The sequence below is a fragment of the Sphaeramia orbicularis genome, chromosome 12, assembly GCF_902148855.1.
Source record: "Sphaeramia orbicularis chromosome 12, fSphaOr1.1, whole genome shotgun sequence".
In the NCBI taxonomy this organism is placed as follows: domain Eukaryota; kingdom Metazoa; phylum Chordata; class Actinopteri; order Kurtiformes; family Apogonidae; genus Sphaeramia; species Sphaeramia orbicularis.
The window spans coordinates 1,461,076-1,605,254 of NC_043968.1; the positions used below are offsets into that span (position 1 = coordinate 1,461,076).

General features: G+C 38.6%; 7 protein-coding genes, 1 long non-coding RNA gene and 1 pseudogene across 13 annotated transcripts in view; 6 read left to right on the top strand and 3 right to left on the bottom strand.

Annotated features, from left to right (window-relative positions):
• Positions 1-6,532, top strand: part of LOC115430006 (inverted formin-2-like) — a 7,480-nt gene extending 948 nt beyond the window's left edge. The window contains exons 2-3 of the mRNA XM_030149863.1: positions 1,120-1,391; positions 5,648-6,532. Of these exons, the coding sequence (XP_030005723.1) occupies positions 1,120-1,391; positions 5,648-6,119 (744 nt within the window). The 3' untranslated portion in view covers positions 6,120-6,532. The remainder of the gene's footprint in view (positions 1-1,119; positions 1,392-5,647) is intronic.
• A 21,599-nt stretch (positions 6,533-28,131) lies between these two features.
• On the bottom strand, positions 28,132-30,046 carry LOC115429317 (5-hydroxytryptamine receptor 1A-beta-like). Its single transcript, XM_030148650.1, has 2 exons — positions 28,379-30,046; positions 28,132-28,332 (listed from the first exon to the last, which is right to left on the bottom strand). Exons 1-2 carry the CDS (start codon positions 29,641-29,643, stop codon positions 28,167-28,169), a joined length of 1,431 nt encoding a protein of 476 aa, XP_030004510.1. The 5' UTR covers positions 29,644-30,046; the 3' UTR covers positions 28,132-28,166.
• Positions 30,047-33,136: 3,090 nt separating this feature from the next.
• Positions 33,137-40,460, top strand: LOC115429316 (E3 ubiquitin-protein ligase RNF180-like). Its single transcript, XM_030148649.1, has 8 exons — positions 33,137-33,238; positions 34,562-34,736; positions 35,628-35,726; positions 35,947-36,645; positions 37,674-37,793; positions 37,872-38,091; positions 39,099-39,224; positions 40,141-40,460. Exons 2-8 carry the CDS (start codon positions 34,680-34,682, stop codon positions 40,338-40,340), a joined length of 1,521 nt encoding a protein of 506 aa, XP_030004509.1. The 5' UTR covers positions 33,137-33,238; positions 34,562-34,679; the 3' UTR covers positions 40,341-40,460.
• Positions 40,461-44,174: 3,714 nt separating this feature from the next.
• Positions 44,175-67,094, bottom strand: LOC115429305 (NACHT, LRR and PYD domains-containing protein 12-like). Its single transcript, XM_030148632.1, has 14 exons — positions 67,065-67,094; positions 66,730-66,798; positions 66,374-66,493; positions 65,493-65,597; positions 62,662-62,781; positions 61,782-61,886; positions 59,547-59,770; positions 57,672-59,430; positions 55,164-55,340; positions 53,043-53,216; positions 50,320-50,493; positions 48,138-48,311; positions 44,632-44,805; positions 44,175-44,496 (listed from the first exon to the last, which is right to left on the bottom strand). Exons 2-14 carry the CDS (start codon positions 66,777-66,779, stop codon positions 44,481-44,483), a joined length of 3,372 nt encoding a protein of 1,123 aa, XP_030004492.1. The 5' UTR covers positions 66,780-66,798; positions 67,065-67,094; the 3' UTR covers positions 44,175-44,480.
• Positions 67,095-71,405: 4,311 nt separating this feature from the next.
• Positions 71,406-77,678, top strand: LOC115429322 (regulator of G-protein signaling 7-binding protein B-like). The gene is made up of 6 exons (XM_030148655.1): positions 71,406-71,750; positions 71,945-72,117; positions 73,504-73,634; positions 74,971-75,109; positions 75,197-75,267; positions 76,650-77,678. The coding sequence occupies exons 1-6, from the start codon at positions 71,619-71,621 to the stop codon at positions 76,739-76,741; spliced, it is 738 nt and encodes a 245-aa protein (XP_030004515.1). The 5' UTR covers positions 71,406-71,618; the 3' UTR covers positions 76,742-77,678.
• A 1,817-nt stretch (positions 77,679-79,495) lies between these two features.
• Positions 79,496-80,291, top strand: LOC115429332 (uncharacterized). Its single transcript, XR_003936771.1, has 3 exons — positions 79,496-79,507; positions 79,828-79,841; positions 80,102-80,291. It is a non-coding gene; the product is annotated as an uncharacterized LOC115429332 (long non-coding RNA).
• A 1,713-nt stretch (positions 80,292-82,004) lies between these two features.
• Positions 82,005-98,084, bottom strand: LOC115429309 (oocyte zinc finger protein XlCOF6-like). Of its 5 annotated transcripts, XM_030148636.1 has the most exons (9): positions 97,617-98,084; positions 95,678-95,828; positions 95,503-95,586; positions 94,507-94,554; positions 94,332-94,415; positions 88,197-88,244; positions 88,025-88,108; positions 86,575-86,643; positions 82,005-83,567 (listed from the first exon to the last, which is right to left on the bottom strand). In XM_030148636.1, the coding sequence occupies exons 1-9, from the start codon at positions 97,812-97,814 to the stop codon at positions 82,387-82,389; spliced, it is 1,947 nt and encodes a 648-aa protein (XP_030004496.1). In that variant the 5' UTR covers positions 97,815-98,084; the 3' UTR covers positions 82,005-82,386. The 5 variants fall into 5 exon arrangements, with proteins under 5 accessions (XP_030004496.1, XP_030004498.1, XP_030004500.1 ...); XM_030148638.1 differs by lacking the exons at positions 94,332-94,415; positions 94,507-94,554 and having other exon boundaries at positions 97,617-98,083; XM_030148637.1 differs by lacking the exons at positions 82,005-83,567; positions 86,575-86,643; positions 88,025-88,108; positions 88,197-88,244 and adding an exon at positions 91,219-93,663 and having other exon boundaries at positions 97,617-98,079.
• Positions 97,712-114,886, top strand: LOC115429324 (uncharacterized). Of its 2 annotated transcripts, XM_030148658.1 has the most exons (6): positions 97,787-97,844; positions 102,109-102,226; positions 108,735-109,196; positions 111,113-111,307; positions 113,028-113,138; positions 114,745-114,886. In XM_030148658.1, exons 3-6 carry the CDS (start codon positions 108,933-108,935, stop codon positions 114,790-114,792), a joined length of 618 nt encoding a protein of 205 aa, XP_030004518.1. In that variant the 5' UTR covers positions 97,787-97,844; positions 102,109-102,226; positions 108,735-108,932; the 3' UTR covers positions 114,793-114,886. The 2 variants fall into 2 exon arrangements, with proteins under 2 accessions (XP_030004517.1, XP_030004518.1); XM_030148657.1 differs by lacking the exon at positions 102,109-102,226 and having other exon boundaries at positions 97,712-97,844.
• A 24,440-nt stretch (positions 114,887-139,326) lies between these two features.
• Positions 139,327-144,179, top strand: part of LOC115429327 (phosphatidylinositol 4-phosphate 5-kinase type-1 beta-like) — a 31,531-nt pseudogene continuing 26,678 nt past the window's right edge.

Here is a 144,179-nt window from a genome sequence, read left to right on the forward strand (position 1 = left end):
AAGGTTCCAATCTGGCCTGTGGGATGAATTTGCAAAGTGCAAGTTTGGGCATCAAACTCAAAAATAATATCATAATAACCTATAAATAATGACAACATTTTTTTCTCTTTGATTTAGTGCAAAAAACATTAAATTCTGAAAATGTTTACATTAACAAACTATCCTTTAACAATAACATGTGAATAACTTGAGCAAAATGAAGAAATGAAGAAAATTAAGTTCAATTTTAACCATTTTTTGCCCGTTCCTAAATGTTTTTGCATATGTATAAATGATAAGTCGAGGCCTAATATTGATGTAATTGTACTTATATTTCTTAACAAATTTAGTTTTTTTCAAGTTATTCACATCCTTTTTGTTTGGATAGTTTGTAAATATAAATATTGGCATAATTGAACATTATTTTTTGCACTAAAATAATTTGGAGTTGTCATTATTTATCGGTTATCATGCTATTATTTTTCTGGTCCGGCCCACTTCAGATTAAATTGGGCTGAATGTGGCCCCCGGAAGAAAATGAGTTTGACACCCCTGGGTTAGAAGGACCTCTATGCAGTGCATTATGGGATACTGCCAGAAAGTAGGGCTGAAAGGATGAAAAAGAAAGGCATAGTTGAAATAAATATAAGTGAAAATAAGAATGTGATACTAGTCCTAGACAGTAAACTCTGATATGAACAGAACTGAATAAATCTTTTTTTTTCACTGTTTTTGGAACATTTTAAATCAGTTAATCAGCTCTGTTTCTGTTCTTAAAGTGCAGATGAAAGACTGTATAAAACTATCACAAAATGATACTGAAAAATACTGACAGTGTAGAAAACTACAAAGAAATACTGAAATATACAAAACACCAAATCTGTCAGAAAGAGGAAATATAAACAACATATAAGGATGTAAACAAAGTCAAATAGAAACAAACAAAAACAAATGTGTTGATGTTGTAATATTTTGTCGTTGCAGATCATCAGGGATTTGAGGCCGTCCGAAAGCGGCTCCTTGTCAACATGTGGGACTAGTTTACATCAGACCACGCCCACAAGACTCCTCAGACCACGCCCCCAGACTCCTCAGACCACACCTGGACGTGATGCCGGCCCCTCATCAGGTCACCAGTAGCTCCGCCCTTCAGATTCCGCCCCAGCCAGCTGGCTCCGCCCTGCTGGACACCATCAGGCCCGTCCGGGTCCACGCCATCATCAACCCGAAGAGAGGGACAGAGGGTTCGTACCACCCGCAGACGCCGCCCCCGCCCCCCAGGCCCTGCGGCTCCACTGGGGCTGCTGGGAAAGCGTGCTGGGCCTGGATGGGAGGGTGGTGGTGGTGCTGGTGACGGTGGCCGGAGCCGTGATCCTCCTGCTGCTCTACAGACTGTTACAGCTGAGACACAGGTGAGGACGCAAGGCAAAGGTTCCACTGGAATGGACAAGGGACACACTACCCCTGGGGGGTCAAACATACGGCCCACGGGCCAAAACCGGCCACAGGGTCCGATCCACCTAGAGCAGGGGGGTCAAACTCATTTTAGTTCAGTTCCACATACAGCCTGTTATGATCTAAAGTGGGCCGGACCAGTAAAATAATATAAACTAGAAGCACTCGGAGAGCGCAGACCTCCGCCAAGGCTGATCAGTGCCCCCCCCCCGTGGGCCCCCCCACCCCCAATCACCACCAAAATTTAATCATTTCTTCCTTATCCCATTTCCAACAAACCCTGAAAATGTCATCCAAATCTGTCCATAACTTTTGAGTTACGTTGCACACTAACGGACAGACAAACAAACAAACAAACAGACAAACAAACAAACAAACCCTGGCAAAAACATAACCTCCTTGGCGGAGGTAACAAGAAAAGCACCCGGAGAGCGCAGACCTCCGCCAAGACAGATCTGCCCCCCCCCCATCACCACCAAAATTTTATCATTTTTTCCTTGTGCCAGTATCAACATTTCCTGAAAATTTCATGAAAATCCGTCCATAACTTTTTAAGTTATCTTGCTAACAAACAAACACACAAACACACACAGCAAAGTGATCACAATACCTCCTGGCGGAGGTAATAATAGGATAATAATAAATTTTGAGTGAAAAAATTTAAATTCCGTAAGGAGAATGTTTACATCTACAAATTGTACTTGAACATAACATGAACAAATATGAACAACCTGAAAATTCTTTAGTAAAATAAGTGTAATGTTAACAATATTACGCCTTAGTTTATCATTTATACATGTGCATCACAACTTAGAGACACACACAGTGGATCTATAAATACACCAAACATTAAATAACAGGGAGAATATTATTAAAATTCACATACTTCTCTAAAGACATTTTAGATATTCACATTTTTTGTGAAAGGCTAGTCTGTAAATGTAAATATTCTTATGTTATGTAAGTTTTTTACACAAACAAAGAGAAAAATTTACAGTTTTCATTATTCATAGGTTATAATGATAGTATTTACTGGTCTGATCATTTTTAGATTGAATTGACCTAAAATGATTTGAACATCCTTGATTGTTGATATCTTCAGTGTAATTTTTGCATCTCTCAAATTCATCCCAAGGGTCGGACTGGACCATTTGGTGGACCAGATTTGGTCCCAGGGCCACATGTTGGACACCTGTGACCTAGAGGGATGAATTTATGAAATGCAATTATTAGGGTTTCAAAATCATTTTATTTTCACTGCAGTTAAACTCCAAATTTTCACTTTGTTTTAGTTTAACAAAACTAAAATTACATGAAAATATTCACATTCATAAACTACCAGTTCACAAAAAAAAGGGAATAACATGAACAACCGTGTACAACCTGAAAGAAGTTGAAGAAGTTCAGTTGCAAAATCAGTGTAATTTAACCAATATTCTGCCTCATTTCCACATGTTCATTATAACGTATGGAACACAGTGGATCTACAAACACACAAAACATTTAATAACAGGCAGAATATTGGAACAATTCCACTGATTTTTCTTCAGACATTTCAGGTTGTTGTGAAAAAGTTTGTAAATGTAAACATTTTCAAGTACTTTTACTTTATTACACTAAAAGAGAAAATTTGTAGTTGTTGTTATTTACTGGTTATTTGATTAGTATTTTAATGTTTAATTTTCTGATCCACTTGATCAAAATGTGGAGCCTGAACTAAAATGACTTTTACATCATTGATTATAACATCTTCAGTGGGATTTTTGCATGTCATAAATTCATCCCTCAGACCGGATTGGACCCTTTGGTGGGGGGGGCCCATATGATTTACACCCCAGGCATAAACATTATCGTTGGGTTTTTTTTAATCCAGTGGTGGAAAAAGGTTTGGTTCCCCCATGCCCCTGTGCGTTCTTATTCAGAATCAGTCTTCAGTCGTTGAACTGTGCCCAGTATTGGTCCGTTCTCCAAACCCACAGGCTCCTTCTGCACATGCTCAGTTCCATCAAGGGCAAAACTGGATGTTTCAGCAGTAATGAAACACATCCAGGACCAGACATGTGGAAACTGTCAACAGTTTAGCTGTTTTAGAAACACTTTGTATTTATATTCAGAGGAACATTTAGTGTCGTTTTTAGTCCGAGTGTCTGAAGGGTCCGATGGGTCTGAAGGGTCTGAAGGGTCCGATGGGTCTGAAGGGTCTGAAGGGTCCGATGAGTCTGAAGGGTCCGATGGGTCTGAAGGGTCCGATGGGTCCGATGGGTCTGAAGGGTCTGAAGGGTCCGATGAGTCTGAAGGGTCCGATGGGTCTGAAGGGTCCGATGGGTCCGATGGGTCTGAAGGGTCCGATGAGTCTGAAGGGTCCGATGGGTCTGAAGGGTCTGAAGGGTCCGATGGGTCTGAAGGGTCTGAAGGGTCCGATGGGTCTGAAGGGTCTGAAGGGTCCGATGAGTCTGAAGGGTCCGATGGGTCTGAAGGGTCCGATGGGTCTGATGGGTCTGAAGGGTCCGATGGGTCTGATGGGTCTGATGGGTCCGATGGGTCTGAAGGGTCTGAAGGGTCCGATGGGTCTGAAGGGTCCGATGGGTCTGATGGGTCCGATGGGTCTGAAGGGTCTGAAGGGTCCGATGAGTCTGAAGGGTCCGATGGGTCCGATGAGTCTGAAGGGTCCGATGGGTCTGATGGGTCCGATGGGTCTGAAGGGTCCGATGGGTCCGATGGGTCTGATGGGTCTGAAGGGTCCGATGGGTCTGATGGGCCTGATGGGTCTGATGGGCCTGATGGGTCTGATGGGTCTGATGGGTCTGATGGGTCTGATGGGTCTGATGGGTCTGATGGGCCTGATGGGTCTGATGGGCCTGATGGGTCTGATGGGTCTGATGGGTCTGATGGGTCTGATGGGTCTGATGGGTCTGATGGGCCTGATGGGTCTGAAGGGTCCGATGGGTCTGAAGGGTCTGAAGGGTCCGATGGGTCCGATGGGTCTGATGGGTCTGAAGGGTCCGATGAGTCTGAAGGGTCTGATGGGTCTGAAGGGTCCGATGGGTCTGAAGGGTCCGATGGGTCTGATGGGTCTGATGGGTCCGATGGGTCTGAAGGGTCTGAAGGGTCCGATGAGTCTGAAGGGTCCGATGGGTCTGATGGGTCCGATGGGTCTGAAGGGTCTGAAGGGTCCGATGAGTCTGAAGGGTCCGATGGGTCCGATGAGTCTGAAGGGTCCGATGGGTCTGATGGGTCCGATGGGTCTGAAGGGTCCGATGGGTCCGATGGGTCTGATGGGTCTGAAGGGTCCGATGAGTCTGAAGGGTCCGATGGGTCTGAAGGGTCTGAAGGGTCCGATGGGTCTGAAGGGTCCGATGGGTCTGATGGGTCTGAAGGGTCCGATGAGTCTGAAGGGTCCGATGGGTCTGATGGGTCTGATGGGTCTGATGGGTCTGAAGGGTCCGATGGATCTGATGGGCCTGATGGGCCTGATGGGTCTGATGGGTCTGATGGGTTTGATGGATGACTGGGATCAGCTGTTGTCTGTCTGCAATTTTTCAAGAATGTTCTTCTCTGAAACGGTCAGTCAGAATGACTTAATATTTGTTGTGGAACCTCTTTGGGGTAAGGTCTGCCAAGTTTGTTCAAAGAATTGAGAAATATTCATTTTGGAATATTTTATGATTTTTATATTTTTTTTAAATGCCCATTGGTTTATAATGGGACACATTTCAAAGTGCTATAACTTCTAAACAGTTGAAGATATTAATATAATTACTATTTGCAATAGATAGGAAGTCACATATGGGCTTTCATTTGGTGCCATGACCTTTGACCTTGAGTGACCTTGTAAAGTCAAACCCAGACCATAGATTTTGGTTATCCAGCTAAAGTTTTTCTAAATTCCAAAGTCTGACTTCAACATTAACAGCATGAGCAACATGATGGAATATACTAGTGTCACCACCTGACTGATGACACGACCTTTGACCTCAGATGATCTTCAAAGGTCAAACTAATGTCAGTTAATGTCCTTAAATATGTGTTGGACAACAGGAGCCTTGGTTTTATTTTTGGCTGAAACAGTATTAAAAGCATAATTCTATGATTAAAATGCAGAAGGATCCTGAAGCGTGTCAGTTTTCACTTCAGCTGAATATGCTCATTTCTGACACAGCGTTGGAATCGGACTGAACTGCTGTTGACCTTTGACCTCTGCTCTGTGTTCGAGGCTTCGGTTGGCGAGGGCGAGACACGCTCTGGAGTACTACGGCTTCTACCACAGCGCCACCTACAGGCTCCGACACCCCACCCTATCTGACGACCTGCCCACCAAGAACGGGGCCATCCCTGACATGGCCCCCCCGCTCCAAACTGTAACCTCTGTAACACCTGTGGTGGTCACCCCCCTGCCCCTGCCCCTGCCCCTGCCCCTGCCCCCGCCACCCCCATCCCCAGTCCTCCCTCCTCCACCGCTGCCTCCGCCTCCATCTCACCCCCCCACCCCGCCCATCCTGCCCGTCACCCTGTCCCTCCCCCTCCCTCTGCCGATGATCCACACCACCCCGCCCAGCCCCCACCTGTCGTGGGGCGCCTGCTCCGATGCCGACGTCTACTCCCGGATCGGAGCCTTCAGACCCTCCAGACTCTCCAGCCTGTCCGGCCAATCAAAGGTCATCCTGTTTGAACACTCATCCCTCTGACCTCTGACCTCTGACCTGGGCACAGACTAACACCTGCCCTGCTGGGAATGTAGCAGAACTGCGCAAAAGCTGCTACAAAGAGGGCGGAGTCACCAGAGTTTTTGGCAGGTTGTCGAGGCTTTCACATCGTTTTGGGGTCAGGATACGAACTTGGCATTTGTCAATGTCAAGTTTCCAGAGTTTGGACTTGTGAACTGGTCTTGGTAAGATAAGGTAAGATAAAGTAAGGTAAGGTAAGATAAAATAAGGTAAGATAAAATAAGGTAAGGTAAGATATTTGGGTGCACCTCCACCTCTATAACCTTTCATTCAGACATATATCAGGGTTCCCGCGGGGTCTTAAAAAGTCTTAAAAGTCTTGAATTTACAAATCTGCATTTAGTACCTTAACCTCCTAGGACCCAGCTATGGATTTTCTGTCCACATTTGTAGACAAGAGTTTCACAACTTTATACAAAAAAAGAAAAGAAGAGAAAACTGTCCACTACAAAGGACATTCCATAAAAATTTTAAAAACTCTCTGAAAAAACTGTTGCATCATGATGTTTCCAGTGTAGGCACTTATTTAATAAAAAACAAAAAAAGCTTGTACTTTACTGACATTTCCTGGGTCTTAGGAGGTTAAAAAAGTCTTTAAAGTTATTATATTTGCTATGGTAGGTCTTAAGTTATGTCCATTATCCATAAACTTGCTGGCTGTGTTGTGTTTAAATGTGTCCAAGCTGCAAAGAAAGTAACATTAGTGGACTCAGTTCCACCTGTTCCAACTGACTTTGAGAACTTTAAGGGATGACTCATGCAAAAAGTCAACATGAGGAAGTGTAAATGTAATAATGTTTGGTTGGAGAAAAGATCATTGTGGACCTGGCTGACCTGAGTGGAGGGGAACGTGTTTGAAGTTCACTGCAGATTATGCAAGTAATCAATTCAACTCTGAATGATGGGAGTGACGACGTTGGAGTAAATGAATACGCTTTCCTAAAAAGTCTCAAATTTTGGCCAGAATGGTTGTTAAATGGACATTAAATTCTGTTCCAAGTGTCTTAAAAAGTCTTAAATTTAACTTGTAGAAACTTGATATAACATCCAACATGTGGCACACAACATTTAACACTAGGCACAATCAGTTTTTACAGCCGCTCAGTTAAAAAGTTCCATATTTCAGTTCATAAATTCAAAGTAAATAAATATTCTTGCACATCATAATGTCACTGTCTGGACTGTGAGTGCAGAGTTCATTGTGTTTAAACCGTTCAGTCGTTTTGTGGTTTGGATCTGATCTTCTGAGGGGAGGAGTCAGTCCAGATGAGTCCTTATGATGCTGGATGTTTTCCTCTGACAGTCACTGGGATGCTTTCACTGGTTAAAGGACCTGTGGGCGGGATGACGAAGGGTTAACAGGACTGGAACTATTGTCTGATGCAGTCGTCTGTATCTTCTTCAGCTGCATCTGTGCCATTCCGTTCCGTTCTCAAACTCCTTAAATCTGTTAAAAACTGTAGTTTGTTCGTGTTCAGGATGATTCAGCTGGTCTTTGACCTGTACATGGCTGTGATTGGTCACCTGGCGTAAACTCCGCCTTTTTATGTTTGATTGACGTGGTTGGGTTGAATGTGTGGAAACAGAAATGATGGGTTTGCTGAACCTGTATTGTGATCCAAATAAATGTTGTCCTTTATTTGTAAAAAAAACTATGTTAAAAGACGATGATGCCTTCAGGTACATCAGGTTGATTTGACTTCTGTACTTGTCTGTCCCTGTGTCTCTGCAGTGTCTCATCTGTGTGGGCTTTAGTCCTTAGTTTTTCCACAGAACATCAGTGGTGTGTTTTCAGCCTGGTTTACAGCGGCTCACTTCATTGTTTCTCCCAGTTGGAGGCATTTCCTGACTCACTTTTCCATTGTCGGTTCCTCCCTGCTTCACAGCTCCCACTGTTTCCTTCAGCTCTGCTCTTAAGCCTAATTTCTTTACATATTAGTTATTCAGAATTTGAAAATGACGCCTTTTATTTAAGAAAATGTCCAAACCAAGGGAGTAGGTTTGATTTTTGACATTGGCGTGGACACAAAAGTGCTCCAAGGCAGCACTCCTGAAAATTGAGGTTTTTTTGCATTTGCAATCATAATTTCACATCATGTCGAGCTGATCAAACAAGTAAACAATCATAGTCAGAAAAAAAAATCAGTAATTAACATGTTTATAATGTATATGTGAATATCTAAAGACAAGTATAAGAATTTAATGCATTCTGCAAAGTTATTCTCATGATGAACATATGCAGCATTATTGAACCTCAGCTGGGAATTTACAGCCTCTACTCCTCTACCTCCTCTTCCTCCTCCTTCTTTTCCTCCTCTACCTCCTCTTCCTCCTCCTTCTCTTCCTCCTCCTTCTTCTCCTCCTCTACCTCCTTCTCCTCCTCTTCCTCCTCCTGTACCTCCTCCTTCTCTTCCTCCTTCTCCTCCTCTACCTCATCCTTCTCCTCCTCCTCCTCTTCCTCCTCCTCCTCCTCCTCTCTACTCTCTGTCTCCTGACATAAATATGTTAATTCATGTCATATGAACAGATTCTGGACACTCTGTTCATTCAGTTTGATGGTACAGTTACTGTCTGAGCAAAAAAGACTTTTACTTTCAATTATTACAGGTAATTTATTCCCAAAAAATATGGATAAAATCACATCTACAATCACATTTACAATCTGAGGTTTTATTTTGTTTTCCCCACAAATTTTCTTTATGTGTGTTTTTTTAACAGTTGCTTCCATAGAAATGCATTAAAATAATATGTAAAAAGTGTTTCTGCTTGGCATTAAATATTGTCTTTTATTTAATATTTGTGTTGTTGAGCCTCTGCAGTTCTAGACCCTTGAACTAACTGACACTGTGACTCCTACAGAAGTGTCTTCTGTCCAGTTTTCTTTGACATCATTTACATCCTAATTACCGAGCACACACACACAGGCGCGAATGCACGCAAACACACACATGTGCAAATGTTCATGTGAATGACTCCACTGATATTCAAATCTGTCTAACTGATGTGACTCAGAACAAATACAAACATACTGAAAACTTACGTTAGCGCTCCAACTAGCAGGTTCCTTTTACAAGTAGATGGAGTGACAGCGGGGACGACCAATCACATGTACGTTAGCAAAACCAAAGAACCAATCGGAGAGCGATATTTACGTTAGAGATGGGACTTCTAGCAGAGACCGACTGTTAACCCTTTGTGTGCCAGAATCATTGACTGAACACAACAGACAGCGGTTGGACTGATAGTGAGTACACAGCAGTGGCTGGATATTGGTAGGACGGGTCCATACGCAATTCTACGCCCCTGATCCAAACTGGCCAAGTTGTAGGAACAACAAATGATAACTCGACTTGTAGTTGATCAATTGGAATCAGAAATGGCTGATATCAGAATCCGAATACTTCATTAATCCCACAGGGAAATTATTGGGTATATGCTGTATCCATCCATCCATCCATCCATTCTCTTCCGCTTATCCGGGGCCGGGTCGCGGGGGTAACAGTCTAAGCAGGGATGCCCAGACTTCCCTCTCCCCAGACTCCTCCTCCAGCTCTTCCGGGGGGATCCCGAGGCGTTCCCAGGCCAGCCGAGAGACATAGTCTCTCCAGCGTGTCCTGGGTCTTCCCCGAGGTCTCCTCCCGGTGGGACATGCCCGGAACACCTCCCCAGGGAGGCGTCCAGGAGGCATCCGAAACAGATGCCCGAGCCACCTCAGCTGGCCCCTCTCGACGCGGAGGAGCAGCGGCTCTACTCCGAGCTCCTCCCTGGTGACTGAGCTCCTCACCCTATCCCTAAGGGTGCGCCCAGCCACCCGACGGAGGAAACTCATTTTAACCGCTTGTATCCGGGATCTTGTCCTTTCGGTCATGACCCAAAGCTCATGACCATAGGTGAGGGTGGGAACGTAGATTGACCGGTAAATCGAGAGCTTCGCCTCTCGGCTCAGCTCCTTCTTTACCACAACCGACCGGTACAGCGACTGCATCACTGCAGACGCTGCACCGATCCGTCTGTCAATCTCACGCTCCATCCTTCCCTCACTCGTGAACAAGACCCCGAGGTACTTAAACTCCTCCACTTGGGGCAAAGACTCCCCACCGACCCGGAGAGGGCAAACCACCTTTTTCCGGTCGAGAACCATGGCCTCGGATTTGGAGGTGCTGATCCTTATCCCGCTCGCTTCACACTCGGCTGCAAACCGCCCCAGTGCACGCTGAAGGTCCAGGTTCGATGAGGCCAACAGGACAATGTCATCTGCAAAAAGCAGAGATGAAATCCTGTGGTCCCCAAACCGGACCCCCTCCGGCCCTTGGCTGCGCCTAGAAATTCTGTCCATAAAAATTATGAACAGAACCGGTGACAAAGGGCAGCCCTGCCGGAGTCCAACATGCACCTGGAACAGGTCTGACTTACTGCCGGCAATGCGAACCAGGCTCCTGCTTCGGTCATACAAGGACCGGACTGCCCTTAGCAAAGGGCCCCGGTCCCCATACTCCCGAAGCACCCCCCACAAGATACCACGAGGGACACGGTCGAACGCCTTCTCCAGATCCACAAAACACATGTGGACTGGTTGGGCGAACTCCCATGAACCCTCGAGCACCCGATGGAGAGTATAGAGCTGGTCCAGCGTTCCACGACCAGGACAAAAACCGCATTGTTCCTCCTGGATTCGAGGTTCGACTATCGGTCGGATCCTCCTCTCCAGTACCCTGGAATAGACTTTCCCCGGGAGGCTGAGGAGTGTGATCCCCCTATAGTTGGAGCACATCCTCCGGTCCCCTTTCTTAAAAAGGGGAACCACCACCCCGGTCTGCCAATCCAGAGGTACTGTCCCCGACCGCCACGGGATGTTACAGAGACGTGTCAACCAAGACAGTCCCTGCACATCCAGAGACTTAAGGTACTCAGGGCGAATCTCATCCACCCCCGGTGCCCTGCCACCGAGGAGCTTGCCAACCACCTCGGTGACTTCAGCTTGGGTGATGAACGAGTCCACCTCTGAGACCTCAGCCTCTGCTTCTTCTATGGAAGACGTGGCAGTGGGATTGAGGAGATCCTCAAAGTATTCCTTCCACCGCCCGACAACATCCCCAGTTGAGGTCAGCAGCTCCCCACTTCCACTGTAAACAGTGTTGGTGGCGCACTGCTTTCCCCTCCTGAGGCGCCAGATGGTTTGCCAGAATTTCCTCGAGGCCGACCGATAGTCCTCCTCCATGGCCTCCCCAAACTCCACCCAGACCTGAGTTTTTGCCTCCACAACCGCCTGGGCTGCAGCACGCTTGGCCTTCCGGTACCCATCAGCTGCCTCGGGAGTCCCACGGGCCAACAAGGCCCAATAAGACTCCTTCTTCAGCTTGACGGCATCCCTTACTTCCGGGGTCCACCACCGGGTTCGGGGATTGCCGCCACAACAGGCACCGGAGACCTTGCAACCACAGCTCCGAGCAGCCGCTTCGACAATGGAGGTGGAGAACATGGTCCACTCGGACTCAATGTCCCCAGCCTTCCCCGGGATCTGGGAGAAGCTCTCCCGGAGGTGGGAGTTGAAGACCACACTGACATCGGGTTCTGCCAGACGTCCCAACAGACCCTCACAACACGTTTGGGCCTGCTGAGTCGGTCCGGTTTCCTCCTTTGCCAGCGGATCCAACTCACCACCAGGTGGTGATCGGTTGACAGCTCTGCCCCTCTCTTCACCCGAGTGTCCAAAACACGCGGCCGGAGGTCTGATGATACGACAATGAAGTCGATCATCGACCTCCGGCCTAGGGTGTCCTGGTGCCAAGTGCACTTATGGACATCCCTGTGTTCGAACATGGTGTTTGTTATGGACAAACTGTGACTAGCACAGAAGTCCAGTAACAGAACACCACTCGGGTTCAGATCAGGGAGGCCGTTCCTCCCCATCACTCCCCTCCAGGTCTCACTGTCGTTGCCCACGTGGGCATTGAAGTCGCCCAGGAGAACAATGGAGTCCCCGTCGGAGCACCATCCAGCACCCCCTCCAGAGACTCCAAGAAGGCCGGGTACTCTGCACTGCCGTTCGGGCCCGTAGGCCGAAACAACAGTGAGGCACCTGTCCCCGACCCGAAGGCGTAGGGACGCGACCCTCTCGTTCACCGGGGTGAACTCCAACACATGGCGGCTGAGCTGAGGGGCTATGAGCAAGCCCACACCAGCCCGCCGCCTCTCACCGCGGGCAACACCAGAGAAGTGGAGAGTCCAGCCCCTTTCGAGGGGTTGGGTTCCAGAGCCCAAGCTATGTGTGGAGGTGAGCCCGACTATATCTAGACGGTATCTCTCAACCTCCCTCACAAGCTCTGGCTCCTTCCCCCCCAGCGAAGTGACATTCCATGTCCCAAGAGCTAGACTCCGTGTCCGGGGATCGGGTTGTCGGGCTCCCTGCCTTCGACTGTCACCCAATCCACACTGCACCCGGCCCCTATGATTCCCTCGATGGGTGGTGAGTCCATCGGAGGGTGGGCCCACGTCGCTCTTTCGGGCTGGGCCCGGCCGGACCCCGTGGGCATAGGCCCGACCACCAGGCGCTCGCATACGAGCCCCAACCCCAGGCCTGGCTCCAGGGTGGGGCCCCGGCTGCGCCGTACCGGGCGACGTCACGTTCTTTAGGTGGTTCTTATTCATATGGGCTTCTGAACTGCTCTTAGTCTGGCCCGTCACCCAGGACCTGTTTGCCTTGGGAGACCCTACCAGGGGCATGAAGCCCCCGACAACATAGCTCCTGGGATCATTCGGGCACACAAACTCCCCCACCACGATAAGGTGGCAGTTCAAGGGGGAGTAGCTATATATATATATATATATATATATATATATATATATATATATATATATATATATATATATATATATATATATACACACACACACATATATAATATTGTAAAATCATATTCACCAAGACAAAAACAGTGAAATATTTAGTGTTTCACCAGTGATATGAAGAAAATAAACCCAGAAGACAAAGATTCAACCAAACTCTTAACCTGATTTATGTTATTTATATAAATGTTCTGAAACTAGAGGTTATGACCTTCATATGAGGTGTCATTGATTCATCTTGTCCTTGTGGTTCTGCAGTTCTAACCTTTGGAACTTGGTACATAGAAGAAAATCAACACTAATTATATGGAAGGAACAGGTTAAAGTTACAGAAACCAGATGACTGGCTTTAAATAACCTGTAAATAATGCAACAACATGAAAACAAAATGAGACATAAGGTGACGGAAACAAAAATGTAGAAAAAAACATCTTCATAATGACCAGTTAGTTTTTTTTTTTTTTTTTTTTTTTATTCCATTCATTCATTCAAAATAACCGAGTGAAGTCATATTCACCCAGATGAAAACAGTGAAATATTTAGTGTTTAATCACAAGCGGCAAAGAATGAAATTCTGAGTTTTATATTGAAATGTTCTGACACTAGAGGTTATTACCTTTAAATGAGGTGTCATTGATTCCTTTAGTCCTTGTGGTTCTGCAGTTCTAAGCTTTGGAACGTGTTAAATAGGAGAAAATGAACACTAATTATGTGGAAGGAAGTGGAAAAGAGTTAATATGGTTTTATTTAGTATCAGACCTGCTGTACTCGTGTGTTATTTTACAGGTGGATTCATGTTTCTGTCTGTAATCAGCTGTAATGAGCTTTACTATATGTTTTTCTTTCAGTCTGTTCTCATTCTTCATATTTCCTTTAATTACTTCTGTAAAAGTGTCACAAACATCAGTGACACACACTGATACATCCATGGGATGGCTGTTCTCAGTTCAACAGCACATTGAAATGAACTCTAAATAAATAAAAGCCTCAGTAGGAGGTGGATGAAGTCTGGTTTCATGCTGTGTATTTGTTAATCAAACTGTGTGTATGTGTTCAGGACTACAACACCTACTGTAAAAGACGCCCAAACCACCAACTGTTCATTCAAATGAACCTCTGGATCTGGAATGAGGATCAGGAGGATAAACATGTACGTAGATTTTGTTCAAATCTGTGATTCGTTTGGATGAAAACACACGGTTCTGTTCACATTTCAGTTTCACCCACATATTAGTAAAGAATGAGAGGGAAATCCTTTAAATGTTCGTTAGTTTTTTAGATTTTGAGTCTTTTCACTGGCAGTTTAAAAAATTATTACACTATTTTTAACAACTAAAAACACACGTAATGAAATATTTTGTATTTTATACATAATACATGGATTTTTTTCCCCTTTAAATGTGACTGAAAACCCCACTGTTCCGGTCACTTTTCTATTTCACCTGTATATTATTATGAACCCCCCAGTGTGCAGGTGAGCATATTGTACACACACTGCACATCCTGTTATTAAAGGTCAGATTATTTTTCACAATTTCTTTTAGGTCAGAATTCAAAAAGTTCATTTTTGCATGATTTTTTAAAATTCTGACCCATCCACTAAAATCATCCCATAATAAACAGTGTTAAATTCCTACACTAACACTCTTCTTCTACATTTGACCTAGAACCAAAATAATAAGGTCCTGTCTACTGTCACAGTACCAAATATGGGCGTGTCCATTTCCACAGAGCCAATCAGATGTCCTCATTTGACCAGTTCCAATCAGCAGTAAGGACACGCTGTCCCAGATCCAATCATGGACACTGTTCCATGAACTCATTGTCCTCTTGTGTCCACAGTACTGTGCTCATATATGGAGTAACCCCCCACCCCGTACACACCACAGTCACATTATGTCAGTCCACCACAGTTTACTATGGTTTGGTCCTTTGGTCACATGACACCGGTGTTGTCTGTGCCTGAAAATGGTATTTTTTCCCAGAGCATAAACATGTCCCACCTCCACCCCCCTGGTGTTGGCTCCGCCCTCCTGGAGTTGGCGTATGAATCGGACCAACACCACTGTATGGAAACCATGACGACCATAGTGCCATGTGACCAGAAGAAGAAAACCCTGGGCTGAACCTCCTGCACATGCTCAGTGCGTTCTTCTGTGGTTTTCATGTCTCCTGCCATCGGCTCTGTCTGTGTTTGTGGACAGCGCCACATACAGGCGTGGACTACATATGACAGTGTTGAACCCAGTTGGACCAGTTCCACCTGGACGCACAGATTTATGGAAACCATACGAGTCTGGACCACAAACTGTTAGAATCATTCATTCATTTTCTGAACCTGCTTCATCCTCACTGGGGTCACAGGGGTCGCTTGGACCCTATCCCAGCTGCTTAAGGGCGAAGGCGGGGTACACCCTGGACATGTGACCAGTTCATCGCAGGGCTGACAGGCTTTAGAATCAGCAAAAGAGAAATTCCAGGAGCGTAGTGGTGTGGACGCAGCCTGGGTACCTGGTCCCCTGTCCTGGTCCTGGACCCGGACAGACCCATGGCATATGTTTACGTCCACAGTCCTGTGTCAGCAGGGGGACAGGGTACCAGTCTACAGAGGACAGAACCAGGACACTGACTGGACCTGAGGGACAGAGACACAGGACAAAGGTAGTCCAACAGGACTGAGGACAGACACACTTCAAACTCATAATGTATATTCACCAGTGTTAGTGTTAATCATATGCCAGGATGAAAAAATAAAACTCATAACTAATCTAATTTATACTGAAATCAAAAAATATGGTTTGTTTACATTACAAACATGGCATTTAAAGGGTTAAAAATATGACATTTATTGAGTATTTGGTATTTTTCAAGTAGTTAAAATATATACATAAAAAATAATCTAGAAAAGTTCAAACCAAACTGAATGAAAACCCTTGGACCTGACTGATGCTGTGCACATGATGGGCTGTTGGTGTTTATGTCAGACCTGTGGGCAGATACTGAAGGGTTAACCACTGACAGATCATGTTCAGTAGTTTTTTTAGAATGTAAGTCCTTTCACTGGCAGTTTAAAACATAAATACCAGTGGTTCCCAACCTTTTTTGGCTTGTGACTCCATTTTAACATCAAACATTTCTGGCAACCCCAGAACAAAGCCATTTTTTTGGCTAAAATTAATTTGTTTTTCAAGGATCATGTAATAGTTTGCTATACTATGTTACAAATAAACTTTCATTTTAGAGGACATTTAGACTATATAATGTACATTATTGTGGACAGAGGCAGTAAATCCAGGTGTAGATTACTGCACAAAGGGAGAATTGGATTTTCCTCGGTCAGGATCTGTCCAGTCAGTCCAGCTGTGATTTACAAGGAGGACAATTAATACTGAACAAACAAGAACTGAAACTATGAATTATGAAAGAGCTGCAGCATCTGAAACTGACCACAATGAACATGTGACAGATAAACAGAACCACAGAGCTGCAGTTCCACACCCACAGTTTGTCTTTTATGGATTGGGATTGTCTTTGTCAACACACCATATACTTTTTTACAGTAAGTTTTTCTCAATTTTCATAAATTACTAGAAATTTCAGGCGACCTCATGTGGGGTCCTGACCCCAAGGTTGAAAAACACTGATTTGTACCGTTTGTAACAACTAAAAACACAAATAATGAAATATTTTGCTTTCTCCACATAATAAACCGATTATTTTTCTTTAAATGTGGATGAAAGCTTCACTGTTTCACCCACTTTTCCATTTCTTCTGTCTTTGAATCTGAACTTGCCTGCAAAGCCTCATCTGAGCAGAATAACGGGCTGAACCCTGGACGTGTCCAGGTAGGTCCCCGCCCTCACACCTGTCTGATGTTGTCATGGTAACCGCAGCATCCACCTCGGTTCGGATGGATTCTCTTCAATATTTAACCATGTGGCTTTTCCTTTTTCCCACCAGGTCTCGTCTATTATTCATCCGTTCAACTTCAGGAGGCAGTTTGTTGTTTTCTCGGCTGAAAACCCAGACGTTGACGAGCCTCTTTAGTCTTCTCTCCTCCTTCATCCTCTTCCTCTTCTTCTTCGTCTGCTCGTTGTCTCCACGCTAAAAGCCCGTTAATCCAATCTGTGCGTGCGCTGCAGCATCGTCTGTTAATTGGCCTAAGCTGAGCAGGAAACACATTTGTAATAATTTACCGCTGCAGCAATTAAATCAGCCCAGGGTTGGTCTGGACGGATGAATATGAATGTGTTTGTGTTCTGCAGATCATTAATATTAATTGAAGGTTTTGATCTGAAAATGCTATTCATCTGTTTTGAGAATCCACATTGAAATTCCTTGCACAACGGTGAAACATTTCGCAGAAGAGCCTCCGTTTGGCGTCGGTTCTTAACCCTTTCACGCATGAATTATGAAAAAAAGGATCTAGACTTTTATTAGATTGATTTTGTTTCTCAAAATTAGGCAAAAGTTGAAATGCATTTTGATTTTTTTTTTTTTTTAATATGGTTTTATTAAGAAGGTATTTAACCTCCTGAGACCCAGGAAAGTACAAGTCTGGGCTTTTTTTAATTCAGTCATTTCCTATATTTGAAACATCATGATGCAACAATTTTTTCAGATGCTTTAAAAAAAAAATATATATATATATAATGTCCTTTGCCGTGGACAGATTTCAGTTTGTTTGTTTTTGGGGGGGTTTTTTGTATAAAGCTGTGAAACTCTTGTCAACAAACACGGACAGCAAAGTTATTATCATTAATGAAAACTAACGAAATGGCAAAAACTAGAACTGAAAAAACATTTTCGTTAACTGAAATAAATAAAAGCTATAATTAAAAGAAAAAAACATAACTAACTGAAACTGTATTGTGTGTTTACAAAACTAACTAAAATGTATAAAAATTATGGATAAAATTCCCTTCATTTTCGTCAGTGTCGGATTGATATGAAATTGATTTATTTCACTCGAGCAATTTTAGCTAGCGGCAACATATGATATTTAACGGTCCGTCACTTGTGTTCACTTGTGGTTTCCAGTCGTCTTCTGGTCCCCACTCTACCTGGAAACATGGAGACTAAAGTTAGGAGAAAGCAGCAGAGTCCTGTCTGGGATTTATTTGAATATGACGGAGAAGAAGATAAAAGAGATGACAAAACTAAAATTAATACTAAAACTAAACTAAAACTAAGCATTTAGAAAATAATAAAAACTATTAAAAACCAGCAAACCTGCTCTAAAAACTAATTAAAACGAACTGAATTAGAGGGAAAAAAATGGTCAAAACTAAAGAAAACTAAACTATGATGAAAAATCCAAAACTTTTCGAACCTTGATGGACAGTTGTCCTTTCACGTCTGTCACCATCGTCTCCTCATTGGACGTTTGTGTCCAACATGTCAGATGTCGGTCCAGTCACTCAGACGTCCAACATCTACCAAAACATCAGAGTGAGTCAGATGGGTCCAAAGCAGACCTGGACCTGGACCTGAACCTGGACCCAGGCTTGGACCTGAACCTGGGCCTGGGCCTGGACCTGGACCCAGACCTGGACCTGGACCTGGACCTGCAGCTCAGTGAGTGGTGTTTTGAACGTCACATCCAACATCAAACAGAGTCTTTGTGTTTGTTGTTGGTGCTTTTCTGCAGCTGTTTCTGCTCGTTTCTCTGTGAGTCACAGATGAAACGCACAAGTTCCTCATGTGACGACTGAATGGATGACAACAGGTGGAAAACAGAGGAGGTTCATTCAATGAAAACGTCAACTGTTTTTAACATTCACTGTGTTTTATTCACACATATTTTAACTATTTTAGTATCAACATGTTACAGAATCTGTCATCCTGACCAACTCCTCTATGAGTTACAGACATTATTTATGTCTCACATACGATCGTTAATGATTTATGACATTTGACAAAGTAAAAACATCCTGTATTTAGTCTGAAATAGAATGAGTTTTAATAAAGTGACCAAAAGATGCCAAAAGGAAAATATGTTTCAAACAGTATATAGTTTTGCAGATGGATGGATGGATGGATGGATGGATGGACAGATTTAGTGTGTTTCCTGTCCATCCTTCAGAATCCAAAGCAGTCGTTCAGAGGCTGAATGAAGGCAGGACAGTCGGATGGATGTCTTCTTGTCGGGTGAATGTCTTCGTGTGTGTAATTGCTGCTGAGGACATTTGAGACAGATTAAACTCTGATTACTCACTCCCATCTTCACAAACACTGGACGTGTTTTTGGTTCCGATGCTGAGGGCGACGTTAACGATGTTTCCTGTCACCGTCACCACACAGATTAGAAAAGGAGATGAAGATGACACAGTTCACACCAACAGCGCTTGGACTGAAGGAGTTCTGGGACAAACGGTCCTGTGGGTTTAGTCAGACCGGTCTGGAGGGCCATTCAGAACTCACTATATATATATATATATATATATATATATATATATATATATATATATATATATATATATATATATATATATATATATATATATATATATATATATATATATATATATATATATGAACAGTCTGACCTCTATTACCAGTAGCAGTTCAGGGACCTCCATAAACCAGAGAATCCCAGTGCTTGTACAGACCCACTACAGGTTCTGAACACTTTCATTCTGTTTTTTTTTTTTTTTGCCTCTGTTCATCATATCATCTCCACTTTTTATCTTCCTCCGCCCACACACCTCTCCACCATCCAAACCATCTCACCACCAGACTTGAACGCCTCTTCATTCACTGCGTGTGCTTGGAAACACCGTCCTGTGTTTCCCACAGGGTGACTGCTTTAGCGGTGGAGGGGTCGCAGGTGAACCCCCAGCACGGCCTCGGCGGAGCAGCAGCTAATTTAATAAAGATGTCGACACAGAGAGTCGTGACTGGAGTCAGTGAAGCGTCACGACCTCATGCTCCGATGGTTGGTTGGTTCAGATCTCCAGAGAAACCCTGGAACAGCAGCAGAATCCAACAGTAACACCTGAATGTGAAGGTCTGACACCTGAGTCTGCTGCTGCTGCGTTTACTGTCAGTACGAAAACACAAACTGGACTGTTTGGATCCAAGGAAGCCACCATCAGATCCAGTATTCAGCTGCACCTGTTCAACCACCACAGCGTTGGAGAGCACAGGGGGAACTGGAAGAAGACAGGAGATAAATCATCTTAAACTGAATACAAAATAAAAGAATGAGTGTTAATACTGGAATATAAAACACAATAAATATATTCATATAACAGTTTTATTGTTAACCATCTTGTTCAAGCTTTGGTGACATTTTAAGAACATTTATATTTTATATTATTCAAAATGAGTTGAAATAATTTGGCGATAATTTTTTTTTTGTTAATGGAAGGTTCATTTATTCATTAATGACCAATTGAATTTTTTTCTTATTAATAAAAGATGGCACTTTTCATTTTGCACACAACATTTACTTATAAAGATTTGTTATTTTTGATACATTACAGTTAAATATATGTTTGTTTGCAAAGTTTTGTAAATATCAACAGACACCTTTGACACAGGAACAAATTTTTCCTAATGTTTTCAATTAAAAATGCTGAGGTGAGAGTTGAGGGTTATTGTGATTTTTATTTATTGGAAATAAAATGTTCATTCATTTGCAGAGGATAGATTTGAACTGTTACATAATGAAGTGAAAACAGTATAATTTGAACAGAACACTTTTATAAATTCCTGCTTCTTAGAATGTCGTTCCCAGTCTTAAAATAAAGCTGTTTTTTTTCCTCTTTCACTGAGTCAGTAATTATTTTTGGTTCATTTTTGTCCCATTCTGCTGTTTTTAAGCTCTGAGACAGAATCCAAAACCAGGAGGAGGGGGTTTATTCTGGGCTGTCAATGTGTGTGATGTAATCCCTCTGACAGCAGAACGCTGACGCCCCCCCCCCCCCCCCCCCCCCCCCCCCCCCCCACCCCCAGGGGAAACGCCACTGAGTGTCTGAAGAACGAAGGGATGAAATTTAATCCACACTCAAATCTCAGCCAAGTGTTGTGGTGGACGGCCTCTGAGGAAACAGCACAAACATCTGCAGTGAACACACGCTTGCTTCAGTCTGTTTTGGTTTTTTGTCACAGGTTCAATGAGACGTCGGTGGTGTCCTGGTGTTCGGACCGTGGTTCCACTCACTGGGAGGGGGGGGGTTCCCAGCACATCCTGGACCATGGAACCCACTGTTTCTGAAGGTTTTTACATGTTTACACGTCACCGGTAACTGGAAAAAGGGAAGTTTACTCATGTGCAAAATGTTTCAATCTTAAAATAAGTTAAATAATGCTGAACACACACACACGCACACACACACACACTTGCACACACACACGTAGAACACATCTAATATCTGCAGCTTTCTCCTCTCAGTCTAAACCATGAGACTAAATAAATACAGCTGTCAATCACATCCAGATTAAAATAAACTGAATGAACCTTTACATTTTAACCCTTAATGCTAATAATGCTAATGCTAATGCCAGGTACTGTGTGTACTATGATGGGTAAAATATAGATGATAAACTTAATCAATCTTTACATTTTAACCCTTAATGCTAATACTGCTAATGCTAACTGCTAATGCTAATGCCAGGTACTGTGTGTACTTTGATGGATAAAATGTAAATATTAATAAACTGAATGAACCTTTACGTTTTAACCCTTAACATCAGAATAGAGCAATAACCACTGACAATACAACAACAAATACACAAAAACAGAACAGTTGTTTTCAGGCTAATGTTTGGTTATGAACCAAAAAAGATGGTGGAGCGAAAATAATATGGATTGAATTAATAACAAAGAGTTTCATCACAGACCGGTTTCATCATAGAAAATGAATGTGATGAATAAAATAAACCAATGAACGAACTCCTCAGGTCTCCTTTAACTGCAGCCACAGCTGAAGCACAAACACAAACATGTGCTGAAAACAACAACAATAAAAACATACAAAAGTTCATCAAACACATTAGATGCAACAAAACTACTGCTGAGAATACTTCTCTGCTCCTCTGTTGATCATCATGGGGTTAAAACAGATTTTAAATATAAACCAATAGATTTTATCTTATGTAAGTAGATAAGAAATAAACAAACAAACATAGAAAAATGAACAAACAGACAAAGCAAATAAGCAGAGACAGACAGAGAGAAAAATAAGCACACAAACAGAAAAACAAACAACAAAATTAACACAGAGATAAATAAACAGACAAAACAAATAAACAAGCATGTAAACAGAACAATGAACAGACAAAAATAAATAAACAAACACATAGACAGATAACCAAACAGACAGCTGTGTTGTGTTGATGTTGTTGTTGTTGTTGTTGATGTTGTGTTGTTGTTGTTTTGTTTTGTGTTGTTGTTGTTGTCTTATTGTTGTCGTTGTTGTTGTAGTTGTGTGAGGCTCTTCCAGCTGTTGCAGTCCGCCCCTCTCTGTGGTCATCCCTCCGTCCGGGGCCTTTCATCAGGTAATTGCCCCTCGGCCCCTGGAGTTCACATCCTCCATCTGTTGCCATGGCGACCACCTCTCCAGCATTCATCTGTGTGGCCCCTCCACGTCCCTTTTCTGTTCTGTTTTTTTTTTTTTTTTACTTCACCCGGAGTGAAGTGACGGAGGAAGAGCCACTGTTGTGCAATGACGTTTGTGTGACATTGTTTGTTTGTTTGTTTGTTTGTTTGTTTGTGACTCAGTCCGTCGACTTCCAGTAAAACAGTGATCCTGTTATTACCTCCGCCAGGAGGTGCTGTGATCACTTTGCTTTGTGTGTTTGCATGTTTGTTTGTTTGTTTGTTTGTTTGTTTGTTAGCAAGATAACTCAAAAAGTTATGGACAGATTTTCGGGGGGGGCGGGCAGATCTGTCTTGGCGGAGGTCTGCGCTCTCCGAGTGCTTTTCTAGTTTCATTTTGTTGTTTCATTTTGTTTCATCAGCTCTGAGGTGAAGGAAACACACGTTAAAACCCACTCAGATTAGACCAGAATCGAATGGAGCCCTTCAGTAAAAACGAACCAGTACACCAACAAACAGCATCAAAGCCATGAATTAGATTCACTTTCACCTGTTTATTCTGTTTATTCTGTTTATTCTGTTCATTCAGTTTATTCTGTTCATTCTGTTTATTCTGTTCATTCTGTTTATTCAGTTTATTCTGTTTATTCTGTTCATTCAGTTTATTCAGTTTATTCTGTTTATTCTGTTTATTCTGTTCATTCAGTTTATTCAGTTTATTCTGTTCATTCAGTTTATTCTGTTTATTCTGTTCATTCAGTTTATTCAGTTTATTCTGTTCATTCAGTTTATTCTGTTTATTCAGTTTATTCAGTTTATTCTGTTTATTCAGTTTATTCTGTTCATTCTGTTTATTCTGTTTATTCTGTTTATTCTGTTCATTCTGTTTATTCTGTTTATTCTGTTCATTCAGTTTATTCTGTTCATTCAGTTTATTCTGTTTATTCAGTTTATTCAGTTTATTCTGTTTATTCAGTTTATTCAGTTTATTCTGTTTATTCTGTTCATTCTGTTTATTCAGTTTATTCAGTTTATTCTGTTCATTCTGTTTATTCAGTTTATTCTGTTTATTCTGTTTATTCTGTTCATTCAGTTTATTCTGTTCATTCTGTTTATTCAGTTTATTGTTTATTCTGTTTATTCTGTTCATTCTGTTTATTCAGTTTATTCAGTTTATTCTGTTTATTCTGTTCATTCTGTTCATTCAGTTTATTCAGTTTATTCAGTTTATTCTGTTCATTCTGTTTATTCTGTTCATTCAGTTTATTCTGTTCATTCTGTTTATTCTGTTCATTCTGTTTATTCAGTTTATTCTGTTCATTCTGTTTATTCAGTTTATTCAGTTTATTCTGTTTATTCAGTTTATTCTGTTTATTCTGTTCATTCAGTTTATTCTGTTCATTCTGTTTATTCAGTTTATTCTGTTCATTCTGTTTATTCTGTTCATTCTGTTTATTCTGTTTATTCTGTTCATTCTGTTTATTCTGTTCATTCTGTTTATTCAGTTTATTCTGTTTATTCAGTTTATTCTGTTCATTCAGTTTATTCTGTTTATTCTGTTCATTCTGTTTATTCAGTTTATTCTGTTTATTCTGTTTATTCTGTTCATTCTGTTCATTCAGTTTAGTCAAACTGACAGAACGTTCGTCCTTAAATCTGCTTCACTTTCACATTTGGACAAACTCTGATTTAAAACCACTTAGACTTCTACTGCTGCTGCTTTTCTTCTTTTCCTTCTTATTCTTTCGCTTCCTGTCTTCTTTCTTCTTTTTCCCCTTCTTTTTCTTCTTTCTTCTTCTTTTTCTTCTTCTTCTTCTTTTTCTTCCCCTTCTTTTTCTTCTTTTTCGTCTTCTTTTTTTTCTTTCTTCTTCTTCTCTCATCTGTTTAACTCCATCCTTTCTTTTCACATCCGTACATTTTTTGCAGTTGCTTTGACATTTAATTTGCTGTGAAACAGAATCAGTGACACTTTCATTCACATTAAATAACGGATATTTTCTGGATCCGTTCTTGTCATTTGTGCGTTTTTTTTTTCCAATTACTGTTTTTACTGGAGCTTTAAAGTACAAAAATAACTGAATTTATGCTTCGTTATCATCAGAATCTGTTTCAACGTTAAATAAATTTATAAATGTGGTCATTTTTAATCGATTCTATAAAACATCTAATACTTGGTTGTAAAAAATTGAGAGACATTTTAATAATGTGACTTTTTTCCAGTTAAATTGTAAAAAATAAAGAGAATTTTTCCTTTTTTCTCATAGATGATGATTAATTTCTGATTTTTATAATCAATCAGCTGGAGACCATGATAGAAAACAGAACATAAGAGGTTTTATTCTGTCAAACTAACATCAGCTCATGTATTCTGTCTTATTATTATATTTTAATGCATTAAATAACTTACAGAACCTGTTGTAATGCTTTAGGCTTGATTTACTCCTGTTTTTTTTTTTTTTGTTTTTTTTTTTTATGTTTTTTTGGCAAAAGTATCAGTTATAAATGACAAAATTCATTAAATCTCCATAATAACATTTAATATATTAGTTATAAATGACAAAATTCATCAAAACTTTAAAATAATTATCTAATATTTGGTTGCAAAAAGCTGATTTTCGTCCAAAGATTTTTTGTGAACGTTAGTTTAGTGTGAATTTACTCCTGATAGATGATCAATAAAGATGTTTAAGCCTCCAGTTGGTTTTTAATTGTATCATTGATTAGATTCTGGATTATTTTTTATAATAAATGGATCTGGGATACACTGTAAAAATAAATAAATAAATAAATAAAAATAAAAAATAAAAATAAAAACAAAAAACATTTGGTTCATTTTGTTCTGTTTCAACTGTTTTCTGATTCATTTAATACGTATTAAATTAACAAATGTGATTTTAATTTATATTAAACTTTACCAGTGCTTAGAAGCTGCAACAAACTGTATTAACACTTCATATTTACTTTATTTCATACAGTTCAAAGGGGTTTTTAAGCCTCTTATTCGACAGAATATCATTTTTAAATGATGTAATTTATTCAAGCTTCATAATATGGGACTGAAGTGTTTAAAACTGGTTTTTAATCCAATTATTTTGTAAAAATCCAAGTAAATTTTATCATAATGATGTAGCTCAGTGTTTGTTTGTTTTCCTGCTGGGATGGATGGTGTGTATTTTACTGTGTTTGTATCATTGATCAGTTTATAAATTATGGATGAGTAATTATTTAATCATATTCTGTTAGAGAAAAAAAAAGGAATTTTTTTTCAATGTTGTCAAAGCTGCTCATTTAGGTCATTATTTTTCTCATATATTGAAGTTTTAACACAATAAATAAAAGTATTATTGTTGTATTGACCTGAAGTGTAATTAAATGTGTTTAGACTTAATGAATGATTAAAATGTTGGTGTCGTCAGGTTGTAAAATAACCTTTATCAGCTCTGAAAACACTTTATTTGCTGTGGTTATTGATCAATACTTTCAATAAGCTTCTATCATGTGACTGAAATGTTAAATAATTCATAGTGTTTTTTTTTTTTTTTTTAACCAATTCAGTTTTTTTAACCAATTCAGTCTACAAAATCCACAGAATGTTTCATAGTGGATTTAAGATGTGCATTTGAACATAAATAAGTGTTTATCATCCTTATTTTCTTCTTCTTCTTCTTCTTATTATTATTATTATTATTATTATTATTATTATTATTATTATTATTATTATTATTATTATTATTATTATTTATCACAGTCTTATAAATGCTGTTTGTCTAGTGAAATATTTTCTCATTACGTGTTAACACTTAAACAGGACAAATTAAAACTATTTTACTTCACTACAGTTGTGTTGAAATTATCATTTTGTAGATGTTTACTTCATCAGTTATTAATGAGATAATTAAACTATACTTTATAGTAAGCATCAAATATGTGGATGAAACACGTTAAAGTGGTTGAATTTCAGAGGAAACTGCAGTTGTTGATTCTTTTTAATTATTATTTTACAGAATAAGAATTAATAAGTGGATAGAATATAAAATATTTAAATGTTTGAAACTGAAGCAGAACATGTTTCATGTTTTTTTTAATTATTAAATATTTCTAGTCTTTAATCGAAAAACGTTGGTTTATTAATTTATTCCAGTTGGTTTCTGTTAAATGTTTCGTGCAGTTTTTTTTTAGTAATTAACAGCTTCTGTTGTTATTTATATTTATTTATTCATTACAACTTCTGCAATAATAATTATAAATATAAAATTCACAGTAATACAAAACTTATTCACTTTATCCATTTATTCACATATTTATTCGCTCTATGGACAGTTGAATTTATTTATTTTTTAAAAAATATATATATTTATGGCACAGCTTTGTTAGTTATTATATAGACTTGTTCTTATTATATATGATATTATTTTTTATTTTATTTTCTTCCATTTATTTGGTTGGATAAAAGTGTTATGATCATGCCGTTCATATGAGCCTTTAAATTAGCTATTTTTATATAACAACATTCGTTAAAACTGTATAATAAACATCTAATATATTGGTTATAAATAACAAAAGTCATTAAAACTGTATAATGATCATCTAATATATTGGTTGTAAATGGCAAGTATTAATTAAACTATATAATAATCATCTAATATATTGGTCATAAGTAACAAAATTCATTAAAACTGTAAAATACGCATCTAATATATTGGTTATAAATTATAAAATTCATGAAAACTGTATATAATCTTTTAATATATTGGTCATAAATGACAAATATTAACTAAAATTATATAATGATCATCAAATAAATTGTTTATAAATGGCAAATATTAATTAAACTATATAGTAATCATCCAATATATTGATTATAAATGACAAAATTCATTAAAACTGTATAATAAACATCTAATATATTGGTTATAAATGGCAAAATTCATTAAAACTGTATAATAAACATCTAATATATTGGTTATAAATGACAAATATTAATTAAACTGTATCATAATCACCTAATATATTGGTTATAAATGATAAAATTCATTAAAACTGTATAATAATTTATTTTTATTTAACCTTTATTTACCCAGGCAAGCAATTAAGAACAGATTCTAATTTACAAATGCAGCCTGATAATAATTTAATATACTGGTTATAAATGACAAAATTCATTAAAACTATAATAATCATCTAATATATTGGTTGAAATGTTGCACAAAACTGTTTTTCGTCCAAATAATTTTTATTCATTTGTAAACTCAAAGTGGATTTACTGTCCATAGATGATCAATAAAAGTGTTTATTTATGATTATGTCTAATAATAATAATTTAAAAATATATTTAAACTGTTCTTTAAACACACCTCTGTGGACAGTTCAACGTCATTTATTTATTATTTACGGCACAGCCTCCTCTGTTATTACTCCTTTTCTTTTCTTTTCTTTTCTTTTCTTTTCTTTTCTTTTCTTTTCTTTTCTTTTCTTTTCTTTTCTTCCTTTAAATTTCCTGGATCCGTTCATTCTCATCCGTAAAACCTGACACCACCACTGCAGAAAAGTATGAAAGGCTCGTGTTTATTGTTTGTTTGTTTGTTTGTTTGTTTTTTACAGGATGAACAAACGGAGCTTCAGTCAAACATCACAGTTGTTTCTATGCATAGACTACAGAGTCCAGAACCAGGACCAGGACCAGGACCAGACACGGGTGGATGGAGCTGATGGACGGGTCCGGGGTGAGTCCTGTTCTCCTCCAGGTTGAATCCGGCTCGGTTCGGCTCGGACCCGGGTCTCGGTTGGGCTCGGAGCCGGATCAGGGTCGGGCTCGGAGCCGGGTCAGGGTCTGCAGAAGTGACACTTGATGATCTTGTTGAAGGCGCTCTGGAAGTCCTTGTTGAAGTACGCGTAGATGATGGGGTTGAGCAGGGAGTTGGAGTAGCCCAGCCAGTTGATGACGTCCTCCAGCCACCGGGGCATGAAGCGGGAGTCCGGGCAGAAGGGTTTGACCAGGGCCACGATGAAGAAGGGCAGCCAGCACAGGATGAAGGTGCCCATGATGATGCCCAGGGTCTTCACCGTCTTGCGCTCGCGGGCCAACGCTATCTTCCTCTTGGCCTCCGTCGCCTTCTCGTGCCGGTTCTGGAACAGCGGAGCGGAGCCGGGGGTGTCGGGCAGCGGCAGGTTCCCCCTGGAGCCGCCGTGCACTTCGATGATCTCCAGGGACTCTCCGTCCTCCGCGTGCTTCACGGCGCCGTTGACGCTCAGCGGCAGCACGCGCGGCTCCGCGGTGCGCCTCCAGCTCTTCCCGTGCGCCTCCGCCGTGGGCTTTTTGTGGAACAGAGCCGGGGACAGAGCCAAGCACGAGTCCGAAACTTTCTTTTTCTCCGTTTTACGCACAGTCCTCCTGATCCGGAACCGGGCCGCTTTGAAGATCCGGCCGTACAGAACCAGCATGAGGGTCAGGGGGATGTAGAAGGCCCCGAAGGTGGAGTAGATGGTGTACCAGGGGTCCGTGCTGATCTGGCACTGCGTGGGGTTGGCGCGGTCCTCGGCCACGCTCCTGGGCTGAGAGCGCATGATGAGCATGGGCGGCACGGAGATGGAGAAGCCCACCAGCCAGGTGACACTGATGAGGACCGCGGCTCTGCGGGGGGTCCGCTTCTTCATGTAGTCTATGGGTTCGGTGATGGCCCAGTACCGGTCCAGGGCGATGGCGCACAGGTGCAGGATGGACGAGGTGCAGCACAACACGTCCAGGGACACGAAGATGTCGCACGGAACCTGTCCCAGAGTCCAGCGGTTCAGAACCTGGTAGAGGGCGGCCATGGGCAGCACCAGCACCGACACCATGAGGTCCGTGACGGCCAGGGAGCCGATCAGGTAGTTGGCCACGTTCTGGAGGGACCTCTCCAAGGCGATGGCCGCCACGACGCACGCGTTCCCGAAGATTGCGCACAGGATGAGCGCGCCGAGCAGGAAGGACGTGAGCACCTGGTAACCGAGCTCCACCTGCTCCTCCTCGGAACCGGCACCGGCACCGGCCCGGGGGGGTCTACCGGACGGGCTGTCGAACTGGGCCCAGGCCGTGGTGTTGTTGGAGTCCTCCATGGTTCCGCTGGGTCCGGGGCTTCAGTTGGACGGGGGGCGGCAGGTGCGGCGCACACCGGCGCGCCTCGCGGAGCGCATAGCGGGCTGTCGGAGACGCACGGAGCCGCGCGCACACACAGCGGGTCTGGAGTGCGGGTCTGGGCTGCGGACCGAGGAGGAGGATGCGCATTTATACCGGTGATGGAAAATGCGTCAGAGGCGCGTGGGAGAAGGACTCAGATCCAGCTGATGATCCCCCAGTGATGGAAGACCAGGACCACCTTCATGGATCCATTCCGCTTTAGTTTTTGTCCTTTTGTTCCAATATTTGAGTCAAATCTGAACTTTTCTGAACTTTTCCTCATATTTTCTCTGAGTCTGTGTGAAACTTCTCCACTCTGGGTCAAAGTCCTTCATCTGCATCTTTGTTCCAAAATCAGCAGAATGAAAAGTCGCTGTGCTGTAGACCAGTCCATATCATCTGGAACAGAAGTTTAGTTCAGTCTTTATTTGATGTTTTTCTCTCTTTCTTTATTTGTTGAGGTCCGTCAGTCTGAGTGAACGGCCCCTCCAGGTCAAACACCCCCCCCTGCTGGTGATCAGGCTCCATGACAACAGTCCTGTAACAGGAGGAACTTCAGAAACACAGTCCCCGGCCAGCAAGTCCAGGAGGGTTCCATGAGGGCTGCATATAAGGGTCCCATGTGGGTTTGTCCGCAGTTTCCATGGTGACCCCACATGTGTTTGCCCATGTCAGAATCAGAACCAGAATCAGAATCTCTTTATTGTCATTGTACCAAGTACAACAAAACTGAGGCAAAGCTCTCAAGTTCAGTGCAAGAATTTACAGACAGACAACACATATCAGTAAAAGACACAGTAATTTACATTAAAAAATTAAAAGTGTTGCAAACTAAGATATTTGTAAAACGTAGAATTTAAGGAGTGCAAATAACATGAAAGATAAATGTCGTGGGATAAATAGTGTGAAGAATAAATAATATGAGAGATTCAGATCTCTGATTCTGATCTGGGCAAACACATGTGGTCACCATGGAAACTGCAGATAAACCCAAATGGGACCCTTCTGGGGCCTACATGGACCTGTTTGAGACAGGAGGAACAAATTAAATCTATCTTTGTTTATCCGGTTGTGAAACAGTCATTTCAAACGGGATAAAAAAGCACATCTGTGTTTTATCTTCAGTTCTGTTTCTTTGTCTACTGTTTAACTTTTACTGACACGGACTCTGGACTCATCTAAACATCACATTTATTACAGAAAAAAAAGGAAAAATTAATAATAAAAAAATTATACAGATGTCCATAACATAGGTGTGTGGTGTTTCATGTCTCATCTAAGGTGAATTTTCTTTCTCATTTACCTAAATTCAAAATATTTTCCCCTAAAACAAAGTGCATTTAAATAATATGAACATTTAATTCAATAAAACATGCCATAACCACACTTAGTGCTACTGTGTTATTGTTTCAGTTTCATGTTTTTGATCAAAAACAGAAAAATGACCACTTGCCGGATCTGAGACCAATGCTTTCTTTGTTTGTTTTTGTTTTTTTTTTTATCTTATTTTGCTTCATCCATCTTATTTATCTCAGACCAGACAAAATACACATTCCATGTCGAACCACAGGTGCAGGTTATAATAAATACGAGGGGGGGCTGAAAAGTTCATGGCCTGACTAAGAAGGAGTTCTTCCACAGCAATGAAACTTGGCACACATTAAATTCAGCCTTTCCTGACACTAACTGCATGGTTTCCTTCCAGATAAACCCACACTGGATAAATCATTTAGGACTTTGAAAAGTAGTACAACAGACATTTCATGAAAATTCTTGCTTTTCACCGCTCCCTCGTTCTCCCTACCCCTCTTGAATTCAGCTTCCCAGTTTTGCACAGTTGATAAAGCTGGAGCATCATCCTCTCTATATAAAACTGAACTAAATGTGTTGAAAAGGATAAAGTCATGGTTTACTGTGACCTTTGACCCCATGACAAGAAGCAGAACAAGACAATTAGAAACATCTGACATGTGTTGAATCAAACCTGGAATAAAACAACAGAAAATTAATCTGATAAATAAATCTGATATTGTCCAGAAGTGTTAAAGACATGTAAAGGTCAAAGGGAGGTCACACTGAATACGACCACTGTGGTTTAGAGAAGTGTTGGAATGAAACATGATTATTTTGTTGATTTTGATGATTTGTGTAACCCTATAACACCAAATGTTTCATATTTGATACATAAGGTTTGAAGCTCTCTACATGATCAGTGTCACATTTTTTGTCTTGAAAAACCTGATGTATACAATTAGATACATGCAATACACAGATAATCCACCAGGGGGAGGAGTTCATTCACCAGAGGCCTTTCCAGTGACACTACAAGACTGAAATTAATGAGGAAGAACTGGGACCATTTAGAAAAGGAATTAACAATCTGTTAGACATGTTTGTGTTTTATTATGTTTTTGTTTGTTCAAAAATAATAATATTGGAGCATTGAGTCCCGATGGATCAAATATGATACAAAATTGAAACTCATACATGGAAATTAATATTTGAAAAAAATGTGTTTTGGTTGTTCAGAAGGACCAATAAAGGCCCCAGTTTCAAAGAATTGGAATTTTTTGTCAATGATTTAATGATTCAGGCTTTACAGGGTTAATTTCTTGATTATTTTGGTAATTTTATTGATTATCTTAGGAACTTTTTCACTTGTTGTTGTGGATTCTTTTTCCATATCTGTTTCTTTTTGTTGATTGTTTTCTTCATTTGTAATCTTTTGTTGATTGTTTTTTTGTTTTGTTTTTTTCATTTTTGCTTGTGTTCAGCCACTTTGGTTTGTTTTTTTTCCCCTGAATCTTTAGTTTTTCCTGCTGTTCATACTTCACATATATCAGATTGGATCTAAATACAGAGACAAATGCACATATGTGGACATAACAACTTTAATAAACCCACAAATAGAATGTTGGACTTTTACACAAGACTGTATATTATATATTAAACTGATTTTCTTTGTGTAGAATTTGATAATGTTTGGTGTTTTTAAAGTTAGCTACCTGTAGTACGTCGCAGTACTTTTAATTCAAATGTGCAATAACTTGTTGTTACCTCTCAGTACTCTTATTATTATTATTATTACTCTTTTTATAATACTCTATTTTACAAATGTGTATTTGTGCTTGTAAGTGCAATGACTGTTTTTTTATGTTTTAACTGTGTTTATGTTTTGCATCTGTCTTTTTTGTCACATCTGTATCTTTTTCTAACTCTTTTTCTGTCTCAGGGAAACGCACAAGAATTCCAATGTACCTATACTGCTCTGTATCTGCGCAAATGGCAAATAAATTCTATTCTATTCTATTCTATTCTATTCTATTCTATTCTATTCTATTTTTCGGCGTTTTTTTTTGTTTTGTTTTTGTTTTGTTTTTTTGTTCGCGTTTGTCCTTCCCGCCTGCCGTAGTCCCATGATGATGACGTCACGGTTGTTTTCATCCACACGCTGTTCGACAACTTGAAGTTTTTATGTTGTTTTTCTGTTCTTCTCCGTTTTCTGCCCTCTTCTAAAACCTCCTTATGTGTCCGGTGAGTGAATTTACGGAACGGAAACTGTAAAAAACGTCGACTGTCACGAAGTAGAGGAGGTTATTTCAGCGTCAGAGTCCGTTTGTTGACGTTAAATGGAGCCAAAACGACGAGACGCTGCTTTTATTTTTAGCTTAAACTGAGTTAAAAACGGCGACAAGGAGGGGAAGGTTTAGTCTGACCTGTGTAAGACACTAAACAGGAGGATTTTAAAGCTCCTGTTTGATTCTCTGATGAAGAATAAAAGGAGATTCGTGTTGAAAACCGTCTGTTTGGCGCGAAAAGTCCTAAAGTAAAGTAACCTTTCCATGAGCTAAAGAGCCTTAATGCTAGTGTCAGGTCATCAGGTCTGTTTCTACATGGATCATTATTACTTTATAAAGTACAGTTACCAGTTACTCAGCTGCTCAACAAATCTTTAGTTAGAGCCAAAGTACAAATATTTTCTGCAGAGCTTCTCTAAACCCCAGTGGTCATATTCAGTGTGACCTCATTTGACCTTAACAAGTTTTTAACCCTTTAGTTCAAACAATATCACACTTATGACATTAATTTTCTCTTGTTTTATTCCAGGTTTGATTCAACTCATATCAGATGTTTCTATTTGTTTGTGCTGCTTCTTGTCATGGGGTCAGAGGTCACAGTAAACAGTAATTTTGACTATGAGTCTGAACAAACATTATTATTAAAGTTAATAGTGCATTTACATATATGAGTCTAGAACAAATACTATTACCTCCGCCAAGGAGGTTATGTTTTTGCCGGCGTTGGTTTGTCTGTCTGTCAGTCCCTGTGCACAATAACTCAAAAAGTTATGGACGGATTTGAATGAAAATATCAGGAAATGTTTATACTGGCACAAGGAACAAAGGATTAAATTTTGGTGGTGAGCGGGTGGGGGGGGCTGATCTGCCTTGGCGCAAGTCTGCACTCTCCAAGTGCTTTTCTAGTTATTAAAGTTAATAGTACTTTTACATATACGAGTCCTTTTTAGGTTTCATTTTATAATGATTATGTCTTTTTTATCTTTTTTTCTACAAGTGATACTGAACTTTTGTAAACAGTTCCATTAAATAGAGTTCTTAAGTGAAATAAATGAGCCTATTTGAGAAATGATAGGTGGAACTTTAATTTATGACACTGATGTTTACTGTGGCTGGATCTGGCCCGTATTTCAACACCATGACATGTTCTGATCACAGGTCAGATGTTTTTATGTCCAGACTAATGTTCAGCTTCAGCTGATGTTTGTTATTGTCATGCTGTCATGACCCTTTGGTTTAGTTTGTGAGTTTAATAAAATCTTTTCATTTTTAATGTCAGGAATACGAGATTTTCACAACATAAAACCTGAGCTGATGCGACAGGTGGAGACACAGAGGGAAGGCAGTGTTGTCCGTCTGGTGCAGGCGTGTTTTCAGACATTAAAAGAAGAGGAACGATGCTTCGCTGCAGGAAGTGTCGGAAAGGCGTCATCGACTCAACGTGTTTGTCTGCGGTGAGTTCAACTGGGCTCTGCTGCTGCTCATTGAGCTGCGACGGCAGGGATGTCCAACTCATGTAGTCCACATTCAGACCGATCTGACCTAAAGTGGGTCAGAACCAGTCAAATAATAACAGAATAACCTAGAAATAATGACAACTACAAACTTTTGTCTTTGTTTTAGTGCAAAAAATAACATGAAATTATGAAAATATTTAAATTTACAAAGTACTCAAACAAAACAAGTTTAAATAACTTGAAAAAAAACTGAAATTTCTTATTAAAATTGCACTTATTTCTCTTAAGACATTACAGGTTTTGTTCGTATTTGTTCAGGTTATTCACATTTTATTGTTAAATGAAATGTCTAAAGAAAATTAAGTGTAAGTTTAACAATATTCTGCCTGTTACTAAATGTTTTGTGACTTTGTAGATCTGATCTGTAATGTAAATGATAAACTGAAGGATAATATTCTTAAAATTACACTTATTTTTCTTAAGAAATGTCATTTTATTCAGGTTATTTACATCTGTTTAATTTAATTAGTTTCTAACTAAATATTTTCATAATTGATTGTAATTATTTTGCACTAGAACAAACAGAAAAATTTGGAGTTATCATTTATAGATAATGTATTAATATTTTTCACATTAAACGAAAAGGCAAATTTGGAGTCATTATTTATTGTTTATTCTGTTATTCTCTTACTTTCGTTCATATGTGGAACCTGAACTAAAACCAGTGACTGTTAATATCTTCAGTGTCATTGTTGCTCTTTGTAAATTCATCCCATGGGTCAGTTTTGGTCCGCGGGCCTCATGTTTGACCCCCCTGTGTTACAGACTTGAATGTGTGGGGTGAAACTCTTAGATTTGGGGCTGATGGGAAATGTGTTGTTGTTGCAGCAGGTGGAGGCTGCACATGGAGACTCAGCTGACGTTTGCAGTATTTGGCACGTTGATGCGGACGCAATGCCAGACTGGATCCACAGTGCTGTTCACCAGGTAAAACAGAATAGAATAGAACAGAACAGAGTAGAAAAGAATAGAATTGAATTGAATAGAATAGAATAGAATAGTCTTTAACGTTGACCTTAAACCTTCAGCCAATCAGACTCATCAGATAAACAGAGCCCTTTAATATTCCACATCTGTTTCCTGTTTTGTTTTGTTGTTCTAAACTCTGGTCTTTTTCCTTTCACCTCGTCTGTTTGCGTCCGTCCAGGCCCAGTGGACTCTGGGAAAACTGAACTGTCCGAGCTGCGGGGCTCGTCTTGGAGGCTTTAACTTCGTCCACGGCGGTGAGTGTCCTTGCGGCCGCGACGCCGCTGTCCACCTCAGCAAAAGCCGAGTGGACCGCGACCACAAACACTACGTCCTCATCGTCCAACCGCGGAGGACGAGGCCGCCGGCGGTCCAGCCCGGTCCGCCGATGGACCGGATACCCGACCTTAACAGGGCGGTGCCGTTAAACCCGGGTTTACAGCTAGACTGCGCCGCCGTCGTGTCCCATGTGAGCCCCGGACACGCCTCCAAGTCGCTGAGCGGTGGCGGAGACGCCCCGTCCTTTTCCTTCAGTCCTCTGAACTGCATCTCCCACAGGAGACGGTGCAGTTTGGATGACGACACCATCAGGGCTTCGTGTTTCTGTCGTGGAGTCCTTTCAGACAAATCATCTGTGGAGACGGTGAGGACAGACGTGTCAGTCCCATGTCCAACGGCGCGATCGTGGGACGCCGACGAAGGACCGACGGGACTCTCACATGTCTCAGAGGACAGAGGCTCAGCAGTGGACCAGGCCCACCAGGACACAGATCCTTCAGTACTGGACCCATGGATCCACGAGGAGGTTTCAGATCCAGGTCCGATCCTCAGAGACAGAAACGGTGAAGACAGCGAAGACGAACAGGACGACGACGAGACGGTACGTGGATGTTCACCCGTTTACAGGTGGAATCACAATCCATAAAACAGAAAACACGCTTGTCACATGTTTTATAAAACATATATGACAGTTTTTCATTCATTCCATGATGGAGCTCGATTTACTTTGACTCATTTTATGAATCAATTTTCCACATTTAAACAAATAAAAATATAATCCATCTATTCCAGTCTCAAAAATCACATAAAAACCACGCAAAACTCCTTTTTTAAGGGTTTTTAAAACAGAAAAAGTGCAGTTACAAAGGACATAACAATTATAAAATCAAATAAACTGATTTTATTAGTATCTGATTGGTCAGGAACTATTGTGAAGGCGTCGTCTTTATTTCTTCAAATATTTTCTCTGATGAAACTACTGATCGGATTCATTTCAAATTTTATATGTTTCTTCCTTTAGGACAATGTCTACAAAGTTTATTCACAGTTTTGAGAATTTAGATTTTTTAAATATTCTAAATGTTCCTTTCCTTCTCCTGGTCCATATGTTAATGGTTTAGAACATGTAAATGGTTCCACATATCAGTCTAGTTCCTATTGATCACTGACAGAAGTCATATATGGACTGTGATTGGATGAGTTGAGTTCTCCTCCAGTGAAAGTCCCGCCCACTTCTGTTGCTAGATTGAGCTGCATCCAGACCACAGGACTGGAACATAGAACAGAACTAGGACTGGAACATAGAACAGAACCAGGACTGGAACATAGACCAGAACCAGGACTGGAACATAGAACAGAACTAGGACTGGAACATAGAACAGAACCAGGACTGGAACATAGACCAGAACCAGGACTGGAACATAGAACAGAACCAGGACTGGAACATAGAACAGAACCAGGACTGGAACATAGACCAGAACCAGGGCTGGAACATAGACCAGAACCAGGGCTGGAACATAGAACAGAACCTTAACACCTCACATATTCAACATAGAACAGACTCTGACGTACAGAGACACTGGAACTGTTTGTATTTTAGTTGACTGTTTGCATGTGTTTCCTCTTCAGCGTCAGACATCGTCCACCTCAAACCGACTGAATAAACGGGAGAAGAACCGTCTGAAGAGTCTGCGCAGGAAACAGAGGAGGAGAGAACGCTGGCTTCACCGTCAGCTGGAGCAGGAACAGGTCCGACACCATCACCACCACCATCATCATCATCATCAGTTGTGAGCTGGTCAGACGTCCATTGTTGTGTGTTTCCAGGGCAACGGCGTGAACGTGTCGCCGCAGGAGGCCGACGACGCCGACAGGGAAGGTGTGACGTGCGCCGTGTGTCTGGACGTCTACTTCAGCCCGTACACCTGTCGACCCTGCGACCACGTCTTCTGCGAACCCTGTCTGCGAACACTCGCCAAGAACCGCCACGCCAACACGCCGTGTCCGCTCTGCCGCACACTCATCACACACACCAGCTTCAACAAAGGTCGGCCGCCACCAAACACACACACACACACACACACACACACACACACCTGGATTCATTTATTACCTTTAGGCTGCGTTCAGACTGCAGGTAAATGTGACCTGTATCTGATCTAATTATACTTTTCTTTTTTCTTTTGTTCAGACATGGTGTAGTTTTTAGATGTTATCTGCTTGTTACCATTTAAAAACTATACCTTGTCTGAACAAAAGAAAAAAGAAAAGTATAATTACATTAACAGAAGACAAAATGAACGTCATTAGCCTGCATCTGATCTGTTAAAGACAGTTTGAACAGCACTAATCTGACCCAGACCACTTTCATATGTGGTCCTGAATCTGACCCGGACCACTTTCACATGTGGTCCTGAATCTGACCCGGGCCACTTTCATATGTGGTCCTGAATCTGACCCGGACCACTTTCACATGTGGTCCTGAATCTGACCCGGGCCACTTTCATATGTGGTCCTGAATCTGACCCGGGCCACTTTCATATGTGGTCCTGACTCTGGTACGTATCTGATATTTTACATGTGACTTCAAACTGAACGGCCAGATCGCATTTATCCGAATCTGTGTTTACCTCCATCTGACCGATGATTCGAACAGAATTATGGGAAATTTCTCCGATCTCCGTTCGTAGTGTGGTCCTGAAAAAACTCAGTTTCAAGGGTCAAACAGCCCTCCGCCTTAGCCCTTCACCTCCGACTAATCGAGAATCGGGACAACACTGCCCCTTCATGTGTACGTGCAAAACAAAGGGGGAGGGGCCTAGGGAATTGGACTAACTAACTAAAAGCTCGTCAACGACTTCAAGTAAAAAAAGGAAACACTCTGAAGACTTTAGTTCAAGCAGGTTTAATTTCGGGAAGAAAGAATCGAATCCCGTTTCCATCCACGTCACCGACCGGAACTTGCACAGATCAGGTCGTCATGGTTACCAGCTGATTTCTTTTCCTGCAGCGGTCATATAAACCTGCCTTTAACGTTCTGCTCCTTCCTTCCAGAACTCCACCACGCTGCTAAAATCTTCTTCCCTAAAGTCTACGTCAGCCGGAAACAGAACTTCCAGAATGCTCCGTGTTCCAAGTGGCCGCTGCCGAGCTGTCGCAAACGTTTCCGAAACCTGTGGGGTGAGAAATCTGCACGGCGCTGTAGTAATGACAAAATGTGTTTCGTACAGTTTGTTTGTTTGTATTTTATCAACTTGAACCGTAAATAAAAACACCAAACACTCAATAGCGGCCATATTTTTAACCCTTTAAATTCCATGTTTGTAATGGAAACAAACCATATTTTTTGGTGCAAAAAATACACTTTTTTTTTTTTTTAATAAACTATTAATCTTATAGACTCCTAAATGTTCCAGTATAAAGAACCTGTAAAGTCAATGTGTTGTAAAGTACAAACTGTTTTATTCTGACACAAACCTGTATCTGTGAAACTACAGACCACCAACATTTGGACTGAATCTGTATTTATTACTGATTCAAACTTGGTAAAGTGTTAGCGCTTTTATTCTGGAGGTTTTTTACTAATAGACCAGTCTAATCATTACTGGTGTTCCACAGGGCTGCATGCTCTCCCCATCTCTTTATTTAAATAATTTGCAAATTCACAATTATTCTGCATGCTTCTTTACGCGTAGACATGTCCCACAGGGCTGTGTGTTGGCACCATTTCTTTGTTTAAATAATTTGCAAATTCATTTTTATTCTGCATGTTTGTTTTTTAACTTATATTTTATCGTTTCATTTTTGAAATTGTACGACACAAACATTTAGAACATAGTGTCAGTTGTTGTCCTGTATATTGTCCAATTTTTCCATCCTATTCTGCATGTTTTTTACTCGTAGACCAGTGTAATCAGTACTGGTGTCCCACAGGGCTGCGTGTTGTCATCTTTGATGTTTTCTGTGTATTTAAATGATATAAAAATTCACTGTTATTCTGGAGGTTTTTCACTTGTAGACCACTGGCTGCAGGTTTATCGTATGTTAAATATGTTCTTCTACGAGGCTGAACGCTGCTGTGGTGAATTGTTTTTAGGATCTCAGAGGCGAGTGGCGGAGGTGGCGGGCGGGCGCTGGCGTTTGACCCCGGCCGTCTTCATGCTGGACGCCCTGGATCTGACCGACATGCGCGGTTGGCTCTTCGACATCGCTCTGGTCATCGTCTACATCCACTCGGTCAACTGGATCCTGGCGGCGCTGCTCTTCGGTTTCCTCACCTACTACTTCCTGTGCTGAGGTCAAACCGGTCTGTATTCACTCAGAACCAACGTGTCGGACCGAACAACACCTGCACACAAAGGTTTGAAGGAAAACCTAGTTTTTACTCTTTGGTCGTTTTTTTTTCCCCTGGAGCCACGACGAGCATAAATTTGATTGACAGACAAAAGAACTAATTAAAAGCCGCATTTAACCTGCGAGCGTTTACTGCCAATGTGTTTGTTTGTACAGTTTTCGTAACCCATCCTGCACTTTATCAGCTGTCAAGTCTGCCAAAAAAGGGGGACGGACATGGACAGAACCATCATATTTACAGATTATGGGATGGACTGACAGTCGAACGGCTCCGAACAAATGTCTGACAAGATGAATGTGTTTTTGGAAAGTCGGGGAAAAAACACTTGAATATTTCATCTCGATAATTCTTCTGTGGAACGCGAAGATGGTTTGTCCGTCTGTCGTCTTCAACCGACTCCTTTTCTGTGTCGACTGTTAGTGAATCACAAATATTTCACGTATTCTTTCGTGCAAATATTCAGTATTTTTTCACTTTGGAAAAATCCAGGTTTTCAGGTATAAGCTAAGTTGAAATGAGTTCGTTTTTGCCTTTTTTTCAGAATAAAAGCAGTGACACACACGTTTCCCTTTAACAAAAACTAGAACAAAGTATTTATTTTCTACAAACGTGACATGTTTCTCAGTAGTCACTTTTCTATCAGACGTATGCAAAAAACTTCACCGATATTTACTAAATGTTGAAAAAACAGAAGTGCGTAATGTCGGTTTTTCCATGAAATCACAAATGCGATGATTTGTTTTTTATTTATTATCACGAGATGACACGAGAAGTCATTCCATAAACATGGTGACGAACGTAAACATGGAGTTGATTTACAGATATATTCATTATTATTATTATTATTATTATTATATATTACCCCTCTATCTCCTACTAAATTCTAAAATGATTAGGTTTCGTGGTGTGTCCACTAGGGATGTAAACAGTTAATCGACTATCAATTAATTATCGACAAGGATTTGCTCAGTTAAATTATTAATTGTCGGTTAATTGCCCTTTTCCACGTCCTGTCCGACGGCTGCTGGTTTGTCCACACTGTGACGCCGTGGCTGAGGTAGGCGGTCAAATCGATCAAGCCGGTGAAATCTGGCTCCATCATGTCAAGTAGTGATGCAAAGTCAGAAATACCCATTTCTTCTAAACTGCTGCTCTTCAGATCCATTTATTGAATTTCTCTGCAGAATTTCTTTAGTTCTACTCCATAAATGTCAATGCTTGTACTGTATCCCTAATGGTTCAACAAATCAATCATTAAGGAATAACATGCTTTTTTTAAATGAAGTATATAAACAATATTTAGCTTTTATTCTTATAGACCCTTATTGAAAGAGACATTCAGGTTCTCAGGAAAATCACCGCTTATCAGTTAATTGTTAATCGATCGATAAGGTCAACCAACTAATGATTAATGGGTTAATTGATCATTTGCATCCCTAGTATCCACACATACCGCGACATGTTTCTTTTAAAACTCTTCTCCTCTTGTTGCCCCATCCATCGACATCAGGTTTTTTTTTTTTTTTTTTTTTTTCACGTGACTCTAGTTCCAGAAAAAGGTCTTTCCGTTGCACTTTTGTGTGATGTACCATTTATGCTACGCCTGAAAAACCACCTCTTGCCAGTGCAAAAACTTTTAATTGTAAAGTGGGAGTTTTGGCGAAATTGTTGTTTTTCTATCAGGTAAATTTTTATGCGCAGGTTATATTTGCGTAGTTTGAGGGTCGATGGAAAAGTGACTAGTGAAACAGTTAGTCTTCCTACCGTTTGGTTTTTCATGGCGCTGTTGTGATGTGCAATAGTTTTATGAGCTGATGTTTGGAATAATCTGAGAGTTAAAATGAAACATTAACTGTGATAAATCTACGGTGTCATTTCAGGTCTTCACGTGATCTGCATCAGCTTTTTGCACTTAAGTTCTTCTAAAAGGCTTTAAAATGGTCTGTTGATGTGCTTAACTGTGCTTTTTTTTTTGTTGGTGTACGTATTAAACCAGGGGGTGAAACTCATGTTAGTTCAGGTTCCACATTCAGCCCATTATGATCTGAAGTGTATCAGACGTCAAATAATAACATGAAAAAAGTAAAAGTACATTATGAAAAATTTTACATCAACAGTTTCCTTAAAAATGTGAAAAACATGAACAACCTGAAATGTTTGAAGAAAAATAACTGCAATTTTCCTATGTTTATCATTTCCACATGTGCATTACAATTTACAGATCACTGTGGATCTACAAATTAGAGGTCGACCGATACGGGTTTTTCTAAGGCCAATGCCAATTTTAAAATATTTGGTCAGCCAATGGCTGATATTTATAGCTGATTTTTGAGGCTGATTTTTAAAAAAATTTTTAAAGCCCATTGACTGTAAAATACAATTGAAACCCTCAGATAATTAAGATTTTTATGCAAGGCAAGTTTATTTGTATAGCACATTTCAGCAACAAGGCAATTCAAGGGGCTTCACACAGGATATTGAAATACAACAAGGGAAAAAAATACATTTAAAACATTCTAAAAGAAACATGTAAAAGGTGACTAAAAACAGCAAATAAGAAAACAACACATAAAAAACAAAAAATATAAAAACACACATTAAAGTAAGAGTTGCAGTGCAGAGTTTCGAAGGATGCAGCAATATAAATGAAATTATGAATACACGTACACATAGTACTGTTTTAACATTTATTGAACTTCAAATGCTGCCCACACAGATGCCTGATCAAATATCTTATAACATTTTCACTGCTGATCAATTATCAGCTTTCAAAAAAAAATGAAGGCCAATGGCCGATATAGAAAAAAAAAATCACTATATCGGCCTGATATATTGGTCTACTTCTACTAAAAATACACAAAAATTTGTAACAGGCAGAATATTGTTAAAATGACACTTACTGCTCTGAAGACTTTTCAGGTTGTTCATATTTGTTCAGGTGATTTGCATTTTTTTGCGAAAGGGTAGTTTGTAAATGTAAACATTTTTATACAAATTTCCTTTTTTTTTTGCCTTAAAGACAAAAACTTGTAGTGGTCATTATTTCTATGTTATTATGGTAGTATTTTACTGGTCTGACCCACTTTAGATCATATTGGTCTGAATGTGGAACCTGAACTAAACTGATTGTTCATATCTTCAGTGTATTTTTTGCATTTCACAGATTCATCCCAGGGGACAGATTGGACCCTTTGGTGGGCCGGTTTTGGCCCGGGGGCCGTATGTTTGACACCTGTGATTTAAACTAATGTGAAAAAAAGACATTCTGAAACAGATGAAACTGTCTTATCGATGGTGTAACATCTTTGTCACTGTGGGTGTGGATTTCAGGATGAAGGGAATTTGTCCCTTGGTTTTTATCATGTGCATTTGTTCCCAACAATAAAAAAACAAACATAAAATAAGCAGAGAAATTTTAATTTGTTTGATTTCATTTGGTCCATGAATAATAAAATCTATCACAAAGATAGAAATTTGTTCATATTGTTAAATAAGACATTTCCATCATTATGATTCTGTACAGAATACGATCCAAATACAGACGATAATGACATGAAACCAAGAGATACAGTGAAACCGTCAGGTATTCCACCCAGAGACGTCCTTCCTAATCACCGAAAGTGAAAAGTCACTTTTTCTTAAGTTTTGTCTGTTTTGATACAATAACCTTTGAATTAACTCTGAGTTTTCATGAACATCTAAATTAAATATGTGAAGTTAAATACAGGGAAATACATGATTTATAGTGAAAAATGCAAAATACAGAGGATAATTTTAGAATAAATGATGATAAATCACTTAAGGACAGGTTAAATAGAGAGAACAATTTATTTGGAAACTGACACAAAAGTAGCACCGGGTCTTTATGGGTTAATTCAGTTTACATGCTTGAACCTCACAAGTATAAATATGCAGCTAATAATTAAACCTGCTCTACTTCTATTTCTAGACGTCACTTAAACTTCACAGGAAAATAATAAACACACTTAACGGAGGGAAACTGACATTGCATACCCCTTGTCGACCTGCTGCTCAAACATCTGTAAACTGTCAGGGTAAATATCAGACTCTCCGTCGGGTTGTTACAGACATTTCCATCTGTTGAAGAATAAGACAGAGATCAGACATACTGTTACCTGAGTCCTCATCGCACATTATTTATTTTACATACAAGAAGAAATGTAAGTGAATTAAAAAAACTTAATGCGACTGACTAAACCGGCATGGACTGACCTCAGAGTCTGTAGTCGATAATCTGGACTCTGCACAAGATCAGACAGCTCTTGGACTTCTGAATCCTCCAGAGCGTAATCGCTTATATCCAGCTCTGCGAGATGGGAGGGATTGGAGCGAAGAGCTGAGGCCAGAGAGGAACAGCTGAGCTCTGATAAACCACAGTGACCCAGGCTAAATATAGAACAAAGGGTGGAGATAAAGCACTGTTCATTAATCAGTTCATCTTAATGTCGACATGTGGAAGACATAGATAACATGATATTACCATATTGTGTTTTTTTTTTTTTTAACCCGAATTCTGTTTAGTGTCATGTTGCTATTAAATGATCTGGGAGCAAATAAAGAATAATTCAGGCAGGATTCATCTTTCACATTGGACGAAATGCCCAATAACATCTGACTTTGTCTTAGGTAGGGATGTAACAATATGAAAATTTCATATCACAGTTATTGTGACCAAAATTATTATCACTGTATTGTTGAAATGTGCACAAAATGTTCAAAAAGTACTAATACACACACTGAAACAATTTAACCAAGTTGTATTTTGAAAAAAAAAAAATAATAATAACAGCACAATGTACTTTCTGTTGCAGAAACATTCAAATATTACCATGTAAACATCAAACATACAAATGTGCATTAAAGATGGCACCTGATGGACACTGTTTGACCATTTTCCATATCAAGTTTGAGTTGTTTTAGTTTCTTTTTCATAGATAGATAGATAGTCTCTCTTTTTCTCTTTCAAAGTGCGGTAATTAAACATTGTTATGATAATTAGAACTTAAACGGTAATACTAACTGTCAGGAATTTTACCGTGGTTTATCGTTATACCGGTAATAGTTACATCCCTAGTCTTAGGTGAATCATCAGACAGGAACTTTACTTAGAAACATCAAAACTGAATGTCTAACCCCTGAACAAATATCCAAATAATTCCACATTCAGGTCCAACCATGATGACTTGAGGAAAACTTGAAGCAAATCTACTGTTTCCTGTTTGTTCATAAGATAATATAAACCTAAATTTAAACCCAGTAATCTCCCTTAATATTACAGACATATACAGTACTTAATGTGTCTTACAGTATTCTGAATTTTTAAATGCCTATTAACAAACATTGTTCCTGTAAAAAATATGGATTAAATGGGTTAAATTCAAGATTACTTTATTAATGGATACTTAATATGAAAAATATAAAATAAAATATACATTATTTTACATGATTTTTTGAATACAGATGTGGGTTTTTAAAGGAAAATAACAAAAACAGCTAATGGGGAGAAATTAGGACAAAATAACCCCCTCTGCCTGAAATGACCCGAGATACACTTAATTCTTCCTCTTCATATGGTCTGAATGATTTGATTTAAAAAAAAAACCATCATGCTTTGCAGGATCTATGTTTTTATATGAGTTGATGGTCATATTGAACAATCTGTTGCCCTCCTGGAAACTATGCCATTAAAAAGTCACTTTGAATGTGACATAAATTCATTCTGTGAATGGAAATGAATACAAATACAATACAAGCTCATGTGGCTTAACCATAAGCAGATGTACACTTTCACAGGGGGGGCACGGCTCCGGAAGTAAAGCAAGTAGTCCAATAACTGAAGGGTTGGCAGTTCAAATCCCACTCTGTCCTAGTTATGTGCCATTGTGTCCTTTGGCAACACACCTCGTGTGTGTGAGTGACACTGGTGGGTAAGGCTGTAAGAAAATATTGGTTCTGCGATATTTCATTTCACAATACTGTATCAATATTAAAAAGTACTGTATCGATCTTTTTAGATGTTTATTCAAATGCAGATATGGTGGAGGTTCTTTTTTGTTTTTCTTTTTTGTTTATATTTTATTTATTAGAATTTAACACTGTTATATTAAATAATGTTCATTCCTTTGTTGGGATTGAACTAAAATCCTGTTCTGATGTTAGTTCTGAACTAATAGAATCTGAACCTTTGAACAGGATCTGAAACTGTAATGTCTGTAAAACAGAATTTCAGTTTGAACACAGGAACATTTTGTGATAGAACATTAGATCCTGTTGGGATCAAATAAAAATGTGTTTAGTATTTGTGCAGATTTCTGGTGTAATTCAATTCTTCGAGGACATAATCATTAAAAAAAGAAACAAACTAAAAATGGCCTTTTTAACAGTATCATGATATATCATGATATATGGTATTGTGATCCTAGTATTGTGATTTGTATCGTATCACCAGATTCTTGCCGATACACAGCCCTACTTTTGGGTGAATATTCGGTGGTGGTCGGAGGGGCAGGTTTAGCACAAATTGGCAGTCTGCCCCAGGTCAGCTATGGATACAGGTGTAGTTTACCACCGCCAGTGAAAATGTGAGACTGAATGAATAATGGATCAGTAATGTAAAGCGCTTTGGGTGCCTTGAGAAGCACTATAGAAATCTAATCCATTATTATGATTACAAGTTTATCTGCAGCCATATTGGAAAATCTGCCAAAATTTAGTAACTTATTATTTTTTTATCTTACTTGGTAAAAAAAATACCCCCCAACAAGGTTATCGTTAACGAAAACTAACGAAGTGACGAAAACTAGAATTGACAACACATTTTCGTTAACTGAAAGAAATAAAAACTATAATTAAAAGAAAAAATTATAACTAACTGAAACTGTATTATGTGTTTACAAAACTAACTAAAACATATAAAAATTATGGATAAAATTCCCTTCGTTTTCGTTTTTGTCAAAGTTAGATTGATACGAAATTGATTTATTTCCCTCAAGCAATTTTAGCTGCTGTCATCATACGACACTTGACGGTCCGTCACTTGTGTTCACTTGTGGTTTCCAGTCGTCTTCTGGTCCCCACTCTACCTGGAAACATGGAGACTAAAGTTGGGAGAAAGCAGCAGAGTCCTGTCTGGGATTTATTTGAATACGACAACAGAGAAGAAGAGAAAAGAGACGACTAAACTAAAATTAATACTAAAACTAAACTTAAACTAAGCATTTAGAAAAAAACTAAAACTAATAAAAACTAGCAAACCTGCACTAAAAAGGAAATTAAACTAACTGAATTAGAGAAAAAAAAGTCAAAACTAAATTAAACTAGAATGAAAAATCCAAAACTATTAGAACCTTGCCCCCAAAACACATCTTATCTTACATCAGAATGATGGAAAAATCAAAGATTTATGGCCACAGAAACGTCAAATAGTCCAAAATGTAGGTCTGGTGGCAGCCACTTTGGAAACTGACAGGTGGCCCAAGGTTAAGGAACAGTGGCGGTATAATGACGTTCTGTATCATGCTTGTATCACCATTTACACTTTTTTCACCATTTCACACCAAACTAAAAGGTTATTATATAAGTTTTGCCCAATGATGCCAAAAAGTATCACCTACTGCAGCTTTAAACTGTATTCAACCAAACATTCATTTACAATACAAGGAAATGTATTATGTTTATACCTCAATAAGTGTCAGATTTGTGCCAGACCATGAACTGACCTCAGAGTTTCCAGTTTACAACATGGATGCTGTAGAAATTGACACAACAGCCTCACTCCTGAATCCTTCAGCGTATTGCTGCTCATGTCTAGTTCTGTTAGATGAGAGGGATTGGACTCCAGAGCTGACACCAGAGAAGAACAGCTGATCTCTGTTAACTTGCACAAGTTGATTCTGAATAAAGAAGAATACACGTTAGAATTGAAAACCAAGTGGGATGTGATAAGGTTTTAAATGTTCGATATGTTTTATATAAAAATGGGCATGTGTTTGTCTAATCCTCGTTGACCACGGTGCTGATGACGATTTGGAGCACCTTCAATTTGCAGCTCAATGCTATTAATGTGTGCGTGGTAATGCTAAAGCAAAAACTAAAGCAAGGAACTATGTGTGTATTATGGGTAAAATGCAGAGAGTGATTTTCCCTACGTGGATAATAAAGTCAGTTAATTAAGTGAATCCAAATATTACTCAGGATGATTTTATGTGAACCCATAAAAACCCAAACATTCACCGTCAACCAAAACCATCTACTGATCTACACTGTCTAACACCTGTTGATCCACTAATCCTATCAATACTTTGAAATAGCTTTCTTTTCATTTGTGTAAAAAAAAAAAAAAAACGTCCTCATTGTAGTTGAGGAGGACTGACCGTCTAAAGAAACACAGGAGTGAGTATGTACTAATCCCAGATGAGCCCCCACATTTTAACAACGCACTTCAAATAAAAGGACAAAAGAAAGAAAATCTCACATGACATCCTATCAAACTGTGTAAATAATTGGTGTAAAATACAGCTCTTCATCTTTTCAAGATCATCAGATATGACCCATTTGGACGTTCAGAGGCTCCATTGTTACCATGGAAACACTGTCATCTTCTACAACATTGATTCACCAGTAAAATCCATGGAGTTGGATCAATGACAGTGGATGGACACACTGGGTTTATATACATTAATAAATAAAATGAACAAAAATTACTAAAAAAAAAAAAAAAACTACAAAATAAATGATGTTGAAAAATGAGCAAAAATGTACTAAAATAAAGTAAAAAGGATCAAATAAGCAACAAATGAACAAAAATAGCCAAACTAATGAAGAAAATGAACAAAAATAAATAAGAAATTAAAAAAATGTAGAAAAATGAACAAAATAACGAACAAAATGAGCAAAAACGTATAAAAATAATAAATAAAATCAATTAAAAAATGTACAAAATAAGTGACCCAGTAAACCAGTAAAACCCATGGAGTTGGATCAGTGACAGTGGATGGACACATGGGTTTATGTTCAGTTAATGACAGATTTGTTGAAAAAGTCACTTTTTCTTCAGTTTTCTCGGTTTTTGATTTACTAAACCTCAACGTTAATCTTAGCTTTAATGAACATCTATATAATCATTAAATTAAATACGGAAAAATACCTGACTGTCACTGAAAACTGCAAAATGCAGAGGATAGTATTACAATAAATAGTTATAAATCACTTAAAGGTTAAATAGAGCAAAAAATAACTATTCTTGAACTGCCACAAAAGTAGCACTGGGCCTTTATTAGGGCTGTAAGAAAATATCTTTTCTGCAATATATCGCGATATTTCATTTCACAATACTGTAACGGTATTAAAAAGTACTGTATCGATATTTTTAGGGATTTATTCAAATGCAGCTATTGTGGAAGTGAATCTTTTTTTTTTCTTTTTTGTTTATATATTACTTATTATTATTCAACACTCTTTTATTCAATAATGTTCATTCCTTTGTTGGGATTGAACTCAAATACTGTTCTGATGTTAGTTCTGAACTAATAGAATATGAACATTTGAACAGGATCTTAAACTGTAATGTCTGTAAAACAGAATTTCAGTTTGAACTCAGGAACATTTTGTGATAGAACATTAGATCCTGTTGGGATCAAATAAAAATGTGTTTAGTATTTGTGCAGATTTCTGCTGTAATTCAATTCTTCAAGGAAATAATCATTAAAAAAAAAGAAAAACTAAAAATGGCCTTTTTAACAGTATCATGATATATCGTGATATATGGTATTGTGATTCTAGTATTGTGATTTGTATTGTATCGCCAGATTCCTGCCAATACACAGCCTTAGTCTTTATGGGTTAAATTCTAAATGTTCAGCTGTTAAGACACGTAAACTCTTTCATGAATGGCACACTGACCTCAGATTCTTCAGTCTACAACGCTGATTCTGCAGAAAACCACACAACAGCTTCAGTCCTTCATCCTTTAGCTCATTGTCGCTCACGTCTAGCTCAGTCAAATGGGAAGGATTGGACTTCAAAGCTGACGCCAGTGAAGAACAGCTGATCTCTGACAAACTGCACTGCCTTAAGCTTAAGAAAAAAACAAAACAAAACAAATGATGGAACAAAAGGAGACAACATCACTGGTGGAATGACTGAATGAGCCTGTTTACATTCACACTAATACTCCACTCATCTGATTTCTGTCAGATTATTCAGTTGATCATGTCAACAGTATAATCTGATATACTTCACCAAATAACAGCAGTGATCTGATCATGAAATATCAGATGAACACACCTGGATTTCTCCCCAATACTCTGATGTCTTTGTGCATGTATACAGATTAATCTGATTTATTTTGTTTTTTTACATCTCAAAAGACAAACAGGGGTTACATAAACTCTTACTCATAAACAAGTAGATAGAATTTAACCTATTGCATGAAATGGATGAAATGTTCACCTTGATGACGTGGAAATTTCACACTGTTTTATGGTTTAAGATATGTTTTCACCTGTTTAGTTTACTGAAATTTTACATGCCGACAAGGGCCAAACACACTGCAACGGTCGAATGCGTCTCAGTTTGAGAAAACAGCTGCAAGTACTGAAACGATGCACATTCACAAACTCAAACAGAAGTCTAAACCAGGTACAAAAAGAGGAACGTGGTGCAAATGAAAAAATGCACTATATGAAGCAAAAACAAATGCATAATCATCAAATGTTCTGCAAATAAAGAAACAATGCAAACCAAGAAAACATCTGCAAAAACGCTGCAGAACCAGTCAGTCCAACAGAAGTGCTCCAAACCTGTAGGGGGTAGGGTTGTAAGAAAATATCGGTTCTGCAATATATCGCAATATTTCATTTCACAATACTGTATTGATATTAAAAAGTACTGTATGGATATTTTTAGGTATTTATTCAAATGCAGATATTGTGGAGGTTCATTTTTGTTTTTTGTTTTTCTTTTTTGTTTATATTTCATTAACACTCTTTTATTAAATAATGTTAGTTTCTTTGTTGGGATCGCACAAAAATACTGTTCTGATGTTAGTTCTGAACTAATAGAATGTGAACATTTGAAGAGGATCTTAAACTGTAATGTCTGTAAAACAGAATTTCAGTTTGAACACAGGAACATTTTGTGATATAGCATCAGATCCTTTTGGGATCAAATAAAAATGTGTTTAGTATTTGTGCAGATTTCTGGTGTAATTCAATTCTTCAAGGAAATAATCATTAAAAAAAGAAACAAATAAAAAATGACCTTTTTAACAGTATCGTGATATATCATGATATATTGTATCGTGATCCTGGTATTGTGATTTGTCTTGTATCGTCAGATTCTTGCCAATACACAGCCCTAATAGGGGGCAGACTAGTGTCAAATAGAATCTAATAAAAGTCACATGACCGCGCTACGCTGTACTTTCAGTTTGTTCCTGCTGTAGTTTGAAACCCTGTCGGTCAGCTGTTCTCCGTCTCTCTCTCTCTCCATCCTGTGTCTGTTCTGCTGACAGCGCCCCCTACAGGTTTGGAGCACTTCTGTTGGACTGACTGGTTCTGCAGCGTTTTATATTTGCAGATGTTTTCTTGGTTTGCATTGTTTCTTTATTTGCAGATCATTTGATGATTGTGCATGTGTTTTTGTGTCTTGCGGTGCATTTTGTTGTTGTTTTTGTTTATCTTTTTGCCTGGTGGTGTGGTTCGGTCAGACCTCAGTTGCAGAGAAAAACTCACTGAATCAAATAGTCAGATGGTCCAGTCACCTGATTGGTGAGTCCCACTCTTGTCCCACCTCCCTTCACACTAAACAGGTACAGAGGATGGCTTCATCAGTTCTTAACAATGACTCCCATCCTTTACGAGGTGAATTTCAGCTCCTTTCGTCTGGACGGAGGTTCTTAGTCCCAGGTGCAGGACACAGCGTTATAAAAACTGCTTTGTTCCTGTCGCTGTCACGAGCTCAAGAAGAAATGGTGACATTGCACTTTATGTACTTATTTTAGTTATTTATCCTATTTCTTTGCACTATTTACTTCTAATTTTTAAATGTTATGTTCTTATCCTGGTTTTTATCCCAGACTGTTTTTATCTTCTTGAGGTTTTTATTGTGTTTTATTGCATCTTGCTTTTATTTATTTGATCTTTTTTTTTTTTTTTCTTTTACTTATCCATGCTGCTATACTGATGAATGGTGGAACACTGAGCACTTTTTGTCCTGTCTGGACCCTCGATCAAGTACCTGCCGGACAGGTTCAATGTATGTTTTGTTGTAATGCCAAATGCAGTCACTATGTCTGCAAAACAAATCTACCCATGGGTATAAATAAAGTAACCTTGAACCTTGATTTTCTCATTCGCACCATGTTCCTCTTTTTGGTTCAGACTGTGTTTGAGTTTGTGAATTTGCATCATTTCTGTACTTGCAGCTATTTTCTCTAACTGAGACACACTGGGCCGTTGCAGTGTGTTTGGCCCTTGTCGGCCACCGTATGTGTCAACCCATTCCCATCTTTCATTTTCATGGTCATGCTGCTTCGTTACAGAAACACATACATAAAAACTACTATGCTGTCATATTTGTCAGGCTCCTATGCTGATAGTAGAATACCTGCCCATTCTTAGTACCTCAGAATCTGTAGTTTACATTGTGGATTCTGTAGAAAATCACACAGCAGCTTCCCTCCTGAATCCCCCAGCTTGTTATAAGTCAGTTCCAGCTCTGTTAAATGGGAAGGATTGGACTGAAGAGCTGACACGAGATAAGAACAGCCCACGTCTGACAAACCACAGCCCCTCAATCTGGAAAAAAAAGAATAAGAGATTTCCATCATAAGTCATTAATTAAAATCAATGCCGCTAAGAGCCGTTGATGAAATGTATGAGGTGGCTTCAAAAAGTTTGTGGAAAAAGGACATTTGAATAAAAAAAAAAAAAAAAACAGTTTAAGGTATGAAGTTTCTTTTTTAACATATCATTAGCCTCATAGCATAATTGCTTAACTCATTCACAAATGGACTAAAGCAGGGGTGTCAAACTCATGTTAGTTCAGTTCCACATTCAGCCTAATATGATCTAAAGTGGGCCAGACCAGTAAAATAATATAAATAACAGGAGAAAAACTTATAAATAATGTCAACTCCAAAGTATTCTCTGATTTTGAGTAAAAAAACGTCAAATTCTGTAATGAAAATGTTTACATCTACGAACTGTACTCGAAATAGCATGAACAAATATGAACAACCTGAAAATTATAAAGAAAAATAAGTGCAATTTTAACAATATTCTGTCTCAGTTTATCATTTACACATGTACATTATAACTTACAGATTACAGTGGATCTACTAATGCACCAAACATTTAATAACAGGTAGAATATTATTTAAATTCTACATACTTCTCTTATGACATTTCAGGTTGTTCATATTTGTTCTGGTTGTTCACATTTTTTGTAAAAGGCCTAGTCTAAATGTAAACATATTTGTGTATTTGACTTTCCTTTTTTTACACTAAAACAAAGAGGAAAAAATGTGTTTTTCATTATTTATAGGTTATTATGATAGTATTTTACTGGTCTGACCCAAGTTAGGTTGAATTGACCTAAAATGATTTTTACATCCTTGATTGTTAATATATTCAGTATAATTTTTTCACTTCACACACTCATCCCACGGGCCGGAATGGACCCTTCAGTGGGCCAGTTTTAGCCCCTGGGCCACATGTTTGACTCCTGTAGACTAAAGTATGTGGACACGTTGAGTTCAGGTGTTTCTTTTCTAACGGGTCTGGGATACAAAACAATGACAAACGTCATAATATCAAGCATATAATACTGGAAGGTCTCAGAGCGTCTGTATGGTTATGAGAAATTGAGACATTTTTAACTGTCCAATTCCATACCTACAGTTGAGGAATAGTCCCGTCTCCACATTAATTATCTCCTTTCTTTAAAATTCCCTTTTTTAAAGTCAGGAGGGACTCAAGTTGCTAAGCAGTTTCCAGGGGGAGGGACAGGAGACATGTTCAGATTACATTTTGGAATTTCCCCTTGTGGGACTAATAAAGGCATATCTTATCAGATGGGTAGTGCAATTTCACACTGCTTGATGGGAAATGACGTTAAAAACAGGAACGACACATTTATGGTCAATGAACAGACTAGCAAAAACGACAAGGTGATAGGACCAATATTTTGGGAGATATTAGTCATTTTGAATACAATATCTTTACAATCACGTTGCTATGGCCATGATGGTTGACAGGAAGTGCAGTACCACACTGCATGATGGGAAATGAAGTTGAAAACAGTAACGATGCATTTATTAACTTCAGTCCCTAGATTCTGGTATTATTATATTAATTGTCATTTAAATTTTAAAGAATGATTTACCAAATAATTTTTATGTCAGTATTGATAAAATATAGACTCACATCTTTTCCCAAAAGTCAGTTCTCTGAAGCATCTAAACCACCACATCTAGAACCAGTAGTTCCCCATGGGTCAACCCACCAGTAGTTTTATATTGGGTTAAATATCATTGCATTGGTTAGTTTGGTTTAAATTGTTATCTTTGCGTCCAAAATGCCTCAGAGATGGTTTGGATTGAATTTTCCACTATAAAACTATATTATGACATTAGTCATTATTGTTTTGTATCCCAGACCCCTGTTAGAAAAGAAACACCTGGATTCAACGTGTCCACATACTTTTGTCCATACCGTGTATTCATAGACAGTCAGTGAACTAACCTCAGAGTCTCCAGTCTACAGTTTGGACTCTGAAGTCCAACAGCCATCACCTTTGCCCCTGAGTCCTTCAGGTCGTCATTATATGCCAGATCCAGCTCTATCAGATAGGAAGGGTTGAACTTCAGAGCTGAGGCCACAATTTCACAGTGAGTCTCTGAGATTCCACAGTCAGACATCCTGTTAACAGGTTAACAAAGCTTTGTGAGGTACCAGTTCTGAACCATTTACATTATTACTTCATTACAGACACAGGAATGTCTGATGATTCTGGAGCAAGGAGCAAGATTCTGAATGCATCATTTAATGTCACTTGAGACTTTTTCACTTTTGCTTTGTCTTCACCATGCAGTATGTGTTCTGTGTTTGGTAGAATACAGCGCTTACACATTTTGCCGCTCACCTGGATCTCTAATAATGAGTGTCATATGTTTGTACCACATCTTGTTTGCGTTATAATTATTTGTATAAACTATATGGGGCACCGTAAAGGCTTCAGGTAATGATCTAAAAACACATCGCAAGTAACGCTAAAATTCTGAATTGTATTTCAGAGCTTCTGCTGTTATTTAAGTTTGCAGGCATTGTTCAGTGTCAGTTCCACATCCATCTTTGTTTAAATCAGTGGTTCTCAACCTTTCTGCCGCCGAGGCCTGCGTGTCCATTAAGATATTCCAATGATACATTCCCTATGATACAGACTTTTTCCTCCGGTCTGTTTTGCTACAGTCAGTCTGTTTACATGACCATAAAAATCCAATAACTAGACTTGCACCAATTACAGTTTTTTGGGCCAATCCTGATTTCCAACGTGCAGGGTGCTTGGATGGCCAATACCAATTTTGGCCGATTCCGATCTCATTTTTTCCAAACACAACACACAAGACATTGCAGTATAACTTTCCCATTGGAATATTTATTTTAAAAATAGGGATAAGTGTGGGCAATGCCCTCTTAAACAAACGTCCTGCCCCCTCAAATGAAAGTTTCCAAAGGTAGGAAAAAGGAAAATGAGGTGCACAGCAGCGGGAGACTTAGAGGAATTAGTAGAGTCTTAATTTTCACTTTCAGTTTGTACGGTTGTATAGTGTGCACATACTCAATGTGAAGAACGTACGGCATGGAGCGCATTCACATTTTGCTATGTTACTTGTGCTTTCTATCATTTATTTTATTTTATTTTATTTTATTTTTTTACATGCAGTTGTAAAACAATGAAATAAATGAGATTAACAGGTCTACATGCATGAAGACTAATCCAGGAGTGTCAATCTGGAAGCCACAGAGTAGGGATGGGAATCGAGAACCGGTTCTTTTTGAGAACTGGATCCCAGTAGCTTGATTCCTTGGAATCGTTTGCCTGCCTGCTTAACGATTCTGCTTATTGATTCTGCCTTCGTTGTGCATGTGCGATGACGTCACGTGTACGCTGCATTGTTTTGGTCAGAACGTAGCCAACATGGAGTTGAGGCAGAAACGGTCTAAACAGACGACAGCAGGTCCACTGGAACACTGTCAAAGCTTCAATGTCTGCAAAAGGGTGGAATCCCCCCAATCTGTTCAAACATTTGTCCACAGCATGTGATTCATTTACAGGAATGTCACGTATTTGATTCACTACATAGCGGTGCGTGGGAATCTAGCGGCAGAGTGAACACCAGGATGTCATCTGGGCCCAGTTCCGGTTCCAGTGTGGGCAACAAACGTTGTACCCCCTCAAATACAAGTTTCCGAAGGTAGGGGAAAGGAAATGAGGTGCACAACAACGGGTAGAGTCAAACTGGTTCCATGTAGTGGAAATGTGGCAATAGAGGAATTAGTAGTCTTTAGTTTCACTTTCACTGTACGCCCCCCCCCCCAAACTGCACCCAGCGTCATCTGTTATTATTATTATTATTATTATTTGTACATACTGTATATGTTATATTTTCTGTGCAGAGATGGAATATAAAAGACAGTTAATGCAAACAAACTCGTTTGTACTCTTTTATTCCCTCACCCAATGAGAATCGATAAGAGAATCGATAAGGAATCAGATCGATAAGCAAAATCAATAATGGAATCGGAATTGTTAAATTCCTATCAATTCCCATCCCTACCACAGAGTCCTGTCAGGTAAAATCTTAGCAGTGGTTGGTAATTAAAGCTGTGAGTCGGGTATTTAGCATCTATGATCAGCCAAAACCTCCCATTATGGGGTAGATTTTCTACAACCCAAAAACAGAATCCAGAAAAGATGTGAAAATGATGTGAAAATGATGTGAAAAAACCCACATGCTTTAATTGAGAGTCTTAAAAATGAGTTCGCTGAAACTTCATCCTAAAAGTGAAAGTTAATCTTCCACGATAATTAAGTTCCACGCAAGATTTACTCAGAACAGCATCACTTCTATGAGATGTCTCCATCTAATTAAAGGCAAGAATTATATCCATTTCAAAACATTGCACCTTTAAAATATGGCAAAACTACAGAAAGAATCCATAATTGTCTATTTTCACATCAGTGCTTACCGAGCCTTTCTACAGTTCCTCACAGCTGGGATCAGTCTCTGACGTCCTTCACGTGATGTGTTATACTTGTCCATGTCCAACTCATCCACAACCTCCTCAGACATCTGCAGCATGTAGGCCAGAGCTGAACATTGAATTGTCGCAAGTTTCATCTGTGATCTGTTGTCTGACTTGAGGAACTCTTGAACGTCCAGATGGAAGGTGTGGTCGTTCATCTCAGTCAGACAGTGGAAGACATTGATGCTTCTGTCAGGGGAGTATAAGTACGTATTCATCACCTTCAGGTTGTTGATGGCTGTCTGGATGGAATCTGGGCTGTTCCTTTTCTGACCCAACAGACATTCTAAAAGTCTGTGGTTGGACTCCAAACAGAGGCCATGAAGAAAGCGAACAAACAGGTCCAGGTGGCCATTTTTACTGCCCAGTGATTTTTCCATGACTTTACTCAGGAACATATCAAGTTTCAAATTACAGGCCCTATCTCCCAGAAACACCTTCAGTACCTCTGTGTTGTTGTTGACGTAACAGTGGTAGATGTAGACTGCAGCCAGAAACTCCTGAACGCTCAGATGGACAAAGGTGTAGAGTGTTTTCTGGTAGATCACAGTCTCTCTTTTGAAGATCTCAGCACATACTCCTGAGTACACCAAGGCCTCTGTGACGTTCAGACCACACTGATCCAGGTCTTGTTGGTAGAACATGATGTTTCCTTTCACCAGTTGTTCAAACGCCAGCCTCCCCAGCTTTAGAAGAACTTCCGTGTCAGCCTCCATCAGTTCCATCTCTTGACCTTTTTTGTACTTGTTCTTCTTCCTCTTTGTCTGGACCATGATGAAGTGTGAGTACAGGTCTGTCAGGGTCTTGGGCAGCTCTTCTCTCTGGTCTGAAGTTAACATGTGCTCCAGAACTGTAGAACTGATCCAGCAGAAGACTGGGATTTGACACATGATGTGGAGGCTCCTGGATGTCTTGATGTGTGAGATGATTCTGTTGCACAGATCTTCATCACTGGATCTCCTCCTGAAGTACTCCTCCTTCTGGGCATCCTTGGTGAATCCTCGGACTTCTGTTACCCTGTCCACACATGAAGGAGGGATCTGATGGGCTGCTGCAGGTCTAGATGTCATCCAGATGAGAGCTGATGGAAGCAGGTTCCCCATGATGAGGTTGGCCAAGAGGACGTTGACTGGTTTCTTCTGTGTTACGTCTGAAACAAACTCACAGTTCTGAAAGTCCAGTGAAAGTCTGCTTTCATCCAGGCCGTCGAAGATGAACAGAAGTTTGCAGACAGTGATCTGCTCTGCTGTGACCTTCTGTAATGTTGGATGAAAAACATGGAGCAGCGTCAGCAGACTGTACTGCTCATGTCTGACCAGGTTCAGCTCCCTGAACGAAAGCAGAACCAACAGACTGACGTCCTGGTTTTCTAAACCCTCGGCCCAGTCCAGAGTGAACTTCAGCACCGAGAAGGTTTTTCCAACTCCAGCGACGCCATTTGTCAGAACCACTCTGATGGGCTTCTGCTGCTCGGGTAGGGCTTTGAAGATGTCCTGACACCTGATTGGAGCTTCTTGGATGGTATTCTTCTTAGAAACTATCTCCAGTATCCTCACCTCATGTTGGGTATCAACTTCCTCACTCTGTCCCTCTGTGATGTAGAGCTCAGTGTAGATCCGGTTTAGATGAGTTCTACTTCCTTCTTCATCAGTTCCTTCAGTCACACTTTCACATCTGCTCCTCAGACTCAGCTTATGTTCATCTGAAAACAGATAATTAAAAGTACATTATCAAAGAGCATAAGCAAAGAAGTTTTCTAATGTAGCCCACAATACAGTTGACTACTTCTAAGAAGATTCTGTTGATGTCCACTTTTACTTTGTACAGTTTTGTTGATTCGCAGTCCAGTCATTGATCTTGATGTTTCTTCACACTTGGGGCAGGAGGAGACTCCTGATGGACCAAACTGGTCCCAGTATGAAGTGATGCACTGTCTGCAGAACCAGTGTTCACAATTGGTACCAACTGGATCACTGGTGGTATTCTGACACAGAGAACAGTACAGTCCAGCTTCTTCAGGAACATAACTCCTCTTCCACTCTCTGTGGACATGAACACAGAGCCCAAACAATGGTAAAAACATCAACATTCAGCTTTTATATATGGTTGTACATGCATCCTGAAGCTCACATGTTAAATGGAGAACAAAACTTCATAGCATACGCATGACAAACCACATACCAATCAGAAATGAAAGGGACTGGTCACATATTAACCCTCTACTGCCTGAAACCACCTACGAGCACCCAGAGTCCAAAGAAGGGGATACAAATCTTGTTTCCAAATATGAACTTTTTGTACAACACTGCCAAAAATGCCAATCACAATCCGCAGCTTTAACTGAATGTAAAGACAGACGATATGATGCTGTTTCACACTGTGGAAAGGAGAAGAAGCTTTTCTCAGCTTTACCTGGAACCATGGATATTTCCTCAAGTTTACTGTTTTGCAGTGTATGTATACTTGAACATTAGTTCACCCACCACCCTTTGCACTTTCTGAGTTATGTTCTTTTGTCCAAATATGGTCACTTCTAACCTTAAAGTCTTAAATCGTCTTAAAAAAACGTCTTAAAATCAGCATGCAGCTCCAGTCACTTCAGTTAAAAACCTCAGACCAGGCCAGGAATCTGGGTGTTGTCATGGATTCAGACCTGAATTTTTAAAACCACATACAAACAATTACAAAGTCAGCTTACTATCACCTCAAGAATATTTCTAGGATTGAAGGACTGATGTCTCAGCAGGACCTTGAAAAACTTGTCCATGCATTTATCTTTAGTGGAGTTGACTACTGTAACAGTATCTTCTGTGGTCTGCCTAAAAAGTCTATTCGACGACTATAGCTGATCCAGAATGCTGCTGCTCGAGTCCTCACTAAGACCAAGAGAGTTGACCACATCAGTCCAGTTCTGAGGTCTCTACATTGGCTCCCTGTCTCTCAGAGAATAGACTTTAAAATTCTCTTACTAGCATATAAAGCACTGAATGGTTTAGGCCCAAAATACATTAGAGACCTTCTAGTCCAGGATGAACCATCCAGACCACTCAGGTCATCTGGTGCAGGTCTGCTCTGGGTTCCCAAAGTCAGAACTAAACATGGAGAATCAGCGTTCAGTTTCTATGCTCCGTATATCTGGAACAAACTACCAGAAAATATCAGGTCTGCTGAGAGTCTGAGTTCTTTTAAGTCAAGGTTAAAGACTCACCTGTTCACTGCTGCCTTTGACTAAAAGGCTTTTGACTTTTTAAATTTTATATTCTCCTTCGAAACTCTGCACTGCAACTCTTACTTTAATATGTGGGGGGTTTTATATTTTTGGGTTTTATGTGTTGTTTTCTTATTTGCTGTTTTTAATCACATTTTACATGTTTCTTTTATAATGTTTTAAATGGGTTTAAATATGTTTCTTTTTCTCTTGTATTTCAATGTCCTGTGTGAAGCACCTTGAATTGCCTTGTTGCTGAAATGTGCTATACAAATAAACTTGCCTTGCCTTAAAGAGCCAAGATGGGGTCAGTGAAAACCTAAATTCCTGGCTTCAAAACAACGGTCCAAAAACCAACAGAAGACATCATGGTACCAATGTTTACTTCCTCTTAGAGTGTGTGCAGGAACACGCCATGTGGAAATAACCACACCAGCAAACAACCAATCAATAAGCAATTGATCATATTGATAGATACTGTTATGCAGCATGTACGTGATTTCTTTTTTTTTTTTTTTTTTCTTTAGATGAACAGCTGCCATCATGGTAGATCATCATGGTTGTAGAATCCAACCGTGTGTGTGAAATGTCCAAGTCAAATTATGGTTTAGAAAACAGACATGTCTGTCATAGTTTCCTGCATTTACTCATATCTTTTGTACCTGAGTTGACCAGCTCTGTGTGAAACATTTTGTGCATGTCTGCTACTGTCAGCATTCTTGGATCGAGGGTTGGGAAAGCTTTATTATGACAACTGACCCAAAGGGGAGTTCAGATGAGTGTTCGCATATTATCCATGCACCATACATGAAAGGGTTAAATTATGCTCTCACAAATCCATATACCTTGTGTCTGAAGGTCTGGGTTCATTAGTGAATTTTGGAGGTGGGTTTTTAGACCAGTCACTCCTCATGGACAGACAGCTGGACACTGGAGACACTGGTCTGTGTCTATGGATAAAACAAATGTCTCATTAGTACCATTATTAAAAAGAACAGGAAGCACGATAACTTCTGATTGTGTTTTACTTCTTCATGTACAGAACATACACTGTAGTCTGAGAAATTTCTTCATTATCATTAAATCAGTGGTTCCCAACCTTTTTAGTCTCGTGACTCCATTTTAACATCACACATTTCTGCCAACCCCAGACATTAAAACAGAGACTTTTTTTTTTTTTTGCTAAAACGAATTTGTTTTTGATCATGTAATAGTTTGCTATACTATGTTGCAAATAAACATTAATTTTAGATGACATTTAGTCTATATAATGTATATTATTCTGGACAGAGGCAGTAAATCCAGGTGTAGATTACTGCACAAAGTGAGAATGTGATTTTCCTTGGTCAGGATCTGTCCAGTCAGTCCAGCTGTGATTTACAAGGAGGACAATTAATACTGAACAAACAAGAACTGAAACTATGAATTATGAAAGAGCTGCAGCATCTGAAACTGACCACAGTGAACATTTGACAGATAAACAGAACCACAGTGCTGCAGTTTCACAGTCATGGTTTGTCATGTCTTTTATGGATTGGGATTGTCTCTCTCACCTCACCATACATTTTTTATTAGTAAGTTTGTTCGTTTTATTATTTTTATCAATTACTAGAAATTCCAGGCGACCCCACGTGGGTCCCGACCCCAAGGTTAAAAAACACTGATTTAATGTGTTATAGTTTATTAAATTAAATGAAAAGTATGTCCGGTATATGCATCTCATACCTTGTGTCTGAAGGTTCGGGTTCATTAGTGAATTTTGGAGGTGGGTTTTTAGACCAGTCACTCCTCATGGACAGACAGCTGGACACTGGAGACACTGGTCTGTGTTCCATACACTGACCTCTGACAACATATGTGATCACAACAGAAGTACAGTTTCAGTGGATGGTGGGCTGTGTTATGTGTCAGTTTATTATTCCTGTCTGAAGAAGCCTGTATTTTATTAAACCCCCACCCATTAGCCACTTCAACACAGAGATCCCAGAAAAAAGATCAGATAGTGATCCCACCTTTTTCCACCACAGCCAAGACAAAGGAATAACAGAGCTGAGACAGGCTGGACTTTTACACAGCGGACCTGCGTTCACCAATCAAAGGGGCGGTGACACAGCGTATACCAGGGGTCTCAAACATGTGTCCCAGGGGCCAAATGCGTCCCACCAAAGGTTCCAATCCGGCCCGTGGGATGAATTTGCAAAGTGCAAAAATTCCACAGTCAAGGCTGTGGAACCCATTTTAGTGTCGGTTCCACATACAGACCAATATGATCTACAGTCAAATAATAACAGCAGAATAACCAACAAAAAAGAATGACTGCAGATTTTCTTTGCGGTTCAATGTGAAAAAAAATATTACACTATGCCTATAAATAATGACAACTTCAAATTTTTGTCTTTGTTTTAGTGCAAAAAATAACATTAAATTATGAAGATTTTTACATTTACAAACTATCCTGAAACAATAAAATGTGAATAACCTCAACAAATATGAACAACCTGAAATGTCTGAAGAAAATTAAGCACAATTTTAACAATTTTCTGCCTGTTACTCAGTGTTTAGTGTCTTTATGGCAGATACTTCAGGGCAAAAATAGCGCTGACAAGCCACCGCAGGACCCACAAAAACTGAAGTCAAAGTCGTCATCGAGACTGATGGACCAGCGACAGTGTCTTTGTAGATTCAATCCATAAATGCACATGCAGAAATGATAAATTGAGGCAGAATATTGTTAAAATTGCACTGATTTTCTTAAGAAATTTCAGTTTTTTCAGGTTATTCACATCTTTTTTGTTTAGATAGTCTATAAAAGTAAGTATTTTCATAATTTAATGGGGGTTTTTGCACTAAAACACAGACAAATATTTGGAGTTGTTGTTATTTATAAGTTACTATTCTATTATTTTACTGGTCCGGTCCACTGGAGATCAAATTAGGCTGAATGTGGAACCTGAAAGAAAATGAGTTTGAGACCCCTGGTGTATAGTGTGATGTATCCCTTCTGCGTCAGAAATATTCCGAGCATGAGTCTTCAGAGTCAACCCATCTTTTACCGTTCCACAAATGTTAGCATGGATAGAGTCCTCCGCCCAAAGTGACAACAGCTCGCGGATCACTGGCATTTCCCCAATTCACCGTCTTTCTGGTCGCATTGATATATTTGTTTACGGTACACGGCCCATGCACGAAGCCACAGCACCCTGGCATAGCTGCGGCACCGGTGGCACGAAGCCATGCCAGTACCTTCATATGCACCCGTTGTCTTTCTGGCACAGGGGTCGCCGTCATCAAAATGTCACACCTTAGTTGTGGAATGAGAGGTGTTGCTTTTACATAGCATTACAGAATCATGATTCCACCTTTATCACAGCTCTGTTTCTACCTCCAGAGGCACTGGAAAAAAGCCACGATAAAGGTGGGACCAAATGATCCACCATTTTGTTTACACAGACGTCGTTCCGGAATAAAGGCGAAATATTCCCGTAACAGAAGTGCTGTGTAAAAGGGCTGTGTATAGATGTACCAGGAATTCCATCCATCCAAGATTTTTGCCCAACCCTTTTCTTGGACACTGTTCACCTGATTCTTTTCAAATTTGACATATATGTTCTTTACCACTAGGAGAAGAACACTGCACAGTTTCATGGCTGAATGTCAATGTTGGATTTTTTAGAAATGACAAAAAAGATTGTCCAACTGATTTCTTAGACATACTTTTTGATTTTTCAGAAGGTTTTTTAAAAAGATTGACTCAAAATTAATTCCTTGGTAGACTAGGTATCAGTGAGCAGGAGGGGCAAAGTGTTGTGCAACCAGGCGGGGGTGTTAGTAAACCAAGGTTACAATGGTTTTGGATTTTTCGTTATCGTTCAGTTTTATTTAGTTTTGACTTTTTTTTTCTCTAATTCAGTTCGTTTAAATTAGTTTTTAGAGCAGGTTTGCTAGTTTTTATTTTTATTAGTTTTCATTTTTTTCTAAATGCTTAGTTTTAGTTTAGTTTTAGTATTAATTTTAGTTTAGTCGTCTCTTTTCTCTTCTTCTCTGTCGTCATATTTAAATAAATCCCAGACAGGACTCTGCTGCTTTCTCCTAACTTTAGTCTCCATGTTTCCAGGTAGAGTGGGGACCAGAAGACAACTGGAAACCACAAGTGAACACAAGTGACGGAGGGTGAAGTGTCGTATGGTGCCGCTAACTAAAATTGCTCGAGCAACATAAATTGATTTCATATCAATCTGACGTTGATAAAAATGAAAATGAAGGGAATTTTATCCATAATTTTTATACGTTTTAATTAGTTTTGTAAACACATAATACAGTTTCAGTTAGTTATCATTTTTTTCTTTTAATTATAGTTTTCATTTATTTCAGTTAACGAAAATGTTTTTTCAATTCTAGTTTTCGTCATTTCATTAGTTTTCGTTAACGATAATAACCTTGTAGTAAAGTCCCACTCTTTCACTTATTAATGTTTGTTTCACTTTATATCCGAGGCTCCTGGTTTGATGCTGCTCCCTATTATATATCAAAATATGTCTGGCATATACATCTCATACCTTGTGTCTGAAGGTCTGGGTTCATTAGTGAATTTTGGAGGTGGGTTTTTAGACCAGTCACTCCTCATGGACAGACAGCTGGACACTGGAGACACTGGTCTGTGTCTATGGATAAAACAAATGTCTCATTAGTACCATTATTAAAAAGAACAGGAAGCACGATAACTTCTGATTGTGTTTTACTTCTTCATGTACAGAACATACACTGTAGTCTGAGAAATTTCTTCATTATCATTAAATCAGTGGTTCCCAACCTTTTTAGTCTCGTGACTCCATTTTAACATCACACATTTCTGCCAACCCCAGACATTAAAACAGAGACTTTTTTTTGTTTTTTGCTAAAACGAATTTGTTTTTGATCATGTAATAGTTTGCTATACTATGTTGCAAATAAACATTAATTTTAGAGGACATTTAGTCTATATAATGTATATTATTCTGGACAGAGGCAGTAAATTCAGGTGTAGATTACTGCACAAAGTGAGAATGTGATTTTCCTTGGTCAGGATCTGTCCAGTCAGTCCACCTGTGATTTACAAGGAGGACAATTAATACTGAACAAACAAGAACTGAAACTATGAATTATGAAAGAGCTGCAGCATCTGAAACTGACCACAGTGAACATTTGACAGATAAACAGAACCACAGTGCTGCAGTTTCACAGTCATGGTTTGTCATGTATTTTATGGATTGGGATTGTCTCTCTCACCTCACCATACATTTTTTATTAGTAAGTTTGTTTGTTTTATTATTTTTATCAATTACTAGAAATTCCAGGCAACCCCACGTGGGTCCCGACCCCAAGGTTAAAAAACACTGATTTAATGTGTTATAGTTTATTAAATTAAATGAAAAGTATGTCCGGTATATGCATCTCATACCTTGTGTCTGAAGGTTCGGGTTCATTAGTGAATTTTGGAGGTGGGTTTTTAGACCAGTCACTCCTCATGGACAGACAGCTGGACACTGGAGACACTGGTCTGTGTTCCATACACTGACCTCTGACAACATATGTGATCACAACAGAAGTACAGTTTCAGTGGATGGTGGGCTGTGTTATGTGTCAGTTTATTATTCCTGTCTGAAGAAGCCTGTATTTTATTACTATCGTCTCTCTGCTGATGTTAAATGAAGTTAAAAAATACAAAATCACACAAGTAACAAAGGTTTGTTTTATTCTATATCAGAGGGTCCCTGCTCAGTGCTGCCCCCTGGACGCTCCTTTATGATCCAGTACCTCTTTTCATTATCGGATAGCTCCTCCTCTTCATCCACATTAACCTCCATATTGTCAAGTTCAGTTTTCCTGCAGAAGAACCAGTAAAAGAGCAGTGACTGATAAAAACACATCTGAGCTGTCACACCCAGCACCGACAGAACAGGGAAGAACACCTGAAATACTTAGATATCCTTAAATAACACCATAAACCCTTAAATATCCTTAAATAACATTATAAACCCTTAAATATCCTTAAAAAAACACCTTAAAACAGGAGTACAGAGGTGTTTCCCTTTTCAATGAAAACAGCCTCAGAGACTTTTTAACCGTCAAATACAAACTGTCAGACTCACCCTGGCTCAGACGTCTTCTTCTTTGTGGAATGAAAACAAACTGACGCAACACTTTCACTTCACCTGAACACAGCACGCTCCCCCCTTTTACAAGAACAGGAAGTCATGTGTTCACCCTGCATTTCAGGTTTAACACAGATGAAAAACACCACATCCATCTTACTCACACTATAGCTTTTTTCATAGTTCAAGTACAGTTTGATAAATCTTTAGATAAACCTTTATTTTCTGCAGTGTTTTACCAACTATTACCACTAGTTTCTGAACTCCTTTTGAAGGCAGTAGTTTGCTCTTTGGCTGTTGTCATGTTGGTTTTTGGGACTAAAAGTACAAAACCTCTTTGGTGGCATGTGAGAAAAAAAAAATAATACTGTGTGTTACTACTAATGCAGGACCATTAGATAATTCACAGACCTGACTGCTGTAGTAAAGGACACTGATTTGAAGTTCCGACCAGCATGGAACACCTCAATTTGATTTCATTTTATTTTCATCTTGGTATGAACTACTGTGATATACTTCGATTAAAGTCATGTCACACATTATTTGCCTCACATGTCATCAAAGGGGCTTTGTACAGAAGTGACCACATTTAGACAAAAGGGGCGGAACTACAGGACTGAAGGTTCACAGGTGAACTAATGCTGAACACTACATGAACCGACTCAGTGAAATGATAAACGTCATCAAGCAGTGACTAACAAAGTCATTTTACATTTGTTGAACCTGTTAACTACAACTACAGCACACCTGTCAGCAAAAATCAATCAAATCAATCACATTATATTTATATAGTGCCAAATCATAACAAAAGTTATTTCATGACACTTTACATATAGAGGGTCTGCATGTGACGTCACCGCTAACAGAAGTCACCGCGGTTCCGCCCACTGAGTGGCAGAAAGAGAGAGATGAGTGACAGCGTTGGCTTCAGTACTGTCTAAACTGAAGAACAATATTGAATAAAAAATGGAGCAGAGCTGTTGTGAGACTGATTGTATTCTCAGGTTCTTAAAGCAGTGGGAGCTATCATTTTACAGACACCAAAAGACAAAGAAAACAGAAGTAGATGGATCCACAAACCCAGGAAACCAAACCTAGATCTGTGGATCCTGTTTGGTGTCAGCTAACATTCATTTATGCTGAATTTTTGGGTCCAATCAGACCTGAAATGACCTATTGTTTTGGCTAACGTTCCTTCTTAGTGCAGCTCTTGGTTTCATGATCAGATCTTTCATGATTTTTGTCTTCATTTTGTGATTGTGAACCTTGTGCTCCTACATGATTAGTAAACTAACTGAAACTGAGGCTAACCTAGTTTTACAAATACGGAGGAACTGGAGAAGAAAGCTACGACGGAGTATTAGGACCACAGAAGAAAAGAAAAACACTGGGCACTACGAGAAAAAATTCATAAAATATGAATATAAAACCCATAATTTTATGAGAGTGAAGTCGAATACAAAAAGAATCACAATGTTATGAGAATAAAGTCGTAGTTATAAAAAAACCTCATAATTTAACAAAAATGTCATTCGTTTATGAGATTAAAGTCGTCATATTCCGACAGTAAAGCCATAATATTATCAGAATAATGTGTTCATTTAAACCAGGTGTGTAAATCTACTAATTTCCCAGAATCCAGTGGTGCCCTGCTGGTCCACAGCAGTAGTATCTGTGTTGGATAAAGGACTGGATCTGAACTAGACTCAGTAAATCTGCTCAGTCCCAGTAGATCATGCATAGATTCACTGGGGTCAGTCCACGGTCTGCTGGAAATGACCTTTGGATCAGCTGGTTCTGGGCCCTAGTTTTGGACCCTTTGGATCAGCTGGTTCTGGGCCCTAGTTTTGGACCCTTTGGGTCAGCTGGTTCTGGGCCCTAGTTTTGGAGCCTTTGGATCAGCTGGTTCTGGGCCCTAGTTTTGGAGCCTTTGGATCAGCTGGTTCTGGGCCCTAGTTTTGGACCCTTTGGATCAGCTGGTTCTGGGCCCTAGTTTTGGACCCTTTGGGTCAGCTGGTTCTGGGCCCTAGTTTTGGAGCCTTTGGATCAGCTGGTTCTGGTCCTAGTTTTGGAGCCTTTGGATCAGCTGGTTCTGGGCCCTAGTTTTGGACCCTGGTTGTCAGTCCTGATGAAACCATGTATATTAGTTTCAGGTCCAAATAGCGCTGACCCCCTCCCCCCTGGATCAGGTCTGGATCCTCCATTTGTGTCCACATGTCAGTGTTCATGGACCACTTGTTCTTTGGTAGCTCGTACAGATCCATGTCCAGTCCAACTGTCCTTCATTTAATTTCATATTTCACATTTTCCCTTTTCTCTGGCTGTGTTTACTGCTATACTCCGTCATGTTGAGCAGGTTGGTTTAAGACACTCAGTCTGACTGAGAGGGGTGTGGCCTGGGGGGGAAGTGACATATGTGCATACTCTCTATAGACCTGGAATAAACCAGACTCATTAAATAAACTTAAATAAACGATTAATAAAAATAAAATAAAAATAAAAGATTAAATAAACAGAAACTTAAAAAGTGACTTGACAGGCCAGTCAGCTGACATTTGATGAAGGAAGTCCAAGTAAAGCCACCGAAACCATAATGATTTCCATGGAAACAACAACTCCTGTCAGTGTAAACCTGTAGCTGACAGGACTGTTTGGAGCAGCACCAGGTGGCTGTCAGTGGTACTACAACATAAAGTTACTATGGACTCCATGTTGGAGCAGAGGTCCTTGGAGAACAGAAGACCATGGACAACTAGAGCAGTTTTAACCCATAAAGACCCAGTACTACTTTTGTGTCAGTTCCCAAATGATTTTTTCTCTGTATTCAACCTTTCTTAAATAACTTATCCCCATTTATTATAATATTATTCTCTGTATTTTGCTTTTTTCCAGTACAAATCAGGTATTTTCCATTATTTAATGTGCTGATCATGAAAATGTTCATCAAAGCTTAGATTAAATTTGAGGTTTATTACATCAAAAACGAAGAAAACTGTGGAAAAAAGTGACTTTTCTGTAAATATATATCATTAACTGAACATAAACAAAGTGTCTCAATCCACAGTCATTGATCCAAATCCATGGGTTTTACTAGTTAATCAATGTTGTAGAAGATGACGGTCTTTCCATGGTAACCTCTGAGCCTCTGAATGTCCAAATGGGTCATATCTGATGACCATAAAAAGATGATGAACTGTATTTTACACCAATTATTTACATGGACTCATAGGATTAGTGGTTCAGAAGATATTAAATATTTTAGACCAGTAGATGGTTTTGGTCGTCAGTGGCTCGTTGGGTCTTTATGGGTTAAACCATTTTCTCAGTAAATCACAAATCATTTACACTAGAAAAATACATTTAATGTATTATGAAGCAACATGACCATAAAGTCATTCCAGGTCCATGTTTGCACTGTGGACCATCTATTTGTAATTTCCCAGAAACACAACTGCTGGCAGAGAATTCCTTGCATATGTTTAGTGTTTGGTAAATAAAGATGATTCTGACTGTGACTGTGATGCAGCTTCATATAAACCCTTAGATGCATCAGTGGGTCCAAATGACCCACTGAAGTTATTTTCATGAAATGTCTTTGTAATGAAAAGTTATTATTATGTGATTGACATCATGCTGTTGAAATTTTTAACTTCCTTTGTATAGATTTTATGAAATTGGACTTTCTGTTTTACTACCCCAGACGTAGGTGGGTCAAAATGACCTCCATTCATTCACAGTAGAATTACATCAGAACCTTTGATTCATTCAACAGTAAAACCACAGGATTCAATAAATACATGTTGATATATTGTTCTATTGCTGTTATATAATAAATATTATGTACTATGTATTATTTAGGCTACTATACTTTGCTTTTTAACTTTTCAAAATATTAATTAATTAATTAATTAATTGTTTAAAAAAAAAAAAAAAAAAAAGAAAGACAATAAAATATTTGACACATGAAATCATTCTTTTTTGGACCAAAATATAAAACAGATGATGATTTTTAACATGAGTAAAGTGTCAAAAAAAAAAAAACATTTATGTCAGAGTGGGGGGGTCCAGACACTGGTGGATCCAAAAGTGTGTGTGTGGGGGGGGGTCTATGGTGCTGATGCTGAGGGGTTTGAAGGCTGTGGTGCTGATGGGGGGGGGCTGTTGCTTCTCTGGACACTGATGCTCTTAAACGGTTAACTGCCGGTCGGAGGGTGACGACTTGTTTTGCTGTTGGCTCGCGGTGAATCCTCTGCACACGTGAGCGCGGCGGCGGAACACGCCCCCCCACCCCCACCCCCACCCCACCCCGTCGGCCTGCAGGAGCGGCTGAAGGTGACTCTCCTCCGGCCGTGGATGCGCAGACCTGCTGGGCTCCGTCCGCTCCGCGTCACGGTCCTGCTCCGCGGATCCACCTCACGCGCCTGAAGGGGGAGGGGGCTGCCTACGTCACCCGAGGCGTCCGTTCTGCGCTCGGTAGAGGACGCGGACAGAGGAGGGGGGGTGGGGGCGTCAGTGTCGGTGTGGCCGGGCTCCGCTGGTGGCTGTGCATGCATGTGTTCTGCTCCGTACGGCCGCAAAAAGCGCCCCAGGTCCGCAGGGAGCGTGTTCCCCTCCGGTAAGGGGGCGCACACGGACCCGGAGCGGCGGCAGAGCGCGGGGGGGCCGGTGGACGGCAGCAGGATGGTGAGTTCACGGATGATGCTCTGCAAAAAAAACAGACAGGAGGCAGATGAGGGTGTGCGGCTGCAGCAGTGGCGCAAAAAAAACAAACAAACCGCAGCGTTTAGCACAGGAGTCAGGAACTGCGGGAGGGGGGGGGGGGGGCGAGGGGCTTTGGTCCGGGGCGGGGGTGTTGACGGACTGGTTTGTTTTTGCAGACTGTGCAGGAATTCAACACGCTCGTGGCGCTGTACCGGGAGCAGGTGATCTCCGTGGGGGAGGTGTCCGCAGACTGCCCCTCTCTGCGGGCGCAGATGCACCACACGCGGGCCAAAGGATGCTCCATGGCCCGGGCCGCGCACCGGGACCTGGCCCTCATCTCTGTGTCAGGGTGAGGAGGAACCCAGAGAACATGCACCTAGAACCACATGCACCTAGAAAAGCATGTACCTAGAACCCCATGCACCTAGAACCACATGCACTTAGAACCACATGCACCTAGAAAAGCATGCACCTAGAACCACATGCACCTAGAACCACATGCACTTAGAACCACATGCACCTAGAAAAGTATGCACCTAGAAAAGCATGCACCTAGAACCACATGCACCTAGAACCCCATACACCTAGAACCACATGCACCTAGAACCACATGCACCTAGAACCCCATACACCTAGAACCACATGCACCTAGAACCACATGCACCTAGAACCCCATAAACCTAGAACCACATGCACCTAGAACCACATGCACCTAGAACCCCATACACCTAGAACCACATACACCTAAAACCACATGCACCTAGGACCACGTGCACCTAGAACCTCATCCTGTGGAAACATCTGCTCCATTCATTCATTCATTCATTCATTCATTCATTCACCACAGATCTAAACCCTGAAGAGTCACTGAGAACAAACACACAAACAAACAAACACACACACACACACACACACACAAACACACAAACAAACACACACACACAAACAAACAAACAAACACACAAACACACACACACACAAACAAACACACACACACACAAACAAACACACACACACACAAACACACAAACAAACACACACACACACACAAACAAACACACACACACAAACACACAAACAAACACACACACAAACACACAAACAAACACACACAAACAAACACACACACAAACACACACACACACACACACACACACAAACACACAAACAAACACACACAAACAAACACACACACAAACACACACACACACACACACACACACACAAACCTGTGTGTTCATGTGCAGGTTCAGCTGCAGAAATGCTTTCAAATCTGCTCTTCATCACTTCCATTCTCCTCTGTTTTTTTTTTTTTTTTTTTGGACCATCTCCTGGTTTTGTGTCACCTTCACTGTCCTCCATGTTGGTTTCAGTTTGCACCGACCCATGAGCAAAAACAGACACTGGTACCCAGATCAGAAAATAGGAAAAAAAATCTGACAATATTTAGTTTTTACCATTAATTCACCGACTAAATCTGAGAATATTTCATTTTTTATGCATTTATCACTGAAAGGTGAGAAGATTTAGTTTATTGGTTCAATCTGAAAATATTTATATTCCTCCTCTTCTTCATCCTCTTCCTCCTCTTCTTTTTCTTCCTTCTTCTCTTCCTCCTCCTCTTCCTCCTCTTCTTCCTCCTCCTCCTCCTCCTCTTCTTTTTCCTCATTTTCTTCCTCCTCCTCTTCCTCCTCTTCTTCCTCCTCCTCCTCCTCCTCCTCCTCTTCCTCCTCAGTCCAGAGGATGGGGAGATCCACCCAGAGATCTGTCGTCTCTTCATCCAGCTGCAGTGCTGTCTGGAGATGTTCATCACAGAGATGTTGAAGTCCATGTGTCTGCTGGGGGTTCTGCAGCTGCACAGAAAAAGTAACAACACTTTTACACCTTTACCTTTAACAGTCCAGACTCAGACTCAGACTCAGACTCCAGACCATGGAGAGCACAGGCGTCCAACTCATGTTAGTTCAGCTTCCACATTCAGCCCAATGTGGTCTCAAGTGGATCAGAACCAGGACAATAACAACATAATAACATAACTAATCACAACTCTGATTATCAACATTTTCTGCTTTTTTAGTTTGTCTGATCTGCCTTAGCAGAGGTCTGCGCTCTCCGAGTGCTTTAATAGTTTCCAATGCAACTTTTATTTATTTGATTTTTTTAAATTCTGATTTTTTTATTTGAATTAAGCAAAAAAAAAAATCTTGAATTAAGGAAAAAAACATCTGCCAATGGAACAAGTGAAAGTTATCTTTGTCAGATTAGTTGAAATCAGATTTTGCAGATCTATTGTCTATAAATCAGTTCTTATATTTAACTGAAAAGTTCCTCTTCAGGTGATTCTGTCTGATTTTAAGTGTGATGAGATATTTGGACTAGAAATGAGACAAATACAGTTGGTAAGATTTAGATTTTTGCAGTGAAGTATAGGGGTGTAAGAAAATATCAGTTCTGCAATATATTGTGATATTTCACAATACTGTATCGATATTAAAAAGTACTGTATCGATCTTTTTAGATATTTATTCAAATGCAGATATTGTGGAGGTTCATTTTTGTTTTTTGTTTATATATATATATATATATATATATATATATATAAATTTTTTTTTTTTTTAATTTAAAACTCATATTGAATAATGTTAGTTCCTTTGTTGGGATTGAACTAAAATCCTGTTCTGATGTTAGTTCTGAACTAATAGAATCTGGACATTAGAACAGGATCTGAAACTGTGACGTCTGTAAAACAGAATTTCAGTTTGAACACAGGAACATTTTGTGATAGAACATCAGATCCTGTTGGGATCAAATAAAAATGTGTTTAGTATTTGTGCAGATTTCTGGTGTAATTCAATTCTTCAAGGAAATAATCATTTAAAAAAGAAACAAACTAAAAATAGCCTTTTTAACAGTATCATGATATATTGTGATATATCATGTTGTGATCCTAGTATTGTGATTTGTATCGTATCACCAGATTCTTGCTGATACACAGTCCTAGTGAAGTATAAGTTTGGTGCAGAAATGTCCATGCATTCTTCAGATAATGTGATTATGTGGTTGAATGGACAGACAGACAGATGATAAAACAGTTACCCCCCCCCCCCCCCCCCTTTCACCCAGACGTTGGTCAAGGGGTCAAACCAGACCAGAACCAGAACCGTCCTGATCCAGTTCTGCTTTTGTCTGTTTGGTCCTGAAGGAACCGACTCGGAGCCTAAGGTGGACTTCAGGGTGGACGAGAGCTCCGACGTCCCCATCCTGGACGAGCGCTCCTCGTCCCCCACCGACTCCCCCCAGGAGCCGTGGATGGTGGGAACCGACATCGACAACATCGAGAGGTCGGACGTCGCCACGACAACAGGGTTTATGTTTATGTGTGTGTGTGTTTTCCTGCTGATCCGGGGTGTGTGTGTTGGTCTTCACAGAGACATGAAGGAGATGAGGAACCTGCTCAGTAAACTCAGGGACACCATGCCTTTGCCTCTGAAGAACCAAGGTACGAAAACACAGAATCAAACTCACAACCAGAGAAAGAAAACCCAACACTGAAGTAAGATGAGGGACCAATCCCAATTCACCCCTTGGCCCCTCCCCCTTTAAATGGAGCTGGAAGGGGTAGTGGTGTAAACGTTCTCCTCTGAAATGGTCCAGCCCTTCCAGACCTGTTCCCTCATCCATGTCACTATAAACACATGTTCTAACCGTGTTTCCTACAGTATTCCTCATGTCGTCAGCAGCTGGAACCGTCTGTTCCAGGGGCTTTGGTCATCTTTTTGTATCTATCATCTATAAACTTTACCAGTTTACCAATTTTATGTGACATTTTCTCTGATATTAAAGTGATAAAATTATGATAAACTTCTCATAGATTTATTAAGAAAAAATATTATTTCCTGAGATTAATGCCACAAATGTATTACAATAGAAAAATATTTATGAAGAAAAACTTGAATATTCTCTATTCTCTAAATTTCTAATAAAAAGCAGTGTTTTTATTATGTTATAAATTCCTGATTTGAGAAAATTAAACTATATTTGATCAGGAAATTCCACCTAAATTTCTGATTTTATATATAAATCTGTTTATGATTTATTCTCTGAAAATATTAAAGTGTTTCTCATGAATTTTAATAAATTTTAGTTATAAATTATAAATAACTTTGGCTTTTTGCTGAAAATAATTATCGAAAACTCATTGTCTTATTCTCAAAATTTTTCTTGTAAATTTTCAGTTTAAATGTGAGAACATTCAATATAATATTCAATTTTGTTCTCCTAAATTCTTGATTTAAAGTTTTCTAGTAAATTTTTGTGTTTTTTTTTTCTTTAATTTTTTTCAAAATTGTAGTTTTTTGTTTATTCATTGGTAGTTTGGGTTTGAGGCTTCACTTTTGTATAATTTCAGGGTTTTTTTTTTTTTTTTCAGATTTCATCAGCAGAATATTCAACTTTAAATCTTTTAAATTTATTTTTCCTTTTCATTTTAATCTCGGAACGTTAGATTTTTTCTTATAAATTTGTGACTTTCATAGTATAAAACATTTCTTTATTCTCAAACATTTTCTTGTAAATTTTCTCTTTAAATGTGAGAGAACATTCAATATGATCTTCAAGTTGGTTCTCAATTTTAACCTCAGAATATTAAAGCTTTCACTGTAATTGATTTATTTTTCATTTTTCAGCATTTCAGTTTTTTAATTTATTCATTTGGGTTTGATTTTTTTTTTTTTGTAGGAATTTTGTACAGTTTCAGTTTTGTTTTTTAATCAGAACAGAATATCCAAGTTTTTAAGATTGTAACTTTGTGGTTTATCTTTCTTGGAATTTTGATCTCAAACTGTTTTTTTTTTCTTGTAATTTTTTTTTTTCCTTCCACAGACGACAGCAGTCTGTTGAATCTGACTCCTCACCCTCTGATCCGACAGAGGAAACGCCGTTTTCCTGGACTTTGCTGCATGGTTTCTGGCTGATCCACGTCCGACTCTTTGAAACCAGGATTGTCTTTCATCGTATCTTCACCTCTTCTTCTTCTTCTTCTTCTTCGTATCTGTGCTCGTTCGTCCATTGTTTTATTCGTCCACTGCAGTCGTTTCCACTGTCGATCAGTGACTATTACTTTAACCGTCATTTTGTTGATAAAACATCAGGAAAATGTCTTTACTTTTGTCCGATTGCTTATATTATTCAGTCTAAAACCCAAAGATATTCAATTTATTTTCAGATGCAACAAAGAAAACAGATCTTTATATTTGAGAAGCTGTGACCTGTTGAATTTTGGCTTTTTCTGCGACAGAACCTATCAATGAGATCAACTGTTGGAATTCTATTTTATATTGAGTCATCTGCTGTTGCAGCTCAGATCTTTATACTGATATTTACTTCTATGAATATTTAGGTTTTTTCCCATAAATTTATTTTTAAAAAATATCTGAGAACATTTTGTTTATTTTTTTCCCCATAAATTCATCACTTAAAATGTGAGAATATTCATCAATTAAATGAGAATATTTTTTTTACTGTAAATGTGTCACTTAAGTCTGAGAATAAATATTTTTTTCCCATAAACGTATCAGATAAATGTAAGAATATTTCATTTTTTCCATAAGTTTGTCTCTTAAATTGGAGAATTTTTAGTTTTTCCCCGTACATTTATCCCTGACAACATTTACGTCTGATCTTTACTAATATTGTTTTTTTTTTTTTTTTTTTCCGGTAAATTTTCCCTTAAGTCTGAGAATATTTAGTTTTTTTCATACATTTATCACTAAAAGGTGAGAATATTTAGTTATTGTAGTCCCACAAATTTATTGGTTCAATATGAAAAATATTTAGTGTTTTTTCTAAATATTCATCACTTCAATTTCAGAATATTTTATTTTTTCCCATAAATTTATCACAAAAATCTGAGAACATTTTGTTGATTTTTTTTTCTATAAACTCATCCCAATTTGACAATATTTTTTTTCCATAAATTCATCACTAAAATTTGAGAATATTTCATTTTTCCCCATACTGTTATCCCTGACAATATTTACGTCTGATCTTTTTGCTGATATTTACTAATATTTGTTTTTCTCATAAATTTTCACTTAAGTCTGAGAATACTTTGTTGTTTTTTTTCCATAATCTCATCACTTAAATGTGACAATATTTAATATTTTTCTATAAATTTGGCACTTAAATGTTAGAAGAGTTATTTTTTCCATGAATTCATTTCTAAAATGTGAAAATATTTCTAAACTAAATCTGGGAAGTATTTTTATTTTTATCCCCATACATTTATTGCTGAGAAAATGTACATCTGATCTTTACTAATATTTGTTTTTTTTCCTGTAAATTTTCCCTTAAATCTGAGAATATATATTTTTCTCATACATATTTTTCTCATACATCATACATACATCACAAACGCTCAGTGATCAGTTTTGGTTCCACCGGATTTGCTCTTCCTCCTCATGGACATCCATCATTTTCTTCCTTATCTTTGTATTTTTCGTGTGAACTCTGATAATAAGGACGATCCGGTGACTTCCTGTACTTGTGTTTGTCTGTCCAGAGGGTTTGTGCGTCGGTCAAAGTGCAGAAAAACCGTCGTCCGGATGCTTTAAGGAGACGAGGCGTGTACATATGGAGGCTATGCACAGGTGTTTTCAGCTCCAGCTGTGTCTTTGTGCTCGTGTCCGAATGTGTCGACCACTGACGCTTATTTTCCATTCAACGCGTTTCCTTTGCAGCTGTTCACGTGAAGCTACGACCCTGTGTTTGTAGCGATATCTGAAAATATTACATTTATTTACCTCCAAAATTTATAGGAAACTTAAATCTGACAATATTTAACTTTTACCTTAAATTCATTATAAAAAATCTGAGAATATTTAGTTTTTACTATTAATTCACCGACTAAGTCTGAGAATATTTCATTTTTGTCATACATTTATCACTAAAAGGTGAGAATATTTTGTTTTTTTTAGTCCCACAAATTTATCGGTTCAATCTGAAAATATTTTGTGTTTTTTCAAAATATTCCTCACTTCAATTTCAAAATATTTTCTTTTTTTCCATAAATATATCAGAAAAATCTGAGAAAGTTTAGTTGTTTTTTTCTGTTATAATTTTTCTTTTTGTCTATAAATTTTTCACGTAAATGTGAGAATATTTTTTCAATAAATGTGTCGCTAAAATGTGAGAATATTCATCAGTTAAATCTTTTTTTTTCACTGTAAATTCACCACTTAAATCTGAGAAAATTTAGTTTTTACCTTAAATTCACAACGAAAATCAGAGAATATTTGTACTGTAATTTAACACAATTATCACAGAATATTTGTTTTTCAATAAACCACTTTAATCTGCAAAAATTTCTCTGAAAACATTCACGTCTTTCTTGTGTTTTCAGTCAAAAAATCAAGAAAACTCTAAAACACGATTGACTTGAGGTTGGAAAAGTCAATGTTTTTAGTTGCATCAGACGTGAATAAGAGCAAAGGAAAACTGTTCATGTAGAAACTGAAGGTGAACGCTTAACGCCACCGTAGTTTTTCACCTTTAGGGCAAAGTTTGTGATTTTTTGCAGGAGGTTCAATATTACATCAGTGTTTTTTTGCTTTTAGACTCAAAATCGTTTCATCGTGCAGGACAGTGTCAGCGTTAGTCTTCCCTAAAAATAAAATAACTGCAATCCACCATCAAAGGTGCGGTCAAATGTCGAACATTGAGGTCAACAGTTGAATGTTGCGGTCAACCATTAAATGTTGAAACCAACCGTCAAACGGTGCAATCACCTGTTGAATGTTGCGATCAACTGCTGAACATTGTGATCAACTGCCGAACAGTGTGGTCAATAGTCGAACGTTGAGGTCAACCGTCAAATGTTAAGGTCCACGGCCAAATGCTGAGGTCAACGGCCGAATGTTGAGGTCAACGGCCAAATGTTGAGGTCAACGGCCAAATGCTGAGGTCAACAGTTGAACATTGAAGTCAACGGTCGAACGTTGAGGTCAACAGTCGAATGTTGAGGTCAACGGTCAAACGTTGAGGTCAACAGCTGAACGTTGAGGTCAACCGTCAAACGTTAAGGTCCACGGCCAAATGCTGAGGTCATCGGCCGAATGTTGAGGTCAATGGCCAAATGCTGAGGTCAACAGTCGAACGTTGAGGTCAACGGTCGAACGTTGAGGTCAACGGCCGAACGTTGAGGTCAACGGCTGAACGTTGAGGTCAACAGTCAAATGTAGCGCTTAGCAGTTGAACATTGTGATTGACCGTCAAAAGCTGCAATTAGTCGTCGAATGCTGTGATCAACCATCAAACATTGTGATCAACTGTCAAAGGGTGCGATTGATCGTCCATGAAGTCGTGTTCATCGTGTTGTTTTTCTGGACCTCTGGTGACGTCGTCTGAATCGTCCTCAGTTTCTTCATGTTTCCGACATGTTTTATCGTCCATGTTTGTCGTCAGCGTAGATAAACCAGTGTAAACCAGGACATTTTATAATATGAATAAAGTTTTACATAAAAATGATTTTCAGTCTGGTGTTTTCTGTTTTAGACACTCGAGAAGACAGTCTATGGATGCATCTGAAGAAAAACTCCACTGTTTTCATTTGGCCACACGTGGCTCCAGTTTCAACAGAATTTCAAAGTTATTTGAAAGGAAAACCAAAATAATGAGACTCGTCACAGCAGAGGATTATTTGTCAATTTTGTTGTTGTTTTTGTAAAGTTTTGTTAATGTTAATTTTTGTGCTGGATATGTTCATTTTATTTATTTACTTTTTACCCTCGGCCATACTGACCGCATCAGCTGGTCGTTTGTCTGTCCGCCCTAAAACTTTACCACACACTCAGTCAGGCCACTGGGGGCAGTAGTGCGCCTGTTAAGCCAGGAAGTCTTCTCTTCAGCTGAAACTCAGACTTGCTTCCTCCTCCTCTCTCTTCTCTCTTCTTTCAGCTGTTGTCCTGTCAGTCTCCTCTCACTCCAGCTGTTTTCTGTCATAAACTCTTCTTCTGCTTCTGTTGTGTCTGTGCTTCTTCCAGACCTCTTCTGTCTGCATTTCCAGTCCAGTTTCAGTGCCTTTGGATGCTGAAGGAAACTGGACTGACTGACACCTGGACTTTCTTGGACATTTCTCTGTAGGACACACCTCCATTTTTCAGTCTTCTGATGCTCTGTCTCTCTTCTATGGTTAATTGTCTTTTCCTCTTTTCCATTTTTACAGTAACACACTACTTTCTGCAGTCCAGTCCTGTTCAAATACTGCTCCAACGGTATGGTACCAAAGTGTGTTCAACACTACTTTTCTGCAGACACAGGGGGTTGAAGGAATTCACAAACGTTGGGACACCTGGAGGAACTGGTAGCACCAACTTTCCAGGTTTGATCAACCTCCACTGCTGCAGAACTGCTTTAAGTTGTTAACCCATTTCTTGTTCAAAGACCTTTTTTTATAATTCTGAAATGTACATTATTTTTTTGTTTTGTTTAACCTTACCTTTTTTTTTTTTTTTTTTTTCCTCTGGCAGTTCACTGCTTACCTTTGGACCATTTCAAGTTGTTCACTGGACTGGAACTGCTGGAATTTCAATACAAACTGGAAAAACTGGGGTGTTCTAAAACTTTTGACTGGTAGTGTAGGTCAGTCTTATATTCAACCTGTGGGTCCCCTGACAAATGGTTCGAAACATCTGGAAATTCCTCATAAAATATTTATTGTTGCCTTTGAAAACGTTTAGAAAAACGTCCTTTAACAGGTAGAAACCTGGAGTAGACTGACTCTGGAGGACGGATCACTGACACGACCATTCAATGACAAAGATATGACAAAATAATGGACAGCTGCAGCTCTAAACAGAACTGAGTGATAGTTCTGGTCTCCAGCTTCAGTGGTGCGTTCAAATGCCCGCTGTGTGATCATGGTTCTGGGTTTTACTACAGCAGGAGTGTCAAACTCATTTTAGTTCAGTTCCACATTAAGCCAAATTTGATCTGCAGTGGGCCAAACCAGTGAAAAAATAACATAATATATAAATAATGTCAACTCCAAATTTTCTTCTGTTTTAGAGGGAAAAAAGTAAAATTATGCAATGAAAATATTTACATCTACCAAGTATCCTTTAAAACAATGTGAATAACATGAACAAACATGAAAACTATGTGCAATTTTAACAATATTCTGACTCAGTTTATCATTTACACATAAATTACAACTTACAGATCACAGTGGATCTACAAATACACAAAACATTTAATAAAGAGGCAGAATATTAGTAAACTTACACTTCAGATATTTCACATTTTTCATATTTGTTCACGTTATTCGTGTTGTTTTGTGAAATGATAGTGTAAATACAGTAAAGTGACACACAAGTGTTTAAATTTAGAAGAGAAACATTTAGAGTTGTGAGTATTTAGAGGTTATTATGACAGTATTTTACTGGTCCAACCCACTGGAGATTAAACTGGACTGTATGTGGAACTTCAACTAAAATGAGTCATATCTTTTGTGTAATTTTTGCATTTCACATATTATTCCTTCGGGCCAGACTGGACCCTTTGGCGGGCTGGATTTGGCCCCTGGGCCGCATGTTTGACCCCTGTGTACTCCAGTGTTGTGTGCTCAGGGTCTCTGTGGGTCCGTCTGTTTCCCACCGTCCTCCTCCAACGGGATGTGACTGCGCTGATGTTTGGTGAACTCGCTCCTCTGTACGAACGCCTTCTCGCAGACGCCGCAGCGATACGGCTTTTCTCCGGTGTGGAGGCGCTGGTGCGTCTTCAGGTTGGTGGGGTTGGTAAACCTTTTGCCGCACACCTCGCAGGCGTACGGCCGCTCCCCCGTGTGGACGCTCATGTGATACTTCAGGTTCACTGCGCACCGGAACGTTTTCCCGCAGACGTCGCAGACCGGCCGCTGCCCTGGTTTCCTGCCCGTGTGGACCCTCATGTGGTTCTGGAGCGCGCTGGCGTGACCGCAGCGTTTGCCGCAGGTTTCGCAGACGTACGGCCGCTCGCCCGTGTGGGTCAGCATGTGGTGTTTGAGGGCGCTGCGATGGCTGCAGCCTTTCCCGCAGACGTCGCAGGTGAACAGCTTCTGGCCGCTGGGTTGGCTCAGGTGGTTCCTCAGGATGCACGTGTTGCTGCAGCCGAGGCCGAGCGCGTCGCAGCAGTTTTCCTGCCACTTGTGCGTCACGCGGTGAGTGGACAGCGACACCAAGGAGAAGAATCTCTCACCGCAAATTTCGCAGATAAAATCCTTCTCTCCTGAATGCTGGTTTTCGTGGTCGGCCAAACTCTGTCTGCAGTCGAACGTCTGCGGGCAGATCGAACAGACCAGCGTCTTCGTCAGCGCCGGACATCGGTGTTTCCTCAGCGCCGTCATCCCCGTGAACTTGCCCTCACACAGCAAACACACGGCCTTGATTAGTTTGTCGGCCGGTTTGTCAGACAGTTTGTCATCGAGGTGTCGCCGCATGTGTCGCTCAAACGTGGACTTGTAGGCGAAGTCGATGCTGCAGTCGGGACAGCGGTACGGCTTCTCCCCGGTGTGGCGTCTGGAATGCGCGGTGAGACCTCGGACTGTGGAGAACTTCTTCCCGCAGTCGGAGCAGAGGTGGGGTTTGGAGTGGCACAGGTAGTGTCGCTCCAACAGACACTTCCGACGGAAGGTTTTAGGACAAGAAGGACACTGCATGGGCTCTGAAGGACGCCGCCTCGTCTTCGGTTTGTTGAAGTCCTCATCATCGTCAGTGTCTGGAGAGAGCAGCCCAAATTCTGATTGGACGGATGGAGGTGAGTCTTCATCTGCAAACGCACAACAAAGAAAACATTTGTGATACTCAGATATATGACATTTTATCATCACAGTCGGACTTTATAAAATAAAACAAATCTCTGTTTGCAGCAGCAGAAGTTACGCACTAGGGATGTAACGATTACCGGTATAACGATAAACTGCGGTAAAATTGCAGGCGGTTAGTATTACCATTTAAATTCTAATTATCATGATAACCGTGTTTGATTACCGCACTTTTAGGGGAAAAATCCCATGTAAAGATCTGCTTTTATGTCAAATATTTGAGTATAGTTTTAATTTATTACAATTTTGATTTTCTATACCTAATATTTGGAACCAATATTCACTTTTAAAGTCTTTGAAAAGGTTCGTTAAGCATCTGTGTTATTTATGCAATAAATTACATACATTTTTCAAATCAGATTTTATATGTTTTTTTGTGTTTTCTGGCCTTTTGTGTTTTTATAGTAGGTTAAAGTGAAACAAATAATAGACAGATGATATAAATGAAGTTGTGCTGAAAGAAAAGTTCCCAAACATGGCTATAGTAAACATTTGTTTATATAGTATATAAAGGCAAAATCAAAAGGACTGAAAAACAGACAAAATAGATTTAGATCACTAGGGGTTAATATTTGAATGTTTCTGCAAAAGAAGGTACATTGTGCCAATTATTTTATTTTATTTTATTTGTTTAAATACATCTTGGTTAAATTATTCAGTGTGTGTATTAGTACTTTTTGAACATTTTGAGCACAATTTCAACCATACTGCGATAATAATGAAAACCGTGATATTTTTGGTCACAATAACCATGATATCCCTATTACACACAATACAAATGTCCTCCATACATCCACAGTAAAAACCTACATAAAACCAGGGCTGGAGTCGGCCCCTTTTTCGGCCCAGGAGTTTCCTGCCCAAACCGGCTCACTTCTTCCATGGAGGAAGAATTTAAATAAATGAAACAGCAGCTCACTCTTACAGTGTATTTTATTGGGTATAAGTTCAGGTACAGTGGATCTAAAAAGTCTACACACCGCTGTTCAAATGCCAGGTTTTTGTGATGGAAAATAATGAGGCCAAGATAAATAATTTCAAAACTTTTTCCACCATTAATGAGACCTAAAACCTATACAAGTCAGTAGAAAAAAACTGAAATCTTTTACGGGGAAAAATAAAAAATGAAAAACTTACATTAACCTGGTTGCATAAATATTCACCCCCTTAAACTAGTCCTTTGTTGCATCCCCTTTGGCTTTTATTAGTTCCTCAGTCTGTTTGGTAGGAGTCTTATCAGCGGGGCACATCTTCATGTGTCCATATTTGTTCAGTCTTCTTTATAAAAATACTCCAGGTCTGTCAGACTGTGAGGACATCTCCTGACCACAGCCCCCTTCAGATCAGCCCACAGATGTTCCATTAGACTCAGGTCTGGACTCTGGTGGGCCGTTCCAAAACCTTCATCTTCTTGTGGTGAAGCCACTCTTTGGTTGGTTCGGATGTGGGCTTTGGGTCACTGTTGTGAAAGATGAAGTTCTGTTCGTCTTCATCTTTCTAGCAGAAGCCTGAGGGTTTTGGTCCAACACTGACTGGTATTTGGAACGGTTCATAATTCCCTCCACCTTGTCTAGTATGGAATTTTTTTGTGCCAATATATTCAAACAAAAGTTTTTAATTCTCAAACAAAATATATGAGTCACCCGAGCAAAAAAAAAAAAAAAAGTCATCGCAAAATGAAAACCTATAACTTGCAAACTTATGCTGCATTTCCACTACGTGGTACCGACTCGACTGGACTGGACTCGGCCTTTTTGCGTTTCCATTATGAAAAAGGACCTGGAATCTGGTACCTGGTACTAGTTTTTGGTATCACCTCTGATGAGGTTCCAGGACTGGGGAACAGATACTAAACGTGCCGTGGAAACACCGCAGACCACTGATTGGTCAGAGTTTTCTCTGTGACCCACTGTTTTACAAAACACAGATGCAGAAGCTTACAGTAAATACAGCGGTAGGTTAATCCACATGATGACAGCCTGTAAAACTACACCATTCAGTCTGGAGATTCAGTCTTTGGTGGCTGATGTAAAAATTCAGCATGAGTTTAACGAGACAACACAACAAGGGAGTTTATCAGCAACTCTCTGAGCAGACGACATGGAAGTAATGTGCCGCATTGCTATGACAACCAGGTACTGTAAAGTCAGTAGTATCATGTAATGGAAACGGTCTCCAGGAATAGGACCTGGTACCAGAGTTGAGTCAAGCCGGTTCCACATAGTGGAAACACAGTAAAATCATCTGTGTTATTGTGTAAAGTGTTGGTATTTTGCCCTTTTCACAACATGTCCTTTTGTTTACAGTTCTCTCTGTTTATTTCTCGCTGCTGGCTTTGTAAACAGACGATTTTGTAAAAAAATTGCCGCAAACTAATTTTCATGGTCGATTATGTCGACTAATTGCAGCAGCACTAAACATAACATGGTTGAATTTTTGTTTTTTTAATTAATTTAGCCTATATTGTGATTGTGTAAAATTGATATAAGTGATTTAGGCTCCATTTGTTAAAATAAATTAGGCTATCGTGCTGACATCTTTCTGAATGTCTGAACAATTGAACATAGATCACATCTATTCTCTGTTATATTTGACAATACAAATAATTACCTTAGTTTAAATAACTCTGTTTCATTTTAGTTTAATTGTGTTTATTCCGACATTTCAAGCATTATACATTTGTGCAGGATACAAAGTTTGAAAAATGAAAGAGTCTGAAAAGGAACAGGCTAAAGCCTGAGCTTTTCCTGCCGACCCCCCCGTTCATATCACCAAACAAAATGAAATAAATACATACCAATACCTTTAGCTTAGTAACAATAGCAAAAACAAGCAACAAACAATTCAACAGTCTGAGTAGCAGAAAAATTAACATTCACATTCTTCATATATTTTCATGACATGTCTGTTAAACATAGTTTTAAATATAAATACCTGTCAGACTATCCTCACCTGTCCCATCAGTACTCATGGCCTCCTCTGGATCATCAGGAGCATCACAAGGGGTTCGCTGCTCCGACGCTTCAAAAACATTCCATTAATGAGTTAGGTTCTTTAATATATGACACTTCTAAATTATGTTTATTATTATTATTCAGCTTGAAACTGGATATTTGTGATTAATGGTGTGTATTGGGCTCTACTAAATAAATTACACTAAGTTGACATTGCAAACGTTGCGCAATAGCCTTATACACCGACTACACTAAATTCTGTCCATATGTCTGTATCGTCTGTCCTCTGGGGTCTGTCCATGGAAGTAAATCTGTCTCATCAGATTTTGAATTATAAAAGCCACTGAATTTCTAGCACTGATTTTTTTTTTTGCACTGAAATTAAGTATCTGAATTTTTTCGGCGTCACATGACCAACCTAACGTGACTTGATTGGTTGGCTGCCGGTTCGACTTGAGATAGAATTATTGCTTATCCTTGGTGTCCCGGATGTGTGATCTCAATTTTTTGCATCTGAATTTTTTGCTTCTGAATTTTTTTTTATTCTAAATTTATGAACATAGTAAAATTGAGACAAAAAATTCAGACACTTAATTTCAGTGCAAAAACAAATTCAGATACTTAATTTTAGAGCAAAAAAAAAATTCAGATACTTAATTTCAGTTGAAAAAAACAAATTCAGATACTTAATTTCAGTGCAAAAAAAAACAAATTTTTTTCAGAAATTCAGATACGTAATTTCAGTGCAAAAAATTTCAGTGCTAGAAATTCAATGGCTTTTGTAATTCAAAATCTGATGAGACAGATTTACTTCCATATCTGTCCTCCGGGAAACAAATCTGTTCATTTCACACATTTGACTCCATCTTCTTCCAACCCCTTTCTTTTCTTGAACCTGGCCTTCTGGGCTCCACCTGGCCTCTTCCTGCCCTCCATCACCACCCACTTCACATTATTCTGTTGCTATATTTAATTTTACCGCTCTAGAAAAGACAACTCATGGGCCCAACCAACTGAAACACTTGGGTAGAAGAGTTCCCTCAGATGGTCGAACCCATCTAATCTACTGCAATAGAGGAGCTGCGCTGACAGATGAATGGAGAAGGAATGCAAGAAGAAGATTAGAGAAGAGACAGAAGTAATTAATTATTTTTCCCATCCAACCGGCCCAAACTCCAGACTGACATGAGCAGGGCCATCGGGACTCATCCTGAATCTCCCGATTAGCCGCTCTGGGCCTGTCTAGAACTGAGAATAAACTGGAGAACATACTGTCTTTCATTTTTAGAAAGTAAACATCCAGAATAGGCCCCCTCACCCTCTCAATGATTAAGTGGTTCAGTTTATTGAATTTTAGTGAAGTCAATGATTGTAATATACAACTGTATGAATTAAAACAAAGAAGAAAAGTGGCTCATTTTTACTTTTCAATGACCTGATCGACTCACCTTGTCTGTGACACTCTCTTCCTGTTGCTCTTGTTTCATGTATTTTCTTGATGTTCTGTGTCTCTTTGGTTCTGGCAGGCGATTCTATAATTTAACCACAACAACAAAATGCACATATCGATAAACACACTGAACGAATCTTTAAAGCCGCTCACATCTTTCTCAGACTCACTCTTTTTGGTCTCAGTTGCGTCTTTCAGCTTCACGCTCCTCTTCTTCTCTGCAGATTCTCCATTAGCTTCACAAACAGACACTTGAAAAATGGTCAGAATTTTCTCCACAGCGGTTTTGGTCCAGGTTTCCATGAGGGACACGAACTGGCTCTGTACAGTTACAGGTGTAGATACAATTTATTCATTTCACACTTCAATCAAACAAAAATGCGCATTCAAGCATTAATATTCATGGCTTTTAATATTTGACACCTTTGTGGAACATGTTTGTTGCATTTTTGACATGAACCTTCAGGGTCCACTTTCAGGGCTTGGAAAAATGAATACATTCTCAGTTTATTAATTATTTATGTTTTTAACAGCTGCTGGTTTACAGCTACTGAAATCTTTCTCCTTTGTATTTTGCTGTAAATTGATTATCCTTAAAGTTTTTTTCACAACATTATCATTAAAGTATGTTATTTGCTACTATACAGATAACATAATGTGCTGTGCACTAATACCCCTCAGCCAGAATGGACAGACAGACAAACGGACGAACGATGAAATGATTACAAAACCCCTTCAGCCAGTTGGCCGATGGGTAAAAAGTGGGTCATTTAAATCATTTAGTTACGTACATTTCCTCAAAGCTGTAACTACAGCAGCAGAGAATAACAGTAACAGTGAATCTGATTCTCAAGACCAATCATTATTATTTTCTATTTACCACTTTTTTGATTTGCTCTGTAAATTAAATATTTTCTTTTTGGGTAATGAATTATTTCTCAGTGAATGTATGCAGCCTGACAATGTTAAACTTAATTTAACATTTTTTAAGAATGAAATTACAAAAGTGCCTACGGTAAAACCCATTTCTGTAATACATACAAAAAAATTCTTCAAATTTAATAACTTTGCAAATTGAAAACCTAACCCATTCACAAATAAAACAGATTTAGTGTCAACAAAAAAATTGTTTTGCTGTTTTGTGCATTTTTACAAAAAAAAAAAAAAAATCATCATTAGTAATTTGCGAAAGCGTCAAGTCTATGGCAACGACTAATGAGGTTCATGGGAAATGTAGTTAAGTCATTTGTTGAAAGCAGTAGGGAATAAAGCTCTGTAGTGGCAAGAAAATCTTAATGCACAGCCACGAGTTAGTCATGCCCCATACCAGAGCTCTATAAACAGAGTTATGACATGTTTTGATGTCACCGGTGATCATGTGGTTCATGTAAGCCTGAATAGTTCCAAACAAGCCAAACGCTCTCATGTTCTTCTATGGGACAGACAGCAGTGAACATGATAAACCTGAAAATAAACCTCATATAACCGTTGTCTTTACTGTATGTACTGTTGTGTGTGTTCTACTTTTGAGTAGTAGGGTAGACCACTGAAAGGACTGACTTTACTGTATTACTTTGAAAACTTAAATTTTGGGGGGAAATGTTGACGTTAGCTTGGATAGGCCATTTACATGAGAGGTGCTAACTTTACAAGTTCATTCATTCTGTAATTGTTCTGTACTGGTACGCAGATGGACAATTTACCATTTTCACTTTTCCTATTCTAGGACTGTGGTCCAATCAGAAAACAGTGTTTATCTGTGAACACTGTGTGTCTGCCAAACTCTGCTCTGATAACTCACACAATAAGGCATTAACCACTGGATAGCATACAGGCTAACTTAGCATGTTAGCATTAGCACGGTTTAGCATCCGTGCTAAACTCATTAAAAACTCAATATTAGCAAACTCAACAGAATTCTTGTAGGATGAGTCGGATCTTACAAATACCAAGTGACAGAAGTTTCGCTTCCTTTAACTCATGAATAATAACTTTAATGAACTTTTATTGATCAGAGCTCAGCTCTACAGTAACTCTCCTCCTTATGATCACATGACCTCAGCTGACAAACTGAACCAAACACCACCAGGTTCAGTAAAATAACTAAAATAAAACCTACTGATAACATTTGCACTGACGTTACCCTATCTTAAAAACTCCATAATTTGTGGTTATAGTGGTTAAATCTCAACAGCTGGACAAGTCAAGTTAGCAAACTATAGGACTACAGCTGACAATCCAACAGAACAGGTGTTAAGATATACATTTAAACAAACGCTAACACACACCACAGAAAACAGAATTTACAACAGAAATGTCCGATATTACAGGAAATAAACTTAATAATTTAAAAGATGATGATATCTTATTAACTCAGGGCTGGAACTGACAGATCTGCTGCAACAGAAATGAATGTGTTCTGATGCTGTTACACTCAGTGTAGGAACTACAGTCATCCATTCAAACCAAGGAGAAAACAAAATGAAATCAAACTGAGGTGTTCCATGTTGATAAGAGCCTTAAATCTGTGTGCTACGCAGTCTGGTAGGTGAATTGTTTCTACACATTAGTAACTAGAAGCACTCGGAGAGCGCAGACCTCCGCCAAGGCTGATCAGTGCCCCCCCCCCGATCACCACCAAAATTTTATCATTTCTTCCTTATCCCATTTCCAACAAACCCTGAAAATTTCATCGAAATCTGTCCATAACTTTTTGAGTTATGTTGCACACTAACGGACAAACAAACAAACAAACCCTGGCAAAAACATAACCTCCTTGGCGGAGGTAATAACTACTGTTCACACATTATTATTAGTTTGTCACATCACCAAAGGGGCTCCATGTTAGCGGTGGCTTTGACTGGGCTGTTTAAGGAAACTAAAGCTACCACAGACCCGTGTGTTCTTCAGGGAAAACTCTCTAATTACCGCCAGAAGTTTATTAAACTGCCGTTTCTCCTCCTCGGTCTCCACGTTGGTTCGCGAGCCCGCTGCAGAGGGACCCCGAGCGGCCATGAGGTTCACCGAGCACCGGTCCAGTATCGGCCCCAGCTCCGCCACCGCCGCCTCCGCCACGGTCCGCAAGACAGCGGACAGCCGGAGCTCCAGAGCCTCCGGTCGAACGGCCACGACCTTTATTTTTAATCTGCTCCTCATCATCTTCTCCTTTTTTAACCTGTCTTCTTCTTCTACCTTATTGTCGGTTGTCCTCCAGCTTTAAGGTGCACTTCCGCCTCCTGCTGCTCCGGAGTGTGGCTCAAACAGGACATTTCTAAACTAACCCCTGGGTCAGATCAAATGGTCACGAAGGCACAAAGTTGTTGTTCAGTGACCTGTAAGTTTTAACTAAATGACACAAATAAGTTTATTTTATGTTTTATATGTAAGTATTAACACGTACTTGAATGGTATCTAATGTAACACACAACTCTATGCTCATTGGTTTTCAGAAGTTTGTCCCTTGGGGCTTGCAGTTGAGCTGCCGTAAAGTGTGTTGGTTGTTGTGTTGTAAAGTGAAGAGAAAGAAAATCAGTAAACAGTGTGACTACCCGATCTGCGCACCCACCCGATTTGCTTCGCGCATGCGCAATACGGTCGGCATCATGGCTCTATCTGTTCATTCTCTGTATACAGGTAAACATATTTCTCCGTAAATTTATACATTTGTACACTGAACTCAGTTTTAACACAAGAACATTTGGTGATACAGCATTAGATCCTGTTGTGATCAAATAAAATACGTTTAGTAGTTGTGCATGATATATCATGATACATCGTACCGAGATCCTAGTATTGTGATTTGTATCGTATCGCCAGATTCTTGCCAATACACTCCCCTATTTGGGATTAGTTATAATTGTTTAAAAATATGACCAAAATGTCACTTTTTGAAGCATCGTATATAGTCTTACACTCGACCACTGGGGGGCACTGATGTTCCCCTGGCAAATGGTTTGAAACACCCTTAAATATCTCACAAATCAACAATTGATGCCTTGAAAACCATTTAGAGATTATTGAGAACTGCTTTGAAGTCATTCAAATTTTGACCAAAATATTTCTTTTTGAAGCACACAGGTCAGTCTTATATTCAACCCCTGAGGGGGCGCCGATGGTCCCCTGACAAATGTTTTGAAGCATCTGGAAATTACTCATAAAACATTTATTAGAAAAACGTCCTTTATAAGGTAGAAACCTGGAGTAGACCCTAACTCTGGAGGACGGATCACTGACACGACCATTCATTGACAAAGATATGACAAAATAATGGACAGCTGCAGCTCTAAACTGAACTGAGTTATAGTTCTGGTCTCCAGCTACAGTGGTGCATTCAAATGCCCGCTGTGTGATCAGGGTTCTGGGTTTTACTACAGTGTTGTGTGCTCAGGGTCTCTGTGGGTTCCTCAGTGAACCTCTGTTTCCCACCGTCCTCCTCCATTGGGACGTGGCCGCGTTGATGTTTCGTGAACTCGCATCTCTGTACGAACGCCTTCCCGCAGACGGCGCAGCAATACGGTTTTTCTCCAGTGTGGATGCGTCGGTGCGTCTTCAGGCTGCTGGACTGGGTGAACCTCCGCCCGCAGACGGTGCAGCCATGCATCTTCTTGCCTGAATGTGTCACTGTGTGCGCCTTCAGATTGCTGGGGTTGGCAAACTTTTTGCCGCACACCTCGCAGGCGTACGGCCGCTCCCCCGTGTGGACGCTCATGTGATACTTCAGGTTCACTGCGCATTGGAACATTTTCCCGCAGACGTCGCAGACCGGCCTCTGCCCTGGTTTCCTGCCCGTGTGGACCCTCATGTGGTTCTGGAGCGCGCTGGCGTGACCGCAGCGTTTGCCACAGGTTTCGCAGACGTACGGCCGCTCGCCCGTGTGGGTCAGCATGTGGTGTTTGAGGGCGCTGCGATGGCTGCAGCCTTTCCCGCAGACGTCGCAGGTGAACAGCTTCTGGCCGCTGTGTTGGCTCAGGTGGTTCCTCAGGACGCTCATGTCACTGCAGCCGAGGCCGAGCACGTCGCAACAAGTTTCTGTCTGTGTGTGCGTCACGCGGTGGGTGGACAGCGACGCCGAGGAGAAGAAACTCTCGCCGCACGTTTCACAGATAAAATCCTTCTCTCCTGAATGCTGGTTTTCGTGGTCGGCCAAACTCTGTCTGCACTCGAACGTCTGCGGGCAGATCGAACAGACCAGCGTCTTTGTCAGCGCCGGACATTGGTGTCTCTGCAGCGCCGGCATCCCCGTGAACTCGCCCTCACACAGCGCACATACGAAGCCGCCTGGTTTGTCGGTGTGATGCTGACGCATGTGTCGCTCAAACGTGGACTTGTAGGCGAAGTCGATGCTGCAGTCGGGACAGCGGTACGGCTTCTCCCCGGTGTGGCGTCTGGAATGCGCAGTGAGGCCTCGGAGTGTGGCGAACCGCTTCCCGCAGTCGGAGCAGAGGTGGGGTTTGGAGTGGCACAGGTAGTGTCGCTCCAACAGACACTTCCGACGGAAGGTTTTAGGACAAGAAGGACACTGCATGGGCTCTGAAGGACGCCACCTCATCTTAGGTTCACACGAGTCCACGTCATCATCGTCAGTGTCTGGAGAGACCGGCTCAGGGTCTGATTGGACGGATGGAGGTGAGACTTCATCTGCAAAGAAAACATTTGTGATACTTTGACATATGACATTTTATCATCAAGGTCTGACTTAAAAAATTTTTTTTTCATTTTTTTATCCAGGAAAAATAAGACATCTCTATTGCAGACTGTCCTGGTAAAGACAGCAGCAGCAGAAGTTACACACAAGAAAAATAATATTGTGTATTAACCAATGATACTGTTAATCATTGACATATGACAGGATGAAAAAATAAAAAATAACTAATCAAATTTTTATGTCGTATATATCAGTTTTTGGCATCAAAAATATGGTTTGTTTACACTATAAACAGGGCATTTAAAGGGTTAAACATATGACACTTATTTGTTATTTTTGTTTGTGCAGATTATGCCCTTTTGGTGGTTAGAAATGGCCTCTCTGGATGCACGGTTAACATTGCGTACAATCTCCAAATTCTCACAGAATGAATAAAACTGCACCTAAAGAGGAGTCTAGAACTGAAAACAAACTGGAGAACATACTGTCTTTCATTTTCATAAAGTAAACATCCAGAATAGGCCCTGTCACCCTCTCAGTGATTAAGTGGTTCAGTTTATTGAGTTTTAGTGAAGTCAACGATTGTAAAATACAACTGTATGAATTAAAACAAAGAAGAAAAGTGGCGTGTTTTTACTTTTCAATGACCTGATCGACTCACCTTGTCTGTCACGTTCTCTTCCTGTTGCTTCTGTTTCATGTATTTTCTTGATGTTCTGTGTCTCTTTGGTTTTGGTGGTCGATTCTATAATTTAATCACAACAACAAAATGCAGCGTTGATCCACAAACACACTGAACAAATCTTTAAAGCTGCTCACATCTTTCTCAGACTCACTCTCTTTGTTCTCTGTTGTGTCTTTTAGCTTCACGCTCCTCTTCTTCTCTTGAAAATCAAAAAAAAATAAATAAAATTTTTTTGTGTGTTTTTTGCATCAGAAAATATAGTTTGTTTACAAATTTAAAGGATTAAAAATATGACGTTGAGTATTCGGTATTTTTGTCTCAAGTTGATGAAACACACAAATTGTGAACAAGTTAAAAACAAACTGTATGAAAAACACTTTGATATTACTACTGTCCTGTACAGATTATGTGATTTAGGTGATTAGAAGGACTCGTATGGGTGGGGTACTGGGGGGGTTAACTAAAACAGAAAAGCTCCACTGGAGATTTTTTAGCCAGGCTGCAAAAGATCCAAAATTAACTAATCCAATTTTTATGTATTATACAGAAAAAAAAGGCAATGTCTACTGCCACAGTACTGTGGCACAAAATATGGGTTTGCCTACTGCCACAGAGCCAATCAAATGTTAACATCTGCACTAGAGCCAATCACAGATACTGTTCCATGAACTCACAATCCTCTTGTACTGTGTCAGTACTGTGGTCATATATGGAGTATACTTCAGTTCATTCTTTTGGGCATTTTTCTACCACAGTACTGTGGCAACTGATGGAAGAAATGACAAATTAGTGATAGTTTATAGTATAGAATAAGAATTATTGTTGTAAATAATCCATGTTGTTTTATGGTGTTCTTTGCTCTGTGCAGTCAGTGAGGCTGGAGAAGGTGGGCGGAGCTATATGTTAGAGGTGGCAGTGTGCCATGTGACTTCTCAGTTCTGTGTCAGTTCAGTGTATTCAGTGCTGTGGTCCGAATTCTGCACTCTGAACATTGTCCCAGGGGCTGATTTATATCAATGTCAGATTTACCTACCAGCACCAGTTATTGAGTTTTAGTGAAGTCAACGATTGGCATATGCATCTGTATGAATTAAAACAAAGAAGAAAAGTGACTTTTTTTACTTTTCAAAAGACCTGATCGACTCACCTTGTCTGTCACCTTCTCTTCCTGTTGCTCCTGGTTCATGTATTTTCTTGATGTTCGGTGTCTCTTTGGTTTTGGCAGGCGATTCTATAATTTAACCACAACAACAAAATGCAGCATTGATCCATAAACACACTGAACGAATCTTTAAAGCCACTCACATCTTTCTCAGACTCACTCTTTTTGGTCTCGGTTGCGTCTTTCAGCTTCACGCCCCTCTTCTTCTCTGCAGATTCTCCATTAGCTTCGCAAACAGTCACTTGAAAAATGGTCAGGATTTTCTCCACAGCGGTTTTGGTCCAGGTTTCCATGAGGGACGCGAACTGGCTCTGTACAGTCACAGGTGTAGATACAATTTATTCATTTCACAATTTAATCAAACAAAAATGTATAGTCAAGCATTAATATTCACAGCTTTTAATATTTGACACATTTGTAGAACATGTTTGTGTGTGTTTTTGACTTGAATCTGCAGGGTCCACTTTCAGGGCTTGGAAAATGAATACATTCAGTTTATTAATTATTTATGTTTTAAACAGCTTCTGGTTTACAGCAACTAAAATGTTCCTCCTTTGAAGTTATTTTCACAACATTATCATTAAAGTATGCTATTTGATACTATAAAAACAAAAGTGAGACATTAAATCAATTAATTACATACACTTCCTCAAAGCTGTGACTAAAGCTGCAAAGAATAACAGTAACAGTGAATCTGATAATCATGACCAATCATTATTGTTTTCAATTTACCACTCTTTTGATTAGTAAATTAAATATCTTCTTTATGGGTTCTGTATTATTACTCAGTTAATATATGCAGCCTGACAATGTTAATATTAATTTAACAAAAAAAAAAAGAAATAAAAGTGCTTACAGTAAAATCAACTTCTGTAATAGATAATGAAAAATTAAAATTCTTCAAATTTCATTTCTTTGCAAATTTAAATTCAAACCTAACCTGTTCCCAAATAAAACTGATTGTGTCAACAAAAAATGTGTTGTTTTGTGTAGTTTTTTTATTTATTTTTTTCCCCAACTATATTGAAAATATATTAGTATACTGTCAATCCAGCTCTGCAAAAAAACTGAATTCTTTCTAACAATAATGTTTTCAATATTCCACATAATAGCTTTGTGTGGAGAAAAGTTGTATGTATAGCAGAGTTTCCAAGAAAGTAAAGCTTGTTGATAGAATTTATAAAGTTTCAAAGAAAGTCTGGTGATATTGTAGTTACAAGTCAATAAAAAATGTAAACCTCCAACATTTGTAAATATGTTGTGTGGAATAAAAAAAAACCAAATAGACTGAGGAGCTGTAAGACATTCCTTAATCGCAGTTTTTATGCCATTTATGACTATTCTTGCGAGAAGGGTAATTGTCCTGAAATGGAAATCACCACAGCCCCCTTCCTTCATTCACTGGCTCAGAGACGTCCTGTATTTCCTCAAATTGGAAAAAATTAGACTGACACTTTATGCCTCCGCTGATAAATTTTCACAAATTTGGAATCCTTTTACTAGTCCTTTGTTTCAGATTGACCTTTATGGTAATTTTTCCACCTAGTCCTCTTCTTTGTTTTTTCTATTTGGTAATGCACCTTGTGCAACACATTATGCATCAATATTCTAAATGTGAACCTTTCATGAACTTTTTGTTTGTTTGTTTGTTTAGTTTTTAGGGGGTGCTTTTTTTTGTTAATGGAGAAGGTTGGTGAACTTGTTCTTGTTTGTTTGCATGTTAAAAAAAAAAAAAAAAAAAGGAAATTGTGCAACAATTTATTTTCAACTGATGTCATATGATAGAGTGTTTGTATTGCCCAGTTTCTATAAAACTCCAAATAAACAAAGGTTGGGAAAAAAAATAAATGAATTAATCGCAGTTTTTATTTTTTAATCATTAGTAGTAATTTACGATGACGTCATCTTTATAGACACGACTAACGAGGCTGATGGGAAATGTAGTTCAGTTATTTATTAAAACAGGCGGGAATAAAGTTCATTAGTGGCATAAACGTCCATGTTAGAGGCGGAAAGTGGAGGTGGCTTTGACTGGGCTGTGTCAGTAAACTTATACAACAACAGACCCGTGTGTTCTTCAGGTACAACTCTCTAATTACCGTCAGAACTTTGTTAAACTGCCGTTTCTCCTTCTCGGTCTCCACGGAGGTTCGCGAGCCCGCTGCGGAGGGACCCAGAGCGGCCATGATGTTCACCGAGCACCGGTCCAGCAACGACCCGAGCTCCGCCACCGCCGCCTCCGCCACGGTCCGCAGGACAGCGGACAGCCGGGCCTCCACAGCCTCCGGGCCGGACATGACGGTGAGGATACGGACGTCGGAGCCAGGGTAAGGGTCGACTTTAGTCCTGCTGTTCAAGATGTTTTGGTTCCTGTTTCTGTACGTCACACTTTTCTTCTTCGCTGGTTTTATTGGTGGATTTCAACCTGCATTCAAAGGTGCACACCGCCCCCTGCTGTAGAGGATCTGTAACAGCAGGGTTTAGTACTGCAGTACAACAGCACATTAGGACCACAGACGGAAATGAAAACAGTCACTATGAGAATGAAGTAGTAAAATATCGAGATAAAACCCGCAATTTTATGAGAATAAAGTTGAATACAAAAAGAGTCATAATTTTACAAAAATAAAGTTGTAATGTTTTGAGAATTAAGCCATAATATTATGAGAATAATATTATGAATAAATAAATATCTATTTTATTCATTTGTTTATTTATTTATTTTGTTGTTTTTAATTGTATGGCTTTTTAATCTATTCTTGTATTTTACTCTTTTATTTGGATTTTATTTATTCTTCTGTATAGCACTTGTTTCTTTTTTGTACAGTTTCTCTGTCTTTAAATCTATTCTGTATTTTATTCTTCTGTTTGGTTTTACTTATTCTTCTGTACAGCACTTTGGTCTACTGCAGTTGTTTTAAAGTGCTTTACAAATAAAATTGGATTGCATTGGATTGGAGAATAAAGTCGTAGTTTTAAAAAAAAAACCATCTCATTATTTAATGAAAATAGTGTCGTATGTTGTATAGCCTATATGTCGACTTTATTCTCATAATATTATGGCTTTATTTTTGAAATATTACAACTTAATCTCGTAAAAGTATGGCATTTCTTAATAACCAGAGATTTCTGCATAGTAATGTATGTATAAAAAAAAAGAACTGCCAGATTTGAAGAAAAGGGCAAAAAATCAAATGAGAAAAATAATTCACAGCAGTCATTTTTACTATTTCAGTCAACTCCAGTGCATTACAGGTGATGAGAAGGTTTTTTCATTCATTTGTTTGTTTGTTTTGAGCAGAATAGTGTAGAACTTGTTTGAACCACAAAAATGTCATTAATTCTAATTCTAAGGTCAAGTAGCACACTAGCATCTGAGTGTTGTTAAGTTTGTTTTCATTTATTTAAAACAGTAACACAGATGCAGACCCTGCTCATCCATCCCAGTGTTTTAATTAACTGATATGTTTAGATCTGCAGTTCCGCTCTTTTCACCCTCAGTGTTAAAACTCCCACAGGCCGTTCGTCCCCGTCGTCTCTGAGCTGGTGTACAGACGTTGTGTGTCGACCGGACTCCTGTTCCTGCTGAACTGAGCCAGTTTGTTTCATCCAACAGCTGTCAGTTCAGAAGGCACCAGAGGGAGGCCAGATGTTTCCTCTAGTCCAGTCCCAGCTCCACATGTGGCCCTCTGTCTAAAACAGGGCTCATTTAAATGTTAGATGTACCCCCCCCACCCCACCCCCCAAACTGACTGAATAACCACCACCCTCAGTTTAAGGAACATTACACTCCACTACCTCAGTGCAATAATCATGAATCATGCACCTTCTTTTCAGTTTCAGTTTCTTTTTGTGTATTAGTGCTTTTTGAACATTTTGAGCACAATTTCAATAATACCGCGAATTATTATTATAACCATGATAATTTTGGTCACAATAACCGTGATATGAAATTTTCATATCGGTACATCCCTAGTACCTACAGTTGAGGAATAGTCCCATCTCGATATTAAATATCTTTTTTCTTTAAAATTCCTTTTTTTAAAGTCAGGAGGGACTGATTTAATTCACGTTGTTAAGCAGTTGCCAGGGGGAGGGACAGGAAGCAGCCTTGCACGTCAGGAGACAGTGGGCGTGGTCAGTGTTGTCCTCTTGGGGTCAAACACAGGACTTTGGCGTCTATATTATAAAAACCAAGTGGCCTCTGTGTGTGTGTGTCTCAGGATTCACACTAAACCCGTCCAGAGCTGACTGCTGCAGTTTGTCATACTTATGTATTATTGGCCCAGGAACAGACCAGTGAAAACCGCAAGTTGATAGGACCAATATTTTGGGAGATATCAGTAATTTTGGAATACAACAGCCTTATATTCCCGTTGCTATGCCCATGGCGGTTGACAGGAGGTGCAGTACCATCCTCCATGATGGGAAATGAAGTTACAAACAGGAACAATGCATTTACTAACTTTAATCACTGGATATTGATATGAATATATTTAGTTGTTATTTAAATTTTAAAGAATGATTTACCAAACAATTTTTATGTCAGTACTTATAAAACATAGACTCACATCTTCTCCCAAAAGTCAGCATCAAAACTACCACATCTAGAACTGTTGGTTACCCACAGGTCAACACGCTAGTTTCATATATTACCTGTATATATCCATTATATGTTGTACATATTTATTCCATCTATATTATAGAGTTAGCTTTTTTGTATATTTCAGTATTTCTGGTAGTTTTATGTATTTTCAATATTTTTTGGTACAATTTGTGTGATATTTTTGTACTTTTTTTTGTTTGTAGATTCTATTCTATTCTATTCTGTTCTGTTCTATTCTGTTCTTACCTTTGTTTCTTGCAGTGACATCCATTGTTATTTTCATCCTGTTTTTTTCATTCGTTCTTTTTTCTTCTGTTTTCATTCCTTTCATCCAGTGTTGGTTTCGTCTCATCACCTGTTGTCCTGTTGCTTTCATTCCTGTGTTCTTTGACATCACATACGTGTCATGTGACGTGCATTCATTCACCTCTGTGCATGTGCAGAACTTAGCCACTGTGAACAAACCTGAGCTCCCTGTTCAGCAGTGGATAAGCTCTGCACCTGCTCAGAAACACAGACTCCGGTTGGCTCCTGTTCCCTCCTGTCCTTTCCGTCTGCAGGTCAAATAGACCCAGGTGTCTTCATCCTCCTCCTCTTCCTCCTCTTCATCCTCCGGGTCCATGCGGTAATCCCTGGCAGTGTGATTTTTCTCCTCATTTCCGAATCCTCAGGCCACAGACCCTCAGACCCTCGGCACACATCCGTCTCCTGTCCTTCCTCCCTGGTTTCTCTTCCACATTCTTCCTCCCCCTCCTTCTCCCATGCTCCATTTCACTTTGGGTATTTCCCTCATTATCTGCGATGCCTCCATCAGAAGCTCCTGAGGGGCTGAAGGAGTGTGGGCTCCAAACCCAACAGACACAACACCCCTCTGAGGGTCTCTAATCAACTGCCAATATTAGGTTTGGTGGTTTAAAGAAGGTCTGATGTCCACACATCCTAATGTGGATATATGTGAAGTATGAAGAGCAGGAAAAACTAAAGGTTTATATAAACCTCACTTAACATGTCTTTAACCCTTTGTTCAGACAATATGAGATTTATGGCATTAATGATTTATACCAGTAATAGACTGAACCAAAATAAGCAAAATTATCCACAAATTAAAAAAAAAAAACATGAAGCAAAATGAACAAGAACAAAATGACCAAAATAATCAAGAAAATGTAAAAATAAACAACAAAATGAAGAAGAACAGCACTCAGACAGAGCGCAGACCTCCGCCAAGACAGATCTGCCCCCCCGATCACCACCAAAATTACATTTTTCAGTTCTTTTGATTTTGCCTTTTTATACTATATAAACAAATGTTTACTATACCCATGTTTGGGATCCTTTTTTTTTTTCAGCACAACGTCATCTATATCATCTGTTTATTATTTTTTCACTTCAACCTACTATAAAAACATAAAAGGCTAGAAAACACAAAAAAATATATAAAATCTGATTTGAAAAATGTATCTACTTTATTGCATAAATAACACACAGATGCTTAACGAACCTTATCAAAGACTTTAAAAGTGAATATTGGTTCCAAATATTAGGTATAGAAAACTAAAATTGTAGTAAATTAAACTATATACATATATGTGACATAAAAGCAGATCTTTACGTAGGTGTTTTCTCCGGAAAAGTGCAGTAATCAAACAAGGTTATCATGATAATTAGAATTTAAATGGTAATACTAACCATCTGCAATTTTACCGCAGTTTATCGTTATACTGGTAATCGTTACATCCCTATCTGAAGGGGAACAGAATTTTATACAAATCCTTTTCTCATAAACAGCAGGTGTCCAATGTAAATACATGACATATAAAATATCACAAAGAAACAGAGCTCTGTGTCAGATGTGGTAGTTTCAGGCCCAGCGTCTCTTTGCGTCTAACATGACTTTAATCCGACATGTCTGTTCTTTAGTAACTGGAGCTGATTTAATGTGAATCATGCTACAGTAAAACCCTCTACATGTCTGATCCACACAGGCTCTGGTTCCAACACATACCCGCCACCGTCATGTTGACATGTGACCTCTGCCAGCTGTTTAATCATGTGACCTCTGACCTCCAAACCCCCAGGGGTCTGAGTCAAATGATCGCAAAGGTAAATACTGAGGTGCAGTCCGATTTAGTGGAAGGACGGGGTTAAATTCTACAACTGTGATTGACCAGTTTGGATGATCTTCCATCTAAAACCTCAGAAAACAGAGTCTGTAAAAAGATGATTATTATTATTTTTATGCTTTAGAGAAAATAGGTTATTCCTAAACTGATTATTCTCACCATCAGACTCCTGTTCTTGATCTGATTTTGTTGTTTATTTGTCTAAAGTACTAATGTAATCTAATTTTATCTAATCTAATCTAATCTAATCTAGTTTTATGTTATCTAATATTATTTAATCTAATGTAATCTAATCTACATTAGTACCATTACTTCATCATTCCTTACATTAGTACCATTACTTCATTGTTCCTTACATTAGTACCATTACTTCATCATTCCTTACATTAGTACCATTACTTCATTGTTCCTTACATTAGTACCATTACTTCATCATTCCTTACATTAGTACCATTACTTCATTGTTCCTTACATTAGTACCATTACTTCATCATTCCTTACATTAGTACCATTACTTCATCATTCCTTACATTAGTACCATTACTTCATTGCTCCTTACATTACTACCATTACTTCATCATTCCTTACATTAGTACCATTACTTCATCAGTCCTTACATTAGTACCATTACTTCATCATTCCTTACATTAGTACCATTACTTCATCATTCCTTACATTAGTACCATTACTTCATCAGTCCTTACATTAGTACCATTACTTCATTGTTCCTTACATTAGTACCATTACTTCATCATTCCTTACATTAGTACCATTACTTCATTGTTCCTTACATTAGTACCATTACTTCATCATTCCTTACATTAGTACCATTACTTCATCATTCCTTACATTAGTACCATTACTTCATTGTTCCTTACATTAGTACCATTATTTCATCATTCCTTACATTAGTACCATTACTTCATTGTTCCTTACATTAGTACCATTACTTCATCATTCCTTACATTAGTACCATTACTTCATCATTCCTTACATTACCATTACTTCATTGTTCCTTACATTAGTACCATTACTTCATGGTTCCTTACATTAGTACCATTACTTCATGGTTCCTTACATTAGTACCATTACTTCATGGTTCCTTACATTAGTACCATTACTTCATTGTTCCTTACATTAGTACCATTACTTCATCATTCCTTACATTAGTACCATTACTTCATGGTTCCTTACATTAGTACCATTACTTCATTGTTCCTTACATTAGTACCATTACTTCATTGTTCCTTACATTAGTACCATTACTTCATCATTCCTTACATTGGTACCATTACTTCATGGTTCCTTACATTAGTACCATTACTTCATTGTTCCTCACATTAGTACCATTACTTCATCATTCCTTACATTAGTACCATTACTTCATTGTTCCTTACATTAGTGCCATTACTTCATCATTCCTTACATTAGTACCATTACTTCATGGTTCCTTACATTAGTACCATTACTTCATGGTTCCTTACATTAGTACCATTACTTCATCATTCCTTACATTAGTACCATTACTTCATTGTTCCTTACATTAGTGCCATTACTTCATCATTCCTTACATTAGTACCATTACTTCATGGTTCCTTACATTAGTACCATTACTTCATTGTTCCTCACATTAGTACCATTACTTCATCATTCCTTACATTAGTACCATTACGTCATTGTTCCTTACATTAGTACCATTACTTCATCATTCCTTACATTAGTACCATTACTTCATGGTTCCTTACATTAGTACCATTACTTCATCATTCCTTACATTAGTACCATTACTTCATGGTTCCTTACATTAGTACCATTACTTCATGGTTCCTTACATTAGTACCATTACTTCATGGTACCGAACAAAGCAGGTCTACTTACTGTTCATGCAGAGGTGGACCTTCCAGACCCTGGAGACCACATTGGACCTCAGATTGTTGACTCACTGTCCTCACTGTCTTGTAATGTGTGCTGAAATTACCAAAAATAGTCACTTGCCTGATCAAAGTTTCAGCTATAGCCACGTGTTATTTCTGTTCAAACTCTAATAATAATTGCTAAAAAGGCGCTGACCGTTTGTGTTGGAGCTCCGTTCTTCCCACCGTTTCCTCCTCAGGTTGAAGCCGTGGGCTCAGACCGATGCTTTCTGTCCGATAAATCGGGCTTTCTGAGTTGACATAGTGTTGTTTGTGCGTTCGCTGAAATCCAGAACAATTCAAAGAGCAGTTTGTTGGTCTGTCCGGGGTCTGCACAAAGCAGCTCTTTGAGTATTCAGCCTGTGGAGGAAGTCACTTTGTCTCAAATCCATTCAGTTCAGTCAAACTTCATGACATTTACATTCGAGTACAGAGCCACAGTGTCAGCAGAAAAGAGTCCTCCAATCATTTATATCAATAAAACCACAAATACTGAGCCGTTAAAGTACTCTGTCACAGTCCAAAAAATATTAACATCCTATGAAATAACATCTATCACAGTAAAAGTTTCAATTTTACAGTTTTCAATACAAAAGCCATTGTGGAAGTACTGAAAAGTCTACGAGTCCTCCAATGAAATGTATTAAAATATGAAAATATGAACAAATAGTTTATTTTTGAAAGGTTTCTTATAATAACAGTGTTTGTGACTAACTGTAGGTAAAAAGCCTCCGTATTATTTTTATTATTATAGGCTGCCTTATTATATTAATAGGTATAAAATAATTTTTTCTTAATTTCTTGGAGGGAAGCCAAAGGGATCAATAAAGACCTATCGAATCTAAACTAATCGAATCGAATCGAATCGAATCTGGTTTGATCTAATATAGTATAATCTGATCTAATCTAATCTGATCTAATCTATTCTAATCTGATCTGATCTAATCTAATATGTCATTTAATCTGATCTGATCTAATCTATTCTAATATAATATGATATGATCTAATATAAACAGATCTAATCTAATCTAATGTAATTTGATCTGATCTAATATAATATAATATAATTTAATTTAATATAATATAATATGATTTAATTGTATCCAATATAATTCTATCTAATTAATTTTATCTAATATATTTTTATTGACTCTAATCTAATTAATATGATCTCATCTAATCTAATATGATCTAATCCATTCTAATTTTATCTAATCTGATGTAATTAATTTGATCTAGTCTAATCTTATTCAGTGTAATTAAATATATCTAATTTGATCTAATCTCATTTTATCTAATCTGATGTAATTAATTTGATCTCGTCTAATCTAATCCAGTGTAATTACATTTATGTAATTTTATCTAATCTAGTTTTACCTAATCTGATGTAATTAATCGAATCCAATCTCATTTTAAAATGAACAGAAATGAACCAAAAAGAAAATCAGAAATAAATTAACAACATTAACAGCAAAGTTAGACAAAAATATAGAAAATAAAAAAAATAAATGCATAATAAAAAACATTTCTGTGAAATAACTGCTGCATTCTGCTGTTTCCAGTCCAGACAGTCACTGAATGTGAAAAGCCTTAAACCTTTACTTCTACTGGTCCCAGGGGTTCATAGAGCAGTGGCTGCAGTTCTTCAAATGTCCTGCAGATGGCCCTCTGGGTTCAGTTTAATCTGAAATAAATTCAACAGGGGATTATTTTACCACAGAACTAAAGTGTACAAAGGTCATCAGAATGCTGACGACTGTAAATCTAATATTTTCTGTTCAGAATATGTGTCACTCAAGAAAAATGTAAACACAAATGTTTGAGCAGAACTGAACCCTAAATAAACCGACCCAGGTGTTTTATTTCCACCAGTGAATTAACATTAAATGGAATGTTCAGGATCCTTGTTGGGTTATAAGTGGGATTCTGTGGTTATTGTTGTATTTTCAGTAGAGCTGAAATTATTTTCAAAAATTATTTGATTCCAGTTTTCCTGAATCGAAGCTTCGTTTCCTTAATTTCGCTGCCATTAAATATTGGTTCCACTGTTGTTGTTTCACACGGATGCGTATTGTGATGCACATGAGGCCATGATCAACACAAACAACAGAAGAGAGGAGGACAAAAAGGCAGAAAATGTAGATATGTGGACTTTTCTACATTGGAACCAACACTTACTCCTTTAAACTTTGAAGTTTTAACACAAACATGAGTGTGTGTTTGTTTCAGTTGGATGTTCGTTCCATGTTCAGTTGTAAAAGTTTGTCATTTGGATCCAAATGTGCTGAAGACTGCAGTGCACATGTTTAGAGACGGCATTGGACTACTTTGTTTTTTATATCTATAGATATTTTATATATACTTTTATAGTGTTGTTATTTCTATGCAGCTATTTTTAAACATCCTTTTAAAATATTTAATTTAAAATATACAAAAACTATGCAAAGATACACTAAAATATGTTCAAATGCACAAAAATATACCAAATTAATGCAAAAATACAGTAAAATACACTAAAATATGCTAAAATGCACAAAATATATGGTAAAATGCAGTAAATATACAAGAACTATGCAAAACAGACTAAAATACACAAAAATACACTAAAATATACATGAATGAGTATATATCTACAGATATTTTTATATCTACTTTTATACTGTTATTATTATTTCTATGCAGATAATTTTATACATCCTTTTAAAATATTTACATTAAAATATACAAAAAGTATGCAAAGATACACTAAAATATGCTAAAATGCACTAACATATGCAAAATATATGCAAAAATGCACAAAAATATACAAGAACTATGCAAAACAGACTAAAATACACAAGAATATGCTAAAATACACTAAACTATACATGCATGTGTACATCTATAGATATTTTTATATATATTATACTGTTGTTGTTATTGTTACTTCTGTACAGATATTTTTATACACCCTGTTAAAATATTTGATTTAAAATATACAGAAACTTTGCAAAAATACAGAAAAATATGCTAAAATACACTAAAATATACATGAATGTGTATATTTATAGATATTTCTATATATCCCATTGTACTGTTATTGTTATTGTGATTTTTATACAGATATTTTTATACACCCTCTTAAAATATTTAATTAAAAATATACAGAAACTATGCAAAAATACAGTAAAATACAGTAAAATATGCTAAAATACATAAAAATATACATGAATGTGTAATTTATAGATATTTTTATATATACTATTATGCTGTTGTTGTTGTTGTTGTTGTTATTGTTATTTCTATACAGATGTTTTTATGCACCCTTTTAAAGTGTTTAATTTAAAATATACAGAAACTATGCAAAAATACAGTAAAATATGTTAAAATACACTAAAGTACAAGAACTTAAACAAAAATACAATAAAATACACAAAAATATGCTAAAATGCACTAAAATATACATGAATGTATATATCTATAGATATATATCTAATCAGATATTTTATATATTCTTGTACACTGTTATTGTTATTTCTATATAGATATTTTTTGTATATTTTACTTTTATACTTTTGTGGTTGTCGGTTCTGGGGTTGTTTGTCATTTTCAGACATGTCTTTTTCACATTTTCTTTTTTTTTTTTCTGTCTATTCAAATAATCGTTTCATTGAATCGAAGACAATAATCAATAGATTAATCGTCTACAAAAATAATTGAAAGCTGCAGCTCTGCAGGAAATGTTTCCTTCCACATTCCATTCACCGTCCATCTGAGTCTGTGCTTATGAAACTAAATGTCCTTCTGCACCAGGTCTCCTAATGCATCACCTCCTGTGAATTATGTTCAATAATCCTCTGTTCTTCCAATAACAATGCACTGTTTAATATAAATATATATAGAGTTCCTCATATACAGACTGTTAAGATTATTAATATTGTGTCTATTCATATTTTAGGTCTATTTTTTTAGTTATATTCTATTTTTATTTTTATTCTGACTTTACTTTTTTTGTGAAATTTTGTGTTCTGTTTTCTTACTGTACTTTTTAGTTTTTGTACTTTTATATTCCTTCTATTGTTATTGTCTTTTGTATTGTTTTTTTTTTTTTTTTTATTCATATTGTTGCACTGACTGGAGTAACACTGAACACACAGTGACTATACAGACTTATTACACACATATTACAGTTTTATTCTGGCTCATTCCAGATATTATCCAGGTTCTTTACTCAGATCTTTTTTTTTATTCTTCTCATTTATTGTGTGTGGTGTTTGCTCTTGGGTTCTGTTTTTATTGTGTCGTGCTGCTGTAATCTCCCAGTTTGGAATAAGTAAAGTCTTTATTTATTTATCTTTGACTTTTACTTGTTTTATTTTCTGGTTGTGTTTTAGATGTTATGTATTCAATTACTGTGTATGTTTTTTTTATCAGCTTTAGTTTTTCTTATATTTATTGTTATTTGTACTAGTTTTAGCATATTTTGTATTTTCATCGATGACTTTGGACAGAACTTTGGGTTCTTTGTCTTGTTTTAAATGAGCCGTAGAAATAGAGTTGACCTTTTGACCTTTGACCTATCTGTCTAATTTTCAGGAGGTGTTTTAGATGGCTCATGTGTCCTGAACTCCTCCCCCGTCCCGGTCCTGGATCTCCTCCCTCTGCTCGTCTGCTCTGACACCCAGACCTCAGGACTCACGTGGACTCGTCTGTCCTCGGCCTCCACACGTCCCACTCGTCTCACGCTTCCTCCGATCCGGACCCGACTCGTCCGTCTGCGTCTGTCCGTCCAGGATGAGGCGGAGCCGGGTGCTGCCGCCGCTGCTGTCCGTCCTGCTGGTGGGGGTCCGGCTGTCGCTCCAGGACCCGTCCCAGGTCCCTGTGTCCCAGCTGAGGACGCTGTCCCTGGGCCTGGCTCACCTGCTGCAGGGCGTGGATGAGAACGCCAGGCGGCTGGAGCGGCAGGGGCAGCGGGCGGCGATGGAGCTGGAGGGGGTGGCAACGGGGCTGGAGAACCTCCGCAAACAGAACGTACAGAGAGGACGGACCCACAGACAGGTGAGGACCGGGACATGTCACCTGGACACGTCTCACACTGGAGGTACATGCACAGATCAGCTCAGACCTTCAGTTAAAGCTCAGTGAGTTGGTTTTTTTCCCACATTTTGAGCCCAGTTTTCAAGGCAAAGCAGGTTTATTTCTAGAGCACATTTCATGCACAAGACAGTTCAAAGTGCTTTACATAAAACATTAAAAGCATGACAGCAGAAGCAATAAAAAAGTATAGGCATGAGACCAACAAACAAACAAAACAAAACAAAATCAGATAAGCAGATAAAACAGATAAAAACTTTCAGCTTAAAAGAATACAAACTCTGTTCAAATGCAGCTGAGAACAGGTGGGTCTGGAACCTGGATTTAAATAAACTGAGTGTTTCAGCTGATCTGAGGTTTTCTGCGAGTTTGTTCCAGACGTGGAGCATAGAAGCTGAACGCAGCTTCTCCATGTCTGGTTCTGACTTTGGGAACTGACAACAGACCGGATCCAGATGACCTGAGGGGTCTGGTGGGTTCATACTGGGTCAGGAGGTCACTGATGGATTTAGTTCCTAAACCATTCAGAACTTTATAGACCAGCAACACAACTGTAAAGTCTATCCTCTGACGGACCGGCAGCCAGTGGAAGGAGCTCAGAGTTGGACTAATGTGGTCCAGTGGAAGGAGCTCAGAGTTGGACTAATGTGGTCCAGTGGAAGGACCTCAGAGTTGGACTAATGTGGTCCAGTGTAAGGAGCTCAGAGTTGGACTAATGTGGTCCAGTGTAAGGAGCTCAGAGTTGGACTAATGTGGTCCAGTGGAAGGAGCTCAGAGTTGGACTAATGTGGTCCAGTGGAAGGACCTCAGAGTTGGACTAATGTGGTCCAGTGGAAGGAGCTCAGAGTTGGACTAATGTGGTCCAGTGGAAGGAGCTCAGAGTTGGACTAATGTGGTCCAGTGGAAGGAGCTCAGAGTTGGACTAATGTGGTCCAGTGTAAGGACCTCAGAGTTGGACTAATGTGGTCCAGTGTAAGGAGCTCAGAGTTGGACTAATGTGGTCCAGTGTAAGGACCTCAGAGTTGGACTAATGTGGTCCAGTGGAAGGAGCTCAGAGTTGGACTAATGTGGTCCAGTGGAAGGAGCTCAGAGTTGGACTAATGTGGTCCAGTGGAAGGAGCTCAGAGTTGGACTAATGTGGTCCAGTGGAAGGAGCTCAGAGTTGGACTAATGTGGTCCAGTGGAAGGAGCTCAGAGTTGGACTAATGTGGTCCACTTTTGTGGTCTTAGTGAGGACTCTAGCAGCAGAGTTCTGAATGAGCTGCAGTTGTCTAATGGATTTTTTAGGTAGATTTCACTTGAACCAGGGTTCCTGTGGGGTCTTAAAAAGTCTTAAAAATCTTGAATTTACAAATCTGCATTAATCTGCGCTTTAAAAGGTCTTTTAAAGGTATTATATCTGGGGCTGTGTATTGGCAAGAATCTGGCAATTTGATACAAATCACAAAACTAGGATCACGATATGATATATCACGGTATATAATGATACTGTTAAAAAGGTAATTTTAATACCTTTACTTTTAATACCTGATTTTCACAGAAAAAAATGCAAAATACAGAGGAGTATAGTATAATAAATGGTGATAAATCACTTAAGAAAAGGTTAAATAGAAAAATTCATTTGGGAACTGACACATAAGTAGCACTGGGTCTGTACGGGTTAAAATAATGTTTTCTAAAATCAAAACCAACGAATGTAATTTTAATGAGTTAAAACTTTATTTTCAGTTTTTATTGAGACAAGTGTTGATGTTTTTGATCGAAGGTGACCTTTTGTTAAAGTCCTTTAGCTTGTGTTTAACCCCAGTTTCTGTACTTGTACCTTTGGACTCCTCTGCTCAAACGTTCATGAACCGTCTGGACTCTGATGGAACCACCAGGTGAGGAAGGAGCTGCAGGTCCACGTGGCCCGGGGAGACTGGCTCTGGAGGACCGTCAGAGACCTGCAGAGGCTCCTGCAGGATCTGGAGACGGAGCAGGACGCCATGCAGACCCGCCTGGACCGGATCCTCCAGGAGGTGACGAGTCTGACCCAGAACGGATCCACAGGTCGGATCGACCACGGCGCCGTGAAGGTAGGAAACGGACCCGAACTCCACCGATCTGAGCTTATATTCACAGTAGGGTGTAACGATTATCGGTATAACGATAAACCGCGGTAAAATTCCCAATGGTTAGTTTTACCGTTCAAATTCTAATTATCATGATAACCGTGTTTGATTACCGCACTTTCAACTCAAACTTGATCTGGAAAATGGTCAAACAATGGCCATCAGGTGCCATCTTTAATGCACATTTGTATGTTTGATGTTTACATGTTAATATTTGAATGTTTCTGCCAACAGAAAGTACATTGTGCCTATTATTTTAGTTGTTTTTTTTGTTTTTGTTTGTTTTTTTTAAATACAACTTGGTTAAATTATTTCAGTGTGTGTATAAGTAGTTTTTGAACATTTTGAGCACATTTCAACAATACCCTGATAATAATGATAACTGTGATGATTTTGGTCACAATAACCATGATATGAAATTTTCATATCATTACATCTCTAATTCACAGTCACTATTAGTAGAATAGATTTAGTTTCAGTACATGGATGGTGTTAATGCAGTCAGACTGTAGGAAGTGTCACAGTAAAGTCAAATGAACCTACTGGTATTAAACACACACTGCACTTCAGGTTATAGGTCATATTATTATTTATTATTATTAGGTCATATTGTTTTTCACACTTTGTTTTAGGTCAGAATTCAAAGGTTCTTCATTTTTGTCTGATTTTTTTTTTTTTTTTTAATTCTGACCCATCCCCTAAATCCATCCCATAATAAACAGTGTTTAATTCCTACACTAACACCCTTCTACCAAGTGAGTACAAAATACACACTGACACATTTAACATTTGACCTAGATCCAAAAATAATAAATTAACCAATGTTGGTGTTAATCACTGACAGATGACAGGATGAAGAAAAAAAAGTAATTCAATTTTTACGTAGTATAATGAAATTTAAAAAAAAAAAAAAAAGTTGTTTTTTGCATAAAAAAATATGGTTTGTTTCCATTACAAACATGACATTTAAAGGTTAAAAATATGGCAGTTACTGAGTAGTTGGTATTTTTGTTTTATGTTTTTTGGCTGAAGTTGATGAAATACAAAAACAGTGTAAAAAAGTTAAAAACAAAGTGTAGCTGCATTGGTTTAATAATGGGCCACGTTTCATACTGATGTTTTTATGAAGATTTATTTTAACTCGACATCAGACAAACTCCAACGTGAAAATCCAAAAAACACTGTGACAATGTTAGCGCCATAAACCGAATGCAGAGTCCCATTTTTCTTCAAACAAAGAGTCTGTAACTGCTCTGCATCTCTTTGCGTGCTCTTCCCAGAATCCTCTTCTCATGACCCTTTTACATAACCTTTACCTAACCTTTACATAAAAAATTCTTAAATAGAATGGATATTCTTTTTCAAAAGGTACATGAGGCACTATCTCATTTTTAAAGCACAAACTAGAAATCATTCTTAAACAAATAAAATCATGAATTTAACACTTAATATTGTTAACACATTACTCTCTACTCTCTAATGACCACAGTGTCTCAGACAGTTAACCAAACTGTGTGAAAAACCACTGTGTTTCTGATGATCAGAAGGAGCTCTGTGGACCAGAGGGTTAACTCTGACAGAAAGGCTGCACTTGATCAAACATCTACTCATCCTTTCATTACTTTTAATAAACTGCACTAAACATGTGGTTGTAGTCGGTGTTAATCTGCTCTGTGTGTTTCAGTTAATTATGGATAAACAGGCGCGACGCCTGGCCTCTCTCACCTCAGAGGTTTCAGCCCGAGACCGACTGATCAACAGACGCCGGCAGCTGATTGAACACCTGGAGAAGCAGGTACCCGCCCCCTTTTACCTCCATCATCAGCTGGGTTTAATGACAGTTTTCCGCATAATAAAAGCGATGTTTCTACAATTTCAACCCAGTCCAGTTTCTGCTTGTAGGTGTTTCCATTGAACAGTGTTTCCTTCTGCTGTGTGGTTCTGGTCCAGTCCTGTCTGTCCACATGTGTTGGTTCTGGTCCAGTCCTGTCTAGTTGTGTTCTGGTTCTGGTTTAAGGCAGATGTTTGACTCAGGTGGATCTAGGGATGCAAATTATCAACTGATCCATTAATCATTAGTTGGTTCCCCTTATCGATCGATTAACGATTAATTGATAAGTGGCTATTTTCCTGAGAACCTGAATTTCTTTTTCAATACGGTCTGTAAGAATAAAAGCTAAATATTGTTTCTATACTTCATGAAAAAAACATGTCATATTCCTTAATGATTGATTTATTGAACCATTGGATGCAGTCAGTGTTTCCTGTGGAATTCATCTGTTGGTGTGGCGGTGTGGAATGGGGGGGTACACGTGTGTGTGTTTCGTCGGTGGTGGGGGTGGGGGTTACTCGGCTGCACGTGCACAGTTTGGCTGGGGGATGCGTGCGTGTTTGTTGGTAACCGTGCGTGTGCGTGTGTCACTTTCCGTCCTACTTCTAATACTATGGGGGTACGGGGCGGTGCAGTCCGTGTCCCCGCAGAAGTGAAAGTGAAACTTTTCGCTCATTTATCTTTTCTCCACCTCCTGAAGCTTTGCAAACCTGTGTCCTGAATCAGGAGCCTGGAGGATGTTGTCAACTTCTGTCTCACTGACCGTGGACTAGACCAACCTCCAGGGAAAACGCTATGATCCGACACCAGCCCCACATTTGTGTGTGTATTTATTCGGGGGTGTACCGCTCCCACAAACAGACTGGTCGGTCTGTGTTTGGCTCCACCATGTCCATACAGACATTCTAACCCATCAACACCATGGTCCGGTTCGATGACCGCCTATCCCAGCCGCGGCGTCGCAGCGCGGACAAACTCGTAGCCTTCGGACAGGTGTGGACGGGTGGACAAGGGCAATTATTATTGATTATAATGAAATATATATTGAATCATTAAAAAATATTTTTATTAGCTATTTATTTACATTTTTTTTATCAATTACAAGAAATTTCAGGTAACCCCATTTGAATTCCAGGCGACCCCATGTGGGGTCCCGACCCAAAGGTTGAAAAACACTGACTTAAAGTGTTTAAAGTCAGAAGGGCAGTGTGATGGACATGCACAAATCAGGTACACTGTATAAAATAATAAAATCACATTTCAAGAAGTTCAAAATTGCACTGACATGTATGTGTTTGCTCATTCATAGTAAAACAGAATTTCAGTATTTTTGTGTGTGTTAATGGTGACAGATTCTGCACCAAAGGCGTCGTATGATCATATTGACCCATTTATGTGTAAAAAAAAAAAAAACTAACAAAAAAAACCCCCCCTCTGTTCAGATTAAATTCAGGGTAAGTGTGAAGGAAATGACTGTCTACATAATGTATTCCATATATGTCCTGAAGTGATCTATAAACTAACAGCCCCAGTGTGTGTGTGTGTGTGTGTGTGTGTGTGTTTGTTTCAGGTGTGTGACGTCCACCCGGTGGTGTTCAGGTCAGACGCCTCCAACTGACGAACAGCTGCATCAACACGACGACACAACGCACGCCACAAGACACAGCCGCAATGCAGTTGGGATGTTCAACACGAATAAAAGACACAACTGACGAATGTGTGTGTGCAGTTCATTCAACAGTTCAACAACACAGAAAACAACCACCATGTCCTTAACAGAACTGTGTGTTTGAAAATAAAACTCATGTTGTGGCTCCGACTTCCACAATATTGTTGTGCGATAACTTAGTCGTACAAACAAAAGGACAGATTGTGGCACCTAAAAATAGTACAACTTGTTTTCAGGGTTTTTATTATAACAGATAGTTTGAAAAACATACATATGACATTTTTAACGTAGCTTCTGTATTATGTTAGCATTTCATACTGTACCTAGCTTTGCTGAAATAGTAAAACTAGCTAACATGTGTAGCATTATATCCAGTCCTTAACAAAGACACATAGATCTAGTTTAAAAATACATAAAAACAACACTTTGTAGTCTTGGTTTTATATATTTATCTCACTTTTTTTTTTTTTTATTACTGAATAAGAACAATGCCTGTTAGCTAAACATGAAGCTAACGCTAGCAACATCAGCAGGATTAGCATAAAGACCAGTCGAAATTCTGTCCTTGTTTGGTTCAAATGCAGCAAAATTCAGTCATTAGTTCCCTAAAAGCTGTCATATTAAGATGTTTTTTTAAATTATATCTTCTACCTTTTTGTTTTATTTTAATTCTGTACAAAACAGTATATTTTCAAAGCACAACATAATTTAGCTTTACTTGTTTAGCTTAGCACCATACTTCACTAGGTAATATGCACTTTATGCTAAATTATAAAAATACACAAGTATACACATGACATACACTATTTTCTAATGTTTTTATACAGCTTATTAAGCTTTTTAAGTTTTTTAATAAGCTTGCTGTCATAACTTGAATATGTTGTGGCCAGTACATAATGTTAGAACATTAGCCACCTCCTTGTTAGCTTGTTAGCTAATTTGTTTGTTTTTTCAATATAATATATTGTCATTTGTTTAGGTTTATCTATGCATTTCTTTAGTAAGGTTTAACGTATTGCTAGCCTCATAGCATAACTGCCATAAATCCTGTTTTGTGGCCAAACTGTGATATCTGAGTACCTCTTTTTTTCTCAACTTTATTGAAAATATTTGTTTATACAAGACATATATATTTTAAACAAACAATCAAGATGTAAAAAGGAAAAAGCATTTGAACAAGTAAATTTAAGAAAATAATACATAAATTTAAAGACACAAAGCAGAATAGACAAATAATAGTATAAAAAAAATACATAAATAAAAATAGCATATCTAACAAAAATAAATAAATGCATCAGAAAGTTCAATCTATTTTAAAGAATTGTTTATAAATTGCCAGAGTGCGAGAGCTTTTTTGTTAAAGATAAATTCTAATGATTTAATATATTTTTCAAATTCCATTAGGAAGATTTTAAAATTTGGGTGTGTTTTGGTATATTTATTTTTGTGTATATGAAATTTAATATCTGTGGAACTTTAATCTAACACTACTGCTTCATTCTGCATCATTGGCTATGACCTGAAAAAATGCGACTTAGGCAGTTATGTTATTAAGCTAAAGATATACAAACGTATGCAATAAGGACATTAGATAAAGATATAAAATGCAACATACAGTATAGGTTAAATGGATAAAATACTAACAGATGAAATAAAATGTAGCATAAAATAGGCTGTTGGATAGTTATAACAATCAAAAGGAAATATGTAAAATACTTTTAATGATAGTTTTTGTGGTTCTTATATTTATTTTGGTCTTGTAATGTAATCTTGGCCTGTATTCAGCTGATTTTTTTGTCTTTCGTCGTCTTACATAAGGGCAGATTCTTTAAGCACCAGGACGTCGAACCCTGACAGCATGTATGGAAAACAGGAAATCTGTACATCAACCAAACTGGCTCATTTACAGTTTTGTCCTCTGTCAGCAGCCAAATGTGACAAAGGTCATGTGTTGGTTCTTTATCAAACGGCCTCAAATCGCTGGCGGTGACATCCAGGCAGTCTGTCCCCTCTGGTGTTCCCAAACAAACCTCCAACAGCTCGAACTCTGGCCCACTTCGACCAAAAAGACAAAGCTGAAGGAAAGGCAGAAGGAGGGAAACGGAATGTGTCACAGGGGTCAATAATAATAATAATAATAATAATAATAATGATAATAACGATGATGATGATGCAAAGTGTTCATAAGGAAACAGCAGCAAACATTAAAAATTAAGGATGTGAGATTTGCAGAAGAGTTTTAACATTTACAGGATCCTATGTAATCAGTCCAAGATAATATGGGATTCAAGCAAAATTAAATTATCCCTGAAGAAACAGACTCTACATTTGGTCTGTTTAATCCAGTGTTAAAAAAAAACCTTTTCATGGATAAATTATGAGAACCTCAGTCAATATTTTTTTCTTGAGTGATTTCATTCCTCTTTAGGCATGTAAAAAAAAAAAATATATATATATATACATATATATATATACATATATATATATACACACACACATATATATATATATATATATATATATATATATATATATATATATATATATATATATATATATATATATATATATATATATATATATATATAATAATGCGATTGAAATTTTTTTTTTTTATGAACCTGATTTTCACAGAGTTACAAAAATGTCCACTCAGCTGGACATCATGCATTTAATTTTTGAAGCAAAGAACCATATATATTAAAACCCAACATCAGAGAGTGATATACTGTGTGAAAACTATGAAATAACACATTTTTAATGCCGCTAATCTGATGTTTTCTCACATTTTAACATGTCATAATACTAGTTATTCCTCACTGAAAATATGCAAAAAAAGAAAACTTTTTGTTTAAGAAAACTGTTAATTAAAGTCTAACAACAATGAGTAATTAATTTACACTCAAACATGTTATTGGACATCAGGTTTATCCAAAACAGAGAAGTTACTGTAAATGTATGAATGTCAGTGTATGGGATGGTGCATAAGTGTCCACTGTGTTGGCTGATATGGAACTAAAACAATAAAACCCATGAATATACAAGAGAACAGCTGGAGAAGAACTGACCACTGGAGTGACCAGTATGCATGAAAGGGTTAAAAGCTTCATGTCTGTGAAATCGGAATTTTATTTGCGTTACTAAAAAACATACAGTGCACAAAAAAAATCATATTTTATTCCTCCCTGTATGTTTGACCTACAGTGTTTATTTGCTCTATCTGATAGTTTGTAAAATTAAATACATCCATTGTTTATATCTTAAAATTGGCAGAAACAAACAATAACAACCTATTAACTATACTGTATTTTTTTTTTCTTTATTTTTTTACTAGGCATATGTATTTATGTGAGTGATGCATATTTTGTTTTTATTTTATATTTTATAGTTATTATTACTATTTATTACTATTACTATTATGAGTCTGTATCCTGATAGTGCACCTAAATTTCATTGTACATTCCGTATAATGACAATAAAGTATCTTATTTTGTCTTATTGTTCACTGTACAGTCCTGTTACACTGCAAAAAAGTGATTTCTCTGAAAATGATGATTTTAAGTGTTTTGAGTTCCTAGTGTGCCCTCTACAGGTCAGACTGAACACTAACATGTTTGTTCAGCATCAATACATTCATGCAGATGCACAAATGACCAAAAAAAGGAGTAAAATATGAATTAATTTTATTCATTAAGATCCCCATCAGCCACTGAAATATCAGTTGCTATTCTTCCTGGGGTCTCCTCTACCTTACATTACAATTTTAATTATCTATATTAATCTTACACCATTCACACACACACAAATGGGACATATACAACAGCCCAATGCAATAAAAATAAATAACAGACAGAATAAGTGCTATATATTTATATTTATTCACCAAACAATAGCTGTCTGATACAAACCATAAGACATCTTTCAATATTATCAATAGTCTTTCCATTTCATGTCCATTGTGTAAACAAGAAAAGTTTTAATTTCTTTTGAAAACATTTTCTATTATTTTCCAACAACAGAAACCCTGGCATCCATTCCATTCAACCATGGCCCGATAAAAAAAACAGTTCGCTGTAACTGATGGTGTTTCACTGGTTTGTCTTGTACAATAATTATGTTGATCAGCAAAAAATGACAGTTTCCTGTAAATAATTTCTGGAGTTTTTGTTGCTATAATGTTGTGAATAAATGATGATAAAACATATTTCACTCTAGGTTTTACAGTTAACCATGCCAAACTGTTGTGCATTGTGGTTTTATGAGTTCTGTTCGTTCAACCCAAAATAATTCGTGCCGCTTTGTTCTGTGCAAATTGCAATTTGTGTGAATTATTTTCATTAGTATTTGACCAAACAACTGAAGCATAATCCATATGAGATAATACTAATGACTGAACTAATGGCTTGGTCAGCCATTGGGGGAATACATTTCTTATAGTGTCTATTTCTTCCCATACTCTGACCCATTTTTGCAGTATATCATTTATTATTATTATTTATGATAAATAAAAATAATTATATGGTCAAAAAAGCTGATGTTTATGAAAATTATCAAATCAATAGCATAAAATGCCCTTCATTTCTGAGTGATTTCAGACAATTGTGGGTAAAATTGCTTAATTTTTTTTTTTTAATTATTTGTTATCCTGGAGTTTTCTATCTTTTAAGCTAATGAAGAGTGAATTTAAATAACAGCTTTCATTTACAAAAATATTTACTTGATACTCAAAAGCTTTTATCAACATCTTTTTTTAAATATAATGTTATTTGTTTAAATTCTGTGCAAAAAAAAAAAAACATATATTTTTCAAAGAACATAATTTAGCAATAGAGGGTCTGCACATACGTCACTTCCCTCCAGGCCACACCCCTCTCAGTCAGACTGAGTGTCTTAAACCAACCTGCTCAACATGACGGAGTATCGCAGTAAACACAGCCAGAGAAAAGGGAAAATGTGAAATCTGAAATTAAATGAAGAACAGTTGGACTGGACATGGATCTGTACGAGCTACCGAAGAACAAGTGGTCCATGAACACTGACATGTGGACACAAATGGAGGATCCAGACCTGATCCAGGGGGGAGGGGATCAGCGCTATTTGGACCTGAAACAAATATACATGGTTTCATCAGGACTGACAACCAGGGTCCAAAACTAGGACCAGAACCAGCTGATCCAAAGGCTCCAAAACTAGGGCCCAGAACCAGCTGATCCAAAGGGTCCAAAACTAGGGCCCAGAACCAGCTGATCCAAAGGCTCCAAAACTAGGGCCCAGAACCAGCTGATCCAAAGAGTCCAAAACTAGGACCAGAACCAGCTGATCCAAAGGGTCCAAAACTAGGGCCCAGAACCAGCTGATCCAAAGGCTCCAAAACTAGGACCAGAACCAGCTGATCCAAAGGCTCCAAAACTAGGGCCCAGAACCAGCTGATCCAAAGGGTCCAAAACTAGAGCCCAGAACCAGCTGATCCAAAGGCTCCAAAACTAGGGCCCAGAACCAGCTGATCCAAAGGGTCCAAAACTAGGACCAGAACCAGCTGATCCAAAGGGTCCAAAACTAGGGCCCAGAACCAGCTGATCCAAAGGGTCCAAAACTAGGGCCCAGAACCAGCTGATCCAAAGGCTCCAAAACTAGGACCAGAACCAGCTGATCCAAAGGGTCCAAAACTAGGGCCCAGAACCAGCTGATCCAAAGGCTCCAAAACTAGGGCCCAGAACCAGCTGATCCAAAGGGTCCAAAACTAGGGTCCAGAACCAGCTGATCCAAAGTGCATTTACAGCAGACCGTGGACTGACCCCAGTGAATATATGCATGATCTACTGGGACTGAGGAGATTTACTGAGTCTGGTTCAGATCCAGTCCTTTATCCAACACAGATACAGGGGTTGGACAAAATAATGGAAACACCTTCACCTCAAGATGATAATGCCCCAATCCATACAGCTAGAACTGTTCAAGAATGGCATGAGGAACATTCTAATGAAGTTGAGCATCTCGTATGGCCGGCACAGTCCCCAGACCTCAACATTATTGAGCATTTATGGTCAGTTTTAGAGATTCAAGTAAGACGTCGATTTCCACCGCCATCGTCTCTAAAAGAGTTGGAGGGTATTCTAACTGAAGAATGGCTTAAAATTCCTTTGGAAACAATTCACAAGTTGTATGAATCAATACCTCGGAGAATTGAGGCTGTAATTGCTGCAAAAGGCGGACCTACACCATATTAAATTATATTTTGTTGATTTTTTAAGGTGTTTCCATTATTTTGTCCAACCCCTGTACTACTGCTGTGGACCAGCAGGGCACCACTGGATTCTGGGAAATTAGCAGATTTAGACCACCTGTTTTAAAATGAACATATTATTCTTGTAATGTTATGGCTTTATTGTTGGAATATGACGACTTTAATCTCATAAATGAATGACATTTTTGTTAAATTATGAGTTTTGTTTTTTTTTATAACTATGACTTTATTCTTGTAAATTATGATATTTTTCCCACCTGTTTTTAAATTATGACATTATTCTTGTAATATTATGACTTTGTCAGAATATGATGACTTTAATCTCATAAATGAATGACATTTTTGTTAAATTATGAGGGTTTTTTTTTTTTTATATATAACTATGACTTTATCCACACATTATGATTCTTTTTGTATTTAACTTTATTCTCACAAAATTATGGGTTTTAAATCGATATTTTATGACTTCATACTCGTAGTGCCCAGTGTTTTTCTTTTCTTCTGTGGTCCTAATACTCCGTCGTAGCTTTATTCTCCAGTTCCCCCGTATTTGTAAAACTGGGTTAGCCTCAGTTTCAGTTAGTTTACTAATCATGTAGGAGCACAAGGTTCACAATCGCAAAATGAAGACAAAAATCATGAAAGATCTGATCATGAAACCAAGAGCTGCACTAAGAAGGAACGTTAGCCAAAACAATAGGTCATTTCAGGTCTGATTGGACCCAAAAATTCAGCAGAAATGAATGTTAGCTGACACCAAACAGGATCCACAGATCTAGGTTTGGTTTCCTGGATTTGTGGATTCATCTCCTTCTCTTTTCTTTGTCTTTCGGTGTCTGTAAAATGATAGCTCCCACTGCTTTAAGAACCTGTTCATACAATCAGTCTCACAACAGCTCTGCTCCATTTTTTATTCAATATTGTTCTTCAGTTTAGACAGTACTGAAGCCAATGCTGTCACTCATCTCCCGCTTTCTGATGACATCACGTGCATGCCCCCTATATGAGGCTCCACACTGGTTAGAATTTTGAGTGATAATATTATCGACCAATCAGACATTGCTCTGAAGGGACAGGACCGACCCCGTGCACTTTGACCTTAAACTTTTGGCGGGCGAATTATCAAACTAGCTAGGCCTACACAAAACAAGATGGCCACTGCATTTACAGTGACTGCAGGTGCTGTTGGAAGACTTTATTTGTTTTGTTTTGTTTTTTTTGGTGGGGGGGTGAAATAAGGACATGAAGACCTACACCTGAGGTGGATTTACCAGAACAATCTGCGGTGTTTGGGACACTTCAGAGCAGCCACAGTCAGGATGAATTGCTAACAGCTAGTTTAGCGCTTAGCGGGCTAGAATTTTTCGTTTGCCGGTTTTAAATACAGTGAAGGCGGTTCTGACCTCATTTATGGAACTTTCCAGACCAACTAACGGATCTACTGACTTTTCTACATCTGGATTTCACCTGGGAACATACAAGAGTGGATTTCCTTTAGAAATGATGGGTGAGTGCCTGCTTTTACTCTGTTTGAAAGTGTATTTTTTCCTGTTTACCTCATGTGAGGTTTAGCCAGTGTTATGTGATGATTGTTTGTGGAAGTTTCTGTGATGACAGTTTCTGAAGGTGCCAAAGTATTTTAAGAATATTAAATGAGGTAATACTTAAAATGTTTGGTATCCAGGCTGGAGTCTTGTTGGTTTAATGAAGAATGTGGCTCATTTTATCTGGTTGTGTTTTTCTCATTGAACTGAAGGCGGTGCATAAATAATACTGTGACTACACTTGAACCGTCCTATTTGGTTCTTCTTCTTCTTCTTCTTTTTTTTAAAAATCTTTTTATTTCACTAAAGAAAACCATGTAGATACAGTACTTTCTTAGTGATACTGAGTCTTACATTTTGCAATTCTCCTTTGTGCACTCTTCCCATTCCCCACCCCTAAAGGAATAAACCAGCTAAACACACTCAAAAGTAACAGACCAAAAACGTAAAAGTCTAAATATAAATTATTATTATTATTATTATTATTATTATTATTATTATTATTATTATTATTATAGTAATAATAATAACAACAATAATACCGGTAGCAACAAAAGCATAGTGATGCATGCTATAGCATAAATGATAGTAGTAGGGCAGTATTTGTTGTCCTGTTTGGTTCTAATCTGCTACATAGTGATATTAAGTAAATCCTGATGATGCTGCAGTGGTTGTTTTACTGCACAGTAGTGTATTACTGCCATTTTACTGTCCACTGCTGCAGTAAGGTCATGTTGTTGAACCAAAGATTTGTCACATAAATATGTTGTAGGATGTATTTGGCTAATGATAGTAAAGTTCTGTTCTTGTCTCCTAAATGAGTGAGGTCAGGGGTTGAGAAAGTCCTGAGGATGGATGGAAGTACATTAATACGTTTTAAATAAATAATAGACTGATATTATGATTTCATTTATATTTAACTAGGCCAGACCTCAGACAAAGTAAGTTTACTCCTTATATTTGTTTCGGAAAAATCTATTAATGTAATGTAAAAGGGAAGCTGTTTGTTGACATGCTGACACGTGTGACTTAGAGTCAGTGAAATAATTGTCAAATACTGTAAAACTGCCACCACAAAGCAGGGGCTAAAACATGCCTTTTAGGGCTGTTTTATTCCATTCTCTATCATTGTGTCACAGATAATAGTGTTTTAATGTAGGAATGATCAGAATTGCTGTTTTGGGCAACATACTGTCATAAACCCTGTTTACATGGGACTAGTTTTACCTGTGAACCTCTGCTAATTTGTAGTAATTATGGAGGTCATCTGTGATCTTAATCCCATGTGAATCTGCCTCGTCTGTGACTTCTAAAGTAAAAATGCCACAGCAAAACCACATATTGTATTAAACTCAGCTGTTCTTTGATATTATTCTAGACATCTCTGTAATTTTGCAGGGATTTGCAACATTTTTTTTTTTTTTTCATTTCAATTTATTCATTCTGTTTCCTGGTTGAAGTCTATGCGGGTTGTGCTGATGATGATAAATTACATTTTTAAGAGTGTTTTGGGTGTAAATTTAGGAATGTCATATCATGATATAGCTAACAGGATGTTCACTGAGAGAGTAAAGGTTAATCTTTCCGAGGACAGAGTTCTCAAAAGATGATGAGACTGTTCCCTACATAAAAGTGGAGGACGACATGAAACCCTTCCTGTGCTATGTTTAGACTCTGAGTCATGCAGTACTGATGAATTTTCATTTTTGGTACAGTGTTGTTGGCCTCTTGCACTCTGGTTCTGTGGTGTTATGCAACAAGAGCAGCGCTTGCTTTGGGGTGAGCGTCTCCCGCCCCAGACCCAGTCACGTTATCACGTTTTATGATGACGTAATGACGCGGCTCTGACTTGGCTCTGCTAGGCTCTTGGCCTGTGGAAACTTTCGTTATATTCGCAAGCAAAATTTTTGAAGTCTCATGCAAAAGTTTTTAACTCACAAGTAAAGAGGACTGATTTATAGGCAAAATGATCTTTAGGTTTATTGTTACTTACTGTCTTTTGCTCTCAAATCTCTTTTTTGGTTGCAAATCCATTCTTTTTGATTGATAAATTTAAAAAAAAATTCTCTCCACAATTTTTTTGTGAATTTTATTTCATGTCATCTGAAACGTCTTGATATTTACACTTTGAACTTTGTTCTGATCATAGTTTTTTACTCTTTGCTTTTGTTCCAAAACTGCTGGAAACAGTGAAGAATCCTGTAAAGTTTGCTGTAAAAACTCTGTCTTGAGGAAACAGTGTTTTGTGCAGCACTGAATGTCATTCCATGGATTCAGAGGTTGAAGTCATTCTGTTCAATCATTTCCTAAATGTGTTTAGTTGTTTAATTGGCGCAGCAGTAAAAGTTACCTTAACATAAAAAAGAATCGTTAGTTCAAATGTGTGGGCTAAATCCATGACATGAGTGGTGACATTAGACAAATGATGGAATTTGACAAAAAACATCACTGTACATTATGTGGACTAGTCTGTAGCCTAAAAATGAAGAAGAAAATAAAACATTTTCTAATGAAATAACATTTTATTCTCCTCAAAACAAGAACAATAAATGTGTGTAAACATACGGAAAAACTGCACAAAACACAACAGTGATTAATCACTGCAATTCCTGAAATACCTGAACTGTAGCAATTCTCCTCAGAACAAGAACAATAAATGACGCTAAACTGACAGGCAATCAGACACTCCCTCCTTAAAAAAAAAAAAAAAAAATGAACGGCGCTTTACAAAGACTCAGTTCCCATCGTTCATTTCAAAGAGCCGTTCAAAAGATTCGATTCGTTTGTGAACGTCACATCACTACAGCTTACACTGAGCAAATATATTAAGTTGAATAATTATACAAAGCACTTTATATTGCAAAAGATTTTAATTTAAATCAACTTGGAATTGTGTAAAATGAACTGGTGAAATTTAATCTGATGATTAAACAAAGCAATAGACACTGCAACAAGTTTTAAGTTAAATGAACTTGGCATTTAGTGTGTTGGACTTAAAAAAGCAATTCCATTCAAATCAAGCATTTCAGTTTAATACACTCAAGTTTTCATTACTCATTACTTACATTTTTTAAGGCAACGAGTTACCTGAGAGTTCTTAAGTAAACTCAGCTTATCCAGTCTGAGGGGACAGTTTTGTATCTTCTTAAAAAAAAAAAAAAAAAAATAGGGCTGGGCAAGTTAAGGTGTTATTACAGCGTTAACGCATTCATTAAATAATGCAGACATTTTTTTTTTAAATCTCCCGTTAACGCCGTTTTATTATTGTTCTGCCTTTCAAGCAAGTCTTAGTTGATTTATACATACGGACTCTTATTTTGAAACTCATGCTTTTATTTTGGCAGTCCACACACCGGTGCTGTGTGCACGTGCAGCTGAGAGGAGAAAAGAGTGAACTTTACTAGTAATGCTGAATCAAACTGTGTGTAACTCCTGCAGTTCAACGCCTGTATGTATCAGTCATTCTGTTGTTTGCTAAATAATTTCACATGCAAATGTGCCGTTAGAAACATGTTTATGACGTTATTTTGGATGTGTTTATTACAGTGTGTTATTAACATGTTTAAGCTAATTCGTTTATGCTAGCAGTCGCAGATGAGTTGCTAATTCTTTATGCAGGCTCATGCTAAGTTTATGTAAATTCATTGGTTGTGTTTAGGTATAATATGCCAGCCTTTGAATTAACCTTTACTCATTTACGATGTGAATGTTGTATCAGCAGTCATTTTATCTCGATGCTAACTTGAATGGGAAAATGTATAGACACGCTAAGGATTAGCATTTACAGATTAATTTAAGATTTACAACGTCTTTTTATCCAGCAACAAAGGTTCACATCAGAGATATTTAATACTATTCATTCTTACAACAACTGAACATAAAATACTCACAGGCTATACAAACAGAGTGAAAGAAACGTGTCTGTTAGTTCGTTCTTATGTCCGGACTGACTACGGGAACACCGCAAGGACAAAACATACGTTAGTGCCACTTATTCTGACCACTAGAGGGCCCCTTTTGCTTACTTTGAACAACTGAACATCACATATTATTGGGCTTATTAGTATTAGTGCTGATTAGTGGGACTAAGACTCCTGTCAATCACTCACAACTGTAAATACACTGGTGGGGAAATAAACGTGTAAAAGTAGTGTTTTTTTTACATGGACATTTTCATTTTAAATGTCTTCAGATGGTGGGGCTGAGAAGGACAAAGTTGTTTGGAAGCACTGACGTGTGGAATTATTTTTATCACTGGAGTACTTCCAGTCTGAAATATCACTGAAAGGCAATACATAATAATAATAATAATAATAGTAATAATAATAATAATAATAATAATAATAATAGCTTTATTTATATAGATAGATAGATAGATAGATAGATAGATAAGCTTTATTACAGACTCATGGTCCACATTAAAAAGCAAAGAGAGAAATACAGATACAATTAAAAAAAAGTAAAATTAAAAATTAAAAAAAACAAAAAAAAAAACAAAACCCTCTATACTTTCAAGAGGCAGTCATACCAGTGTTTCCAGAACAGAGATGTGTAACGTACAGCACTATATGCAAGATTTGTCAGCAATAAAATTACAGTATTTTCCGAGTGATTCAGGCAACACATAAATTTAAACATCAGATTTCTCAGCACAGGATGCAACGAATTTACATGATTAGACACAAACAATTCACTAGCAGTAGTCCATCTGGGCTTTTTCAATAAAAGTCTTAGAGCATCATTGTATGCCACTGTCAGTCTGTAGAAGCTGGCCTTTTTATAGTTCACCCACAGATGTGCGGTGTGCAGAGGGGTGCAGTACGCTGTAAACAGTCAGTTTCACCTGGACAGAACACGCCGAGAATTTCCTCGACAGTATGTTTGCTTGTGCATATAACATTCGGCACTGACGATACATGTCCTCGTCATATGACAGCTGATCTGTAGTGATGTGACCCAGGTACTTGACAGCATTGCATACATTTAAGATATTCCCTGTTAGCTTAAAGTCAGGAAACTTCAAAGATCTGTCCTCCTTGGTCCGACAGATCATAATTACACTTTTAGCCGAGTTATACTTCACATCATGTTGTTCCCCATAAACGGAACACACATTTAAGAGCTGCTGGAGACCGGCTGAGCTGGGACTAAACACCACCAGGTCATCTGCATACATTAAGTGGTTGATTATGGAACCTCCAACCATACACCCAGTTCTGCACATATTCAACTGCTTAGACAAGTCATTCATATAAAAATTTAAAAAAGCAGGGGATAATAAACTGCCCTGTCTCACACCATTACCAATCTGAAAAGGAGCAGATACACAGTTGTCCCATTTAACCTGCATTGTCTGGTGGGCATACCAGTAGGAGAGACATCTGATCAGATATTTAGGGACATTTGCTTGACACAATTTTTGAAACAATATTCTATGATTCACACGATCAAAAGCCTTAGAGGCATCTAAAAAGCATATAAAAACTGTGGAATTTTTTTTTTTTTTTTTTTTTTTTTATAGTAGCACCTTTTAAAAACAAAGTTTACAAAGTGCTTTTGACAAACAAGTAAAGGGCACAACAGCAGGATACAAGATGTAAGTAAAAACACTAAAACAGAAGCAACACAATAGGAGAGATGTGTACCACAATGCAGACACATGACACTTCGAATAAATTAAATGAATCGGAATAAAGAGGGCAAGGATAACGTAACATGATGCTGTTAAATCAATGCAAAAATAAAGGTGTGAGATAAAACAATGTCATGTATAAGAATATAAACCAACAATCAAACAGGATAAGATTCAAATTAAAAAAAACAAAAAAACAAAACATGCTGTTGATGCCCCCCCCCCCCCCCCAACAACTATGTGATTAATCGCAATTAAAAAATTTAATCGTTGCCCAGCACTAAATAAAAACCTTGACTGCAATGTTTTTTTTATGCCTAAAGAGGAATAAAAAACACTCTGGAAAAATATATTGACAAAGGTTCCATAATTCATGCATGAAAGGGTTAAAATAAATAAATAAATAAATAAATAAAACACCTCTCGGTGGGTCACGGGTTCTGTCGGAGGCAGGTCTGCCGGTGTTCAGAGCTGCCCGGTGGGTGGAGACAGGCTGACACACACACACACACACACACACACACACACTGGGAGGAAGTGGTGAGGATGCTCCTCCGTCTGCGCTCTTCTGTCTGTCTCTTCTGTCTGCACACAGCCGCTGTTCAGCTCCGTTTGTCCGCCTTCATCACACACTGGAGCCAGTTCTGCTGCTGCTCAGCCCACCGGGACCAGTACAGGTAAGAACACACACACACACACACACACACAAACACACACACACACACACACACAGCCGTTAACGGGTATTATTATGAAAAGGGACCGACAGACTGAGACCAGTTCACCTGTGTTTGAATGTGTGTGTGTGTGTGTGTGTGTGTTTGGAACATCCAGTGGTGAAGGGGTGGTATGAAAACAGCTGTTACGCATGAATAAAAAAGTGTCAAACAACTGAAGAGGAAGAAGGAGTCAGAGCTGGTATCAGAAGAGGAAATCAGCTGCACTTCCTCTGAGTCACAAACAAGTCAAATATGTGTGAGATAAACCTGGAAGAACTGTGTACATGTGTGTAAAAGAACAGAACATACACAACCAGCTGCACTTTAACTCAGAGTATATACTGTCTGTTATTCAGTATAATTATAATAATAATAATAATAATAATAATAATAATAGTAATAGTAATAATAATAATAATAATAATGATGATGAAGGAGCAGAACAGACACTCAGAATGTACACTGCCTTTTATTTATAATAATAATTGTAGTGGCTGTTTGTCATCAAAATTACATTAACTGAAAAGTGACTGAACTTCAGACTTTAACAGAACTCAAATAACCACTAGATGCACCATGGGTTTGTGGTTTACACCGTCAAAAATGCAATGTCCATACCATAGATGTAGTTCAAGAGGTTTATTTTCAGGATTTTATAGGATTTACATGTATTAAAACAATCAAATTACCAATAAATAAATAAATAAATAAATAAATAACAGGGTGGGGAAGCAAAATTTACAATGAACATTTAGTTGTTTTTTCTCAGCAGACACTACGTCAATTGTTTTGAAACCAAACATATACTGATGTCATAATCATACCTAACACTATTATCCATACCTTTTCAGAAACTTTTGCCCATATGAGTAATCAGGAAAGCAAATGTCAAAGAGTGTGTGATTTGCTGAATGCACTCGTCACACCAAAGGAGATTTCAAAAATAGTTGGAGTGTCCATAAAGACTGTTTATAATGGAAAGAAGAGAATGACTATGAGCAAAACTATTACGAGAAAGTCTGGAAGATACTATTAAAGAAGAATGGGAGAAGTTGTCACCCGAATATTTGAGGAACACTTGCGCAAGTTTCAGGAAGCGTGTGAAGGCAGTTATTGAGAAAGAAGGAGGACACATAGAATAAAAACATTTTCTATTATGTACATTTTCTTGTGGCAAATTAATTCTCATGACTTTCAATAAACTAATTGGTCATACACTGTCTTTCAATCCCTGCCTCAAAATATTGTAAATTTTGCTTCCCCACCCTGTGTATGTATGTATATATATATATATATATATATATATATATATATATATATATATATATATATATATATATAATTTTCAGTGAGACTCAGTTGTCCAATCCACTGATAAAAACTGTATTTGGACAGTTTATCAGTACTTATACATGTTATGCATTCACAAAAATACATTTATTCAACATTTTTGTTGTGAAACCTCCTGTAATTACACAAGAGATTTGTCAATTGACAAACAAGTCTGGTTCAACTGACAGAACAAATACTTCTGTTACAGTTAATTGTCAGTAATTTTTTCTCGTTTTATTTATTTATTTTTTTTACAGTATTGTATTGTACAGTATAGTATTGTATTTGTCATTTCATTGATATTTTCCTGTTAAACCACCCTTAACTTGACTCAGTCTGGACCACTGGGACCTCCTTAAACCGCCCTTAACTTGACTCAGTCTGGACCACTGGGACCTTCTTAAACCGCCCTTAACTTGACTCAGTCTGGACCACTATGACCTCCTTAAACCGCCCTTAACTTGACTCATTTGCAGAAGATGCAGTGTCAGTCTGAGTGAACCATCATATCCGTCTGTTTTGTGTCATCTTCAACCACAATGAGTCCATCAGCACCAACAGCCTCCAAATAGAAACTGTGTAAAGCAATGAACGCTGAAAAAGTTGCTGTTGTGACAAACTTTTAACAGGAAGCTCGTTCGTATGGTTAACATGTGCACCAAAACATCCCAAATCTGACTCATGACCCCAAAGAGAACAGGAGTGTGATCAGATTAACCTGGGGGGTGTTCCAACATGCAGCCTCCAGACCCAAACCAGCCCACCAAAGGGTTCAGTCTGACCCACTGGATGAATCTGAGAACTGCAAAAAACATTTTAACCATCAAGAGTTCAGGTTCCACATATGGATCAATAGGATCTAAACCAGGGCTCTCAAACTCCTGTTCTTTCAGGTTCCACATTCAGTCTGATTTGATCTGCAGTGGGCCGGACCTGTAAAATAATAACAGAATAACCTAGAAATAATGACAACTCCAAATTTCTGTCTCTGTTTTAGGGCAAAAAAAACCCCATTAAATTGTGAAAATACTTACTTTTATGAACTATCCAAACAAAAAAGATGTGAATAACTTGAAGAAAGTCAAATTTCTTTCCAAAAATAAGTGCACTTTTAACAATCTTCTGCCTCATCTTATCATTAGTCCATGTGCATTCTGGATCAGATCTACAAAGACACTAAACACTGAGGAACAGGAAGAAAACAGTTCAAATTTAGCTGAATTTTCTTTAGACATTTCAGGTTGTTCATATTTGTTCAGGTTATTCACATTTTATTGTTACAGGATAGTTTGGAAACGTAAATATTTTCATAATTTAATGTTATTTTTTGCACTAAAACAAAGACAAATATTTGAAGTTGTCATTATTTAGAGGCATAGTGTAATTTTTTTTTTTCTCACATCAAACCTAGAAGAAAATCTGCAGTCATTCTTTTTTGTCGGTTCTTCTGCTGTTATTATTTGACTGTAGATCAGATCGGTCTGTTTGTGGAACCTGAACTAAAATGAGTTCCACAACCTGGACTGTGGAATTTTTGCACTTTGTGAATTCATCCCAGGGGCCGGATTGGAACCTTTGGGGGGACGCATTTGGCCTCAGGGCTGCATGTTTGACACCAGTGATCTAAAGTGAAATAATAACAGAATAACCCTTAAATAATGATCAATACAAATCTGTGTCTTTGTTTTTGTGTAAAAAAAAGAGGGAAGTTTCATGACAGTGTTTGCTTTTTTTTTTTTTATCAAGTTTTTATTTGTTTTCATTGTGCATGTCAGAAGTACAATACAAAAGAAAAAGAAAGAAATTCACATTTTATAAAACAAGATTCTGTGACACACAAAGTATAAACCCCCCCCCCCCCAGGACCAGTGGTGACCCCCATACCAACCCAGTCTGGATCTCAGAATACGAAAACCAACTAATAAAGACAAATACATGTGTATAGATGAAAGAATAGAATTTACAGATATAAACAGAATAGTGATCAGGAAAGTCATAGAAAATTATGTTGCACTCTTTCTTTAACCATAAAATAAACACCATCCCACAGACTAAGGGTTTTTGGACCAGCTGCATCCGGCCCACTGACCTCTGCATCAGAACTATGTCTAGAAAATAACTGATCCATTGTTGCTGTGATAAAGTATGAGGCGGCTGTCATCTTAATGCCAGCATGTTCTTGGCTGCAGTGAGGGCAGCCCATAATACACACCTCTGCTGAAGAGAAGGTCCTAAGGTAGAGTCATCATTAAGCAGAAGTAAAGATGGTGATAATGGGATTTTAATCTCCAGATTATCACTCAAAGTGACGGAGATTTGCTTCCAAAAATCATACACTTCAGGACACTCCCAGTACATATGTAGAAATGATCCTGCAGTATCGAGTGTACACAGACAGTGTTTGCATTTACAAACTATCCTTTCACAAAAAAATATGAATAATCTGAAATGTCTTGAGCGAAGTATGTGCAATTTTCTTAAGGTTTCTCAAGTTTTTGTTCATTTTTGTGCATGTTTTGTTGCTGTTATTGCCTAATTTGATCATATTTGTTGGCTTTTGGTTGTTTTTTTTTAATTGTACAGTTTTGTTCACATTTCTCAAATTTTTGTTTGTTTTTTGATAAAGATAGATAACTTTATTGTCTGAGCCAAGTAAAAACAGAAATTCCTATTTTGTCACGGCTGTAAGACACAGTTAAAAAAAACGAACAAGAAACATTCAGGCAGTAAAAACCCCCCCACACATCAAAAACACAGTACAACAGATAAAAACAAGTAAAGCACATTTAAAAACATGTAGACAGACTAAAACAACTGTGCAGTCTGTTTACTGTTGTTTAGAGCAGTTATGGCAGAGGGGATGACAGATTATTACCTCCACCAAGGAGGGTCTGTTTTTGCTGGCGTTGGTTTGTCTGTCTGTCAGTCTGTCTGTCTGTCTGTCTGTGTGCAAGATAACTCAAAAAGTCATGGACGGATTTGGATGAAATTTTCAGGAAATGTTGATACTGGCACAAGGAACAAATGATGAAATTTTGGTGGTGATCAGGGGGGGGGCACTGATCTGCCTTGGTGGAGGTCTGCGCTCTGAGTGCTTTTCTAGTTTGTAGATGTTTTTCGTGGCCGATGGGTGGGTGGGGTGGAATGGGAGGGGTCCTCAGTAATGAGGGTTGTTTTTTGCTGTTAAGTGTGTTCATGTTTCTCAAATTTCTCAAAATTATTAAATGTTCTGTGTATTTGTAGATCCACTGTGACCTGTACGTTATCATGTACATGTGGAAATGATAAACTGAGGCAGAATGTTGTTAACATTGCCCTTTTTTTCTTAAGAAATTTCAGGTTATTTTTGTTATATTTTTTAAAGGATAGTTTGTAGATGAGACTAAAATATGAAACTGACCTTATTTCTGGGTTATTCTGTTCTTATTTTCCTGGTCTGACCCCTTTGAGACCACACTGGGCTGAATGAACCTGAACTAACAGGACTTTCATGCCCCTGGTCTGTACTCTGAGGACATGATGACTGTTTTAGGTATTTAGAATGTTTACGTACATATCAAACATCCACGTCTTCAAACCTATGACTAATGCCGCATTTCTACTACATGGGACCAGCTCGACTCCACTCGACTTGGCCTTTTTGCATTTCTATTACAAAAAAGGACCTGGAATCTGGTACCCGGTACTAGTTTTTTGGTATCACCTCCACCAAGGTTCCAGGACTGGGGACCAGATACTAAAAAACACTGCAGACCACTGATTGGTCAGAGTCGTCTCTGTAACCCGCCGTTTTACAAAAAACAGATGCAGAAGTTTACAGTAAATATGTCGGTAGGTTAATCCACATGATGACAGCCTGTAAAACTACACCATTCAGTCAGGAGATTCGGTCTTTGGTGGCTGACGTAAAAATTCAGCATGAGTTTGACGAGACAGCACGTAACGAGCGAGTTTATCAGCAACTATCTGAACAGACGACACGGCGGTAACGCACCGCATCGCTATGACGACCAGGTACTGTCAAGTCTGTAGTATCCTGTAATGGAAACGGTCTCCAGGAATAGGACCTGGTACCAGAGTCGAGTCGAGCCGGTTCCATGTAGTGTAAACGCGGCACATGTTTGCAGTTCCTTGTGTCCCATCAGCAGTTTTGCAGATGACTCTCTAATGTTGGAGTTCTGTTTAAAATGCTTTTTGTGCTGCAGGGCAGGCATGTGCACACATAGGACCCAAAGGGGGCTGGAGTCCCTGCCCTTTTTGCCTCGTAGAAAAAGTGCCTTTTTTACTTTTAAAAAACAAATAAATTCCTGTTCTGCATAGGAATGTAAAAGAAAATGGCGGTATAAAAACGCCACGGTTATCTACCGTATGAATTTCCTTGTAATAGCGTGTCATGGTGTTGGATGTGTGTTGAGTCTGATGACGCTTCTCTGTCCGCTGTCTGTCACTGAGGGGCGGGGCTTCCCCATGCTGCACACTTGCATGCATGTCCGGAGAAAGAGAGAGAGAGAGAGAGAGAGAGAGAGAGAGAGAGAGAAGTCCAAGCCGTGGTCACATCTCCACAGTGTAGTTCGTGCACAGATGAGACAGGACAGTGGACTGACTTCAACCTTTGTGGTTTATCAAGCCCCCCCCCCCCCCCAACATTACTTGAATGTATTGAATCACAGCAGAAACAGGAGGAATCATTCACTCCACTTGATTTTACTGAATATTTACATTTGTTTCCAGATATTGACTCTCTTGTGCCTTTGCTGCTGTGAATGTTTCTGCAGTAGTAACTCCAACAGCAGCCACAGTAGGACTGGTTTATGTGCAGCCTGGACTATTTTTATTTATTTATTTATTTTTTTAATGAAAACTTCGTTAATGTGCACCTTGGGAAAAATATCATATTAGCCTTAGCTTACCAGTTTGGAAGTTATGACTCGGTTTTGGGGAGTGGGTAAATTGTTGTAGTTTATTGTGTATCTAATCTCAGGTCTCAGACTGTGTTAGCTAGGCTACATCAACAACAAATCATGGAGATCAACATATTGACTGCAGTCCTGTTGGCATGCAGGCTGAACTACAGACTAAACAGGACTGTTTTTGTAGTATTTATTTCACAGTTGAATGTTCATGTGTTACAATCTTTATCTTCAACAGTATATACCCTGATAATAAGCCAATGTTTTATTGCTTTTTGGAATTGCAGCTGAATCGCGTGTCCTCCAAACCTCAGTATTATGAAACATTTTGGCAATAATTTGTTGACACAAGAGAAACAGTAATTGCATCACTCACAGCTACACAATATACACAGCATTGTTGTTGCTGTTATCTATGGCTACTTTATTCATTTTACATTCAGCCACATATTGTGTTATTAAGGCCTGAAAAAATTTGGCGCACACATACTGCCCTTTTGTGACTTTGAGCCCCTGCCCCTCTATAATCCTGTGCACGTCCCTGCTGCAGGGGATTTCTTTGGAGGCACTTCAGACACATCCAGGTCTGAACGAACCTCCAGTCTGTGTTCTGGTGTTGGTCGGACCGTGGGTTCTCTGCAGTATCTGTACCTTGGTCGTCTCGGGGGTCTTGTCTCCGTGCAGATCAAACCTCAGTGTATTTTCAGACCTGCTTCAGGATGTGGTGTTGTGGTCTGACTGAGGCAGAGCCAAACTGTTTCATAAGGGTCATGAGAACACTCGTTTGTCGAGGATCTGCGCCGTTTGCATGTTGTTGCATTAGCGGCTGAACAGATTAACGAAGCTGAGAAGCATTTACATAAACAGACTCAATGATCTGCACTGGTGGTTGGACGTGAGGCCATTGTATGAACAGAGGATCTGTGGGTTCAGATGAGGTTCCTTCTGTGTTCAGGGTTCAACATGTGAAGAACCCAAACTGAAGCTTCTTTGTACAGGATCTGACATCAGCGGCCAGTAGACCATGAGCTGCGGTGAAGGCGCCATGTCTGACGGCAAATTCATTTTTGTGGTCGTTATCAATTTATTCAAACTTCTTCTCTGATGAAACTACTGGTCAAATTTGATATGTAGCTTCTTTTTTTTTTTTTTTTTAAACTCTTTTTATTGAAATCAGAATGATGACAATATAAAAAAAAATCATATATAGTATTCAATATACACTACAAACAAAAAGTTAAAGATATTTCTTTTTTTTTTTGGTAATTTTTTTTTTGTCATTTTGCCATTTGTAAATACAACTATGTGTGGTCATTAAAAAAAAATTGTTTCAATTCAGTTCACACACAGAAAATTAAAAAGTGCTGTGTAAGAATCCCAACTGAAAAAAATAGGCCAAAAATGAAAAATATCCTTAACTTTTTGTTTGTAGTGTATATGTCAGAACACGAACACTACACCTGCACTCACATGTACACACACACACACACACACACACACACACACACACACACACACACACACACACACACAAATAACAAACAAACAAATAAACAAACAAACAAATAAAATTTCAAAAGGGGGGGGGTGTCTGTCTACTTACTTAATATTAAAGTAATCTATAAAGGGCTGTCAAATTCAATAAAATAACTTTGCATTATCTTTTAGTGAAAATGTGATTTTCTCCAAATGTAAGTGTTGCAGAATGTCTTTGAACAGGACCTGATGAGTTAGAGGAGTTTTGTTCTTCCACTTGAACAGAATAAGGCGTCTGGACAGTTGTGTTGATATGTAGTGTTTTTGGGACAAGGTCTACAAAGTTTGTTCTTAGTTCGGAGACATTTTTAAATCCCAGAAATGGAGTTTCAGGTTCTGCTGCTGGATCTCCTAGGACAGATTTGGTTGGATTTCTGCTCCTTAATAACCAACATAGTGGACCCCTAGTGGAAGAACCCTATGGAGTTCAGCTTCTATGAGTATTATAAGTGTTCCACATGGGGGCACTTTAGTGGAAAATCAGTTATGACCACCGCCAAGGAACGGCAGAGGTTATGTTTTCATCGGGGTTTGTCTGTTGGTTTGTTTGTTTTTCTGTTAGCAAGATAAGTCAAAAAGTTAAGGACGGATTTTGATGAAATTTTCAGGAAATGTTGTTACTGGCACAAGGAACAAATGATTAAATTTTGGTGGAGATGGGGGGGGGCACTGATCTGCCTTGGCGGAGGTCTGCGCTCTCCGAGTGCTTTTGTAGTTTGACATAAATCTGCAGTCATAGGCAGATTGAGATCAAATGTGGTTTATATTGATGGTCTTCCAAATGTCCATGTTCTGTCTACCATCCAGAGTTCAGATGGGCTCATTTTCATTCACTAGGTGGAGTTTTGGGGGTTAAATGGGCTCTCTGACCATTATTCTGACACTATCAGGTCCATGTAGCTCAAACTGAGTTTGTGTCGATTGTCTAACACAGGGGTGTCAAACTCCGGTCCTCGAGGGCCGGTGTCCTTCATGTTTTAGATATTTCCCTCTTCCATCACACTTGGAAGCCATTACATCATTCTCAGGCTTCTGCAGAGCATGACGGTGAGCTGATCATTAACTGAACCAGGTGTGATGGAAAAGGGAAATATCTAAACCATGCAGGATGCTGGCCCTGGAGGACCGGAGTTTGACACCTGTGCTCTAACAGTTCTCTTTCTTCATGACACTACCTTGAGTTTGTATGATGTCATATTTGGACACGGGGGGTGTTTTCTCTGATTCTGATCTGGTCAGACACATGTGGGGTCACCATGGCAACTGCGGACAAACCCAAATGGGACCCTTATATGCAGCCCACATGGAACCCTTCTGGGGCCCACATGGATCCCTTCTGGGGCCCACATGGACATGCTGGCTGGGATGAGACTGAGATGAATCCAGACTTATTCTTGGAGCTTCCAACAAAAGAACATGCTAACAATTTAGTGATTTTTCAGACCCCTCTAGAGACTTTTAATCCAAAAGCCACTAGTGTCAAATCCATTCACAGTTGCATGAAATGCATGATGGGGTATTTGCCAACCAGTCCATCTGATCTTGGTTTTTACGAACTTTTAAATGGAACGGTACTTGGGCTTGAACTGATGATGTTTCATGAGATCGTGAGAACAGAAGAACAGACAAGAAGACGTACTGAAAAACGCCTACAGTGTGACATCCTGGCATCATGTGCATCACAATAAGTGTCCGTAGGAAACACAACAGTGGAACCAATGTTTAGCTGCAGTGAAATTAAGGAAACAAAGCTTCAATTCAACGAAATTTTTACTGAATTATTATTTTTTTTATCTATTCAAGTCAATTAAATAGTTGAAAATCATTTCATCTCTAAATGTGACAGTGATAAATGTTGCCATAGATACCTGTGGTGTGTTTTCTTCTATTTGTGCCCAGTTTTTAGCAAGGTTATTATCGTTAATGAAAACTAACGAAATGACAAAAACTAGAATTGAAAAAACATTTTCGTTAAACTGAAATAAATAAAAACTATAACTAAAAGAAAAAAATAACTGAAACTGTATTGTGTGCTTACAAAACTAACTAAAACGGATAAAAATTATGGATAAAATTCCTTTAGTTTTCGTCTTTGTCAATGTCCGATTGATATGAAATCGATTTATTTCGTTCTAGCAATTTTATCTGGTGGCACCATACGACACTTCGCGGTCCGTCACTTGTCGTCACTTGTTGCTTAGAGTCGTCTTCTGGTCCCCACTCTACCTGGAAACATGGAGACTAAAGCAGCAGAGTCCTGTCTGGGATTTATGTGAATACGACGGCGAGGAAGATAAAAGATATGAAAAAATAAAACTAAACTAAAACTAAGCATTTAGAAAAAAATGAAAACTAATAAAAACTAGCAAACAAAAACAAATTAAAACTAACTGAATTAGAGAAAAAAAAGTCAAAACTAAATAAAACTAAACTAGAATGAAAAATCCAAAACTATTAGAACCTTGGTGTTTTGTCATTACTCGGCTGTTCTGATGGTTACGTATGTGGACTTTAGGAGTTCTGTTATGAAACAGTGGAATGTGGAATGCAGTGCCTTCCCAATCCTTCTTAACTGGGATCAGGTCAGTTTGTGGGGGTCTTAGAGCCACGTTGGGGTGGACCCACGCTCAGAACCAAACCGTGGTCAGAGCTGGAAGGTGGGACGTTTTGGACGTTTACGTGGACGGTGTTTTCAGTTTGACATCATTCAACAGCTGCTTTGCATCGACTCACTACCTAACTTCTGTCGTTTGTCCGTAGGAGGCCTTTACCTGGAAAATGCCTTTTCTGTGACGCCCACTGAAGCTGAATAAGTGCGTCCGGAAAACAGGAAGTCATTCAGCCTCAACGCCAACGGGAGGAACGAACGACGGCCCAACTTCCCTCTGACAGAGTTCTACCCGACAGAACCATGTCGACCAACAACGACACCGACACAGGAAGAGGAACCAAAGCCTCCAAAGTGTCAAAGGATCATAAAAAGGTAGGAAAACAGGATGTGTGAGGGACCGCCACACCTGCCGGTTTATAGACGTGTGTCGTAAATGCAAAATGCAGAGGCCTGTTTATTCATCTGCCATAAAAGTCAACAAACAAGAAGAAAAACTGAGCAAAATATACAACAAAATGAACAAAAAATAATGAAAAAAAGACATGATTGTCAACAAAATAACCAAAAATTAACAAATACTGATCAAACTAACCAATAAACTGATTAAAAGTGAATATAAAAGAATATAATAATCAACAAACTGAACTCAACAGTCAACACCAAGAACGAAATGGATAAAAAAGAGGAAAAACTGACCTGAACTGAACTGGTTAGTCATTTCTCTGACATAAATTCCTTCATGGGGTCATTTCTTAATTTACTAATAATCCAAAACTCACAAACATTTAACAGAAAAATATCAGATTCTCCATTTTCAGAAGTTGCAACATGAATTTTTCTTTTTTTTTTTTTTTGCATTTTTACTGAAATACAACAGTTAAATGATCGTTGCTGATTTATGTGTTCAAGTTTAGCTTTTGTAAAACCCAAACATTTATGTTCCACATACGAAGAGTTTGGATGGTTTTGTTTGTTTGTTTATGTTTGTTGAAATGTGTCTAAATATAGACATAATGATGTAAGTCTCAGTTTAGTCCAAACAAACCTCTTATTGTTGGTTGTGGTTCTTATGTAACGGAGCTGATTAAACCGATCGGCTTCAGCCACTGACTTGGACAGATTTACCTGAAGGAACATTCCTCCAACAGTTTAAGCTCAAAACTTTAGGGAATGAACAAGAACTGGGGTTTGCTTTAACCTGGGGTTTGCTTTAACCTGGGTTTGATTTTAATCTGGGGGTTTGTTTTAATTTGGGGGGTTCAAGGTCTACAAAGTGTGCTCACAGTTTTGAGAAATTTTGATCTTTGAATTTTTGAAAATTTTGTTGAAATATTCTAAATGTTCCTTTCCTTCTACTGGTCCATCTGTTGATGGTTTAGAACATGTAAATGGTTCCAGATATCAGTCTAGTTCCTATTAATCACTGATAGAAGTCATATATGGACTGTGATTGGATGAGATGAGTTCTCCTCCAGTGAAAGTCCCGCCCACTTCTATAGTTAGATTGATCTGCATCCAGACCACAGGACTGGAACATAGAACAGAACCAGGAATGGAACACAGAACAGAACCTGAACACCTCACACATTCCACTGGTTCTGATCCACATAGAACAGACTCTGTCGTACAGGGACACTGGAACTGTTTTTATTGGACAAGTGTTGTTTGACAAAAACTATAAAACATGTATATTTGAATTTGCAGTTGTTCCTGGATGCTCCAGAAAAGGAAGGAGTTACTAAAAAATCTGGAAAACAATGAGTAAAAGTGTTTTCATCATCATGTACTTTTCTGAAGCGACCTCCTGCCTGTAGTGAAACCAGAGCAGTTACACAATAATATGAACTGAACACAGAGTGGTGGGTTGTGTTCAAGTCCATCTGTCCATTTGAGAATCAGCAGAAAAAAGAACCAACGTGAAACCACTGAAGACACACAGACTATAAGATTTATCTGTAATGATTTATTCAGGACTGATTTAATTCAGAGAGCTCAAGTAAAATAATAGAATAATAACATAAATAATAAAAAAACAAACAAACTTTGTTTTATGTGAATAAAGTAAAATGACATAATGGAAATGTACAACCTGAAATAAGTGTGATGTCAACAATATTATGTCTCAGCTTATTAACACAACTTACAGTGGATCTATAAATACACAAAACATGTAGTAACAGGCAGAATATTATTAAGATTATACTTAATTATATGTAATTTTCTTTAGACATTCCAGGTTGTTCATATTTGTTCAGTTATTCACATTTTATTGTGAAAGGATAGTTTATAAATGTAAATATTTTCATAATTTAATGAGTTTTTGCACTAAAACAAAGAGAAAAATTTGAAGTTATTATTTATAGACATAATGTTTTATATTTATTTATTTATTTATTTATTTACATGAAGCCAAGAATAAAATTTGGAGTCATTATTTATAGGTTATTATTTGTAGATTATTGCTGTTATTGTACTTGAGCTCATGTGATGCTCTGATGGTCTGATCCACTTTATATCATATTTGTCACGATGACATCCTGGATGTTTAATCTTCAGTGTAATTTTTGCAATTCGCAGTTTCATCCTGTGGGCCAGACTGGACCCTTTGGTGGGCCAGTTTTGGCCCAGGGGTCGTATGTTTGACACCCCTGCTTTCTTCATCACGTGTTCCAGGTCCAGGGTCTGGACCTGGATGAACCACTAACACGTGTGTGTTTTTTGGGTTTTGTAGCCGACCGCCGCTGCCCTGAAAGGAGCCATCCAACTGGGAATTGGGTATGCAGTGGGAAACCTGAGCTCCAAACCCGACAGAGACGTCCTCATGCAGGACTTCTCTGTGGTGGAGAGCGTCTTCCTGCCCAGGTACGACTCATGTACACCGCCATCACAGACCAGGATGGGTTCAAATTAGGGATGCACCGATACCACTTTTTTCCAGACCGAGTACGAGTACTTACATTTGAGTTCTTGCCAATACTTTTCCTTAATAATCCCATTCCAGTTGTTAGTTCCTTTTGTAAATGTGCTTTATTGTCGTTGTCATTAGTCTGACTGGAACAAAGTGCTGCTACTGACATTTAATGTGTTGGAATGAGCGTTTGTCAATTAATCCACCAGGGGGCGCCGCTCTGAATTAACCATATTGGACAAATACCACGAAGAAGAGGAAAGTTTTTTTGAGAAGAAGAACAAAGTCAGTAATAACAAACATGGACACAACACTAATGAGATACTAATATCACAGCGTTTTCTCTGGTAAGGTTTAAAAGCTTAGCTTCAGCAGGAAGAGAAATGAGTGATAAGTTTGGTTTTCACTTCTACTGGCAGTGGTCCGCACCACTCCGTACTCCCGCTGGTATTCTCCGTCTGGGTACTCATCCTCCATCACCTGGAAAACAGGTGGAATGTACGCAGAGGACGGACAGAACGCTGCGTCTGTATCTGTGTGTGTCTGGAACGTTACTGTCAGTCAGCGTTACTTTTATCACCGTCATTTATTTGGTTCAGTCTCCACACTCTTCACACTCCACACACATTATTCCTCCTCCTCGTACCTGCTGCACTGAACTGGGAATGTCACACGGCCGTAAGTGGTATCAGTGCATTTGTATCAGATATCTTTTACGAGTACGAGTACAAGTACACACACTGATACTCATATCGGTATCGGTGCATCCCTAGTTCAAATGGATAAACGCTCATCAGCTGTGACAGTCTGAAACTGACAGTGAAGTGGTTTTAATGTTGATTATCCAACTCCAATAGTCAATACAAGAAAAGCACTCGGAGAGCGCAGACCTCTGCCAAGACAGATCTGCCCCCGCGATCATCACCAAAATTTAATAATTTCTTCCTTGTGCCAGTATCAACATTTCCTGAAAATTTTATGAAAATATGTCCATAACTTTTTGAGTTATCTTACTGACAGACAAACACACATGCACGCAAACACACAAAGCAAAGTGATCACAATACCTCATGGTGGAAGTAACAATGAACAAAGTGGACACAAATGAACAAAAACGGCCAAAACATGAAGGAATACCAAAGAAACTAACCAACAAAATATTAAAGAATTAATGCAAAAGAATATAATAGTCAACAAAGTGAATGAAATCATCAACAAAAATGAACAAAATCTGATCAAACTAACGAACAAAGAGATATAAACATATGTTAAACTGGGCTGGAGCTCAGCTCCGCCTCCTTAGCTCAGCTCCGCTTCCTTAGTTCCACAACAACCCAGTAGTTTGTAAATGTTAGTCTCAGTACAGATTCATTCATCTATCTGCGAACAGGATTAAAAATCAATCAGTCAGTCACATTTTCTTCATACAGGCCCACATCAAATCCACAGTTATCTGAAGACACTTTGCATTTGGATCTGGTCTAAACCAGACTCTTAAACCAGTTCACAGACTCTTAAACCAGTTCACAGACTCTTAAACCAGTCCACAGACTCTTAAACCAGTTCACAGACTCTTAAACCAGTTCACAGACTCTTAAACCAGTTCACAGACTCTTAAACCAGTCCACAGACTCTTAAACCAGTTCACAGACTCTTAAACCAGTTCACAGACTCTTAAACCAGTCCACAGACACCAACAGAAAAACCACCTTTAACAGGTTTAAACCTGGAGCAGACCCCGACTCTGGAGGACGGACCCCTGACAGGAGCAGTTCAAGGGTTAAAGGGTGTTTACATAAACATTAGTTTTGTGGTCTGTGTGTGCAGGTATTTTTTCTTATTAGATGTTGTTTTTTTTAGATTGAACTTTATTGATCCCATGGTCAGAGCCTCCAGACAG

Excerpts from the sequence above, each read along its gene's own strand:
- LOC115429322 (XM_030148655.1), top strand. The coding sequence starts at position 71,619 with ATGTGTTCTGCTCCGTACGGCCGCAAAAAGCGCCCCAGGTCCGCAGGG. Across the intron at positions 73,635-74,970 it reads TCTGCAGCTGCACAGAAAAA|GAACCGACTCGGAGCCTAAG; the intron begins GTAACAACACTT and ends TTGGTCCTGAAG. Across the intron at positions 75,110-75,196 it reads GACATCGACAACATCGAGAG|AGACATGAAGGAGATGAGGA; the intron begins GTCGGACGTCGC and ends TGGTCTTCACAG.
- LOC115429305 (XM_030148632.1), bottom strand. The coding sequence starts at position 66,779 with ATGGAGGTTAATGTGGATGAAGAGGAGGAGCTATCCGATAATGAAAAG. Across the intron at positions 66,494-66,729 it reads CTATCCGATAATGAAAAGAG|AGGTCAGTGTATGGAACACA; the intron begins GTACTGGATCAT and ends ATATGTTGTCAG. Across the intron at positions 65,598-66,373 it reads CCCGAACCTTCAGACACAAG|ACACAGACCAGTGTCTCCAG; the intron begins GTATGAGATGCA and ends TTTTATCCATAG.
- LOC115429324 (XM_030148657.1), top strand. The coding sequence starts at position 108,933 with ATGAGGCGGAGCCGGGTGCTGCCGCCGCTGCTGTCCGTCCTGCTGGTG. Across the intron at positions 109,197-111,112 it reads GAGGACGGACCCACAGACAG|GTGAGGAAGGAGCTGCAGGT; the intron begins GTGAGGACCGGG and ends TGGAACCACCAG. Across the intron at positions 113,139-114,744 it reads TTGAACACCTGGAGAAGCAG|GTGTGTGACGTCCACCCGGT; the intron begins GTACCCGCCCCC and ends TGTTTGTTTCAG.
- LOC115429317 (XM_030148650.1), bottom strand. The coding sequence starts at position 29,643 with ATGGAGGACTCCAACAACACCACGGCCTGGGCCCAGTTCGACAGCCCG. Across the intron at positions 28,333-28,378 it reads ATCAAGTGTCACTTCTGCAG|ACCGAGACCCGGGTCCGAGC; the intron begins ACCCTGACCCGG and ends GCTCCGAGCCCA.
- LOC115429309 (XM_030148636.1), bottom strand. The coding sequence starts at position 97,814 with ATGTCCGGCCCGGAGGCTGTGGAGGCCCGGCTGTCCGCTGTCCTGCGG. Across the intron at positions 94,555-95,502 it reads AAGAGAAGGTGACAGACAAG|AGAAGAAGAGGAGCGTGAAG; the intron begins GTGAGTCGATCA and ends TTGATTTTCAAG. Across the intron at positions 86,644-88,024 it reads AAGAGAGTGTCACAGACAAG|CGTCGGAGCAGCGAACCCCT; the intron begins GTGAGTCGATCA and ends ATGTTTTTGAAG.
- LOC115429316 (XM_030148649.1), top strand. The coding sequence starts at position 34,680 with ATGCTTCGCTGCAGGAAGTGTCGGAAAGGCGTCATCGACTCAACGTGT. Across the intron at positions 34,737-35,627 it reads ACTCAACGTGTTTGTCTGCG|CAGGTGGAGGCTGCACATGG; the intron begins GTGAGTTCAACT and ends TTGTTGTTGCAG. Across the intron at positions 39,225-40,140 it reads ACGTTTCCGAAACCTGTGGG|GATCTCAGAGGCGAGTGGCG; the intron begins GTGAGAAATCTG and ends AATTGTTTTTAG.